Genomic DNA, 127,002 nt, shown 5'->3' with positions numbered 1-127,002 from the left:
TAACACATTTCCTACATGTCTACACCACCTTGCCCTCTTTGGATTTAATCAAGAAACATTAACCCTGTATAATGTTAACCAAAACTGTAAAATTATGTTATATTACTAAAAACGTATTATTGGGAATCGCGAGAAGTTTCAGAGCGACAGAGACACAGAGCGTCCCCGTAACCATGGTAACTCACTCTCACTCCTGCCTGGTGCGCATGGCGCGAGAGGAGAGGGAGAGACGCAGAAGTGAGACTGATTACTTTGAGCAACATGCATGGGAATAGGTTACAAGATAATACATTTGTGTATATTTCTCGCTATTCAGATGGTCATGGTGCTGCTGTTGCGCAATGTGCAGAAGTGTCTTCTTTTCGCACCATGACATTATCAGTTATGAATTTGTTTTTCACTGCTTGAGAAAACGGACTTGTGGCTGAGAGCGTGTGAAAAATGTCAATTGTGTGAGAGTTGGCAGCCCTGTGAACTCGCTTTACATTATTATGTATGAAACTGCCAATCAGATTTATTTACTTATTAATCGAAGGTGCCGGAACGCTGTTCTGGATCGTTCCGGCCCACTTTAACCCCTGTGTGTGTGTGTGTGTGTGTGTGTGTGTGTGTGTGTGTGTGTGTGTGTGTGTGTGTGTGTTTGTGTGTGTGTGTGTGTGTGTGTGTGTGTGTGTGTGTGTGTGTGTGTGTGTGTGTGTGTGTGTGTTGAAATGCATTTCAAATGATCACTTTTCTCTTGATTTCCCTTTGATATTTTCTTTAGGTACAGTGTTACTTGCAGCTAATTGATTGATTGTTTTATGGGTATTCTGTGTTGAGATGGTGCAAATATTTTTAATACATATCCAATATCTTTCTAATACATTTCTCTTGTGTTGTTCTTTCACATAACTAAGACTATAGAAGTGTAAAAAATAGGCTACGTCAGATTATTCCAAGGGACATACATGTCAAATCAAGTACATTTTTATTTATATAGCCCAAAATCACAAATCAGAATGAGGGGGTCCTTGGTGTATTCTCTATCTTGTAAGGGGTCCTTGGCTGAAAAACAATTGAGAACCTCTGCTCTAGAGGACATGATGTCCTTTGAGAAAAGGCAGAAAGCATTTCAGGGTGAGAAACACCGCTAAAAGCTCCAGATAATTTATGTGTGACCGTTGGAGATCTCTGCTCCAGAGACCCCTCACAGGTCGACCTTCGTATATACCCCCCCAGCCCGTCAGACATGCGTCTGTGGTGACCACTTTCCGCGATAGGACAGCACCCATAGGTACGCCAGGGTTTCCCACACATAGATTATACTTGGGCGAGCCGCCCAGGTATATTAACGGCCGCCCAAGTATATTTTGCGACCCATTAAGATTTTTTTTAAAATAATTTTTGTTCTTATTCGTCCGTGACCACGACGCCATCTGCGATCGATTAACTTGTGGACAATGATCCCTCGTTCTGATCTCGCCTCCTTCTGGCCTGTTAAGTGGCCTGCCTCACACAGGGTCTGCCGACATGGCCACTGTCATACAGATCATAAATCAAAGCCCTTGATTGGTCTCTGTATGTCATTCAAGCTCGGGATAACCTCAGCTCAGGTGAGGTAAAGGACTCTCTGAGTGTTTAGATAGTTAACTTAGTCTAAGTTCTCAGTGGGTCTCAAACGGTGTGGTCACCATTTATGTAAACACATATTTCCATTTGAGAGGGTAGTGATTGGTCTAATGGATAGTGAGGTGGGCTGAAGATCGGAAGGCTGTGAGTTCAAATCCCGCAAGGAACACTACCACTAGTGTGCCCTTGAGTAAGGCACTTAGCCCTTAGTTACTCCAGGGAGAATGTCCCTGTAATCGGTCATTATAAGTCGCTTTGGATAAAAGCGTCAGCTAAATTAAATGTAATGTGATTAGTAAAATATGCATGAATAAATAAATAAAAAGTTAACTAGGTGAAAAAAGGTAAGATACACTTTTAAAACTTGTTGAGAGAAAACTAGTCTTTGCTGCTGCCTCAAAGAGGAGCAGGGAGAGAGGAGGGAGACAGGAGAGGCTGATTCAGGAGCACAGACACACTCACAACTATAAATGAACCAAAAATAAATTAATAAACAAGTTTTAGTGTTTTTTTCATATTGGAAATGGTATGTTATTGGTTATGGCCATGATTTTATGATTATTGAAATGTATACAGTTCTGTTTAATATAGGTGTTTCCATAGATCTAGTCTCTTTATTTTCCCCTCAAAATGCACCAGATTGATGCATTTAACTCCAAAATAAAAAATAAAATCTTACCGGGGGGGCATGCCCCTGGACCCCCCTAGAGGATTTGAGGTCGACCCCCACTAAAAATCACATGGATAGGTTCCTAAATACATTTATAAATACATTTATTTTTTAAAATAGTAACCCATTTCCATATGTTCATGTGTGGGTAGTAGATTTAAACTATAGGGCTATCATTATGGGCCCTGCCTGTACCTGTTCGCTCTGCCATCGCGTGAAGGGTCTGCTAACAAGCGACCAACAGAAATGTTAATGTTGCTGCACCTCACCTCAACCCCCGCTACCACCACCCCCCCAAGTATATTTCAGATCTGTGGGAAACACTGTAAGCCCCGTACTAGAAAAGTCGGGTGCAGCCAGTGGCGCAGTGCCATTACGCATTCCACAGTGACCATCACTCTCAGCGCGCCATGACGCACGGGGTCCAGTCTGAGGGCAGCTACCCAGCGCTGAAAATCCCTCATGTGTAAGCGGCCCAGTCGTACCACCAGGATGGCTGACGCCATGAGCCCCAGTAACCGCAGACCTGATCTAAAGATAACATATTAGCGTGGCTGGAAATGAGCGAGGCAAGCCCTGAAGGCTTTCACTCTCTCTGCTGACAGGCCAACACACTCTCACTCCCTAAGCGTCCAGGAGCGACGTTTGGTCAGTGTCCGTGGCGTCCAGTTGTGACGCTCCTAGGCTCCTTCAGCGTCATAAAGGGACGCAAATAGCTTTCAACTGATTGCAATGTATTCCCATCTGCGGCGGGATTTGACGCTCATGGAAGCACGGCATTCGTTTGTGTCGGCTGCCCTTAAAGGCAATGTGAGCGTCCATTCCCATTGGATAACGGAGAATTGTACACCCAGAAGTAAGTATTCCTCTTACTGTTGATTGATTTTACAGTGATATCTGCACTACTCATCGACTAAAAAACACCAGATTATCCTTGTTAATTACACAACATTGATTGGTTTAAATTGTGTGCAATGCTTTTGTATTTTCCCCCTTCGATTCGGAGAAACAAATATTTTTTCGGAGTAAAGGATGGCAGAAGACACTACACTACCCAGAATCCCCAGCTATCGTTTGGACTACACCATGTGCTCTGTTTATAAAACCCTAATCCTATTCCTACACTCTGGTACTTCTACTTTTACTCAAGTACCAGATCTGAGTACTTCTACTTTTACTCAAGTACAACATCTGAGTACTTCTACTTTTACTCAAGTACAACATCTGAGTACTTATTCCACCTCTGGTAGCGTATTAGCCTGAATTGTGGCCACAAAATCACGCAGAGCTGCATAAAAATAGACTCACAATGGTAACAAGTGGAAAATAATATTTACAAATGTGTACAATGATTTGTAGGTAATTTTGACTACTCAAGACACCTGACTTATACATCTTCAAAGGAAGACTGTGTTCATTCTACAATTACATGGGATTTAAACAAAATGTAGTTTTACTTGTATAATACTTCAATTTTATATAAAAGACAGTTTGTTTTCATCTGTTTTAAAATAAACAAAGTATTGGCTTTCAGAATATTAAACTTGTTTCGGCAAATTCAGATGATAAATACAACTTTGAAGCTTCGGCATAATTACAAGCAGAGAACAGAGTAATAGGCTTGTTTGAGACGCTCGCCTCGAAAGTAGACGAGAATAGCCGATCGCAGCCGGGGGAGGTCTCAAAAAGCTTGCCTGAAGTCGGACAGCTCGGAGTCGGCTTCGTCTTCTTCTTCTTCTTCGCCTTCTTCTTCTTCGTCTTCTCTCGGTTATTTGGCGGATTGCAAACAACTTTAAGGTGCATACCGCCACCTCCGGAGTCGGCTTGACTCGGTTTGCATTTATAAAGAATGCACACGTGTTTAATCGTTTATGTCAGATATGTACTAAGTAAATACATTTGTTCCTGCTCAAGATTAGATTCAACTTTATTGTTATTGCACATATTACAGGAACTGAGACAACGAAATGCAGTTTAGCTTCCAACCAGGAGTGCAACAAGCAGTAAAGTGAAAAGTAATGTACACAATCTACAGAATAAAATATAGAATGAATTGAATGATGAATAAACAGTGAGGGTATGAATACACTAGATATCAGCCTGTGAGCAGTATGAACAGTGTGTATGAATATGCTAAGATATATAAAGTATGAAAACGGTAAGCAGTGCAAGTATAGTATAAAATATATGGATATTAATTTCATGATGATAAATATTGTGGAACAATGATGAAAAATGGGAATGGATGTGGCGACGTAAAACTGACACAAAACAACAACAAACTTTTGCCGAGCCAATTGGAGAGTTTCATCAGCAGCACGTGGTAAAACCCACCAATGAGCGCTCAGCTCGAGATACCAGCGAGTCGTTTCCCATCAAGCATTTCGCTTCCGCAGCCCGTGGAGAGGAACTGCGCCGCCTCGCCGCGCCTCGCTCTCAAGGCTGCGGGCGTCTTTGTCCCGCGAGATTTCAACGTCTCATGTAGGCAGGCCTCCAGAGCAAGTCGGACAAAATGGCTAACCATCATGCAACGCACGAGCAAGACGTTGATCGAAATTGCGCAGGTCTGCGCAGGTCTCGCTTGTCTCAAACAAGCCTAATGTAACATCACAGCAAGCATAACAACAGCCGGTAGTTCTTGTGAGTGTTTCCCCGGTACACAAACGCAAAAATACACAAACACACTCGCGAGCTTCCCCCAGACCAGTAATACAAACGAAGATGTGTCTTCGGGTCAATGTGACTGATTTCGATAGAGCAAGTCACATTTGGTTTAGGCACGAAACATACTACCAGTAGAAATACATTGCTTTTAAAATCGCTCTATGTCGAATCAATAGATTATATTTCGTGACTATTCGTGAGTGCTTCATCCTCTGAACACCACAGGATGGCGACTGTAACGCACATAACATAGCAGGTACGCTCCTCTGAAATGATTGTCCCCTGCAATTATTATTAGCCCTCAATCGAGTTCGCTATTCAGCTTGCTAACGTTAGCTTAAACAAACGTAACATGCAACGTTAGCCTAATCTAAAATGCTCTACTACGGTGTACCTTTCATATGGCTCGTCAGCGCAGACCCTCGTTTTAGCCATGGCTTGTATTTGTCTTCTGCTAGCCAACGCTCGTTGACACTGCAACCTCCTGGCACACAGTCATCTATCACTCATCAGAATGCCCAGGTCACACGTAACATGTGGAAGCGAAGCAATTATTTTTCTTTTAATCTAAAAAGCGAACTATTCAGTCAGACAGCAATTTATTGTAAAAGTAAAGCATTTACATTTTCAAGCACTTTATCTCAATTTCAAGCACCATTCCCAAAATTCAAGCACTTTCCCAACCTTGAAAACACCACGTCAAATTTCAAGCATTTTCAAGGATTTCAAGCACCCGTACAAACCCTGCATGTTGCTCTTTTCTTGTGTTCACAGCCATAATTACTGTGGCATGTTTTAATTTTTTACCTTTTTTTCAGACACGTCAGTGTAAAAACACTGATGCAAATGTTATAAGGTACAGTATATGCAAATACTGAGCAGATTAAAATTATTTCTACTCTGCATCTTGTGAAACCTACATTTCAACTTGACAGCACCTTTTGGTCCTTTAGAGACTATTTAAAATCTATTTATTTTTAACTCAAGGGAGGCGTTATATTTAAATGTTTACATCTATAGTGTCTATAGTATAGTGCGGATGGTATTTTTGACCAGGAAGTTAGCATTTTGGCCTTTATAAAACATTCTACTTTTTTCTTTTCTCATTTATGTTAAACGGAATATCTCTCTGGATTGACATTTAAAGACATGTCTTTTGACTTTCAGTAACTTGAATGAATATTTTTCACTATGTTTTGGCATTTTTTGGACCTAATGTATAATCATTTATACATGAAATCAGGTAATCACTAATGAAAATGACCAATAATGTCAGCCCTTATACTAAACTGAAAGTTGTTCCTCTAACTTTATCCATCTCAATTGTATCTTATTAAACACCTTTTCAGTGAGCACTTAATTAGAATCAGACAAAACCAAACATTGTTACTTTATCTAATATGATTTACAAGCCGGAGATAAAACAAGTATATTGCTTGGATTTCCTTATTTTGTCAAGGCAAAAAGTATATATTTTTCCTTTCTGTCATTCATTTAGCTTTGCTTCTTCATTATTAGCTACTGAATGAGAATAACACATAACGGCTTTTTACATTTTTTTTATGTAGGTCTTATTTTTCACAAATGTAAGTCTGTTTAGGTCATTTTTAAGTGTGCCTTTTGCCAACTGCCCTGCTGTGTGTTTAAAGAGGCAGAGGAATAATACAAATGTGCAGAAAGAGATGGTTGTCTTACCTTCAGGAATATGAAGTCTGATGATAAACTCTCATTCAAAGTGTCCTTTTGTCTCTGAGGTCTCTGCTCTGTCTTTTTGGTTTGTGAGTGTGTCACACTGTATGTCTGGCTGGCGGATGAAGTTTTCAGATCTTCCCCAACTGGTTTTGTCACATATTCTCAGCAAATTATACGAGACTGTGAGAGTCAGGCTAGTACTTCAATGTGGTGTGGTCTGCAAAGTGCATATCTTAAACTTAAGACAGTGCCAGGCCTTAACGTTTGTACTTATATTCACTAAAACTAATGTGTTATAATTAATCTATAACCCATGTCATTGTCATGAGTCAAGGTGACTAAATATAAAGAAAAGTCAACGTTGACTTATTGGTTACATTAAATCATATCTTTACCCAAATCTCAATCTTTCTCAAAAACTAAAACAAGTAGTTTACTGCCTTAACTTATAGCCAGCACTATTTTTAAATATTTATTCCATTCTTTTTTTACCCTTATAATATAAATGTTCTACTTTTTTCTTTCTATATAATGTTGAAATCTGTTTATAGGATTGACAAAACAAGAGCTTTAGAAATTTGACTTTGATCTTTTTGAAACTGGGATGGACTTAAAACAAATTATATTCACTTAAACACAGCCACAACTAAACAAACCGTGTGTGTATAAGTTGTGAACAATTGTCTTGAATGTAACTGAACAGGAAGAACTCGACTTAAACATTGCTGTAAAAAAAATATCCATCCCTCCCTCCCTTCCCCTGTTACGACCGGCCCGTTGGCCGCAACAGGAAAGTTAAAAAAGAAACGCTCAAAGTTTCCAAAAATCACGGCACTTTATTTGCAACACCAAAAACAGGAGAGGATGGACGATGGGAAAGGATCACGGAGGGAGTCCTTCTGCAGCCGCCTTGGAGAGAGTACTGACGGCCATGTGACTCCGGGCAGCTGGGCTTAAATAGCACCTCGGCTCCGGTGATCCCGCTGATTGGCCTCTTCAGCTCCACCCCATCGCAGGACCTGCAACACACTCACAGGCCCCAGGCTCTGGGGCCGTCACAGCCCCCCCCATAAAGTCAGGGTCCCCAACAGAACCCCCCCCCCCCCTGCTATGTTGCTACGTCATGTGTACGCTGCCTGTAGTAGTACAACAGTGTATCATTATAATTATTTGCTCACCTGCGATAGGGCTAGCCGGCTGATAACTAATGTTCATTGGCAGGCTGGGCAGCGTTCAAAACAAAGCGGGAAGCATTGCTCATATAAATAACGTTCATTAGTTGCGTTGCCGGTAAACATGAAAAATGAAGCGCCACTACCCAAGCGGTGCTCAGAAAAGCAAAATGAGAGCGAAAGCCGAACAGGAGAGGGCAAAACTACCTAAAATAACGTCATTGTTCCGGCAGGCAGCAAAGGTAGACGTAGACTCTAACGTTACTGCAGATAGACCGCTAGCAACCCCCCCCCGGCCCCCGGCCGTCAGCTCCGAGTCCAGGCAGACAGCCCGGCAGCCCCGTTACAGCCGAGCCAGCTAGTCGTGCCTCGTGCTTCGAGACAGGTTAGACATTAGAATAATATAACGTTTTATTCGCCAATCGCCATAACCAGTAAGAGTATGCTACAGGTTACATTGGAATTGGAATATAATCCGTTCCTTTTTGCAGGTCAGCAAGAAGTCAGCTGTGCCCCCTCCGAGGCCAGTTCAGACATAGCCAAGGTTGCCCAGCCAGCTAGCCGTGCCCCGACAGTGACAGCAGCTCCCACCCACCCCAGGGACACGTTGGCCAGCGACAACTCTGTGACTGAATACCCTACTGATAGGGGGAAATTCCCTGTAGATTTAGAAGACGATGATGTTAAACGGTACATTCTGAATAACGGGCCATGCAAGCCTGAAGGGCCATTCAAAAGGGAGGGGAAGGGAAGGTGCTTTTCAAAAGAGTTCTATAACAAAACATCCAAAATTGGATGTAGAATTCCGCGCAAGTGGCTATGTTACTCGCCATCTATGGACCGGGTGTACTGTGAGCAGTGCTGGCTGTTCGGTGACAGACCGTCTGCCCATCACCTCCACCAAGCGTGGAGAATAGGAATAAATGATTGGCAGGGTCTCACTAAAAAGATTAAGGAACACGAATTCTCTCGCTCTCATTTGGCAGCATGTGTCGTGTATGATACGTGGAAAAATAATCTGACCATTGACGCGCAAATATCATCTGAGTTTAAGAGAGAGGTGGGTTTTGGACCGAGGTCCTAACCAGAATAACTGATGTTACACTAACACTGGCCTCTCGCAACTCTGCTTTCCGGGGTCACAGAGAGAAAATAGGTGATATAGATAATGGTAATTTCTTATCTACCATAGAACTTATGGCGCGTTATGATCCAGTTCTGCAAAGGCTTATTGAAAGCAAAAAGAAGGTGCACTACCTAAGTCCTCAAACCGAAATAATTTCATTGCTATCGAAAAAGACATACAGAATGCAGAATTCTATTAGATTATAATGGATTCTACCCAGGACATTTCAAAAGTAGACCAACTGAGTCAAGTGTTCAGATATGTTACTATAGCAAATTATGAAAATGGAAACCCTACAGAGGTGAAAATAAACTAAAGTTTTTTTGGGCTTCCATGCAGTCACAGACCAAACTGCTGCAGGTCTAGAGAGAGAAATTCTCGAATCGATGGAGAGAAAGGGGATACTACTTGGGAAGTGCCGCGGACAAGGATATGACGGGGCTAGCAATATGAGTGGCGTCTACTCCGGTGTACAAAAACGCATAAGGTTTAAAGAGCTGCGCACAATTTAAAACTTTTACTCAATGACGCATGCCAAAATATACCTGAGATAAAAGACTTCTACGACACTGTTGAAAGGCTATATATATTCTTTAGTGGAAGCATCAAACGATGGGAGCTTTTGGAAACACACCTCTCAGTGCCCAAGGCTGGCCAGCCTACACTGAAGAGACGGGCATCAAGACAAGACGCCGTCCAATCATTGCGGTTCCGTTATGCTGACATTATGCAAGCGCTAACTAAGATAGACTTGCTCTCCAAAAAAAGCGAGGAACGTGCCGAGGCGACTGGCTTGAAAAAGGCCATGGAGAGCTTTGAGTTTGTTGTAATGACTGTAATACAGGGCAAGGTCCTTGAAACAGTCAACATTGTGTCCCCAAGCTCTCCAGCGCAAAGACGTGGACCTCTTACAGGCGACAGCAATGCTTGGTAACGCAACCGATACACTTGCCCAACTCCGAGCAGAGTTTGATGCACGCGCAAGACCTGGCATCCTCATGGGGTGTCCACAGTCTCTTCAAAGACAGACGCGCAAGGCGCATAAAGAGGCACTTTTCAGAGCTTTGCGAGGACCAGCGGCTCCAAGACCCAGGGGAGCATTTTAGAGTGGCGGTATTTTACGCAAATATCGATATTGTCGTTTCCCAACTCAAAAATCGATTTGTTGGAATGAGCGAAGTTGCACAGCGATTTTCTTTTCTGCTTCCCCGCTAACTTTTGCGCGCAACAGACAAGGATCTGTCTGATTCCGCAAGTGCTTTATCAGGCCAGTATAAAGACGACCTGTCAGCCGAGTTTCCTTTCTAGATCCTGTCCCTCCGTAATGTTCTTAGGCCTACTATAAAGAAAATTGAGCGTGGAACAATCAAAGACCTTGCACAAACCCTGCTCATTGAAAATCAGTCCATTTTGTCAAGTATCCCCGATGTTGCCACAGCACTGAAATTGTTTTTAACTATACCCGTGACTGTTGCCAGTGCTGAGAGATCTTTCTCAAAACTTAAATTAATAAAGACATATTTGAGGAGCACAATGTCGCAAGAGAGACTGTCTGGGTTAGCAGTCCTTAGTATTGAGAGCCGACGCGCACGCAGTATAGATTTAAAGACTGTTATACAGGACTTTGCGCAGAAGAATGCCAGGAGACGCGCTCGTATAAAATAGGCCTACAAAGCAGCTCCTGATTGCATCCTCTATGTAGCCTATAGGATGTGTTTTATTTGTTTGTTTTTTGTAGGCTACTTTTCTTTTATACAGAATGTTATATATATGTGAACCGTTCCGTTGTGTGAACTCCAATGATGATAGGCTATAACGTTCTACAATATACCTTCATGTTACAAAAAATACACAGCCACTTGTTTGTATTTGTCAATGATGTTTAAATCAGATGTATATTATTATACAGTTCCTACTGACCTTACTGTTTAAATCAGATGTATCTTTATACAGAAAGTTCCTACTGACCTATAGGCCTACTGTTTACAAAAGATGCCTGAAAAAATAAACATTTAAAAAAGTGGCCGCGATGTCTATCCCATGTCACTCTATTATTGATTTAGGGGAGGGGGCGGGGCCCCATGGTCCGACCTGCGGGGGAGCCCCGAAATATTGCGCAACGCCACTGCATGTCACCCCATGCTGCGGTGAGGCCTCCTCGATGTCAGCTGAGCTCATGTCCCACGTTTCATTCCCCGTGTCACGGCGCATGCTGTAAACCCGTCAGGGCACTCCGTTTCGCTCTTGTCTGGCTTAATACTAACCAGGGGCACTGGCACCACGATAGCAGGAGGTTTCCCATCAGCCCACACCCGACTACCCGCAATGTCATTACCCACGATCATCGTGACCCCATTTATGGGTAGAGCTGGCCGCACGCCAACCGCTACTTCACCCTGAAACAGACCCGAAAACAGCATCATTTTATGGAGAGGTACCTGAAGAACATTTAATCCCATTCCAAGCATCGGAATGAACAACCCCATGTATGTGTCCTCTGAAAACGGCAAGGCAGATGCTAAAATGAACGAATCAAATGATCCGGTGTCGCGTAATATCTTCACCCGCATCTTCTCGCCGCTCCCCACCAGAGAAACAAAACCCTCAGTCATGAAAGGCAAATAAGACTGCAGTTCTGAGCTAGACCCCTGTGGTTTCAACTCACCGTCTAAACGCCCAGTCACCTGCTCAGCGACAGGTGCCACGAACATTGCTGGCCTGGGACTACCACTAGTCCCTTCCTGCTCAGCTAAATGCATAGCAGTCTTTTCTCCAGTGCCCTTGCTCATGACAGTAATGACACACATTGTCAGGCTCACGTGCACCACGTACATACCCACCCTGTACGGCAGCACCTCCCCCAACGTGTGTCAAAACATAGTCATCTGCTAATTCAGCAGCTTCAGAAGCTGTCCTGACTGCGTGCTCACTGATATACACCGCAATGTGCTCCGGTAAAGAATTTTTGAATTGCTCCAGAATTACGAGATCCCTCAACGCCCCGTGAGAATCAACGTCAGTTGCCGCACACCAGCGATCGAAATGGGTGGAAATATCTCGAGCAAACTCGAGGTGAGATTTATCACCTCTCTTCCAATTCCTAAACCTCTGACGATAAGCTTCAGGCACCAGCTCATAAGCCTTGAGAACGGCAGATTTAACCAAATCGTAACACAAATAGTCACTGCCACTTAAAGACGAATAAGCCTCCTGTGTCCTCCCGGTTAACACACACTGTAATAATAACACGCGAGTGGCCTCAGACCACCCCCTTACAACAGCGAGATGCTCAAACATCGAAAAATAAATGTCTGGATCCTTTTCATTAAACCTGGGCACCAGCCTCAAATCATTTTATTAATCCACTGACCTCCCTGGGGTCCTGCTTTGACTATCATCAGGAAACAGGACATCAGCCGCTACTCTGCCCTCTCTAACCAATACCAGTTTCTCCCTCTGCAACTCCAACTTTGCCTTCTCAGTTTCCTGCCTCAATTTTTCCACAGACACCACTCTTTCCAGCTCAATGCCCTGTCGCATCTTCTCCACGGCCAACTCCTTTTCCGTCTCCAACTCAATGCGTAATTTGAGCAACTCCTTCTGCCGCTCAAAATTCAACACGGCACTCTGACCCGTTACAATATCCTCCATATTTATACAATAACCGCTGCAATGTCTTAACCCACCTGTGCACACAGTAGGAATGAGCAGCCCCGCTAGCTGACTTCCTAACCACAAACTTACTAGGTAACTCCCACCCTAGTCTTCATGAGGCGTAGCGGTGGGTATTTATGCACTTACAGCCCGCTGGACCGAGAGAGGCGACCAGGTAACCGGCAACCCCCCTGAACCACGGAAGTGCTCCCGAGCAAGTTTAGGGAAAAGGGAAAGTGAAGTTCTAACCGCCGTACCTCAACACTATCAAAGCCCCCCCCCAGACGAAACTGTTGAGGTGTAGGATGGCAGCTTCTTCTTACGCTGCACTCGGAGAGAAATATTGGAGACGGAGACGATGAACTGTTTAGCCCTTGAGCATGATTTATTCCTCTGCTTCACAGGTGATTCCTTCGCTCAGCCGAGCTAACTTAGAAGAGAACAAACATAGACAGTGTACAGTGCATCAGGTGAACACACCCTCATTTACATGACGCAAGACTGGTCATTACGTAGCACGTAATACTACAGTGCCTCACAGTGGTACAATAACAGTATTACATCCCTATAGTACAGAATAGACACAATCTCTAGTCTATACATAAAATAACTAAGGACATATGTAAACATTTCCCTTAACAGAAACCCAAAGGGGAAACGCCTCTTGAACCTACCAGGGGAAACACTCCTACAGGTATTATACACACAGGCGGGACCACTACCTCCTATGTTTCAGCGAATATCTAAGAGAACAGATCACAGCTACCGGACAAAAACAAACCTCATCAATACACCCAAACCCGGGACCATACGCGTTCCAAAATAACGCCTAGGCACCCCTAGAGTGCATATACAACACCATATAAGGCCACATACGTAACTGTTATCCGAGGGAATCCCCAACACGTGTTGTAACAGTCATATGGGCGATACGTGCTCCCAGCTTCTCCCCCAAAATAAACTCATGCTACTAATTAGCCACGAACACAGGCTAATTCAGGTACAGCTAACACCACAACAACCCAACTAACTCCCGGTTTCTACTCACGATAGACGAGCCCCCAGTTGTTACGACCGGCCCGTTGGCCGCAACAGGAAAGTTCAAAAAGAGACGCTCAAAGTTTCCAAAAATCACGGCACTTTATTTGCAACACCAAAAACAGGAGAGGATGGACGATGGGAAAGGATCACGGAGGGAGTCCTTCTGCAGCCGCCTTGGAGAGAGTACTGACGGCCATGTGACTCCGGGCAGCTGGGCTTAAATAGCACCTCGGCTCCAGCCAGGTGTCCCTGATCCCGCTGATTGGCCTCTTCAGCTCCACCCCATCGCAGGACCTGCAACACACTCACAGGCCCCAGGCTCTGGGGCCGTCACACCATGGATGTATAATAAGAACTGGATACAGCGTGGGAGGCGGGGCCTCATTCATTCCTATTATTTCACACACACATACGGGTATTGGGCCATGCGCGACACCGTACTTCCGGTATCCACCGTTTTACGCGAGGTGCAAGCAGCCGTACACCGTCTAGATATTGCTATGCTTCCTGTACTGAATATCATAGGCTATTGCCTTAATCAATATCTAGTCAACTCTAAAATACCACATATTACATTACATTACATTGCATTTAGCTGACGCTTTTATCCAAAGCGACTTACAATAAGTACATTCGACCAGGAAGACACAACCTTGAAGAAAACAGAATCATATAAGTACATCAGGTTTCATAGAGCCAAACATTTCAAGTGCTACTCAACTGGCTTTAGGTAAGCCAGTCCTTTATTAGTATAAAAGTGCTTCGTTAATAGTTCTAACGCTCGAAGTGGAGTCGAAAGAGATGAGTTTTCAGTTTGCGCCGGAAGATGTGCAAGCTATCTGCCGTCCTGATGTCAATGGGGAGCTCATTCCACCATCTTGGAGCCAAGACAGCAAACCCACGTGTTTTCGCCGATGGGAACTTGGGTCCCCCTCGCAGCGAGGGCGCAACGAGTCGTTTGGCTGATGCAGAGCGTAGTGCACGCGCTGGGGTGTACGGTTTAACCATGTCCTGGATGTACGAAGGGCCAGATCCATTCGCAGCATGGTAAGCAAGTACCAGTGTCTTGAAGTGGATTCTAGCAGTTACCGGAAGCCAGTGAAGGGAGCGGAGGAGCGGAGTGGTGTGGGAGAATTTAGGAAGGTTGAAGACCAGACGAGCCGCTGCATTCTGGATGAGCTGCAGAGGTCGGATGGCACATGCAGGTAGACCAGCCAGGAGGGAGTTGCAGTAGTCTAGGCGTGAGATGACGAGAGCCTGGACCAGAACCTGAGTCGCTTTCTGAGTCAGCTGGGGACATATCTTCCTGATGTTGTAAAGCGTGTATCTGCAGCAACGGGTTGTAGCAGCGATGTTTGCAGTGAAGGACAGGTTGTTATCTAGGGTCACACCCAGATTCCTTGCAGTCTGAGTCGGGGAAACAACTGAGGTGCCGATGTTGATTGTTAGGTCAAGAGTGGGACAATCTTTTCCCGGGAGGAAGAGCAGCTCAGTCTTGTCAAGGTTGAGCTTGAGGTGGTGAGCAGACATCCACTGAGAGATGTCAGCTAGACAAGCAGAGATGCGTGCAACGACCTGGGTCTCTGAGCGGGGAAAGGACAGAATTAATTGGGTGTCATCAGCGTAGCAGTGGTAAGAAAAACCATGCGGGCTAATGACTGATCCGAGCGAGCGAGTTTGTGTACAGGGAGAAGAGGAGGGGACCAAGAACAGAGCCCTGAGGGACCCCCGTAGTTAATTGACAAGGGTCGGACTCAGACTCTCTCCAAGTCACCCTGTAGGTACGGTCTTTCAGGTATGAGGTGAGGAGGGTAAGTGCAGAGCCTGAAACTCCAAGTTTTTGGAGAGTGCGAAGGAGGATCTGATGATTCACCGTGTCGAATGCAGCAGACAGGTCCAATAGGATGATGACAGAGGAGAAGGATGCAGTTTTGGCAGTGTGCAGTTCCTCCGTGACAGCAATGAGAGCAGTTTCTGTGGAGTGACCTGCCTTGAAACCAGACTGGTGCGGATCCAGAAGGTTGTTCTGATTGAGATAACAGGAGAGTTGTTTAAAGACAGCGCGTTCAAGTGATTTAGACAGGAACGGGAGGAGAGAGACAGGCCTGTAGTTTATAACATCAGACGGGTTGAGAGTGGGTTTCTTTAGGAGAGGGTTTACTCTTGCCTCCTTGAGACTGTTTGGAAAGTGACCAGAAGTTAGAGAAGTGTTGATGAAATGGGTGAGAAATGGTAGAATATCAGGAGCGATAGTCTGAAGGAGGTTTGAAGGGATAGGGTCCAGAGGACAGTTGGTAGGGCGGGCAGAGGTAATGAGGGTAAGAACCTCACTTGGAGAGAGAGGGGAAAAGGAGGTAAGTGTGTTGGTGGAAGGAGGGTCTGGTGACCCAGCGGTGAGTAAAGGTGAGTCAGAAATATGCAATGGCATGATAATATTATTGTGACAAGTGGGGTATTCACCTGGTGTTTACAGAAATTAGACGCCGCAGCCAAAATCGACGAAGGCCACTGTCGTTTTTCCATACATCTGCAGGCAGTCTGTAAAGGCAATCCGACAACCCACACAGCTCAGTTTACGCTGGTAACGACCTAAAGCACACCCCTCAAGTCCAGAGATGTAATCCGAAGACATGCAGCGATTTCTTCGGTCGTTAATTCAGAAAAAAAACCTAGTGCGCTCTGCCTGGCAACGTAAGCTAGCTGTTTATATTTGCACTTCCAGGATAGTTGCACCTCCATGAAAATGGCGTATTTATATATATATATATATGGCGCGTGTTGCATTGTGGGTAGCTCGTGACGTCACTGTGTGTGAAAGAATGAGAGTTGCTCATTGGCACATGATGATAAAATTGCCCAACTTTTGAGAGAGTGAAACGTCACAGATTACCCGGCATGCCTGAGAAGTACCCGTATGTGCGCTCATAGCGCATGCGCAACTTTAACCAAAATGCTCGTTCACATCAAGCACGTCAATTTGCGTACACGTAACAGCACTGCACGTTCATGACAGCATGGTAATGGATTGTTATTATGATGGATTTGATATTAACGAGGCGGCAGTTAGCAGCTAGCGGCTAGCTAGTAATTATGCTAATGTACACAATCGTTATGTACTTATATTACGCTGTAACAGGATCTAGTGATATCCAAACAACAGAGCTTCATTTAGCATGAAAGAATGATTCCACTGTATATATATATATATATATATATATATATATATATATATATATATATACATATATACTTAGGTCTATAATAAGTAATATTAACTATTTAATACAACATTTACGGTACAAGATTTAATCATACAGCCCATGTAGTATGATAATGAATTATAGCAAACATGTGCAATATATCCATTATTACAGATCTGTGGGATGGCAGTAAGACGATATGGGTCCGTTCTTATTGTGCATCCATGGGTAAAGATAAACGCAACTCACATTGGTTTCTCATACAGCATCTCTGTAAACTACGTGTATTCACTGAATTTCACTCTCTGCCTTTAACGGCTCGTTGTAGCTCCAATAGCTCCAGCCCCCACCCTCCCTGTGAGCACAGTGTGCTCTGATTGGTCGGGACACGTAACATGAACGTGCCGGGCGGCGCGGTCTCGTGGGTTAGATGCGCGTTCATAATGCAGATGGAAATAACTCTCAGAATAACGTTATTAGCACATTATTACAACTTGAAGAACGAATGTTTTTAATAAGGGCTATACAAGTGTTCATACTGGGTAGTTTATTTAGTTAAAAAAAAATTATCCAACGATTTACAGACCACTCTTTCCCCATATAAGTCAATGGGAAAAAGTGTTTCCGGGCCTGACAACCAAACGGAAGTGTGTAGTACCGCCGTTTGGCCAGCACGAATATTTTCATCTGAGTCCGGCGCACTTCCTGGGGGCTTGCGTCACACCCCCTAAAATAAAATAAAATGTCTAAATGTATTTTCTACTTTCTTAGGCCCCGTCCACACGGAGATGAAAATGAAAACGAACCGATGTCGAGATCAAAAAAGTATTCCGTCCACACGGAATCGGCTTAAATATTTTTTGCCTTCTAATTTGTTATTCTTTTCTAAATAACACACTGTTATTTACTTAACAAAAACACACAATTATGCATGTTTTTATTTATTTGTTTAATTCCATAATCTCTGGCTTTTTTGGCGTCCGTCAGGAACTGAATTTCAAAATAAAATTAACTGGAAACAGACGTAGGCCGATCCTCAGCTATGGTTCAAACCTGCTGATTGGATGTTTTAGCCGCAATGCACGTTGGGATATGGTGTTAATGCGATATGAAATCCGAAAAACATTTCGGAGTTTAGGATGGCCGAAGACACTACACTACCCATAAGCTATCGTTTGGGACTACAGTCCCCGTGACTAATCAAGCTCTGGGATTGGATGTTGGAGTGGCAGTGCGCCAAGGTTACGCCGAGCGTCAAACAGCTCTTTGAAATGGAACGAAACCACGGCAGACTATCCAAAACTGGATTTGAACGGGACCAGCAGATTCTGATTAATGATGTGAAATATAAACAACCCTTAAATCAGACTTTATGTTACACCTGAGTAAAATTCAGTGAAGGTGATTGTCAAGTCACTTGACAATCACCTTCACTGAATTTACCGTTTCTTCCCCACCGTGCAGAAAGTGATGGCGATGCATGCAGACGCTCTCCTGCCCTGTCAATCACAATTCTGTGACGTGCTAACTGAGCTCAAGCAAAACTACACATCAAGATTCCACGACTTCAAGGACCATAGCAATATTTTTCTACTTGTGAAAAACCCATTCCTGATTGAGGTCAATGAAATGAAGCAAATAAGCGATCAGCTCAGACTTGTGCAGCTTCAAATGGAGTTCGTGGAGTTAAAGAGCTCAGATGAACTTCAGCGTCAGTTTCGGATTACAGATGTCGTGGACTTTTGGAAACTGGTGGGGCATCTACCAAATATCTCCAGACTGGCAAGACACATCATCTCAATGTTTCCGTCCACATACCGGTGTGAAGCAGCATTCTCTGCGCTCTCAAAAATAAAATGTCGCAACCGAAACAGATTGAGTCTGCAGCACACAACAGAGGCCCTTCGGATCGCCGTTTCCAGCGCAGAGCCCGACTTCAAATCACTTGTGCGGCAGAAGGAGTGTCAGAAATCACATTGAGTGTGAAGTAAGTACAACATTACTCTTCTGACAACCCCTGCTGTCTATAATCTGCTGTTATATGGACTGTGATTATCAGTAAACATGCTGTCTGTTATCTGTTGTTATGGGCAGTGATGATCAGCAATGTGTGTTTTGTGGTTGCAGTGAAAATAATAAATCACAGTTATTGCACTGTACATTATGCTTTTCATTCCTTAGTAACATATTACTATTATCCATATTCTCAAATGCATAATGGTTTCAGGGAGGAAAGAAGCGTTTTTGGATTGTGGCTCTTTCAAAAATATGTTTTCGTCAATGTGGCTCCTGATTAGGACAAGGTTGAGTACCACTGGTCAAGTGCCAACAATCAGGAGAGATATTTGATAGTTGGTGCTTGAGAAGACTAAACATTTATCTGCAGATCTCTAAAGTATATTCATTAATCGTTATTCTCTACTAATAGTTAATTAAAGACTGTATAATGGCTATTTTGTACATCCCTTTCAAGATTTCAAGATTCTCTAAGGTTTATTGACATATCATATACACAACTACGGTGTAGTTATGCAATGAATGAAAAACTTGGGTCGCCGGTTCCTCAACAGTGCATTACAAGACATCTATCAATATGTGTGTATACCTCCACCATTAAACTGTCATATTCTGCACATTTCTTATACTATCTACATACATCTTATAAGAGTATAATTCATATGTATAATATTAGTTAAAATAAGTGCTTCAACATAGTTAACATTGCAGGAAAGCAATATATTAGACGTTAAGTACTTTGTCAGGCTTAATATTTATCTGTAGATACCCCCAAAGCTTTTTTATTATTTAAAAGAAGACCTTAAAGGTGGGGTAGGTAATTTGGGAGAAACCAGCTCGAGTGCGCTAGAATTTGAAAATACACAACCGGAAAAAATCTGCCACTTCCTTACGGCCCGTCCACACACAGGCATGAAAAAAATCTTGAACAATCTTGATGCTGGGCGTGTCTGAAGCTTGGCGATTTCACGCGCCCAAGGCGACCAACAACCAATCACATGAATCTCCCGCCCCCGACATACAAAGCAATAGCAATGTTAAAACGAAGTAAACTGGATATAAAATCCCCAAACAGGCGAAAACCTACCAGTTTCACCCACTGTCTCTGCCACCTCCCTCCATGCCTGGTTCCTCCGGTTTGTATCCCGGTAAATAGTTCTGGTCGTAAAGAACCGGGTGATTTGCTACCGTAATTTCTCGTTTGGAATATGAGGAAATGAACTGCGGTCTGGCTCTCCCAGCTTGCACGCGGTTTGATTGGCTAGCGCTTGTACTGGCGGGATTTGCATAAACGGGATTTGATTGGCTGATGCCAGCTTCGAAAGCATCGGGAGCATCAAAAGTTGAACATTGCTCAACTTTTGATGCTCACGATGCTTGCAAAGCCATGCTCCGCTCCCCACAATGCAGTTCGGCGAAGATTAAAAATCTTCTACGTCACCACCCCATTCAAGTGAATGGGCGAAGCTTTGAAAGATTTGTTTCATGCCTGTGTGTGGACGGGCCGTTACAGAGCCCCTCCTCCAACACACAGGAACGCGCACATGACCAATGAGGGCACGAGATAAGTTTCTGCACAGATGGAAGGCTGACAAGCCTAAAATGATTGGTCGTGCTTTTAAGTGTATCTCGAGCCGGTTTCTCAAACTTACCTACCCCACCTTTAATCTAAAGTATTATTTAATGTTTAAATAAAGGTTAATTCGTTTTTCTGTTTTGCACATCCTCCTATTAATATCTTTGTACATCCTGCACTAAACTGTTTTATTGTAGAGATCACTTTTTTTCTACACTTTTTGTAGAGATTTTTTATATTCTATATTTCTATCATTGACCTTCTACTTTCCCCCTATGAAAGTATGTACTCTTAATATTTTTTTCATCGAATATATAACACATTAAAACAATAATTCAATAACGTGCTTTAACCACTAGGCCAGTGGTTCCCAACCTGGGGGTGCCAAATATCGCAGGGGGGGGGGGGGGGGGGGGGGGGGGCGCCAGGCCTCAGATGATTTGAGGCCAAATATCATATGTGTCCTGCTCTATCGAAATCAGTCGCATTGACCCGAAGACACATTTTGAGTTGTATACATTGTTGGAAAGAGGATATTCATAGCTTTCTATCAATATCAGGATTGTTGTTGTACTCCAAATATTAAGCGAAATATGTCACATTATATAATGACTGTCACCGAGTCATCATTTTGAGAAAAAGGCCTTCAAAGTTGGGGGAAGCTCGCGAGTGTGTGTGTGTGTATACGTGTGCGTGTATGTTTGTGTAATTTTGCATTTGTGTGTATTGTGTTTGTTTCCTGGGGAAAACACTCACGAGAAACACTGGCTGTTGTTATGCCTGCTGTGACGTTAAATTACTCCGTTCTCCGCTTGTAATTATGCCGTTACAAGATTCAAAGTTTTATTTATCATCTGAATTTGCTGAAACAAGTTAAATATTCTGAAAGCCAAGACTTTGTTTAATTGAAATCAGATGAAAACAAACTGCAACGGACCCTGCCGTATTATCTATGATAACAACACACTCTCACTCCATAATCGTCCAGGAGTGAAAATGTATTTCCCATGAAGGCTAAAAATTGTGTATTATTTCAGTTAACAAACTTTGCCATCTAATTTAAATTGAAACATATTTTAAAATAAATTGTACAGTACATTTTGCTCTGGTAATCCACTGGAAATCCACCCCTCTGGTGGGATCAGGATAATCCAGTTTTTTGGGATCAAACTGATCCCAATCCTGTGTTGTCGGTTTGAACTACCCATTTTGAAGATATGATCCAGATTAAAGCTTGGATTGGATTTCCTGATCTGATTGGACATAAGGAGCTGTTTGTTCCACAACAAGCTGGAGGAGGGTCCTCTCCTCTCAGACTGAGATACTCAGGTGAGCTAAAGGACTCTCTGAGTGTTTAGATAGCCTAGTTCACTTTATCCCCCTCCTCGACTCCTCGGTTGCGTTCCGATAATCCAAAAAGTAGCTCCTAAATTCTAACCCTATCTCCTATTCCTTGACCTCTGAGTGAAACGTCACGGGGTTAAGGGATAGTGGAGAGGAGAATTCAAAAGGACTTAGGAGAAGAGACTGCGGTACTTTAGAGAATCCGAATGCACTTTCACTATCCGACGTGTTTATGATGCGCCAGCGGACGTCATGAATGTGCGTCTGCTGCTGTGGGGAAACTATGGAAACTACAGTTTTCTATACAGCGGACTACAACATGGATGTATAATAAGAAGGAGGGACTATACTGTTCATTTCATTTTTATTTGTCCCGCTCATGGTACGCAAAACCAAATGTACAATAATTGCCACAAAACATGACTCTACCATTTAGCGAAAAGGAGCAGGGAGAAGAATAAAATCTTATGTGACCTGCCCCTTTCTAAAAAAAACAAATAAATACAAATAGATGGTCTGCCCTTCATAATAATAATAATTTTTTTTTTTTTCACAGCCAAACATAACAGTATCTAAGAGAAACACACAAAAAAAAAACCTATTTCCCACTTGACGGTTAACGGAAAGAAACAAAACAACACCAAAACATCACATGTATAAGGAAAAGACAAGTGCAACACCCTCATCTGAGTCCTACTGGAGAAGAAGGTGGAAAGCGACACATGATGATAATAACAATAACAACAATAACAATGGCAATGGGACCCGCAAATACAGAGGAGACATCACATCAAAGACATCAAAAACATGAAGGACCAGAGTACATAGACTTATTCACATTCTGCTTCATATAGTCCCATCTTTCTTAATGTATACAACTTCTTTAACTGAAAAATACATATACAATTCTTTAGATCCTTTTGTTGAGAATTCCACAATTGTACACCAACTACCGAAATACACATCTGTTTAAGAGTAGTCCTTGCATATGGATGCTTACAATTTAATTTCCTTCTGTGGTCTTCCTTGTCTGATCCAAAAACAAACAACTGTTGTAAACATGCTGGTAACATTCTGCTCTTTGCCCTGTGCATTACTGATAATGTCTGCAGCTCAGCTATGTCTTTGAGTTTCAAGAGTCCTGACTTAAAAAACAGTCTGTTGGTGTGTTCTCTTGAGTCAGCTTTATGAATTATTCTTACTGCCCTTTTCTGTAATATTGACAATGGCTTTATGTTGCTCATATACGTGTTGCCCCACACTTCTATAAACTCATCTAGACTCTGCACCATGCTCTGATGCTGTTGTTTTATGCTTTATGAACGTGGACAACAGAGAAACATATTCTTCATGACCAAAGTTGGAATTGAAATAAAAAAGGAAAGTGAAACTTATGCTCGTCGTCACCCTCTCCCTCCGGTCCACATTTATACAAATGATCCCAATACGTATGATTGTATGAACTATGAAAAGATCTTTAAATAAATACAAATATATTTATTATAAACGTTAGTCCTTAACATCTATCACTGTGTATATCACCATTCAAACATCTTTTAAAAGTTGAACAAACCCCACAGCTCAGTAAACACTGTGAAATGTTGACTTTATTTGATAATTTCAGTAAAAACTAACGTTCATATTTCTCTTTTTGATTATAATACTGATGAACGTTCAAAACAAAGCACTTTGGCAACTTACCTACATACTTTTTAAAATGCTTAAGAAGCACCGTAACTTTCATGATATAATTTCTCCGTCATAATCGGTTGTTTTCGTGAACGGCCGACTGTTGAGTGACGGCAAATGCTGCGGCTGCAATGCATTGTGGGGCAGCATTTTCTCCTCTCCTTTCGTCAAGGGAGGTCCAGTGGTTCCTAAGCTAAAGGAGGTTATAAAGGAAGTTTGAAACCTCCTTTCCTTTCATTTAGAGAATTGGAACGGCACTTATCATGGCTGCCACTGAGGGACTTCCGGGTCATTTGACTCGGTTAGGAAGGTTCCTAAGCTAAATGGACTATTGGAACGCAACCGAGTTCTCATTTCTCTAACCGCCTGCTGCTTCCCCTCCTCTCTCCTCGGTTCCACTCCTCGGCTCCTCCGCTCGCATCTTCTGTGGGTGGGACTAAGTCTCGAGGAAGGGAGTCGAGGAGGGGACATTTAAGAATTGAGAAGCCTCTTCTCTCTTTCTCCTGCTCTCCTACTACCTATGCCACAGTCCAGTAATCAGGGCCTTTCCGGGGACATCAATCTCTGACCTAATATTTAGATTGTCAATTTATCAATATCTGTGTGCAAACATAAATGTATTTTATCCATAACAAAATTAATTTTAAAAAAGCGACTGTGCCAGTTCTGAATTGGTCATTTCATTTTTCCAAAGCTCGATCTTCTTTTTCTTTATTATTGTGTCACGATTGGCCTTCCATACATGATGGCAGCGCAGTGTCCTTGGAAGTCTTTTTATTTGTTTCCACTCTCGAAGTTTCCCCCGCCTCCTTCTCCTCTGACCCGCTGTGATTGGCCCTTTGTTATTGCAAATCCCTCCCAACACGTAACCTGCCGTTCTGATTGGCCGAAATCTCCTGACCTACGTAGAGTCCCCGCCTTGTCTCCGACAGAGGACAGGTTCAACATGGCGGCTTCAGTGAGATGCTTTCTCCGCTCAGGAAAGGTATGAAATAACTACCAAAATACTGTTCTGTGTGTTATAATGATGTGTGACAGTAACGGCGTCTATTTGTTTTCTCTTCTCCAGAATGCCGTGTCGGCTCTGGGACAGCGAGGGTTCCATAAAAGCGCTCCGGCCGCCGTACAGGTCAGTGTTAGCAGCTAGCATGCTAACTGTAGCTACAGCTAATACTCCAGCTGTTGTCAGGTTATATTTGTTTTATAGGCACAATTTTAATGACAAACTACAGCTGACAGTTGTCATTGTTAGTGGTAGCAAGTCGGACCATGTTCCACCTCCTCCTACTATAAATGTAATGGTTTCTGCCGTTGTCCGGTCACTGAGCGATGTCACATCATGTCAAACAACCATAGCAAAAATAGCTTTCATCTTAAATTCATCATCAATACGCAATATTTTAGATTTATCCATCTAAATAATATTGTGTTGTACGACATTTTACTATAGTATATAATGCTGTTTTCCTATTTGATTCTCTTGTATTTAGTTTACTATCCTATGTCATATTGCTGTACTATGCTATATGTTATATTATATCGCTACTTATGCCACACAGCACATCATACAGACTTTGACCTTGCGATCCATATGCTCTTAAATATTCTTAATATATTCTTATACACTACTTATTTATTTATTTTACTCCCTCTGTTTATCTTAATGTGTGTCATTATGCTGCTGCAGCAACAAATACATTTATTTTATGGTGATCAATAAAGGTAAAGGTATAAAAACTGTATACACATGGAATGGAATATGTGTTGCTGTAGTGGTTAAAAATACAAAATTGGAAGTAACTACTTCTACTTTTCTTACTTTGATTGCATTTCCGTAGGATTTTCTTTTCAGAGGGTTTAAATGCATCTTCTAGAGATTTGTGAATAAATATTGCCGGAAACTGAAAAACAGCTTAGGCCTCATTTACTGGATGGCTTGGCATTTGAGAGACACGAGAATAAACGCTGTCCTCTGGCTGACGGCGTTGTTGTTGTTTCATCTAATTTCAGATGATGGTCCGTGATGCGCTGAACCAGGCGATGGACGAGGAGCTGGAGAGGGACGAGCGGGTGTTCCTGTTGGGTGAGGAGGTGGCGCAGTACGACGGAGCCTACAAGGTAATTGATGCAGGAATCAGCGGATGAGTTTTATAAAGCAGGGCTCGTGCAAAATGTTAAAAGTTTGAAACGTTATTTTTACCATAATCTGGTGTTTCATCCATTCAGTCAATCGTAAACAAAAAATCTTTTACTATTTGAAATTTCAAATGTTGTTACAGGCTGTTGTTATGTCCATCATTTTGATTAATAATAAAAATGTACTCACTTAGTAATTATAAGGGTAATACTATGTGTTTGTGTGCGTGTGTGTAGGTGAGCAGGGGTTTGTGGAAGAAGTACGGAGACAAACGTATCATCGACACTCCGATCACAGAGGTGAGACTCTTTAACATTTGCCCTTCACAAATGTTCTCCTTTGTGCACTAAATGGAATCAGCTCTTGGAGTCATTAAACAGTCCTTCCTAAAGACATCTCTTCGCTGGCTGACATCCCTCTCTCTCTCTATTGCAGATGGGTTTTGCCGGCATTGCAATAGGAGCTGCTTTTGTGAGTTTCCTTTTGTTTTTATCCATGGAAACACTTCACTTAACACACACAACTCTCTGACAGTACAATAGCATTATTCCACTAGGTGTATTTATAACAATTTTAACTTAACTTACCCTTTTGAATGGTCTCTCACAACTACTTTACGTCTTGTTTTGTGAATCACACAACTCCGAAATCTGGTTATTGCCTATTGAGTCTAGTAAAGGAAGACCTAGTCCCACAGTGCTGGGCTCCGGCTCCACATATTATCATTTTGGTGACGCAATTAAAGTAACATTTCTCCAATCACAACCGTCTTGTGAGGCGCAGCATGCAGTGACCTTGCCCTTGCAAAAATAAATAATGGAGGTAGCAGAAGCGGAAGAGGTTGGCTGGTTTTATCCAGCACTGTACATCCTGTGGGCAGGTCAATTGTCCTTTTTGAAGGGATCATTCAGACTTCATGAAGTGGGGATGTGTGTGGTACTTATATTGTAGCCTTTATTTATCCAGGTGAAATCCCATTGAGATCAACGATCTCTTTTTCAAGGGAGACCTGCACTCTGACTATACAGTATATAGTCTGAGTTTGACCTAGAGTATTCTGAGCACCAGCACAGAAGTAAATACATGTACTGCTGTGGATGGAGGCAGCAGCAAATACATCTAAGCTACCTGAATAAATCAACATCAGTTTAAATGTATGTCATATTTAGATTTTCTTTTTTACTGCTTTAACGTGCCCTCATACAGCCTTTTCTGGCAGGGAACTGAAGCCATTATCAGTTAACCATCAAATTCAGCAGACTGTTTTGACAAAAGAAATCAACAAAATAATTCAAATGCTGTATAGAGTATTTCAGATTCACCACACAGTGTAGAAGTGATCATGTAGTATGTCATTGTATGATCACAGCAAGATATACATTCATACATTATCATAAAACAAATCAAATGCAAAATATGATAAATGATTACATTTGAAATATTTCACATTTGAATGAAGGTCAACAACAACATCATGCCTGATTATCTTCAGGAACTCTAACAATTACTACTTTTCTTTACTCTTTAACTAATATTCAACCTCTGTCCCCTGCAGGCTGGCCTGAGACCGATCTGTGAGTTCATGACCTTCAACTTCTCCATGCAAGCCATCGACCAGGTCATCAACTCTGCAGCCAAGACGTACTACATGTCAGCCGGGCAGCAGTCGGTGCCCATCGTGTTCAGAGGCCCCAACGGAGCGTCAGCCGGCGTCGCTGCGCAGCACTCGCAGTGCTTCGCTGCATGGTGCGTTCACTAATGGCGCGTTTCCACTGCAGGCCTCGCTCGGTTTGGTTAGGCCTTATTAGGCCCGGCTCACTTTAATGCTGCGCTTCCATTACAGTTTAGGAACTGGGGCAGTTACTATAGTAACGCAGTGTAGGCGGAGTCGTGACGTCATCTTCAATGAGAGCCCCAGAAAAACAACACAGCTGTTAGCACTCAGAGCTCACAGCTCTTCATATCTGTTCAGAAACTAGACAAAAGTACAAACCACAGACTGCCTGTGTCATGGTGAATACAGTCGCTGGTTTATTTATGTCTGTATAGGCCGTTGTTGTGAGTGTGGACGGTCGGAGCATATATAACGTTAGCTTAGCCAAGCTACATTTAGAAAACACGCATTTTAAAAGGTGTTTCTCTGCCGTCTGTCTGCAGACTTGTCAAAGCATTAATTCATGGTTTTTACTAACCGGTATCAGTATGTTGTTACTTCGGCATCATTTTGAAACGTGTATTACAATTAAATCACGGTCAAATATGTTCGTCTTGTTGTAGTTGTAGCTCCCTTGCCAGCGATTCTCTCTCTAGTTTAGCATACTCAGCCCGACTCAGCCTGGTTGTTCCTGGCCCTAGAACCACGATTTAGTCGGGCCAGAAAAAAGGTGAAAAAGTAGCCCCGGGCCAAAACTAGGCCAAGTGGAAACGCAACCAAAAACGGGCCCCGCACGGCTCGGCACGCTTAAAGCGAGAAACGCGCCATTACACCCAGTACTGAAATGTAACAAAGGACCTTTACTTAAGTATTGTTCTTCAGTACTATTTTTGACTTGCCCTTCACTTGTGTTCTTTTTATCTCTACTCCACTGAAATTCATACAACGCTATTGCACTTTTACTCCACCACTCTACCTGCAATTACGATTTTACACTCATAGTTGCAAGGTACTTTTTTACAAATGACAGCAAATGATATGCTTAATAACATGATGATGTACTGTACAACTTATGTACACAGTATTTTTCAAGTATTAACAATAAGCGAAACATGACAAACTACCAGATTAAAATACTCTTTAATGTATTAGTTGGTGATAAATACAGAAAATACTTTCTCTATAAAGAGAACTTTTAATTCTGATACTTTAAGTACATTTCAATGATAACATGTCTGTACTTCCACTTTATTATCATTTTGAATTCTCATTGAGTATTTTTAGACTCTAGCATTTTTACTTTTACATAAGTAAGGAATTTGAGCACTTTTTCCACAACTGCTTGCACCTGATATTATTTTCGCTTTTAATACTGTGTCCGTAGTTATTTATAGCTTTACTAAAACCTTCTAATACCTGTTGTATCATTGTTAATACATTTTACTCACCCCGAGTTAACTGCTGAAAAACATGTAGAAAGAACTTGATGAAAAGGTGAATGTAATTTCCCAAAAGATTATTTCTCTTTTGCCGGTAGTAGAAGCATTTGAAGTAACAGTAGGCGTTCTGGGTCAGTATTTTTAAATATTAAAGCTTCTGTTGGGGTTTTTAAATCAATATCTTTTTTTTTTATGACATATCCCCAAATAATCCTCATAAAAGTTCCACTATTTAAATTAAAGTGATTATTTTTTAATTAAATAAATGTATTATGTTCTTATCAAACTAACTTTTTTAAATGTATATAACTAGTACCAGTGTGTTGGTGTATATTTGTTAAGAGAGAAATAGTGACAGTAGGTGGACTATTGCACAATATTTCTATAAGGTTATTAATAGCCCCGGGTCAACACAAAGGACGCATCGATCGAAACGAAGCATCCATCACTGGAATCTAAATCTGTAAATACTAATATTCATGTTGTAGCCATGTCCTTTACTGCAACCGTCCAGAAATACCAGCTTTAAACAGAATCAATTGACAATTAAAAAAAAAAAACGTGCAGAGCGTTCAAACTTGTATTCAGCCATAAAATGTGTCGATTAAGAAGGAATCTTCAAACTAGTAGTCAGTGTGGTTGTTTTGGTCATCCTGCAGGTATGGCCACTGTCCCGGTCTGAAGGTCGTGAGTCCCTGGAGCGCAGAAGATGCTAAAGGACTCCTGAAGTCTGCCATCAGAGACAACAACCCTGGTGAGACAACAGAGAGAATCACCACTAATCTGAAGTAACAGGGGTTCATGTTTGTTTACTGAACACTGCCTCAATGTGTGTGTGTGTTGCAGTTGTGTTCTTGGAGAACGAGCTGATGTACGGCGTTCCCTTCGAGATGTCAGAGGAGTCGCAGTCCAAAGATTTCACCATTCCTTTCGGCAAGGCCAAGGTCGAGAGACAAGGTGAGACTCGATGTTAAACCAAACTGGCAACCTCACTGTGATGAATCATCATAATGGCTCATCATAACAAATATCTCCAGCATGTAGATCAATATCAACCTCTTTGTTTTGTGTTTTTGTATCTTGTACGGTGACCTTGAGAGCCTTGAAATCATTATCATTATGTATTATTATACTTTATTAGGATCACCATAATAAGGATAAGGTATTGTTTCTGGGGACGACACACATACAGTAGAACACACTGTAGCCAAATAAACATCCTAACAACCAATAAACCGCTCACTTCAAAAAATGTAAATATACTGATTTATAAAACACATTTATAAGTAAGTTCGATGCGAGCTGATCGTGAGAGATCTGTCGGAAAGAGCTGTGTTTCTAAATCCTCTTTTGTTCTCCTCCTTCCTGTGTTTCAGGCACTAGTATCACTCTGGTCACTCACTCTCGGTATGTCAGTCACTGCCTGGACGCTGCTGCTGTCCTCGCCAAGGAGGGAATCGACTGCGAGGTAAAAGAAAGAGACACATCTGATGCCATCTGACTCAGATGAGCTTTGTGCAGCGGCCTGATAACTACTTCCTGTCTGTCTGTGTCAGGTGATCAACCTGCGGTCAATCCGCCCTCTGGATGTGGAGTGTATCGAGACCAGCGTGATGAAGACCAACCACCTAGTGACGGTGGAGGGAGGCTGGCCTCAGTTTGGGGTCGGGGCTGAGATCTGCGCCAGGGTCATGGAAGGTAACGGATGGATCGATAGATGAAATGTATTTATCCCAAATTGAGAGAATGAAAACGGCACCAGCAGGATTTCAGGCATTGCACATGATTTCAAAATAGAAATAATATGTATAAATATGAACACTAGAAAGATACACAGTATAAAATATAAAGAAGTAAGCTGGATTACTGTTGAATCGATCAAACTACTACAACTAAAATATACATAGTATCATAAGACGATATCATTATACATTCGACAAGTGTGCAACGTAGTAGCTTTTCTTTTAATATTTAAATGCGATCAGTATGATTTTATTATGTACACATATTCACAGCTGTTGCACTTCATTGGAGCCATTTAAAGATTTGGAGTATGTTAGGTGTCTCATAATTTAAAACTATATTGTAAAAGGATCGAAGTTGAAAGCAGGGGCCCATTCCAATAGTCCATTTAGCTTAGGAACCTTCCCAACGGAGTGAAATGACCCGGAAGTACGTCACTGGCAACCATGATAAGTGCCGTTCCAATTCTCCAAATGAAAGGAAAGGAGGTTTCAAACTTCCTTCATAACCTCCTTTAGCTTAGGAACCACTGGACCTCCCTAACCGAAAGGAGAGGAGAAAATGCTGCCCCACAATGCATTGCAGCCGCAGCATTTGCCGTCACTCAACATTCGGCCGTTCACGGACACAAACGATAATGGGAGAAATTATATCATGAAAGTTACGGTGCTTATGACGCATTTTAAAACGTATGTGGTAAGTTGCCAAAGTGCTTTGTTTTGAACGTTCATCAGTATTATAATCAAAAAGAGAAATATGAACGTTAGTTTTTACTGAAATGATCAAATAAAGTCAACATTTCACTGAGCTGTGTGGGGTTTGTTCAACTTTTAAAAGATGTTTGAATGGTGATGTACACAGTGATAGATGTTAAGGACTAACGTTTATAATAAATACATTTGTATTTATTTTAAGATCTTTTAATAGTTCATACAATCATACGTATTGGGATCATTTGTATTAATGTGGACCGGAGGGAGAGGGTGACGAGCATAAGTTTCACTTTCCTTTTTTATTTCAATTCCAACTTTGGTCATGAAGAATATGTTTCTATGTTGTCCACGTTCATAAAGCATAAAACAACAGCATCAGAGCACGGTGCAGAGTCTCTAGATGAGTTTACAGTAGTCCCTCGTTCTTATTAAACATCCATGTAGTCCGCTGTATATAAAACTGTAGTTTCCATAGTTTCCCCACAGCAGCAGACGCACATTCATGACGTGCGCTGGCGCATCATAAACACGTCGGATAGTGAAAGTGCATTCGGATTCTCTACAGTACCGCAGTTTCTTCTCCTAAGTCCTTTTGAATTCTCCTATCCACTATCCCTTAACCCCGTGACGTTTCACTCAGAGGTCAAGGAATAGGAGATAGGGTTAGAATTTAGGAGCTAATTTTTGGATTATCGGAACGCAACCCAGGCTTAGCGATTCCCCATAATCTTTTTTCCACTTAACTGTTAAGCTAACGACACAACATAGTGTGAGCTGCTGTTGAAAGTCCTTTTTTCAGTTAAATTAGGCTGAAAACACAGTCTCCCTTTCAACGCTATTACTTAACTTAAAGTCCTAAAGCGCCCTCCGCTGATGATGGGAAATATCAACAGTGAGTGTGGAGAACATTTAAGGGCAAAGGATAAAATAACATATTTTAACCTCCTGTGTGTTTTTAAGGTCCCGCCTTCAACTTCCTGGACTCTCCGGCCACCAGGGTGACGGGCGTCGACATCCCCATGCCGTACGCCAAAATCCTGGAGGACAACAGTCTGCCGCAGATCAAAGACATCATATTCTCTGTCAAAAAGACCCTCAATGTCTGAAACACAAGACAAACCCACCTGAAACCTCTATGTCTTGTTCACACAGACGATGGAAACATCGCCTGGTAAAACGTTTGAATCATGTGTAAATACAGCCAAACGGTCCCCTTTTAAAAACGCTCCAGATTGTAATGTTTTTTTCGCCAGGTGTTGATCAATGAAGCGCACAATTCTCTTTCTGCACCTGCAGCAGCGGACACACATGGTCGGTCAAATGTTCGTCTGTTAGTCGCTCACACATTTGACTGAACTCTGTGTGGCACTGGCTGCTCTCTCCACTTCTCCTTCAAAATAAAAGTGGCTATGTCCTGTAGAGTTTCTGTGTTTCTAAGGAAGTTTGGTAACAACAAAACTGCTGAATTTGATCCTGCAAGCTTTCAAAATGTAGACTTGCAGACTGATGAAAAATTCCTTCTCTTGTAGTTCTGTTGTTATTAAACTCCATTATATTTCTAACTACCAAAACATGTCATATTCAGTCTATTAACTGAACTTCCTCACACTGACTCGAGGTTGTCTCTAAAGAATCAAAGTGCGGAAAGAGCCAGCCTCAGTGCTGGAAGTGGAATATTTATTGTAGCTGCAGCAGCTCTGTGGATGTTTTTGTTGCTGTAAATGAATCTGTTACAGAAATAAAAGCCTTTCAACCCTTCATGCTGCTTCATTCTTTCTGGTTTTCATGCATTCATCTTTAAGATTGCATAAAGCGTTTTAGAGCAGTATTTTTATTTTTAGCAACGTCACATTGTTCACAAATCTATTGTAATAACTAGGCAACATTTATTATAACTGACAGATAGTATGATGTCAAAATTACAGAAAATAAGACTCAAAAGGTAAATAAACAATTTTTTTCTAGAAACCGCACAAGACTTTGGTGTTGGGAATATCCGGGAATATCTATAGTTGTTTCCTTGATAACTAAAGTGGATAAAAAATAGATCTGTCACACTAACGTATTAACTCTGCTGCAGAAACTCTCCTCTCGACTCTTTCATCCTCTCTGGACTCTAGGCTTCTCTTATCAAGAATAACTTTTATCCAAGACCTTTTCCCTCTCTAACCTCTCAAGGTTTTATTAGAGGGAAACGGTTTGCAGAGTGACTTAGACAGGCCGGGGAGTGTTACGTTTCGTAGACACAGCGTACCTCCCTATCTCTCATCAATTTCCAACTAAGGCTCCGGTGGGGACCTTGTTCCCTGAGTGTGCCCCTCCACCTATGTTTCTTACTCTCTTACTTGCTACCCTTTGCGCTCAACCTATTCTAAGGGAGTGCTTGTTCTTCTGTCTGTCTGTGTATTCTCTTGTTCCGATTAACCCAGCCACATTTTTTTTCTTGTTTTGTGTCTATATCTACGGAGTCGAGGCTGATCCTCTTGCTGTAGTCCTGTGTCCTGGATCCTCCATCCTGAGTTCTGGATTAAGTCGTGGACTTCGGGTCGTGGCTGAACCTGTCTCTGCGGTCCTGCCTGGGTCTCGTCATGCTGCTTCCCTGAAGGCTCCCACAGGATTGTTGACATCCTCGTGGATTCATCTTCTTATTACAGACACATGCATTTCCAAACATTTGGACTACCTATGTTGCAAATGTATTATCTTTTCAATTTACACACGGCATCTATTGCACGTCTGTCCGTCCTGGGAGAGGGATCCCTCCTCTGTTGCTCTCCCTGAGGTTTCTCCCATTCTTTCCCTTTAAACTGTGGGTTTTCTCCGGAAGTTTTTCCTTGTACGATGTGAGGGTCTAAGGACAGAGGGTGTCGTTTTTCTCATACTGATATTCTGAACAAACTGTGCTGTTGTATTTGCTGTAAAGTGTCTCTACTGTAGGCTATTTTTATTATATGTACAGCACTTTGGCTCGACCAAAAATCGTTTATAAATGTGCTATATAAATAAAACTTGATTTGATTTGACTCTGTCCACATCTCGGCAGGCTCGTCAGTCCCCTCCTGCTCCCTGGCTAAATGACGCACTGCGTGCTAATAGAACCGTCCTTCGGGCAGCTGAGCGGAAATGGTGGAAATCCAAACACCATGACGACCTCCTAACCTATCAGGCTCTCCTCTCCTCTTTCTCTGCTTCGATCTCTCAGGCAAAGAGCACTTTCTTTCAAGATAAGATCCATTCTTCCTATTCCAACTCCATCCTCCTTGACCCCCCCCCCCCCCCGATTCTGACCCTTGTCAATTCACTACAGGGGTCCCTCAGGGCTCTGTTCTTGGTCCCCTCCTCTTCTCCTTGAACACAAACTCGCTCGGATCTGTCATTAGCCCGCATGGTTTTTCATACCATTGCTACGCTGACGACACCCAATTAATTCTGTCCTTTCCCCGCTCAGAGACCCAGGTCGTTGCACGCATCTCTGCTTGTCTAGCTGACATCTCTCAGTGGATGTCTGCTCACCACCTCAAGCTCAACCTTGACAAGACTGAACTGCTTTTCCTTCCGGAAAAAGATTGTCCCTCTTGACCTAACAATCAACATCGGACCCTCTGTTGTTTCCCCGACTCAGACTGCAAGGAATCTGGGTGTGATCCTAGATAACAACCTGTCCTTCACTGCAAACATCGCTGCTACAACCCGCTGCTGCAGATACACGCTTTACAACATCAGGAGGATTCGGCCCCAGCTGACCCAGAAAGCGACGCAGGTTCTGGTCCAGGCTCTCGTCATCTCACGCCTAGACTACTGCAACTCCCTCCTGGCTGGTCTACCTGCATGTGCCAACCGACCTCTGCAGCTCATCCAGAATGCAGCGGCTCATCTGGTCTTCAACCTTCCTAAATTCTCCCACACCTCACCGCTCCTCCGCTCCCTTCACTGGCTTCCAGTAACGGCTAGAATCCACGTCAAGACACTGGTACTTGCGTACCATGCTGCGAATGTTTCTGGCCCTTCCTGCATCCAGGACATGGTTAAACCGTACACCCCAGCACACGTGTGCACTCCGCTCCGCATCAGCCAAACGGCTCGCTGCACCCGCACTGCGAGGGGGACCCAAATTCCCATCAGCAAAAACACGTTGGTTTGCAATCCTGGCTCCAAAATGGTGGAATGAGCTCCCCATTGAAATCAGGACAGCAGATAGCTTGCACATCTTCCGGGGGAGACTGAAAACTCATCTCTTTCGACTCCACTTCGAGCGATACAATGAAAAAAATATATTTGAAAGAATATATTCAGTTTTCACAGAAGTCATTTTAATATCAGCTTCTTCTGTCCCTCTCCACCCTGAATGCTCCATGGTTCTTCCTCTTTAATGTGCAGGGGGAGAAGTCTGTGGAGAATTATGAAATTACGACTGGGCGATATGCAAAAAAATCTAATATCATATTTTGGTCCAAATACCTTGCTATCGATATTGTGAGGATGTTGCATACGTGTGTGTGTATATTGTCTAGGCCTGGGAAATATATCAAAATTATATTTATGTGACTAAATCATTTCTTAGATTATGGATTTCAGAATATCCTATAGTGTTGTCTCCTGGTTTTAAAGGCTGCATTATTAAATGTATGTCATTCTCTGAATTGATCAGACTATTTGTCATGACCCTAGTTTTTAGTTTAACTGTTTCCTTTTTTATTTTGAAGTTTTCCCAGTCTGTGTCATGTCTGTTTTTACTTTCTGTGTTTTCCCACCTGTTAGGATTGTCCTTTCCTGGCCTCAAATTCTACCTTGTTTCCCATTAGTCCTGAAACCACCTGACCTCCCGTGTTCCTGCACTATTCCTGCTTTTCTGTTTAGTCATTGTTGAATGCTTGTATGTCGTGTAACGTCAATTCTGTTGTTTCTCTTGCCTGGATTACATTTTAAAACTAATGAATTATGTTAAAAGCTCCTGTTCCCTGAACAGCCATGCATTCAGGTCCACCTTGCTTCCCTTCACGTGACAGAAGAGTTTATCCAAGATATGAAAACAGCGGATGATCAATGAGGACTTTCTGCGCTATACTGTATATGGGCTTCTTAAGGGAACAGGAGTAGAAGTGAAAAGTAGAAATACATTACATTTAGCTGACGCTTTTATCCAAAGCGACTTACAATAAGTGCGTTCGACCAACAAGATACAAACTTGAAGAAAACAGAATCATATAAGTACATCAGGTTTCATAGAGCAAAAACATTTTAAGTGCTACTCAACATGTTTTAGATAAGCCAGTCCTTTATTAGTATATAACTGCTTTGTTAGCAATTCTTTGTTAGTAATTCTATCGATCGAAGTGGAGTCGAAAGAGATGAGTTTTCAGTCTCCTCCGGAAGATGTGCAAGCTATCTGCTGTCCTGATGTCAATGGGGAGCTCATTCCACCATGTTGGAGCCAGGATAGCAAACCCACATGTTTTTGCTGATGGGAACTTGGGTCCCCCTCGCAGTGCGGGTGCAGCGAGCTGTTTGGCTGATGCAGAGCGGAGTGCACGTGCTGGGGTGTACAGTTTAACCATGTCCTGAATGTAGGAAGGGCCAGATCAATTCGCAGCATGGTACGCAAGTACCATTGTCTTGAAGTGGATTCTAGCAGTTACCGGAAGCCAGTCAAGGGAGCGGAGGAGCGGCGTGGTGTGGGAAAATGTAGGAAGGTTGAAGACCAGGGGCCTCATTTATAAAGGGATATACGCTAAAAAAATGGCGTACGCCAGTTTCTACGCAATGTTTGCGATTTATAAAATACTAACTTGACGGGAAAATGTGCGGTCCTCCACGCAAATGGGCCTGTCCATCTGCTGCACAGACTCTGCTGTGGGACGCTTTGGCATCTCCCCAAAAGGAAGGACCTCTTGTCTCAGTTGGAGGGTCGGATGTGGCACCCCGACCCCTGCCGCCTCCAGCTGTGGGTCTGGCCACTGGAGGTTCAAGTACAATGTTGCTAAAGCACAAATAACAATGCACACATAAAAATAAAGTTTGGGAGGTTGGAGAAGGAGTCTCTCGATTCGATCTCACACACACACACACACACACACACACACACACACACACACACACACACACACACACACACACACACACACACACACACACACACACACACACACACACACACACACACACACACACACCACACACACACACACACACACACACACACACACACACACACACACACACACACACACACACACACACACACACACACACACACACACACGATTACAAAGTCTCATCTGTACAGGACGGTAAAATAATAACAGGCACACATCAATAAATCTATGACAAAGTCTCATCTGTACAGAACAGTATGATACAATAATCGATGGAAAAAACATGTCACTGTAAATGTCTCCGTTGTGGGACGAATACATGATTAATTTAATCATCTACACATGTAATCTCACTTTTACACACCAAAATAACGTTAACACAGAGTAAACGTTTACTAATGGAGTGTCTATTTTGTCCCAATAAAAAGTTCATAACTATCAATAAAAAATATATATCAATAAACTAGGGCTGTCAAACGATTACAAATTTTAATCCGATTAATCACAGCTTAAAAATTAATTAATCATGATTAATCACCATTCGAACTATGTCCAAAATATGCCATTTATTTATGCATATTGTTGTGGGAATGGAAAGATAAATGAAAGAAGGCGGATATATCCATTTAACATACAGTATCTATGTTTATTATAACGTTTTTCTGCGTGTCAAAATGAAAGACAACCCACAGACCTATCAATCATCAAACCGTGGGGTCTTAATTCATTACGTGTTGATTTCTATCAACGGGGGAGTACTTCAGGAAAGTCGACGGGGGGGGGGCGGCTAGTGGTGTACTTCGTGACCACAGAGTGTGAACGTTGTGATCAGCTGTTTTAGCGCAGTTCTCCGGTGAAAGGGGGGGGGGGAAGAAAGTCTCCCTCCGTAGCCGGTTGGCGTAGTTTTGGCACAATTCCGTTGTACAGACCGACGTTAACAGCAGCCCTGTCTGTGCACACGTCCGGTGATCTAACCGCCTTCTGGAAAAGCTTCACAAGTCCGTCGGTACGCAAATGCGCTTTGTGACACAAGTGACGGTACGCATTTCAGAGAGATTACGCACATAACCTGCGTACCAGTTATGTGCACCCCCGTACTACAGCAAAAGTATTCTCCGTCGGGACTTCCTGCAACAACACCACGCCGTTATCAAAGATGTTCTATTGAGAAGACGATCACTACGTGACAAAAGTTTTCAAAACCGTGGCTACTGAAATCAATCTTACTAACTGCTGTCTGTGCAATTTACTCTGCGCGAGTTGGCAGACTTCATTTTGCTTCCTTTAACATAATTTTTCATGGTGGGGCTAAGCCATTTCTTGGTATGGGTGTAGCCTACCCCAGCCATACCCTGGCGCTGCCACTGGTGGCACGTATGGGGCGGGCCATTCTGCACATGCGTTAAATGCATTAAATATTGTAACGCAATTAATTCAAAAAATTAATTACCGCCGTTAACGCGATAATTTTGACAGCACTACAATAAAACTATTGTTCATTTTCGCGGTATTCCCCACACATTGCAAGTACACTATTACTGTAATATTTACACTTACCCATGTCCAAATGGATCCTTGTTGTCTTTGTATTTTTCTTCTTCAGAAGAGTCGAAGACTTCAGGTTCTGAGGCTCTATCTTCACTGCTGCTAGCGAGAAAAATCTCTAGTGAAGTCGGCAACTGTAACGTTTTTTTTAGCCATTTTCTCTCTCTCTCTCTCTCCTAACAGATGTAAACTGATGGGAGACACGTGGTTTATGTTTTGTTTACTTGGTGGGTAGGTCCTTAGTGATTTCTCGATGTCCATTGGTCATTTCAGACCATGATGGCTGCCGGTCGAGATTTCCTTGACGGACACACAAATCCACCAATCCCACACAGAGTAAAGTCAAGCTGCTTTGAGCGGCCATATTGGCTGCTGTGCCCTGGTTACAGTCTCACAGGGGATACTGCTGGAAAGCTACTCTTCCAGCGATTCCGCGGATATCTGAATCATATTTCTACTCCTTATAATCGAAAAGATATGATTAATTCGGTAAAATTATGCGCACCTCCAGAGGGGTTCAAAAGAAAAGATAATAAAAGAAACATTAAAAGAAAAAATACATGGATAAAAGTTACAGTGCAGTTTAAGATGTGAATAGTTCAATTAAAAGCAGCGGCAAAAAGAATAGTCTTTAGTCTGGATTTAAAAGTAGTCAGAGTTGCAGCGGACCTGCAGTTTTCTGGGAGTTTGTTCCAGATATTTGGAGCATAATAACTAAACGCTGCTTCTCCATGTTTAGTTCTGACTCTAGGGACAGAAAGCTGACCAGTCCCTGAAGACCTGAGAGATCTGGATGGTTCATAATTTAGCAGTAGGTCAGAAATGTATTTTGGATCTAAACCATTCAAAGCTTTATAAACCAGCAGCAGTATTTTGAAATCTATTCTTTGACACACAGGAAGCCAGTGTAAAGACTTCATAACAGGAGTGATGTGATCCACTTTCTTAGTGTTAGTGAGGACTCGAGCAGCAGCGTTCTGAATTAGCTGCAGCTTTCTAATAGATTTTTTAGTGAGACCTGTGAAGACACCATTACAGTAGTCCAGTCTACTGAAGATAAAAGCATGGACAAGTTTTTCCAAATCCTGCTGTGACATTAGTCTTTTAATCCTAGATATATTCTTTAGGTGATAGTAGGCTGATTTAGTAACTGTTTTAATGTGACTGTTGAAACTCAGGTCAGAGTCCATGACTACACCTAGATTTCTGGCTTTATCTGTTGTTTTGAACATTGCAGACTGAAGCTCAGCGCTAACTTTTATACGTTCTGCCTTGGCTCCAAAAACCATTACCTCAGTTTTATCTTAGTTTAATTGGAGAAAGTTCTGACACATCCAGTCATTGATTTGTTCAATTCACTTACTCAGTGTTTGAATTGAAGCATAGTCTCCTGGTGAAATTGTTACGTAAATTTGTGTGTCATCCGAATAGCTATGGTAACTTATTTTGTTGTTTTTCATTATCTGAGCCAGTGGTAGCATGTAGATGTTAAAGAGAAGAGGCCCCAAGATGGAGCCTTGAGGTACCCCACATGTCATATTTGTCAACTCAGATGTGTATTTACCTATAGAAACAACGTTTTTTCTGTCCTTTAAGTAGGATTCAAACCAATTTAGAACTGTTTCCGAAAGTCCCACCCAGTTTTCTAGTCGGTCGAGTAATATGTTGTGGCACTGAGATCTAATAATACTAACACTGAAGTTCTGCCACTGTCTGTGTTTAAGTGGATGTCATTGAAGACCTTTACAAGAGCAGTCTCAGTGCTGTGGTTTGGACGAAAAGCCTGACTGGAACACATCGAAACAACTATTTAAATGCAAGAAATTACTCAACTGTTGAAAAACAACTTTTTCAATGATTTTACATAGAAATGGCAGGTTTGATATGGGCCTGTAATTGTTCATTACTGAAGCATCTAGATTATTATTTTTTAAGAGCGGTTTAATGACTGCTGCTTGTCTGATTTTCTGAATGTTGTCAGTGAAGAAGGAGGCAAAATCATTGCATTCCCTGGTGGATAGAAATTCAGAGGCTACTGACACTGGGGGGTTAGTTAGTCTGTCGACGGTAGCAAGCAAGGCACGTGCGTTGTTTTTGTTTTTGGTAATGATGTCAGAGAAGAAAGACTGTCGTGCGTTTTTCAATTCCAAATGTTAAAGGCCAAGTCTCTCTTTATAGATTTCAAAGTGAACCTGGAGATTTGTTTTTCACCACCTACGTTCAGCTTTTCGACACTGTTTTTTCTGCTCTCACGGTCATGGCCTTTCTCCATGGAGATATTTTCTTCCCAGTCACTTCCTTTACCTTAGTTGGAGCAATGGAATCTATAACATTTTTAATTAAAATGATCTACTAGCTCATTTACTGAGATGTTAGCAGGGGCAAGTGTGGAAGAAAATTCTGAGTAAACATTTCCCTAGTACTTTCAGTTAAATATCGCTTTGTGGTTACCTCTTTTTGAAAAAATTTGTGAACAGAAATAGAGCTCTCAAATAAAACACAGGAATGATCAGAGAGTGCAACATCAGTCACTTCAACCTTAGAGATATTCAGACCCTTTGAGATAATTAAGTCCAGAGTGTGCCCCTTATTGTGCGTGGGCTCCGTCATATGCTGAGTCAGTCCATAGTTATCAAGAACACAAAACAGTTCTTTAGCCCCTCTGTCCTGGGGGTTGTCAACATGGATGTTAAAATCCCCAACAATGACTAGACGGTCAAAGTCAATACACACTATAGACAGCAGTTCAGTAAAGTCATCAAAAAAGCTTGCACAGTATTTGGGTGGTCTATAGATATTTAGGAACAGAGCTCGAGAGGAGCATTTCAGGTGAAGGGCCACATATTCTCTGAAATGTTTGGCTCTATGAAACCTGATGTACTTATATGATTCTGTTTTCTTCAAGGTTGTGTCTTCCTGGTCGAATGTACTTATTGTAAGTCGCTTTGGATAAAAGCGTCAGCTAAATGCAATGTAATGTAATGTAATATTCAAAAGAAGCAAAGTTCCCATAAGATGTCTTCCTGCATTGAAGAGAATCATTGAACAAAATAGCAACTCCACCCACTTTCTTATGCATTTTTCCCTGACTCATAAAACTAAAGTTGGGAGGGGTTGATTCGATAAGAACAGCTGCACTGTTATTTTGTTCAATCCAAGTTTCCGTTAAAAACATAAAATCAAGATTGTGCTCAGTGATAAAATCATTGATTAAAAATGTTTTCCTGCCAGAGACCTGACATTTAATAAAGCTAGTTTAAGTTTGTTAAACACAGTATCAGTCAGGTTTTTTGTAACAAGCTGTGGCTGACATGGAATCACTGCTAAATTTGATAAACTCACACAAACGTTTGAGCACTTCCTGTTTCTAAGCTGATTAATCTATTACCTATCAACACAGATATCGGCAAAGCTACAGGCAGGCAGGGCCCCGGCATGTCCTGGAAAGAGTTGAGAGTGCCATACGCCCTTGAGCCTGGACCCAGCACATATCAGTAAGAGTTTGTTGCGTTTTGTACACACACATTCTTATCAGGCTTCGGAGACTGCAGATGCTTTCTTGAAGGGAGGGGAGGGGAGGTGGTTGACGTAGGCACGGTGATGGAGATGGGGGAGATGGTGCGGGGGTAGAGGACATGCTGCCAGGGGGGGGGAGGTGGTTGACGTAGGCACGGTGATGAAGACGGGGGAGATGGTGCGCGTCTCTGCAGTGATTTTGGTGGGCGTCGTTGAGGAGCGGGGGTAAAGGACATGCTGCCAACCCTGCGTAACGCCTTAGTTTGGTCTTTGAACTCCAGGAAGGAATCAGTGCCAACCCTCTGTATATCCTTCGTGTGTTCAGCGATCTCCAGGAGGGTGGGCGAGGGTGAAAGGGTGAACGAAGAGTAGAGAGAGCTGTGGGGTGAAGGAAGAGTATCCTCAGAGGTGATAGGGGGGGGGTGAAGGGCGGTGGAGACTCCTCCATTTGTCTCCCATATTCAAGACATTCCTCAGGCGGGTGCAGTGATAGATTTTCAAGGTTTTCTGCGATGTGTTGTGTCTTTCTCTTGTTTTGATTCCTCTTGTTGCTTGTCCTTGGCAGAGGGAACAGATTGATGACGTAGGCAGTTGAATACGTTAGAGATAAACAATTTCACTCCTGACTTGTTCAGACAAACTCCATTTGCCTTAAAAAGATGTCTGCGGTCCCAGAAAAAGTTAAAGTTGTCAATAAAATGTACAGAATGGTCAGTACAGACAGTTGAAAGCCAGGTGTTCAGTGCAAACAATCTGCTGAATCTCTCCACTCCTCTTCTGACTCGCGGTAGAGGGCCACTGATGAACACCTCTGCATTTAGAGAGCTGACAGTTTCCAACAGACATTTAAAGTCTTTTTTCAGCACTTCTGACTGTTGTTTCACAACATCATTTGTTCCAATTTGCAGTACCACATTCTTCAGAGTCGGATGTTCAGCCCCAATATGCAGGATCTTCTCAGCCAAGTCAGAGACCATATCCTTGGGAAAACAGAGTACTTTGGTGTTGTTCTTACTACACAGACTTTTTACATCTCTTACAGCAGAGTCACCCACAATCAGAGTTTCAGGCTCAGTCGCTAGCTTTCCCTCTAGCCTTTTACTTTTGGAGTAGCTATTGGTCCTTACTCAGCTGTGTGAAGAGGACAGGGAAAGAGATCTCCGGTTCTGGGTCAGTGGATCGTATCTGTTCTGGATTAGCACACTCGGTGGTTTAGGAGGATTGTTTGTAGTTCTCCCTTTAGCAGCTGTCCACGGCTGTTTCCTAGTATGAACAGGGGTTGAAGAGGCGCTCTTCCTGGGTGATAACAATGCAGGCCAGCCGGTCGCATCACAGATTTCAGAGCGCTGGGCTCTGCCTGTTGTTCGTCCTCCCAAATCCCATGGAAATGATTTACTCTTAGGCTTTGCACCCAGAGAGTTCGAGGGAGGACCACCACTTGTAGATTTATTACCCGGTACACAGTCATCCAGTGCTAAAGCACCGCCTCTGGCGGTCAGTAAGGATGAAATAGAACGATAGTTACGTATGTAACTACGGTTCTATGAATACTGGATGACCTATTTTTTGGATTTCTACTACGTAAGCAACCTTCCTACGTGAATCCTATGCACGGCGTTATAAATGAGGGCCCAGATGAGCCGCTGCATTCTGGATGAGCTGCAGAGGTCAGATGGCAAAGGAAGGAAAAGCAGTTCAGTCTTGTCAAGGTTGAGCTTGAGGTGGTGAGCAGACATCCACTGAGAGATGTCTGCTAGACAAGCAGAGATGCGTGCGAAGACCTGGGTCTCTGAGCGGGGAAAGGACAGAATTAATTGGGTGTCGTCAGCGTAGCAGTGGTATGAAAAACCATGCGGGCTAATGACAGATCCGAGCGAGTTTGTTTACAAGGAGAAGAGGAGGGGACCAAGAACAGAGTCCTGAGGGATCCCTGTAGTTAATTGACAAGGGTCGGACTCCGACCCTCTCCAAGTTACCCTGTAGGTGCGGTCTTTGAGGTATGAGGTGAGGAGGGAAAGTGCAGAGCCTGAAACTCCAAGTTGTTGGAGAGTGCGAAGGAGGATCTGATGGTTCACCGTGTTGAATGCAGCAGACAGGTCCAGAAGGATGATGACAGAGGAGAGGGAGGCTGCTTTAGCAGTGTGCGGTTCCTCAGAGACAGCGAGGAGAGCAGTTTCTGTGGAGTGACCTGCCTTGAAAGCAGACTGGTGCGGATCCAGAAGGTTGTTCTGATGGAGATAACAGGAGAGTTGTTGAAAGACAGCGCGTTCAAGTGTTTTAGACAGGAACCGGAGGAGAGAGACAGGCCTGCAGTTTATAACATCGGACTGGTTGAGAGTGGGTTTCTTTAGGAGAGGGTTTACTCTTGCCTCCTTGAGACTGTTTGGAAAGTGACCAGAAGTTAGAGAAGTGTTGATGAAATGGGTGAGAAACGGTAGAATATCAGGAGCGATAGTCTGAAGGAGGTTTGAGGGGATAGGGTCCAGAGGACAGGTGGTAGGGCGGGCAGAGGTAATGAGGGTAAGAACCTCACTTGGAGAGAGAGGGGAAAAGGAGGTTAGTGTGTGGGTGAACGGTGGGTCTGGTGACCCAGTGGTGAGTAAAGGTGAGTCAGAAAAAGAAGAGCGAATATCATCAACCTTTTTTTCAAAGTGGTTAACAAAGTCGCTTGACAGAAGGGAGGAGAGGGAGGGTTGGGTACCGAGAACCGGTTCCGGTTCGGAACCGGTTCCAACATTTAGCTTCCAACGGCATCATTTAGAAATGTGAATTTCGGTTCCGTTTTTCGATGCCTGAGGAAATGTTTCTTGCCGCTCTCCGTAGCCTACTGTATGACTGCGGCGGGGCGGGAAATGTAGCGTTGTACCTACACTTCCTACAGCGTAACCTGGGACCAGGTCCGGCCCGTCGCACTGGTGTTATAGATGTTCGCCTAGGGCGCCAGATCTGTGGAGGCGCTGCGCTGACAGCTCTGGGAGGAAACAAAAAAATGTTGACCGTTGGTGCTCATCCTAATTTTCAGCCTTGATGTAACAACATTCATAATTAAGTAAATGTAACACCCTTTTCATCCCGGTTACACTTTTCATTTGCCCTGTACGATGGGCGCTGTAAGTGATGAAAATGGGGGATGTTGGCTTATCTGGCACCCGCAGCTCACAGTTAAAGTGCGAGTGAGCGTGGGAGGGAGAAAGGGAGGGTGCACCGGTACCAGCGCTGTTATTATTATCTGGTGCTAGCTGCTCTAACGGAAGAAGAATATGTTTCTACAATTATGTGGAGGGAGAGTCCTCTCCAGTCAGACTGAGAGGCTGATAACTACAGCTCAGTGAGGTAAAGGAATAGTTCACTTTAGTCTAAGTTATCTCAGTAGGTCTCAAACGTTTTGATCACAATTTATGTAAACACATATTTCCAAGGCACTCCTTTATAATTATTTGGATAAAACAGGTTTGAAATCATTCCAATGTATACTATAGGACAGTAAACCAGACATATCGTTTCAAACTGGAGGGATAAAAAAATATGCATAAATAAAATAGTAAAATAAGATATGAATTAACAACAAAAATACAATACGTTACATGTATTTGTTATTGGCTATGGTAGGTTATTGGTTATGTTCACATACTTATTTAATTATTAAAATGTAAACCGATCTTTTTCATATGGGTGTTTAGAGTTGTACCCCCTAGATCTAGTCTCTAGTAATTCCAGTGCACCAGATTGAAGCAGTTTACTTTAAAATGTTCAAACATTTCTTCCCGGTATGCCTGAGAAGGCAGATATGCTTGTTTTTCTCAACAAGAACTGTTTTAGCTTCAGTGGTTCTCAGGTTACAGTTACATAGCAGTGAATATAAACAGACTGATTAATGTGAATATTACTGTAAACTAACCTGTGTAAAGGTTTCTCGAATAAATGTAATTTTTTTGGTGGAAGAAGCATGTATCATTTTTTTACCCTGCCCCTCAAAGAATCGGAATTGAGAACCATTAAGAACCGGAATCGAAAAGTAGAATCGGAATCAGAATCGTGGAAATTCAAACGATACCCAACCCTAGGGGGCTTTGGGGGGTTCGAGGAGGGAGGAGAAGATGGAAAATAGTTTTTTGGGATTGGAATAGGAAGATTGGATCTTATATTGAAAGAAAGTGCTTTTTGCCTGAGAGATCGAAGCAGAGAAAGAGGAGAGGAGAGCCTGATAGGTTAGGAGGTCGTCATGGTGTTTGGATTTCCACAGTTTCCGCTCAGCAGCCCGAAGGATGGTTCTATTAGCATGCAGTGCATCCTTTAGCTAGGGAGCAGGAGGGGACTGACGAGCCTGCCGAGATGTGAGAGGACAGAGAGAGTCCAGAGAGGATGAGAGAGTAGAGAGGAGAGTTTCTGCAGCAGAGTTTGGAGGCAGGAGTTGGACGAGTCAGAGGAAGGGAGGGCTGAGATAACCGATGAGGCAAGGGTAGATGGGCGTCGCAGCCATTATATGAGTGTGGGACAAGTCCCCCCCACTTTTTCAAATGATTAGTTTAGACCCCCCCACTTTTACCATGTGGAAAGTCCGTGAATTGGTCTATCCACTCGCCGCAGTTCGTAGAGCGCTGTGTCAGTGCTTCACTTTCAAATCCATTCCACTTGCTTATTGAGAGAATGCCCAAATCAATGAAACTCCGTACCATGTTTTCACTGCTACTTTGTACCAAGGCATATTCTCCCATAGCGCGTGCATGTTCAAGGAGTGTTGTCATAGTTGGACAGCTCAGACCTGTTGTATGAAGCGATGTCGGTAGCGGAGGTAAGGCACACACCAAATGTTCAGGAAATGGTTAATAGAGCGAAAATCAAAGCTGACGATCTCTTGGTTTGATATGTTTTCTCCCCCAGACAACATGGACATAAGAAAAAAAAATTCAAAGAAGAGGAAAGTAAGTCATCAGCTGGTAGCAGTTAATCAGTTAACAGTGATGGCGGCGGCGGCAAAAGCGTCTCACTTCTGGAGAGGAGTTTCGTCTTTATGTCATGATAGAGAGATACAAATACTGAATAGTTTAGATGAGAAAAGGCATCGAAATGCCAGGTTACTAGTATTTATCATGTAAACAGGGAACATGAATAATCCGACCTCTGTGCTCATGTAAACACCATATCCCCATCAGTGCTTGAATTGGAATGAAAAAGGTGCCAGTACTCTAAAATCAGCAACTTTTTCAAGTCAATTTTATATATACAGCCCACAAACAAGAATTTGGCTACTATAATGCTGGTGGGTTTGTCTCTTTACTACTGTATATTTTAGAAAGGTTCACTGTACTTAACATTTTTTATGATAGGCAGCGGATATGGCTAAAGCTCAGTAAGGTCAATATTAACTGAAAATATAGCAATCAAAGTCTAGATCTTCTGCTGAAGACACATGAAGCAGAGACCTTTCAGGTGAGAGCCCCTCTGGTGGTGTTCAACATTAATGACAAGGAAACAAAGCTCTGGTCAGAAGCATTTTTTATAAAAAGCTTTAACAAAATTAAGTATTTCTGTACATTTTGAATGCAATCTAACTTTCCAACTCAGAAAACGAAAAACGAAAAAGTGCCAAAAGTCTTCTCACATGGCTGAGCTGCTTTGCAATATACTTCACCACTGAAGAATACAAATATGTATAAAGTAAACTATGATGCAATCTAACTTTCCAACTCAGAAAAATGATAAAGAGCATGAACAAAGAACATGTAAAAACAAATGCAAAATTTGCACAATCTAAAATAAGAAACTGTAACTGCAAGTAACAAAGTCTGAGCCATGGTAAAGAGTTACATTGAACACCAAGCTGATCAGATAACTCCCTGGTTGGTCTGAAGTCCTTCTATCTCCAGGATCTGTACAAATCGGCACATTATGCCAAAAGTCTTCTCACTGGGTGAGCTGCTTTGCAATATACTTCACATTGTTAGAAAAGGCTCCAGAAGGCCTTGGGGACATCAGTATCAGGGGCTGGAGCTGGACAGGCTCTTTCATCAGCACTTCTCCTTCCCTTTGCCAGCCAGGACCTCACATACTGTTCCGGATTGAACTGTCCTAGTGATGGTCCATTACATTTAATGAAAACCAGGCTGGACAGTCGGCTGACAGAGAGAGCATTCCTTTTTGCAGTAAGGATATCGTTCATGCAGCTGAATGCCCGCTCACACTCACTAGTGGAGACAGCGATGGTTCGGACTGCTTTCAGTAGAGGCTCCATGGCAGCAGGTGTACGGGATGCCCTGGTTTCCTTGTATTCGCGAAAGCCCTGAACAGTCTCTCTTCTGTCCACTTTCAGCACTTCGCACAAACGTAGCACCTCTACGTCCCCATACTGTACGTCTAACTCCTCTTCAGGCCAACTTCCAGGATGGATAACTTTCATGTCCTGGATTAGCTGATTGTCCCGGGCCTCCCGGCCATGTAATGGGATTTCTCTTGTGCTGACATGAGAGGAGGTTGTGGAAGTCATTCTGTGTCTCAGATTCTCTACCATACTGCGGAAAAACTGACCTGCATGAATCTGTACAAGCCTGCCATTCTCACGCAGGGCAACACCCTTGAAGGACTTCTCAGCTAGAGCTGTATGAACTGTAGTCATGTGTGGGCCAGGCATGGTGACCATGGATTAAAAAACTCGTATTTCTCGAGTTAAGAGCCTATCTGCTGTAGGCAGTGTCATCTCTCTTTTTTGGAGTTGCCGAGAGAGGTCGCTGAGCTCTGTGAGCGCATCGTACATCAGTCCCAGATTGCTGACAAACGTTGCAGATGTGAGCACATCATCCAGGCCCTTGTACTTTGCTCTGTCTCTGGAATCCCTGCTCGTGTCGTTTGCAGCATTTGTGAAGTGATCATGAAGCACTCGGTAGTTTTCCCAGACTGCTCTGACGCTCCTTTCACTTGAAGCCACCCAGCGGATGGACAAAACACGCCCTATCACCAGGAGACGCTGTCCGACTGCTTGCGCACACTGCGCTAACTGCCTCTGATTTTTGGGGGAGGCATGGAACAAGGAATAGAGTTTGTCAAAAAAGATCTGGAAATGATTGAGCCCTGAGACCTCCTTGACCACATCCCCAACTGCCAGCTCTAGACGATGATTGGAGCAGTGCCACACAAACAGGCTTGGGAATTTACTACACAACTGGGTAGCAACGCCTGTTCTCTTCCCTAGCATGACTGAAGCCCCATCACATGCAAAAGAAACGAAACGCTGACCTAAAAAGTCCTCGTTAAAATCTCTTCCAAGACACTCCATTAACGCCTTTGTGATGTCATCAGCCGTTGTTCCATCCAACTCGATCAGCTCCCAAAAAAACGTTTCGGGCTCAGCATCAGCTAATGCTGAGCGTAGACACACAACAAGCACCGTTTTACCACTAATAGTGGTAGATTCATCGACCAAAACACAGAATTTTCTTTGGTTTTCTGTAATGTCTTTTGCCATTTTTTTCTTCAGCTCATGAGCTATGTGGTCGATGATTTCGCCACAGGTTTTATTGGAGTGCAAAACCCTGCCCACGTTCAGCCCATTCAGTTTCTGTACATTCAAATCAATTGGCATGTCTGTGAATGGCCGGCTATGTTTGCCAATTTTATATGCCGTTCGAAAAACTCTGATAGTGGTGTCTAATTCAGATTTATGCATAGACTGCACTTGATGTTGAATAGTTTCACGTGAAGCAGATGTAAGGATGTCAGCAGCTTTTACATGGGCTTGTGATTCTTTATGTTCTTTGATTTTTTTTCTCAGGCTAGCTTGTTGTTTGCCCTTGTCAACACCGAAATGAGACACTGCACACTCACCCCATTCAGTTGACAGTTTCAGTCCTTGTCCAGTGTGTATTCCCAAATATTTGACATCTCTGCATATCCGACATCCTAGCTTCTTATCTTTAAGAAGGAGCCATGCATTGGTCTTGCAAAAATATTGCACCTGGTCCGTTGTCCAGCAGTCAGGTGCATCGCTTTGCCCGGTGTTGGTGGTGGCAGTTGCGCCAGCAGCAGCTAACGTTAGAGGCTCTGGAGGAGGCGGCGGAGCTAGTGCTAATGCTAATGCACTAGAACTTGGAGCAGGAGGATCAACCAAAGAAAGCTCCCCATCAGACACAATTTCCAACACAGGCACAGCATTCTCTGTATTTGAAGTTTCTTCCGGCGACAACCGCTGTCTTTTTGCACTTTTATTAATCCACGCTAACATTTTAGAAATGCTAATTTGTGACGTGACTTGCTTTCCTTCTCTCGGGGGCGTGCCTGCTCTGTTCTATCACTCTACATAGCCACCCACTGGGTGGGAGTTGCACTGCATAAACACAACACACGTGCATCTAGGTATGTAAATTGTAAAGCATTAAAACATGGTTTTACTAACAGTTTTCAGTATGTTGTTACTTCGGCATTATTATTATTATTATTATTTTGAAACGTGTATTACTATTAAATCACGGTCAAATAGGTTAATTTTGACATAGTCGTTTCCACCACAGTATTTACATGGAGAAGATAAGCCCCGCCCCCTCTCCAGCACGTTCTGTTTGAATGACAGGAGTAAACAGCTGACAGCCGCTGTGAAACTCCAGCGGTTAGAGCGATGAGAATGTCCGTTCGGCACCTCATGACGCATCTACTGAGTACCGGGCGGCTGTATATATATATATGGATGTATAATAAGAACGGCGGGAGAGTGTTGAGTACTGGCACGGTGCATGAGTACCGGAGTACCGCCAGCATGCCGGTACTGAGCAAGAAGTGCCGGTACTCCATGGGTCAGAACCAGAAGTGCCGGTACTGCGTACCGGTGAGTACCGGCCCAATTCCAGCACTGATCCCCATATGATCATAACATGTCCATGTACAGTAGAGACGCAGTCAGTGTGTTTTACTGCCTCAGTTCGATAAGAGATTATTTTCTGAGTTCTTTAACTTAGGTACTCTCTCTCAAAATGGTAATGTGCATTATGTTTTAATTATACTTCTTATCATTCAAAAGCTTGTTGTGTGTGTTTATGTTTTACTGAGTGCTTATAGGCAATTTCCATCTCAGTATTCAGTTAACTATTTATTTTCTGTGCACATTACATAGACTAGCTAATATTCTACCTACTGCTTGGGACTTTGAGTCTTCAAAATGTCCAATGTCACAGACTGGGACTTACTTTAGAGTCAGTTGTATTTACATTCAGTATGACTTGTTATGATTCAATGTGAAAGAGTATACTGCTCAATAAATAATGATCACTTCACCACCTCTCTTGACATCTAGGCGCTTGAGAGTGAGTCAGAGGCAGAACACAGGGACAGTGGAGAGAGGTTCGTTGCTGAGGTGAGTGATGAAAGGGAAATCACAGTTTAGAGTAAATTGTGATGTGGACTCATCCCAGAGTGTTAAGGAAATCAGTGGGGATATTGAACAGGAAACATTTCAGTCAAGGGGCATCATATGACCAATATAGACAGAAGAGCAACATTTATTTGAACATTTAAGTCAATGACACCATTCCTAGGTGAACTTAACATCTGTATGGAGTCAGATCAGTCTCAATATTAATAAATGCTCACAGAAGGATTCACAAATGTATTTTGCGATGTATATATAAATGGCTCTCCACAACAATATCTCTCAATGCACAATATTGTTATTGTTGTATATAAATGTACAAAAAATTGGCATTTAAACTGCTTTTTATTAATTCAAAGACAGCTCTGAATTAATAATCAAATATGTTTCCTTTCTTTACTACTGGATGAAATTACAAAATGTACCCATCATTTTCCTCATGCTAGTATAGCCACATAAAAGTATCAAACCACCTGTTAAAATGCACCAGAATCGTGGCGACCCCCACACCGCCCGTTAACAATGTCCCCCCCACATTCAGGATGCTTCCTACGCCCATGGGTAGAGGTGGAGAGGGAACGGAGGTTACGCCGGACAGGTGCAGAGTTAGAAGAGATTAGTTTGTTATGTTTGGAAAGGGATAGAGAGAATCAAATGAAGAAGTGATCGGATGTGTGGAGCGGGTTAACAGCTAGGTTAGAAGAAGTACAGTTCCTTGAGAATATGAGATCAAGGACATTGCCAGCTTTATGAGTTGGTGGGGATGGAGACAGTGAGAAAGCAAAGGCGGTTAAAAGAGATGTTAGTTCAGATATCTTCCCTGTCTGGAGGTTGAAGTCTCCGAGAAGTACAGCGGGAGGGCCAGTTTCAGGGATGTGTGAGAGGAGATTATCTAATTCCTCCAAGAAGTCCCCCAAGGCGCCTGGTGGACGGTAGAGAACAACAATGGTTAATTGTATAGGATGGGTTACTGTGACGGCATGGAATTCAAATGTGGAAGGAGTGAAGTTAGGTAGCTTGAAGAGGGAAAAGCTCCATTTGGGAGAGAGCAGGAGACCAGTGCCACCTCCTCTGCCAGTGGGTCTGGGTGTATGGGAGAAGGAATATGCTGTGGAGAGAGCTGCTGGGGTGGATGTGTTGGATGGAGTAATCCAGGTCTCTGTGAGAGCAAGGAAATCCAGAGACTGCAGGGAGGTGTAGCCAGAGATGAAGTCAGCCTTAGGAACAGCTGACTGGCAGTTCCACAGGCCGCCTGTAACTAGATGTTGGATCTCAGTGGAGCATGTGGGATAGACGAGAGCAGGGGGGTTATATCGATTAGGAGATACACGGGGCCAGTGATAATTGCGAGAAGACACATCAACAGGAATGGAGAAAATACACATGATTATAGCATGAGGGGCTAAAAAACTATATAAAAGAAAACATACTTGGCTCAATCAAAGTAGGATTTGCCTCCCGCAGGACTCCTTTGTCGTTGTCAGTCTTACTCCCGCAGGACTCCTTTGTCTTTGTCAGTCTTACTCCCGCAGGACTCCTTTGTCTTTGTCAGTCTTACTCCCGCAGGACTCTAATGTCTTTGTCAGTCTTCGTCTGACGCTCCAGGCAAGTGCTACCTAAAATGGACACCTGATTGCTGAGTTCTCACAGCTGTGGGGCCACGCCCCTTTAATTAGTTAACTCTCTGCAGCTGGTGGCCCTCAAAAGGAAATCCAGACCGGCTCCCTCCTGAGTTGTTATTGTCTTTTCAGTGGCACAGTGGTTTTACAATTACATTAAACTAGGGATGCACGATATTGGTTTTTTGAAACCGATACCGATAACTTCCTGCTTCTCAAGACCGATACCGATAACCGATAATAAAAAAATGTTTACGCCACTAATTATTTTAACGCGATTAACGCATGTGTATTTTTTTTTCCTTGGCCGCCCCGTAGTTTCAGAGGGCATCGAGTTTAAAATACCATCTACAAGCTGATGCTGACAGCCCCGCTCCTGCCACCCGCTTGTGGCAGACCACACTTCCACGCTCACCGGCAGGCACCGACTGGCCATCTGGAGGACCGGGAGGGTGTGTGTATGTGTGGCTGAGCGAGCGAGAGAGAGACCTTACGTGCATTGTTGTTGTTAGCATCTGGTGCTAGCTAGCTGCGCTAACGGATATAAGGAGCTGTTTAAATGAAAACAGAGGAGCGACATTTCGCCACAACTGCGCCGAGCACTTGACTTTATGCAGGAAGCCCAACAGTGAGACATTGTACGAAAAGTCAGCACACTCAGCACGGATAGTGCGCAACATGATTGCAGCGTCCAGGCAGCTCCGGTTCGAGCATATGCCTTGAGTTGCACATAGCTCCAACGCCCATACCACCGACGACATGTTTGTTTACTGTCCTGGCTTCACGGCCGCACACCATTTACGTCACAGCCAGGCATGAGTTAGGGAGCGCTGGATTTGTGAAGAACTCCCCTCTTCCTAAACCACTAATACCACAGTACTGGCAAAACGGGAGGAGCCGAGTGAAAAACAAGCGCCCCTCATCCCAATCCACCCACACCGCAGTATTTTTTTCTTTTTTTTTACCCAAAAAATATATTGTATATTATCGGGGCTATTAATACTGTTATCGGGTTTATCGGGATGACGTCATAATTCCTAATATCGGACCGATAATTATCGTGCATCCCTACATTAAATCCTAAGTTATAAAGTTATGAGTTTAACCAGGGTTCGAGCTATAAACTGAGCTCTATGGGGGTCTTTAAAACTAACGCATGTACCTTATGCGCGGGTGCACGCACGCGCGCACACAGTCACAGATTGCGCAATAATGTATTGCACACCTTGGAGGTGCAGACTCCAAGTCTCATTAAACATGCTGGAGCTCAGTTCTGCAACTTTCTTCGGAAGCACTTCTTTTAGTTTGAGCTCTGCTTTTTCAACAGCTCGTTTATGAGCAATATGTAAAAAATCGCGGTGTATGTAAAAAGATGTCCGCAAATGCTTCTGCACAGGGCTACTCACACAGTACCATTGGTCCAGGCACCAGTGGCGGTTCTAGACCAATTTGACTGGGGGGGCCACTGGGGGGCCAGTTATTTTCTGAGGGGGGCACAATAAATGCAGGACGAAAAAGAGAACTAGACAGTATGAAGTAATTGCGCATAAGAAAACAATGCAATAGTTATTGGTATTTGTTTCAGTACACTTATTTATTTCAGATAGATCTTATAGTTATTACTGTTAGCTTCATCTTAGGTTATAGTGCAATGTTTGCACTAACACCATATTTATATAAAAATAAAGGCAATGAACAGTTACATCTCTACTTTACATAAGGGTGTCTGCACAATTTCACATTACAGCAACAAAATCCTGCGGTTTTTGGCAAACCGAGTACCAGAAAATATACATTTAAAAAAAAAAAAAACGTTTCATTGTTAGGGGTGCCACAGGGGGGTCAGAGGTCAGTGTTAGTGGGGCACTGCCCCCCCCCCCTAGAACCGCCCCTGCCAGGCATCCACCAAATGCGTTCCATATTTTTTCTCCGAAAGTAAGAGAGTCTTGGCTTCCTTACAGACAGGGGCGGATCTAGACAAATATTCATGGGGTGGCAAGAGGGTGGCAGGAGATTTTGAGGGGTGGCATCCCCTGACAGAAGTATATGCTGATTTAAATCGCAATCATATCAATCAATTAGGGGTGTAACGGTACCCATACTGAAATTATTCGGTACGGGCCCTTGGGTTCGGTACACGTGTGTACCGAACGAATATAGCGTTAAACGTAAAAAATTGAGAACATGAACAACTTTCTGGAAGTAATCTCAGGTATATATCATAGAGCGACCAAGTCATTTCATTGGACGAGAGGCATACTATGAGAGCTGGTCACAGGGATGCGTTCAAATGTAGTCAGTCATTTGAGGAACTGTCGAAATGGCGAACGCAGATAAAGTTGAGCTCGAAAATCCTCCAGCATCATTGAAGGCTCCGGTTTTGGAACATTTTGGTTTCGCAGTTACGTACAAGGATGACGGACAAAGACAGGTGGACCGAACCAAAGCTGTTTGTCTGTATTGTTCAACTAACATTGGTTACGCGGCTGGCAATACATCACACTCATTTGAAAAGGCATCACCCGAATGTGAATATCACCGGTACCAAAAGAAAAAAGACTGAAGTGCAAACCCAACTCCCACTAGCATTTAAGCCTCCACCACTCGCAGAGAGTTCAGACCGAGCCAAAGCTATTACAAACGCCAAGTATCCTTATGTTGCCATGTCAGCAAAGCGCTACCTGGCTGTATCTGCTGCCACTGTCCCTAGAGAGGGTGTTCTCCACAGCAGGAGCCATTGTTAGTGCCAGCAGATCTGCCCTTTCGGCAAGCAATGTGGACAAGTTCATCTTTCTTTAGAACAACATGAAAATACAATGACAAGCAAGTCCTAATGTCAAACTGGCTGCTTAGGAACTAGTACAGTTCAAATACAGATTATTTCAGTTCATCGAAATGCTGCACCTTAATGTTTATTTTACTATATTTTGTATTTATTTGAATACATTAGTCACAGTTTAATAATAATTTAAAAAAAATATTTAATGTTTTGTGATAATTTTTTCTGCTGTACCGAAAACGTAACGAACCGAACCGTGACCTAAAAACCGAGGTAGGCCTAGTACCGAACCGAAATGTTTGTGAACCGTTACACCCCTACAATCAATGTTAACTTGGAAAGCCACAATATTAATATTTTAACTCAATCACATAGGTGAAATTATTGTGGCACATCAGTAAAGCCTTACATACGGCAGACGTAATTTAATGAATTTTAACTGAACAATAACTGAATGAGTTTGTCTCACTCTTAGACCAGCAGGGGTACCAAATCTATGCAGACTGCTGCAATAAGTACATTAATTAACTGTCTCATCGATGTTTGTCTGAATGAATATGATACTATTAACAATCATATTATTCCTATCAGCTGTCAATCACTGTTAATAAATAATAATAGATTTAATTTGTTAGCGTTTTTACAGGTGCTCAAAGACGCTTTACAGATATAGTGAAGAACTGTTATGATTCACATATTCATTTATTATTGAATAAACTATATTTTTTGGAGGAGTTAATGATGAATGTTCATCAAGATGCTTGCTCGCTCTCCTTCAAATTTGAAAACAAGTAATTATATCATTATTGATATACAGTTACAACCTTGACTTTACATCAGAAAGAACAAACATTAAAGAAGTGACTAACTGCATCAGTTAGGATTAAAAAACGTGTATTCAGCTAAAACATCGCTGCAGTTATTATCCAGTGGAAGGTCCTTACCTACTGGCCTAGTTAAATCAAAGTGGTTACTTTCTGTTGGCTAGGCTGTGTAGTTTTACACACCGTCTTATTTTACTTTCTCAGGACTTAAAACTGTTTTTTGGGGGCAGACCCCCTCAAAGAAAAAAATATATACACGCATACAAGGTCATCATCTTAACAGTTTGTTATTCTCATCGAGTCATCCGTGAGCAGAGCATCAAGTTGGCATGTCTATTACAGCTGAATGCGGCGATTACTATTTTGTTCAGCAAAACGCCTCACAAACGTATTAAGATCAACAGCTGTAGTGCGTTTTGATTCAATGCTGAGTACAGCCAAACTTGACATTCTCTTCTCTGTCATTGTAGACCGCAACTACCTCATTCCTTCAGTGCTTGGGTCCGAAAGGCTTCTCGTTTTGCGCCGTCCCCCCGTTCAAGTGAATTCGCCACCAATCATATTTCCACTCTCGCGCCAGGACCGGGGGAGGGGTTACATGACGTGCATCTTGTGCTGCATTCACTTGCACTCGGACATTAGGGACTTTCTCTCATAAATGTCCGATGAGCCACAACTTTTCTTTCAAAACAAAGATGCCAACTGGGGTGGCAAGGCTATTGTTTAGGGTGGCAGTTGCCACCCCATGCCACCCCGGTAGATCCGCCCCTGCTTACAGACGAGGCATCCAAGACCACCCTCCTTTGAAAACAGCCAGGGGTTTCTTTCTTTCCAGGATCTCCACTGATTGTGTCCCCAGTTAAGTGGTGGTCCTTCTGTAACAGTACCTCCTGCCTCCTCATGCCACTCCGCTTCGGAACTTTCTACGTGTGTGCAGGTGGTCCCACATTCAACAGCATCAGGTCCGCTAGCAAAGACAGAATCCTCCGTAGCAGCAAGGTTAGTGCTAGCTGCCACGCTAGCAGGTGCATTTTGGTTGTCAAAAGCTGTTTCTTTGTGAGAAAACCAAAACTAGCCAGGCTTGTAGACCCCGTCGGCGGCAGTGGCCTTTTTTTGGGCGGCATGGTAATTGTCTGCTAGCCTACGGTACTCGTATGTGTGTATCTTGTCAATATATTTGAATGTGTGTTGATATAACGGTTCATTCTTCGGGCGCGCGTCCCACAGCCTCACAGGCATAGATTGCGCAATATTTTATTGCGCACCTTAGAGGTGAAGTGCAGGCATATTGTCATTCAAGAGAGAATACGATGCGTAGTTCTTTTGGAAAACATTGTTTTGTTTGCCTATTTACCTCGTTAACGTAAATAATACTCATTACATTGAAAAATGCATTATTTGTGATCAAAATAATGGTTGTTGGTAATGTATATTAGCGACCCCCACAGATGTTTGATTTCACTGGGTCCGTGGGAGCTCAGGCCCCTCCTTATGGGAGCTCAGCTCCCATTGGCTCCCACGTAACTCGAACCCTGAGTTTAACCCTTAATACAGTTACACCTACTCAATAAAGCTCTTAGTATTCTACAAATGTTTAAATCAAAGTTAACCCTAGCAGTCAGTTAGTTCAGTTTTAAGGTTTCAGTCAAATTAGTTGTCCCAAGTTTCTGCCTGACAGATACTGTAGCGGTTTTGAGATTTAAAATCACAATTTCAGTCAGATCAACTACAGAGCATTGATACAGAGTACACACACTGAAACAGAGAAGTCTAAAAACAGAATGTTACTCACACAATTCTAGAAGTCACCAGTTGTTATCCTGTCAAAATCGAGTTGCAATACAATGAAAGTACCCAAGGTACAAGTAAATCTAGATTATATGTACTGTATACGTCAGTCTAGTATTAATATGTTTACTAAAGTAAAGGAATTGCATATTTAAAGTGATAATAGAGCAATGACAGAGAACTTACCTGCTCTGTGTATCTGGATATAAACAGCGTCAAGGAGCGCTCCGTCGTCGCTGGTTTTCATATTTTAGTCGAGAAAGATCCTCGTCGTACTCGGCTATCGTTTTTCAAACTGTTATTTCTTCGTCAGCAGCAGCCCCTCAACATTGGGGCTTTATTCAATTTCAATTAATGGCTAGAACTCGTCCTGCATAAAGATGACATTTCAGAGGCTCAACAAAAATAAAATACTACTTAATACTAAATAATTAGGTAAAATCTATTTAGATAAGATATACTTAATTGATCTCAAATTAGCATTTATTTTTTATAACAGTAATAATTTACATTTTAACAAAAGATATACTGTATCTATAGAGTACACAATATAAAATACACAATATTAAAACATTCAGAATAAGTTTAAAAAACACTGTAGAAGACTAACCTGCTACTACTAAAAAAATACACACACAGGATAAATACATCATTATACATATAATTATTCAACTTCAGGAGTTTTTATTGACATTTATTTTGCTGCCATTTCACACACACAATACTACACTGGAAACTGACACACCTCTTATTGAATTGTAGTCTATTAGATACATATTTGGATGTTAATTAAGCAATTTTCACTAGGAAATATTTACTAAAATATTAGAAATATAATATCAATAGTAATTTAAAAAACAATAACATTACTTGTTCAATGAAAGCTGCAAATCTGTAGCAATAATTCAGTAACCAACAGAGACAAGACAAGCCTTTATCATTTTTATTGACAAACTTACAGTCCTGCATCAAACTCGCTGAACATCACACCCAGTCAGAAAACACATTCATCAGTCCTCTTCGACTCAAACATAACAAATAAATGGTTTTTAGAAGCTATAAGAAACTCAAAAACCAAACCATTTGTTTTAAATCAAACTATAAAACGGTAGCGATTTACAGAAACTTTAACTCAATCAGATTCTAACCAGGAGAGAAATGTCCAGCTGCACTTTTTTGCTTTATGGTGGAATTATTCAGTGTACTCCACAGAAAACCTACATTTTACTTTATTGTATGGGTCCCTTAATGATTTATGATGTCTTGGAAATAACTATGTAATAAGGTATTAATCATATGAAAATAACGCAATCATTTGAAATTCCCCAGTTTCCACTTTAACTATAACCTTATTATAGAACTTTCTTTAAAATGATGACAAAATCAAAGACCATGAAATAAAGTTTAAAAGGAAAATGTTCGTTTTTTTATCCTGACTAACGTCCAAACTTTAAGTTAAAGAAAAAAATATTTGGAGAAAATGAATATTCTTTGATTTCTTAACATGATTTCTAACTCGTTCTGTGCTCATGTAATAACCGATTTGCCAACAGCATTCTGTTGAACATCAAAATAATCTAATGTCTGAGAATCAAACATATGGACACCATTTGTTAGCCAAGTCTGTTTTTATAGTAATGTAATGTTAATATTGTCAATGAACAGTATTTGTAACCCTCACATGACCGACTGTAACGTAGAGCTGCAACAAATTGTTCTCTTATCGACAACAGGAAAATAATAGCCACCTTTATTGATCAGCAATTGAGCAGTTTCATGGAGAAATGTCAGGAAATGCTGTTTTTTCTCAATTTTTGATTTGTTATGTTTTATGCCATATAAAGTCAAATGTGATTTGAAATAAAAAAAATATATACATTTAACGACCATGGACTAAAAAATGTATTTATCTAGAAACCACCAGCAGAATAAATGTGTAATAAAAAGTAATCTCGTTGCAGCCTTTGTAATCATACAACTATCTTTGATTGTGAGAAATAATGAATATGTGAAGCCTGAGCGTGCTTCAAACAAGAAACTGAAGCCATGATTCTGTTGGGATATGGGTTTACTACGGTTTAACAAACGCGAAATTGAAAGTGTATGATAATGATTGATTGAATTGTCTAGAGTAATAATTGTTAGTTGCAGCCCTATGATCGAGTTTGAATTGTGAGGCTGTTTCATCTGAAATGACTAAATCCTCTTGTAACATGCCTTTTTACAATTGTTCCCCAGTGGACCTAGTACTCCATCATATGTCCCAACGTTTAGGGCCAGATTGGGTAGCTCTGTCCAGAAACCTTTTTAAGATTTGAAAATGTACTGTTTTAGTATATTAGAAGGAGACAAAGTAGACAAAATGTTAGAGAGGAAATGTATTTGAGTTGACTACCATCATGGAACAAATAAGAAAGTCTGTGGATTTTCAGATCCAGCTAACCCAAGACTTTAAACCGGCAGCAGGAACTCTTGTGATTAATCAGCTGTGGCTCTGTTATTGTTATTTTCAGTGGAGCAGTTTTGTGTTTCAGGGGCTTTTCTGAGATCAAATTAACTCCTTTCTGCCTTAAATTGATTTAACGTCAAAATAACAATATAAAGTAAAGCTCTCGCTAGTTTCCATCCAGTTTCTGCCCTCTTCCAATTCCCAGAATCCCTTTCAACACCCCCCGGAGAAGAGGGAGGGACTTTTCTGTCCTGCTCTCTGATTAGAGGTGGGGTCTATTTAGTTCTTGGGCGGAGCCTGCAGTGTCTCAGGGAGCTGATAGGTCGGATCGTCCGACCTCTGAGTGTCCCTTCAGCAGGCCGAGCCTCACCACCACCACCCGCCTCTTCTTCTGCTCCGACTCTTCATCATCCGACTCTTCCTCCGTGTCTCTGTCTTTTCCTCTTCGTTTCCCCCTCTCCTTCCTCTTCTCCTCCTTTCTCTGCTTCTTCGCCTTCTTCTTCCTCCGCTTCTTTTCCAACTCTACCTTTTCCTCCACTGCTTGCTCCTCCTCCTCTTCATCCTCTTGGAGTCCCACTTGCACTTCTTCAACTTCCACCTCCTCCACCGCCATCTCCATTTCTTCCTCCTCCTCGTCTTCTTCTTCCTCATTCTCCTCCTCTTCTTCCTCATTCTCCTCCTCCTCTTCTTCTTCCTCCTCATTCTCCTCCTCCTCGATGTCATCTTCCTCCTCCATCATATGTTCTCCCTTCATCTGCTCTAGTTTCATCTTCATCCTCTGTCGTCCGTTCTGTGTCGGCTGACAGGACCACAGCACAAAGTTAAAAAAATAACGAGTACTTCCCAACAAAAAAAGCTTAAACAAATAATTTTTATGCAACCTTTTAAGTTAAAATAGTTAAAAATTAAGTTATATTTATCAGGGTTTCCGTTAGCCGGTAATTACCGTTTTTTAGCTGGTAACATTTATTAAAAACCGGTAAATTCAAAACCTGCTGGTCAAAATGTCCGGTAATATTTAAGGATGCTCCGATCGATCGATCATTATCGGCCGATATTCTCTCTTAATAGTTTGATCTGTGCTCTCTATAAAGGCCGGTCAGGAGAGCTGGATCTGATCTGAAAATAAAGATACCCTTATTACTTATCGAAACTGCACATACAATATATCCGATTAAAGCTGAGACTCCACAGATTATTTAAGTATAGTATCTAAGCGATCCGATCTCGCAACAGGGGAAGCAAACAAAGACATCACAACACGTACCTTTTACAGGAGATCGTCTCACCGTAGATGTCAATCTGATCAAAAGACGTGTTCAATGGCATTAAAACGAGAAAAAACGCAGCTGAATCGGTTGATCCATAGGTTGATAATGTATCTGTGGCTTTGAAGCAATTGTTTATAATCCATAATTCCATTTTTATGTAAAAATCGGAGCACAAAAGTTAGCTGCTAATGGTAGCCACCAGAGTGTATGCAGCTTCCGGTTTTGGCTACGCGTCACTCTCACTCCTTATTTGGTAATGTGTGTGTGTTAGACTGCGCTGGACTCCCGTATAGCCTAGACAGGAAGCAGCAGCCACTCTGGTGGCTACCATTAGCAGCTAACTTTTGCTCTGCCATTTTTACATAAAAATGGAATTATGGATTATAAATGAAATAATTTTTTTATACAGAGACGTTAAAAGCCTATGGATTAACCGATTCAGCCGCGTTTTTTCTCGTTTTAATGCCATTGAACACGTCTTTTGATCAGATTGACAGCTACGGTGAGACATCTCCCCTAGAAGCTACGTAAAGGTACGTGTTGTGATGTCTGTGTTTGCTTCCCCTGTCCGAGTTCGGATCACTCAGTGATGATACTATATACCTAAATAATCTGTGGAACCTCAGCTTTAATCGGATATCTTGTATGTGCAGCTACGATAAGTAATAAGGGTACTTTTATCTTGAGTTCTGTGCCAAAGTGCGTTAGCATTTTTCGCTCAGGGGTCATTTAGATGATTCTTATGAGACTTGTGTTTTGTTTTGGTAAACATGGTTTGTATCGTCTGTTAGCTGAGATTATTTCCGTTAATCTGGTATAACACATTAATAGGTTCTTAAATATTAAGATCCCCTGAGACCACGCAGCCATTATATCAGGGTGGGACAAGTCCCCCCCACTTTTTGAAATGATTAGTTTAGACCCCCCCACTTTTACCATGTGGAAAGTCCGTGAATCGGTCTATCCACTCGCCGCACTCTGTAGAGCGCTGTGTCAGTGCTTCACTATCAAATCCATTCCACTTGCTTATTGAGAGAATGCCCAAATCAATGAAACTCTGTACCATGTTTTCCCTGCTACTTTGTACCAAGGCAGATTCTCCCATAGCGTGCGCATGTTCAAGGAGTGTTGTCATAGTTGGACAGCTCAGATCTGTTATATGAAGCGATGCCGGTAGAAGAGGTAAGGCACACACACCAAATGTTCAGGACATTGTTAATACAGCGAAAATCAAAGCTGACGATCTCTTGGTTTGATATGTTTTCTCCCCCAGACAACATGGATATAAGAACATTGTTTTCGAAGAAGAGGAAAGTAAGTAATGAGCTGGTGGCAGTTAATCAGTTAACAGTGATGGCGGCAAAAGCGTCTCACTTCTGGAGAGGAGTTTCGTCTTTATGTCATGATAGAGAGATACAAATACTAAATAGTTTAGTTGAGAAAAGGCATCGAAATGCCAGGTTACTAGTATTTATCATGTAAACAGGGAACATGAATAACCCCATCTCTCTGTGCTCATGTAAACACCCTGATGTAGAGACGCAGTCAGTGTGTTTTACTGGAGCCTCAGTTCGATAAGAGATTATTTTCTGAGTTCTTTAACTTCGGTACTCTCTCTCAAAATGGTAATGTGGATTATGTTTTAATTATACTTCTTATCATTCAGAAGCTTTTTGTGTGTGTTTATGTTTTAATGAGTGCTTATAGGCAATTTCCATCCCAGTATTCAGTTAACTATTTATTTTCTGTGCACATTACATAGACTAGCTAATATTCTACTGCTTGGGACTTTGAGTCTTCAAAATGTCCAATGTCACAGACTGGGACTTACTTTAGAGTCAGTTGTATTTACATTCAGTATGACTTGTTATGATTCAATGTGAAAGAGTATACTGCTCAATAAATAATGATCACTTCACCACCTCTCTTGACATCTAGGCGCTTGAGTGAGTCAGAGGCAGAACCACAGAACACAGGGACAGTGGAGAGAGGTCCGTTGCTGAGGTGAGTGATGAAAGGGAAATGACAGTTTAGAGTAAATTGTGATGTGGACTCTCATCCCAGAATGTTAAGGAAGTCAATGGGGATATTGAACAGGAAGCATTTCAGTCAAGGGGCATCATATGGCCAATATAGACAGAAGAGCAACATTTAAGTCAATGATACCATTCCTAGGTGAACTTAACATCTGTATGGAGTCAGATCAGTCTCAATATTAATTAAAACTGCGGTCGCACTTGTGCGCGCAGTGATGAGCGGGCCCTCGCGTCCGTGCGCCTGTCGGGGAGGGCAGCCGGTCGTCCCGGCGTCAAGCAGACGCGCGCGAGTCCTGGGAAATGAGCGGTTTCTCATTTCTATAATTTTCGTGTCCCAGAATCCCAGGTCCTCCGGCAGCGACCCGGAAACGGATGTCGGCGCGCCGTCTCAAAGGAAAACAAATGTCTCTAAAGGTTCGTCGAGGATCGATTATCGAGGAGGCTGTCTGGAGGAGCGTAACCGAGGATACACTGATTTAGAGGAGAGAGGAGTGTCTCTAGAGGAGCTATAACAGAGGGTACACTGAAGTATTCTCCTGAGACGATTTCAGCCAACAGTGATGTTTAAAAGAGGTGTGACCCATGGCTGGACTTCTGTCAACGAAGCACAGCTCTGCAAACTGTTCCCGTTGTGATTATAAGTTATTTGAGATGATTAAATGTGCATCAGACTTTCTGCCCTTTACCGTTTGTTTACTCACTAATCACATGTCCCCTGGATGTTAGGTGATGTTACAGTGAGAACAGCTGCTGAGGTCAGTGCAGAAAGCAGAACAGTGTGTATAATATATATCGCTCACTAATAAATGTAATAGGCCTACATTTCACATTTTATTTGTAGGCTTTAGGAGATATCGACAAATAAACAGTAGGGTTAGGGTTAGGGTTCAGGGAGTGTATAGGTGTCTGTTGTAATGAATATGCCGCCAGCAAAGGGTGTTGTTGGACTAACAGTAGGTGTGTGTGTGTGTGTGTGTGTGTGTGTGTGTGTGTGTGAGAGTTGATGTGCCAGGCAAACAGGCAGGCCTCAGTAGCTTATCTGACATATAATTGGTCAAAAATGGTACATTCTCCGTTAGCCTACGAGCTCCCCGTTTGAGCGAAGGACTATTCCTTCTCAATGTAGCATGACATTGGATATGCGCTGAAGTTGTCCTGGATTGGAATTGTTCCGATCATGAAGAGTTTGCAGAAATGTCCTTAAAATGCATGAAAAACGGCCATTTTTCAAAATGGCCGACTTTCTGGTGGGCGGGGCTAATGGAAGGCAATTTGAAATATGTGTGCAATCATAATAGCAATATGTATACAGCGTTTCGTGAATATTGGAAAAAGTATACGCGAGTAGATTGGAGTCATTTGGAGTAATTTGTGACATGTAAATTGTAATAAATGGTGTATTCGCTGTCAGCTTACGACCTCCACGATTGAGCTATAAAAAATGTTCTTCTCAATTTAGCATCATATTGGATAGGGGCTGAACTCGTGCTAGGACGCCGTTGGGTCCTAGCGCTCCGTGCTCGGGCCCTAATAAATGCTCATAGAAGGATTCACAAATGTATTTTGCGATTTATATATAAATGACTCTCCACAACAATATCTCTCAACGCACTCACAAATATTTATTGTTGTATATAAATGTACAACAAATGGGCATTTAAACTGCTTTTTATTAATTCAAAGACGGCTCTGAATTAATAATCAAATATGTTTCCTTTCTTTACTACTGGATGCAATTACAAAATGTACCCATAATTTTCCTCATACTAGTATAGCCACATAAAAGTATCAAACCACCATATACTGGTTTTTTTTTTTCGTGGGGGGGGGGGGGGGGGGGAGCCCCACACCCCCCCTTAAAAATGTCCCCCCCACATTCAGGATGCTTCCTACGCCCATGCCTGAGACAGTGTCGTGAAAAAAAAAAGTAAAGTACCCGCCGGGACTTTGGGGCTTAACAGGTTAAAAAAAACGCAATATATACCGCAGGGGGGGGGGGGGGAAATCGCGATGTCAGTTTTTTTCAATATCGTGCAGCCCTAGTTTCTACCCATGGATGCAATACATATTATTATCGATATAGTTAGATTCCACCTTCATGATTATGAATCTGTGAGTGAATTGTTTTCTAACACGACCCTTTTATTTATATTAGGTCTTACATTTTTTGCATAAATTAGGGCGTGGTCACTTTGATGGACATGCCTCACTGTCAGCTAACAGCAACTTGTCCACAAAGCTAGGCTACAACCATAGAGGCTACAACGTTAGTTAGTCATAGTACTGTACCTAACCCTTTAGCTTTAGCCGTGTTCGTGGTGATTGTGCCTTTTAGGGAATATTGTTACAAATACCAGACAATTAAAATGTCGTGCTGTGCGCTTGAATGTACTAACAGAACTTCCAAGAAGTCTAAAATGATAATATTATACATGTTAACCCCGTTCGCAGGTGTTTGTGTGCTTGGTAGCTTAGCTTGTTACTTATTAGCCAGCTAAGGACGTAACCCTTTATGCATACATATTAGTGGTGCACGATAATTATCGGCCCGATAATTATCGGTCCGATATTAGGAATTATGACGTCATCCCGATAAAAGTATTAATAGCCCCGATAATATACAATATATTTTTTGGGTAAAAAAAAAGAAAAAAATACTGCGGTGTGGGTGGATTGGGATGAGGGGCGCTTGTTTTTCACTCGGCTCCTCCCGTTTTGCCAGTACTGTGGTATAAGTGGTTTAGGAAGAGGGGAATTTTTCACAAATCCAGCGCTCCCTAAGTCATGCCTGGCTGTGACGTAAATGGTGTGCGGCCGTGAAGCCAGGACAGTAAACAAACATGTCGTCGGTAGTATGGGACTATTTCAAAGTTTCAGAGTTAGATAGTTTGCTTGCTATTTGTATTAACAAATGCAATGCAGAAGTTCCATGAGGAGGGAAAAAGGCAACGAGCTATAATACTTCCAACCTGATTAGTCACCTGAAATATCGCCATCGCTACGATGGTGTGTTAAAAGCGTACGAAGACGCCTGCGCTGCTAAACTAGCGGCGAATCCAAAGCCAGCTGCAAAGGCACCGGGGCTTTTACCTATCCACGAGGCTTTTGAAAAAGGCAAGAACTTTATTTGGGAAAATAAATATGGTCACTTTGAAGAGTCAAAACTGTTCTTGGCTTTGTTTTGTTCATAGTAGTAATGCTCATGTCATTTGCTCACTACTAGTCTTTTTTTTACCACCAGGTGTGCAAAACTACAGGTACATTTAATATATATATATATATTATATTATTATCGGTTATCGGTATCGGTCTTGAGAAGCAGGAAGTTATCGGTATCGGTATCGGTTTCAAAAAACCAATATCGTACATCCCTAATACATATACATTTTAGTTTATGATTCGGCCTTGGGTAAGACTTTTATAGTCTATGGCTATGACGCTCATAATGCTAAACCAGAGCAAATGTTAATAGGGGACCCAATTATCCCAGTGGTGGCCGCCGGAGCTAACGGAGCCGCAGGGGGCTAGCTCCAGCCGGCGTCCCGGAGCTAGCCCACTGCGGCTCCGTTAGGTCCGGGCGGTGGAGTCCGTCGTTATAACTGGAGATCAAGGAATGCAGCGAAACGCAGACTTGGTTCGCCTGCTGTAGTATTAGCTAAATAAATTATGTTGAACAAGGCTTATTAAGCTGAACATCGCCACAATTGTTCTACTATGTATCGGTACTTCTTTTCTTAACGTGTGAATGACGAGCATTAAGAATAACAAAATATAGCTAATTCTCTTGCAGATTGTCTCATTTGATTATGAAGGTAACGTTTATATAGGGGAACTACACTGTTAGCAGTAACTTGGTATGCATGTATTTCATGTTCGCTTAGCTTCTTAGCCTGAGCTAGCTCTGTTTACTTCCAGTTCGGAGGCAGCAGGTCCCGCCTCTTTGCCCTTATTTGGAGCAGGCGCCATTAGACTCTGACGTTGCTGTCAAGCCGTTAGTGGTCGACTCCGCCTACTAAGGGCTTCTCTGCAACTTGTTAGAGATTTAAAGGGATATCTAGTCCGCTTTTCAAATCTCCGCACGTCCCTATCAAGCTGGTTAATACAGGAAGGAATCCAGAGCTACCAAATAACCGTTACTTTAATGATAATATGACAATACAATACAATCAATACAGTACAAATTCAACACAGTTAATCCCTGGGATCCCGAATTTACCTGCACGTGAGCCAGCCAGAGGAAAGAGGCTGAACACCGCGTGTGTGTCTGTTTATACTCTTTGACAATGGGAGGAGTTATCAGATCCTTCCCTTTGGAGCTCATTGATTGGCCGCCCAAATATCACAGACACCTCCGACCTTAGGTTTCCCCAACCACTGTAGCTAGATACGTTGAATGCAAATCAAGACATGCTCTCACCTTCCCCCCATCTTCCTTTGTCCTCAAAAACACATGTCAAAAGGCCCCAAATCCAGCTCACAGTTTTACCCAAATTATTCTCATTTTAAGCTTATCCATAGTTTGCTAACATGAATAAATACAAATATAACTCTACAAACTCTGCAGAATCCTATGGGTGACCCCCCCTTAAAAAATCCCCCCCCACATTCAGGATGCTTCCTACGCCCATGCCTGAGACAGTGTCGTGAAATAAAAAAGTAAAGTACCCGCCGGGACTTTGGGGCTTAACAGGTTAAAAAAAACGCAATATATACCGCAGGGGGGGGGGGGAAATCGCGATGTCAGTTTTTTTCAATATCGTGCAGCCCTAGTTTCTACCCATGGATGCAATACATATTATTATCGATATAGTTAGATTCCACCTTCATGATTATGAATCTGTGAGTGAATTGTTTTCTAACACGACCCTTTTATTTATATTAGGTCTTACATTTTTTGCATAAATTAGGGCGTGGTCACTTTGATGGACATGCCTCACTGTCAGCTAACAGCAACTTGTCCACAAAGCTAGGCTACAACCATAGAGGCTACAACGTTAGTTAGTCATAGTACTGTACCTAACCCTTTAGCTTTAGCCGTGTTCGTGGTGATTGTGCCTTTTAGGGAATATTGTTACAAATACCAGACAATTAAAATGTCGTGCTGTGCGCTTGAATGTACTAACAGAACTTCCAAGAAGTCTAAAATGATAATATTATACATGTTAACCCCGTTCGCAGGTGTTTGTGTGCTTGGTAGCTTAGCTTGTTACTTATTAGCCAGCTAAGGACGTAACCCTTTATGCATACATATTAGTGGTGCACGATAATTATCGGCCCGATAATTATCGGTCCGATATTAGGAATTATGACGTCATCCCGATAAACCCGATAAAAGTATTAATAGCCCTGATAATATACAATATATTTTTTGGGTAAAAAAAAAGAAAAAAATACTGCGGTGTGGGTGGATTGGGATGAGGGGCGCTTGTTTTTCACTCGGCTCCTCCCGTTTTGCCAGTACTGTGGTATAAGTGGTTTAGGAAGAGGGGAATTTTTCACAAATCCAGCGCTCCCTAAGTCATGCCTGGCTGTGACGTAAATGGTGTGCGGCCGTGAAGCCAGGACAGTAAACAAACATGTCGTCGGTAGTATGGGACTATTTCAAAGTTAGATAGTTCGCTTGCTATTTGTATTAACAAATGCAATGCAGAAGTTCCATGAGGAGGGAAAAAGGCAACGAGCTATAATACTTCCAACCTGATTAGTCACCTGAAATATCGCCATCGCTACGATGGTGTGTTAAAAGCGTACGAAGACGCCTGCGCTGCTAAACTAGCGGCGAATCCAAAGCCAGCTGCAAAGGCACCGGGGCTTTTACCTATCCACGAGGCTTTTGAAAAAGGCAAGAACTTTATTTGGGAAAATAAATATGGTCACTTTGAAGAGTCAAAACTGTTCTTGGCTTTGTTTTGTTCATAGTAGTAATGCTCATGTCATTTGCTCACTACTAGTCTTTTTTTTACCACCAGGTGTGCAAAACTACAGGTACATTTAATATATATATATATATATTATATTATTATCGGTTATCGGTATCGGTCTTGAGAAGCAGGAAGTTATCGGTATTGGTATCGGTTTCAAAAAACCAATATCGTACATCCCTAATACATATACATTTTAGTTTATGATTCGGCCTTGGGTAAGACTTTTATAGTCTATAGCTATGACGCCCATAATGCTAAACCGGAGCAAATGTTAATAGGGGACCCAATTATCCCAGTGGTGGCCGCCGGAGCTAACGGAGCCGCAGGGGGCTAGCTCCAGCCGGCGTCCCGGAGCTAGCCCACTGCGGCTCCGTTAGGTCCGGGCGGTGGAGTCCGTCGTTATAACTGGAGATCAAGGAATGCAGCGAAATGCAGACTTGGTTCGCCTGCTGTAGTATTAGCTAAATAAATTATGTTGAACAAGGCTTATTAAGCTGAACATCGCCACAATTGTTCTGCTATGTATCGGTACTTATTTTCTTAACGTGTGAATGACGAGCATTAAGAATAACAAAATATAGCCAATTCTCTTGCAGATTGTCTAATTTGCTTATGAAGGTAACGTTTATATAGGGGAACTACACTGTTAGCAGTAACTTGGTATGCATGTATTTCATGTTCGCTTAGCTTCTTAGCCTGAGCTAGCTCTGTTTACTTCCAGTTCGGAGGCAGCAGGTCCCGCCTCTTTGCCCTTATTTGGAGCAGGCGGCATTAGACTCTGACGTTGCTGTCAAGCCGTTAGTGGTCGACTCCGCCTACTAAGGGCTTCTCTGCAACTCTGCAGAATTCTATGGGTGACGTCACGGACACTACGTCCATTTATATATACAGTCTATGGTGGAAGCTAGGGATGCACGATAATTATTGGTCCGATATTAGGAATTATGACGTCATCCCGATAAACCCGATACCAGTATTAATAGCCCCGATAATATACAATATATTTTTTGGGTAAAAAAAAGAAAAAATACTGCGGTGTGGGTGGATTGGGATGAGGGGCGCTTGTTTTTCACTCGGTTCCTCCCGTTTTGCCAGTACTGTGGTATTAGTGGTTTAGGAAGAGGGGAGTTCTTCACAAATCCAGCGCTCCCTAACTCATGCCTGGCTGTGACGTAAATGGTGTGCGGCCGTGAAGCCAGGACAGTAAACAAACATGTCGTCGGTGGTATGGGCGTTGGAGCTATGTGCAACTCAAGGCATATGCTCGAATCGGAGCTGCCTGGACGCTGCAATCATGTTGCGCACTATCCGTGCTGAGTGTGCTGACTTTTCGTACAATGTCCCACTGTCTGGCTTCCTGCATAAAGTCAAGTGCTCGGCGCAGTTGTGGCGAAATGTCGCTCCTCTGTTTTCATTTAAACAGCTCCTTATATCCGTTAGCGCAGCTAGCTAGCACCAGATGCTAACAACAACAATGCACGTAAGGTCTCTCTCTCGCTCGCTCGGGCCACACATACACACACCCTCCCGGTCCTCCAGATGGCCAGTCGGTGCATGCCGGTGAGTGTGGAAGTGTGGTCTGCCACAAGCGGACGGCAGGAGCGGGGCTGTCAGCATCAGCTTGTAGATGGTATTTTAAACTCGATGCGCTCTGAAACTACGGGGCGGCCAAGGAAAAAAAAATACACATGCGTTAATTGCGTTAAAATAATTTGTGGCGTTAATTTTTTTGTTGTTATCGGTATCGGTCTTGAGAAGCAGGAAGTTATCGGTATCAGTTTCAAAAAAACAATATCGTGCATCCCTAGTGGAAGCGCATCATTTATTGAATGAATCTGAACTTTTCCATCTGTTACGATCATAAACTGAAGCAATATAAAAATGAGCCCCATTAACTGAGTTTTAAACATCAGCATATCCGCTCATAGTCCGGTAATTACCTGCTAACTAGGGGTGTAACGGTATACGTATTCGTACCGAAATTATTCGGTATATGGGCCCTTCAGTTCGGTAGACGTGTGTACCGAAGTGTACCGAACGAATATAACGTTAAACGTAAAAAATTGAGAACGTGAACAACCTTTTGGAAGTAATCTCAGGTGCTGCGTCGCAGCATTCAGAGTAATTTGCTCACATTGGGTTCAACGCGTCATAGAGCGTCATTTCATTGGATGAGGCATACTAGAGAGCTGGTCACAGGGATGCGTTCAAATGTAGTCAGTAATTTGAGGAACTGTCAAAATGGCGAACGCAGATAAAGTTGAGCTCGAAAATCCTCCAGCATCATTGAAGTCTCCTGTTTGGGAACATTTTGGTTTCGCAGTTACGTACAAGGATGACAGACAAAGACAGGTGGACCGAACCAAAGCTGTTTGTCGGCATTGTTCAACTAAAATTGGTTACGCGGCTGGCAATACAACAAACTTGCACACTCATTTGAAAAGGCATCACCCGAACGTGAATATCACCGGTACCAAAAGAAAAAAGACTGAAGTGCAAACCCAACTCCCACTAGCATTTAAGCCTCCACCACTCGCAAAAAGATCAGACCGAGCCAAAGCTATTACAAACGCCAAATATCCTTATGTTGCCATGTTAGCAAAGCGCTACCTGGCTGTATCTGCTACCTCTGTCCCTAGCGAGAGGGTGTTCTCCACAGCAGGAGACATTGTTAGTGCCAGCAGGAGTGGAGTGCACCAGCTGGGCGTAAACTGGTCGTAACTCTACGTCCGACGTAGAACCGAAGGTTAAGACCAAACTAAAGTTATGACTAGTGCACCACTTAGACTTAAGCCCTGTATGCGTTGTGCCCAGGTGTAACTTTTACGCCTAGTATGGAGCAGGCGTAAACCGGAAAGAGAGACTAGTATCCATAGTAACGTAAAACAGGCAAGAAGGAAAATAACTATGGCAGTGCGTCTTGTTTACATGTTGTAACAACGAAAGGGCATTAAGAAGAGAAAGAGTCGTCCGTGATCGAACAAACCCACTGGACATCTATTCAGTGAGCTGATAGAGAGGTTTCGTTTGGGCAGACAAGCCCTTTTTGATTTAATCGAGGAGATCTCCCCTCAACAACAGAACGGATCAGACAGAAACGCTGCACTCTCCCCAACCTTGCAGGTGCTGATTGCGCTCAGATTTTACTTTAATACTGTGGGAGACATCATTAATGTTCATCGCACAACTGCATGTCGGGCTATTAGACAAGTTTCCTTGGCTCTCCAGCGCCGCCTTAGGAATTATATTCACTTACAAACACAAGAAGAAGCAGCAAAATCCTCCTGGCATCCGTGAAGATATCGGTGGACGACTTAACCGCAATCACATAATAAACATATAGCCCTGTATATTTGTAATATGAACGCTGTTTTTTTGCAATTGCATTTCAATAAGCTCCCATTGTAACCACATATTTTCATTAGGCCGTTTTATAGCCTATTTTATTCAAAAAACACAAACAAGAACATTAGATAACAACATTTGGAGAACTATTAACATGAAATTGAGATAAAAACAAGTAGGCCTACAACAAATATGATTAGAGAATGGTGAATGACAAATTGCCTTCTTCAGTGATTCTTTGTTGATTCTTGAGAATTATAACTTTGAGTCTTAATTTCTCCTTCTCCAGCTCAATTTTGTCATGTTCCGCTCTCAGTTGTGCGGTCTCCACCTCCACACGAACGATCTCTTTCTCCACCAGTTCACGCTGTAGCTCTGTAAAATCCCTCTTTCTTTTTCGGGGTGTGGGCGTCATTTTTCTCTTCTTTTGGTTTCCGTTATCCATGACTTCGTTATCCTAGTCTTAGCTTGCTCTGAATGGAGGAGTTCGAGTGTTAAATTATGTAGACGTGTGTTGCTTGGCAACAATTACTGTTTCGCGTGTATTCACTTTAGGGGTGCTGAAAATAATCGTTTCTACGATCCATTGCGATGCGGACGTGGACGATTCGGTATCGATGCAGTGACGGAAGATAATCGGTTATAGCGTAGTAACGTTGCTTCCTGATTTTCCGTCCGCGGAACGTTTTTTTTTCTGTCACTTTAATATCAAATCGGTCGGTGACGCAGAGATCAGGGAACAGACGTGACAGCGGCACAGCAACACCAAACACGGAGCAGTCTGCTTTATCCACCAACACAAGAACACCAGTCCAGAACCAACAGCAGAAGGACCCGCTCTGAATCACTCCGTGTCGCTGCGGCACAGGGATTTATGTTTTTCAAAAATAATCGCGTTACAATCATGTCAGGTTTTTGGTGGATTTAATTAAGTCTTGGATTGCAAAGTATAAATGTCCTCTAGCAATTTTCAGACGATATATACGTGTGTAAAGTTTGTGAAGGCAGGAGGAAAAAAGCTTCCACGATCACCGTCTCCTCTCCGTTCCTCCAAACCCCGCCCCCTCCCTGAAAATAATGAGTGACAGGCTGATAGTGACCCGATAGAAACTTTATTATTCACTTAATCACTGAGATATAATGAAGCTAACTTAATCTCATACATTCATGGGATTTATGTAACAGTAAGACAGAGAATGTAAGTGTGCACCCACATGCAGTATTTTAGTTGTTATATGCTGTTGTAAATACTCCTGTTGTCTGCTGTGTTCAGACTCAAGTCCTGTGTGTGATGCCACATTCAGGACATTCAGTGTCCTTTTTTTAACAGAAGACCATTGCTAGAAGCTGCAGCTAGACTGCAGAAGCATTATTTTTTTGTTTTTGAGGATGGAACAACTTCACACACAGATATAGGGAGGCTAGACCTATACAATTCATTTATTTTGGTTTATAAATGAATGTCAAGACATTTATGTTATTGATTTCTGAAGCACTTTCTAAATAATAAAAAGAGAGTTCATATGTATTTACTGCATGTATGCATTGATGAAAAATAAGCCATGTGCAGTAATATAGAAAATTGAGGATGCAACGCATTGGTATGAATCGTGATGCATCGGGATATCGAATTGATTCGAATCGTTGACAGGATAATCGTAATCGAATCGAATCGTGAGACCAGTGAAGATGCACAGCCCTAATTCACATGGACGCGCATCTTAAGACCAGGCGCAGCTACGACCGAGACTAGTCAGGCTTGGTGCACTCGGTGTAAATTCGAATCACTAAGTCGGACATAGCTATGCCCGACGTTAGAGTTAAGACCTACTTTTTTACGCCCAGCTGGTGCACTCCACTCCAGATCTGCCCTTTCGGCAGGCAATGTGGACAAGTTAATTTTTCTTAAAAAAACATGAAAATACAATGACAAGCAAGTCATAATGTCAAACTGGCTGCTTAGGTACTAGTACAGTACAGTTCAAATACAGATTATTTCAGTGCATCGAAATGCTGCACCTTAATGTTTATTTTTATTATATTGTGTATTTATTTGAGTGAATACATTATTCACAGTTTAATATTTAAATAACCCCAAAAAATATTTTATGTTTTGTGATAATTGTTTCTGCTGTACCGAAAACGTACCGAACCGTGACCTAAAAACCGAGGTACGTACCGAACCGAAATGTTTGTGAACCGTTACACCCCTACTGCCAACGGAAACTCTGCTACACAATTATTATTATTATTATTGAAACATGACGGGTAAGTTTCAAATTTGTCCGGTAAAATTAATTATTTACGGACACTTGACCGGCAAGAAAAAATCCTAGCGGAAACCCTGATATATATATATATATATATTCTATTTTTTTATAATTAGGGAGAATCTCATTTTTTCCAAAGTTATCATGTATTGCTTTTCAGCCTAACAGGGATATGATTATTGGTCTGGGTCACACAGCTCTAGCTTGTACCTGAAAGTCTGCTATGATTGGTCAACTGCTTAGAGATATCCCGCCCCTTAGCCTATTAAGTACAATCGGTTGGAGCGCTCCCCCTGAAACTCCCTCTGGAGGGAACTTTGGGTTTTATGTCTTTGCAGACCATTTACATACACAAAAACGTACATAGCACACTACAGGAAAAGGAAAACCCCAATAAGCGCAATAAGGCCCCTTTAATATTTGACAGTGTTGTTTTCTTGCTCCCTTATTTATGTTTTCATTGTGCAAACATATACAGTGGGGCAAAAAAGTATTTAGTCAGCCACCAATTGTGCAAGTTCTCCCACTTAAAAGATGAGAGGCCTGTAATTTTCATCCTAGGTATACCTCAACTATGAGAGACAGAATGGGGGGAAAGAATCCAGAAAATCACATTGTCTGATTTTTAAAGAATTTATTTGCAAATTATGGTGGAACATAAGTATTTGGTCAATAACAAAAGTTAATCTCAATACTTTGTTATATACCCTTTGTTGGCAATGACAGAGGTCAAACGCTTTTCTGTAAGTCTTCACAAGGTTTTCACACACTGTTGCTGGTATTTTGGCCCATTCCTCCATGCAGATCTCCTCTAGAGCAGTGATGTTTTGGGGCTGTCGCTGGGCAACACGGACTTTCAACTCCCTCCAAAGATTTTCTATGGGGTTGAGATCTGGAGACTGGCTAGGCCACTCCAGGACTTTAAATGCTTCTTACGAAGCCACTCCTTTGTTGCCCGGGCGGTGTGTTTGGGATCATTGTCATGCTGAAAGACCCAGCCACGTTTCATCTTCAATGCCTTTGCTGATGGAAGGAGGTTGTCACTCAAAATCTCACGATACATGGCCCCATTCATTCTTTCCTTTACACGGATCAGTCGTCCTGGTCCCTTTGCAGAAAAACAGCCCCAAAGCATGATGTTTCCACCCCCATGTTTCACAGTAGGTATGGTGTTCTTTGGATGCAACTCCGCATTCTTTCTCCTCCAAATACGTCTAGTTGAGTTTTTACCAAAAAGTTCTATTTTGGTTTCATCTGACCATATGACATTCTCCCAATCCTCTTCTGGATCATCTAAATGCTCTCTAGCAAACTTCAGACGGGCCTGGACATGTACTGGCTTAAGCAGGGGGACACGTCTGGCACTGCAAGATTTGAGTCCCTGGCGGCGTAGTGTGTTACTGATGGTAGCCTTTGTTACTTTGGTCCCAGCTCTCTGCAAGTCATTGACTAGGTCCCCCCGTGTGGTTCTGGGATTTTTGCTCACCGTTCTTGTGATCATTTTGACCCCACGGGGTGAGATCTTGCGTGGAGCCCCAGATCGAGGGAGATTATCAGTGGTCTTGTATGTCTTCCATTTTCTAATAATTGCTCCCACAGTTGATTTCTTCACACCAAGCTGCTTACCTATTGCAGATTCAGTCTTCCCAGCCTGGTGCAGGTCTACAATTTTGTTTCTGGTGTCCTTTGACAGCTCTTTGGTCTTGGCCATAGTGGAGTTTGGAGTGTGACTGTTTGAGGTTGTGGACAGGTGTCTTTTATACTGATAACGAGTTCAAACAGGTGCCATTAATACAGTTAACAAGTGGAGGACAGAGGAGGCTCTTAAAGAAGAAGTTACAGGTCTGTGAGAGCCAGAAATCTTGTTTGTTTGTAGGTGATCAAATACTTATTTTACAGAGGAATTTACCAATTAATTCATTAAAAATCCTACAATGTGATTTCCTGGATTCTTTCCCCCCATTCTGTCTCTCATAGTTGAAGTGTACCTAGGATGAAAACAGGCCTCTCTCATCTTTTTAATTGGGAAAACTTGCACAATTGGTGGCTGACTAAATACTTTTTTGCCCCACTGTAAATGTCTGGCTGCAAGAAGAGTTTGTGTTAAAATCGTATTAATACTCACCGACTTCTTGCCGTTTCGGAGCCTGTGCAGCAGTAACCTGACGGTGTCTTTGTTCTGACATAGTCCCATCGTGTTCAGGGCGTCAAGAGCGGAGCCGGAGCAGCCCTGCAGGCGGAGCTCGGCCCCCAGAGCGGCCTGCAGGAAGTTGTTCTTCCAGATGTTCCTGGTGAAGAGCGGAAGGGAGAGCGCCACCACGGTCCGTCGCTCCAGCAGCGTCTGGGCCTGTTCCTCTGACATCTGGCTGTCACACAAGCAAACAGAACAAGTGTTCATCAGATCTCTGACCAAACAATGAGATTTTAACAAAGACATTTTTACTGTTATGAACCAGCAGGATTCCTAAACTCTTTGGTCCATTGTGTGTGTGTGTGTGTGTGTGTGTGTGTGTGTCCTCTCAAGACTTACTTGCTGCTCTTGGACAGGCTGTTGATGTCGGGGAACAGTGAGGTCAGGCAGGCGGTGACGAGGGGAGCCTTTTCCTGGGCCCAGGTCAGACAACGCCGCCAGGGGAAGCATGACAGCGGCTTCCTGCTCGTCACTTTTTGATGGAAAGGATTATCCGTCTGCCGTGTCAGCGCCTTCATCTGCACCGCCACCAGGAAACACATCAGGACATGTGACATGACAGTTAGAGATGCACAATTTGCGAAGCCTGACCTGCTGATTACAATGTTCTATCTTTATACGAAGTATAATTGTAAGTATGTGCAATCATTATAGTAAAGATTATTTAATGGAAAAGTTAGATTACATTTTATGTTCATAATAAAACATGGATTTGCATTTTTCCCTCACTAAGTTAAAAGACCTTCTTGTTTTCAAAACCTTGTTTTGGCCATGATGTGTGTGTGTGTGTCGCTGTGATTTAAGTCAGGGGTTCCCAACCTTTAAGGACCGGCAGATACATTAAAAAAAAATCGCGGACCGGTTGTCAATTTTAACTGATTTTAATATTTATTCACCACCAGCAGGTAGCAACAGAGGCTAATTGTATGCAACAGCCTGAACAAATACTAGAACAATATGCATTAGGGATGCACGATAATTATCGGTCCGATATTAGGAATTATGACGTCATCCCGATAAACCCGATACCAGTATTAATAGCCCCGATAATATACAATATATTTTTTGGGTAAAAAAAAAGAAAAAATACTGCGGTGTGGGTGGATTGGGATGAGGGGCGCTTATTTTTCACTCGGCTCCTCCCGTTTTGCCAGTACTGTGGTATTAGTGGTTTAGGAAGAGGGGAGTTCTTCACAAATCCAGCGCTCCCTAACTCATGCCTGGCTGTGACGTAAATGGTGTGCGGCCGTGAAGCCAGGACAGTAAACAAACATGTCGTCGGTGGTATGGGCGTTGGAGCTACGTGCAACTCAAGGCATATGCTCGAACCGGAGCTGCCTGGACGCTGCAATCATGTTGCGCACTATCCGTGCTGAGTGTGCTGACTTTTCGTACAATGTCCCACTGTCTGGCTTCCTGCATAAAGTCAAGTGCTCGGCGCAGTTGTGGCGAAATGTCGCTCCTCTGTTTTAATTTAAACAGCTCCTTACAGTATATCCGTTAGCGCAGCTAGCTAGCACCAGATGCTAACAACAACAATGCACGTAAGGTCTCTCTCTCGCTCGCTCGGGCCACACATACACACACCCTCCCGGTCCTCCAGATGGCCAGTCGGTGCATGCCGGTGAGTGTGGAAGTGTGGTCTGCCACAAGCGGACGGCAGGAGCGGGGCTGTCAGCATCAGCTTGTAGATGGTATTTTAAACTCGATGCGCTCTGAAACTACGGGGCGGCCAAGGAAAAAAAAATACACATGTGTTAATTGCGTTAAAATAATTGGTGGCGTACATTTTTTTTTATTATCGGTATCGGTCTTGAGAAGCAGGAAGTTATCGGTATCGGTTTCAAAAAACCAATATCGTGCATTCCTAATATGCATCCAAAACATATTAACGTTTAAAAAAGAACCGGTGTCGTTTTTTGGTTTTTCGGAAAAACAAAAAACCGACGTTATTCGGTTTTTAAACCAAAACGGGAAAACAGATAAATCAACGTTTTGGTTTTGTTTGTATGATTTACGGATAATCCAGTGTATGCTGGGAAAACGAGGAGAAGGCGCATTATGAAGGAGATGTCCGGTCGCCAGGGTGTGTGTGTGCAGGGCCGCCCCTCCCTACAGGCCAATCACGCAGGCTGCAGGGGGCCCCGCCCAGAGGGCCTCAGCTGCTGTGCGCAGTTCTCCGTTCAGTTCTCCGCGCACCCCCCGCGAGAGTGAGAGGTGACAAGGGGAGCACGTCTGTAACCCGACACCGTTGCAATGAATCGACATATGACTAGGGATGCTCCGATCGCCAATTTCGGGGCCGATCGCCGGAATCAGTATCGGCCGATACCGATCGCCGATCCGATCGAGTGGGCGGGGCCTAAATGGAAGATTTAAACATCACTTTAAATCTTCCATTTAAAGTGATGTTTAAACTCAGTTAATGGGTCTCATTCACTGGAGCTTCCACAAACAACAATCAACTTAATTATTACATTCAAATGATGTACATTATTCAAGTTTACATTCACTTTGGATAATAACACGGGAGAAATGAGCGGAAGCGCTCTCTTTTCCTCTCTCCCCCCTCTCTCCCTCTCCTGACAGCCTGTCAGTATCTCATGCAGCTCACTGATCTAGTAATGAGTGACCCGACAGTGAAGAATACATATATTTATAATAACTAGTTTAGCTTGTTCCAGAGGTAGATAAAATAGCTAAGTGTGTTAGGTCTAACTCTTGTGTGTTTCGTTCCGCCTACCGGTCCGGCGGGCGGAGCTGCAGGATTTCTGCTTCACACACACGTTGCATACCGCTATTTTACTGTCTTTTTCGGACACCTTAAAATAATGCCAGACCGGTGAAGACATTTTGGCGAGCTTGTTTTGCCACACACAGAGAAAAGTGTCATGTATTTTACGTCATTCGATCGGCTCTCGCGATCGGCATGTTTAGAGAGCACCGATCGATCGGTAGAGAGTGAGTATCGGCCGATATCGATCGGAGCATCCCTACATATGACCAATCACGGCTTTGATACGGCCACTAGTGCAGGTGAAGAGATGTCGGTGAAAAGACAGTTTCAGTCTGGCGCAAAAAACAAAACATGAAGAAACTAGAGCATCACTCGAAGGTGGGTTATTGTATGAGTCAAATGTACAACTTGCGAATGTTGTATAAGTCAAATTGCCATATTAAAACATCAGCTGCAATTCACGACATGAAGAAGGCAGTCTCTGCATAGCATATAGGCTAATGGAGATGCAGTTATTTCCAGCATTCTTTATTTACCATTCATTCAAGTATGTGATGCCTTTTATCTGCTAATGTACAGGAGGAAGAGTGATACACTGTCTGTCTAGTTGGCTTACATAACAGTTAAAGTTTACAGAAAAAAACATGGAGCATTTTTTTAGGCTTTTATTCATTTTTATGTCAATTTGCACATTTCATGGTGATGCTCAGCCTCTCCCCTTAACTCCTAACAGTCATCATCATGTCAACCACAACACAGAGAAATACTGATAGAAATGTGTGTGTAGTTGTTGATACATTGCTGACAGAGGGAACTACATTTGAATACAGATTTAAGTAATATCAGTTTTTGAGCATGTCATAAGCATGTTTTGTCTTGACTATATTACAACTATATTATAATAAAACAATATAGTATTTTTATTATTGAATTGATTATCATTATTAGTAGAAGTAGTTTATTTGCATTAATTATATTTTAATCTTTTTGAGGCTAGTATTTGGCAGGAAATGCAAAATTCACCTGTAAACGCATACTGAACGACATGCATGCACATTTACCATTTACCTCACTGTATAAAAAAGTAACTGTGTTGATAATAATAATAATAAACAGGAATTATATTTGCAAAGTAGCCTACTTTGTTTCCAAAAAAATTGTTTCACTCCTGTCGGTTGGGGGGGGGGGGCCTCATCTCACAATGTCGCCCCAAGTTGGCCAGGGGCGGCCCTGTGTGTGTGTGTCTGTGTGTGTGTGTCACTGGCATTTGTTTTCAGAAGATATTATGATAGTGACGTTCGTTCCGGTGCACTCCGACAGCATTTAGCTCTACATCGTGATTAACATTAAACTAACTTATTTTAGGAACACCCGCATATACCTATGAGTTAGCCAGATGTGTGTAAATTACTGTTCATGGTCATTTGAAAACAAATGCCGGTGTCGGACAAACACAAACACACAGAGCTGAGCAGAGCACATACACACACACATCATGCACCTTGGTGACTGGACATCTCCTTCATAAAACTAATAAAAGGGGGAGTAATCGGGCAGTTCGATGTGTGTAGAGGTGTGTGTGGTTAACACGTAGCAGCCTGCAGTCACTCGCTGTTTTGATGAAGGTAAACACAGCGAAGGCGGTGCGTAAAAAGGCACATCTTTACCCGCTGGTGCTGCACTTCTCAGAGGCGGAGTATAAGTCCCGCTGCCTCCTGATGCTGCAGTCATTTCATGAAGTGAAGGAGGTTTTCCTTCTATAAAACAGCTGTGGGCAGCAGATACCGCGAGAGTCCCGGACATGAATTCATAGATCAAGGCAGACTGGTTTACTCTCCTGTTTTGTCAATCCGGTGCTTAAACAAATAGCTCTACACCCCTGGCCGACATGTCCTTAAAATGAAGTCCGAGTTCGAAATATCTTTATCTCAAATAATGTATGCACTGCCATTTCCCCACATAAACATAGCAGTCTGCAATCAAACGGTTGTCTCCTGCTCCTCTTCCTACTTGGCGCACCGGTAACTTTCTCGTGTGCACGAGAGGCTGAGACCAGGCTGAGCCGCCGAATCCCTCGGAACATCATAAAAGCCATTTTCAACGGTTTTCTGGTGAAAGATTAACTAGGCTACTGGATTAAATAATATGACTGGTAGGTGCAAAAAAACACTTAAAAAAAGTATGATAAAATATTTTTTATATATTTATAATTCTGCAAATATTACGATAAACTCACAGCTATTTCGCGGCCCGGCAGTAACACCTCCGCGGCCCGGTACCGGTCTGCAGACCGGGGGTTGGGAACCCCTGATTTAAGTGCATGTGCCGCTGTGTGCAGCAATGCCATCATGTGAAGCGTGTATAAATTGAAGCAAATTGACAAATCCAAAGAATGACTAGGGTCTGTATCTGCGCTTCACTTATAACAAACATTGGTGAAATGTTTCTTTTGGAGACCTAAAGCAGAATGTGTTTGTTATAATAGACGGTTTTAGTAGCTGCTCTCCTCACCTCCTCTTTCAGCTGTTTGCTCCAGAAATCCATCATTGGCTTTCGGGCACCTTTGGCTGACCAGAGCATTTTGAAGGCAGCCTTGTAGCAGGACTTGCTCACCAGCAGCGCCGCTTTGCTCTTCTTCCCCATCCTGCGGCCTTTCTTCTTCTTGTCCCTCCCCTCTGACTGCAGTCACCATCACCAAGGAGAAACAAAGAAAACATCAAAGATTCATACAGCATCTCTCAATTGTGTGGAACACGACCACATCCATGGTTAACATATCGTAGCCCACAGACCAAGGGTCACAATGGGTCCTGCTTGTTTTACAGCTTATAGAGCGACTGGGAGTTGCAGGATGAAACACGCCAGGTACAACAAATATGTTACATTTCTGAATGTTGCGTACTAGATAGCAAGTTATCTAGCTATTTTTTGTGAGTGCAATACAAAATTAGAAGGTCAGCCGTTTCACCCACACTAAGGGGTCCAACGACGAACTGCAACTTTCTTTACTTGCAAATGTATCTTTTAAATGTTAAACTTCAAATGTGTTATTTATGGCATAACTCACACAATAACATTATGTGTCTATTAATGTTGACTGCCGTACACATTTTAAGGGGGGGGACATCCGAAGTGAGAGGGGCTTCGCCTAAATACATTGCAGAATGTATGATGGGAGATACAGCTCTTATCAGTATGTATCCCACACCTGTTTTGTCTGAGGCGGCTTCACCCACAGAGTCCGCTTCCCACTCTGTCTGCGTTTACAGCTGCTCCTGATGACCTGGGCGCAGGTCTCACACACGAAGGACTTTTCGTGCACAGAGGCGCCCGGGAATGCCCACTGCACCGTCTCCGGGGTGGAGAAGGTGTACACCGCCCTCCGGTTGAAGCTGCGGCCCTGCCGCTCGAACTCAGAGTGGCAGGCGGAGCAGTTGTTGTCCTCGGGCCGCCTGGGTCTACGGCGACCGACTCGCAGAGCGGGCGAGGCCGTAGCCGCCAGTAGACATGGGTCTGTCTTATGGGATACCTCTTCGGTGTTCGCTGGAGGAAACGCCTCCACATCGTTTCCACCGGGGCAGTCCACCTCCGCACCAACAGCCGGTTCGGGAAGCTCCACCGGCTGGGTATGCTGCCCCAAGGAGCTGGGCTCAGGTTCGGCCGCTGTCGTGAAGCTCTCTGCACTGACAGCCTCGTTAGCAGCTGGTGCACCTGAGGAGGACGCTTCCGTGGAAGTTAGGTTACCGTCCGCGGAGTCGTGGGCATAGTCATGCTCGTTTGTCTCGGATGAGGGAACAGTCTCATCTCCGTTCACTGCGTTGGTTTCGCTGTTTTCACTCGCCATGATGAAAAGAAACCCTCTGGTTTGAGTCAATAGGTCAATACGCAGGAAGAGAAACTCTATCTGTAGTCATCGCTGTTCGCAGCAGGCCAACGGTTACTTGCTAACCCTGGAGCCCGCCAGAACAACCACCAGGACGTGCAGGCAGATCTTTCAGAGTAAAGTCTCTTGAACCGTCAGGTCGACATGTACAGCAAAAGGAGGTTTATTCTACCAAGCTTTGCGGACAAAATATAGACCGTTTTAAACTATGAACAGTTGCAGATCAGTTGGAAAACAGAAGCTGTGACCAACAGGATGTAGCCGTTGATAAACATTGAACTAGTTTCCGTGTTTCTGTTGACTGTCACGACGATGGCGACCTCGTGTGGTGGGAGGCCTGTACTACAAGTAATAGAATCATAGATGGACCGACTGGAACTTTGTAAATCTTTCAATATATGCACTGACCAAAATAAACAATACACATCAAATAAAAATGTGCAAGTAAAATCATTGCATGCACACTTTAACTAATTAAATAACACAAATATTGATATAAATATATACAAAGTAAATAAAGGACAATTTCTCAGTGTACAAAATATTTTGAAAAAAACAGTAGTATAGAATAAAATATCAATGGGCCTATTATATATATATTTTTATAGATAAACAAGATAGATAACCTTTTATTTAATCAGGGACACGTATCTAGATTTAAGCTTTCTTTCACCATGGTGCCTTGAAGATAGCCAAACTCAATGATGCGTTATACAATAAAAAAAGAGTGATAGGTATACGTATACGTATTAATATACGACACAAGCACAGGAAGAGAAATAAAAACATATAACAAGCATACGAATTAAGGAAAACACGAGTACTGATTATATTGAAGACCGTTTAACTGGAGTTCTGGGCTTTAATTTGTTTTCATTATTCTTATTTAATGCAGTTCTGTAGCTTATTCCACCTGTAAGTCCATTTTCCCCTTGCAGAATTCATAGACAAGGTGTCTAATTGTAATACTTTCAGGGGCGGTTCTAGGGGGGGCAGGGTCCCCTAACACTGACTTTGGACCCCCCTGAAAATGAAAAAAAAAAAGTTTATGATTAAACGATTTCTTGGCTGACGGAATAGGCATAACTAACGTTATTTTTCTTTCTAGTCGGACCAATTAGAGCAGGGGTCTCCAACACGTCGATCGCGAGCTACCGGTAGCTCGCAAGCCCTCAATAAGTAGCTCGCCAAGCAAATCCAAAATGTAAAAAATACACACAGAAAAAAGGAAATGTAATTAAAAGAATCACGTTCTTGCAACAGTTTAAAAGGGGAGTGATTAGTAAAATATGCATAAATAAAAAGAAAGAATGCTAACTATAGGTAACATAAGATAAGAATAAACAAGTTTAAATGATTTGTTATTGGTTGTGCTCATATTCTAAAGAGGTTTGGATTATTGAAAAGTATACAGCTCCCTTTCATATGAGTGTTGAGAGCTGTATCCATAAATTCATTTTGTGCTCAAAGTGCACCAGATTGATGCATTTAACTTCAACATTTAAAAATGTTGCATGCCCCGGACCCCCCCTAGAGGATGTGAGGTCCACCCCAAAATGAAGCAGGTTAAAATAACTAAATTGCATACATTTTCTTTTAGTAAACACTGAAAACGGGTCCCACAGACCCAAACAGCACACAGAGGTTAAAGGAGCATATAATAATGTTAAAATGTGCAAAATATATACAAAAAAAAGAGAAGTAAAAATAGCTCACTACTTGTTTTATTTTTTGAAAGTAGCTCTCATCCTAAAAAAGGTTGGAGACCCCTGCATTAGAGTGTAAAAACTGTAACTATAAGCAGGGCCGTTTCTAGCTATTTGGGGGCCCTATGCAAGATGCTGTTTGGGGGCCCTATTTTGTCAAACTACATTGGGAGGATTACAAAGCCTTTAAGATGATCTGTGTGGAGATGCATTAATCTGTTACACTTTAAGAGGAAAACAGGCTAAATTAACGAAAACCTCTCTTAAATTCAAATTGAACATCTCAAGTTGACCCAAGCAATTGAAACTTACAGAAAATGATATTAAAAAAAGGTAAACAATGAGGCTCCTCTATGTCAATAAATGAAAGAGATGCAGCATTTTCTCAAAAATGTTTACTTTACATTTTTCCTCCTCCTCAAAACTTCTGCTTCCTTGCTTTTTTAGAAGCAAAGTCATCAATAATGTCATCATATGACAGCTGCTTGCCAATCTTATGGTTGATGCTGATTATGGCAAGACCAGTGAGGCGATCCTGTCCCATGCATGACCTCAGGTAGGTTTTGATGAGCTTCAGCTTTGAGAAGCTCCTCTCTGCTGCGGCCACAGTCACAGGAAGAGTGCAGGCGATTCGCAGGGCAATCCACAGATTGGGATACAGTTCATTCAGGTTTTTTTTGTGGATGAAAGAGAGGAGCTCCAGTGCAGTCATTTCACATGTAGGCAGGCTTGGCAGATTGGTAATTTCCAGAGCCAGCTCCTTTCCATCAATGTCACCTCCATCTCCAGTGCTTAATGTGCTGCAGAGCTTGTCACACTGGTTGCACAATTCCACACGATCCAGTTTTTTTAAGTTGAGCAGCACTCCAAATCTGGCTCTCACTTCACCCAGAGTTTCAAATCTATCCTTTAAGGATTCAATAGTCGTGTCAACAACTACATTGAAGAATGTCGTTTCTAGCCTCTTCATGGCATCTGCAATAGGCTCGTCTGGGGCTTCATAAGCAAAGTGTTTTTTTGTGCTTCTCATTCTCTTCTCTTTCAGCACAGCCTCCACATTAATTTCCTCACACATGTCTTTAGCAGTGGCCTGAGCTGCAGCAAAGCCAGTGTCTCTATATCTAGTCAGAAACATGTTTGCCTTTGTAAGGAGGTCAACTGCCACATCAAGCTGCATTGTGGCAGACTGCAGGAGCTTGCTAACATGGTTCACATGGTGAAGAATGTCATACCATACCACTGTGCAAATGAGGAAGCGGTATGACCCAACCTCTTCTGCCAAACTCTGTGCTTCAACCTTGGTCAGGGGATCTGTCACTTTGTCGCTGACCTCCAACAATACCTCCCTTATGTTAGGGGCCTGGTACCGCACTGCCTCTATGCTGTTGACACGGCTCTCCCACCGTGTGTCACTCCAAGACTTAAGTGCAAAAGTCAGATGTTCCTTTAGGATTGCCCATCTTTGTGGGGCTGCTGAGAAAAGGGTGTACAGTTTCTGTACATTACCAAAGTAGCTGATGGCATCTGTCGACGCTTTTGCTGCATCAGCCACCACCAAGTACAATGAATGTGACACACATGGAACATAAAGTGCACGTGGATTTTTCTGGAGCAGCCTTGCTTGAACCCCTCTGTTCCTCCCCTTCATGTTGGCACCATTATCGTATGATTGACCTCTGCAATTATCAAATGGAATATTAAGCTCCTTAAGCCTGTTCAAAATCAAAGATGACAAACCAAGACCTGTTGTTTCGGAAGCCACAAGAAATCCTAGAAAGTGTTCCTTGATTGTGGGCGCTTCGTCCATTATGACAGTCCTTATGATGACTGACATCTGCTCTTGGTGGCTTACGTCAGGGGTACAATCCAAAATGATTGAATAATATTTGGACTGTTTAATCTCAGTCACCATTGTGTCCAACATTTTCCCACTGATTGAAGCAATCAGTTAATTTTGGATCAGATTTCCAAGATAGCTGGAATGACTGAACTGGCTACTCTCCACACGCTCAATGTGCTGCTTCATGACAGGATCACATTTAGCTAGAAGCTCCACCTCTTTTAAGAAGTTTCCATTATGTTGCTGGTGTAATGTGTTCGCTGAACCTGTCAATGCAAGATTTCTCTCAGCCAAAGATTGCATTATAGAGATCAGGCGGGTTAGGACATCTCTCCAGCGCCTCTTCTCAGCCTCTAAAAGTGTCCTTTCAGCTTGGTCTATGGTCTTTCCGGTTTGTAGACGCTGTTCAAAATCTTTCCAGGTTGCCATGAGGGTTGTGTGCTCTGGACTACTTTCGTGACTTTTCAGAAGCATGCCTATGCTGCTCCAGTTTGATAGTCCCTATGTCATTAATTTGTAGTCCTTCCTTGAAAATAACTTGCAGCAAAAGCAGTAAAGGGCATCGTTTTTTCTTGAGTAGATAAGCCAGGTCCGCTTTATCTTTTCCCCATTCACTAATGTTCTGTGGAAATAATGATGGTGAAAGCTCCTACCATCTTCTCTTGGAAAAGTGAATTGTTTATCAACCTGAAAAGGCCCTCTACCTACTAAATCGGTCCTAAAGGAATCGGGTAGAACTGATGGCCAATCAGCTGGATCTATTGGTTTACCAAAAGCTGGCTGCTCTGCTTGTAAGTCTGCAGGAGGAGCAGATTTACCTGTGGCTCAGGACATGATGAGAAGGATGGACCTGCTTGTGGCTCAGGAGGTGATGAGAAGGATGGACCTGCTTGTGGCTCAGGAGGTGATGAGGAGGATGGACCTGCATGTGGCTCAGGAGGTGATGAGGAGGATGAGGAGGATGAGGAGGATGAGGAGGAGGATGGACCTGCATGTGGCTCAGGAGGTGATGAGAAGGATGGACCTGCTTGTGGCTCAGGAGGTTCATGAGGAGGATGGACCTACATGTGGCTCAGGAGGTGATGAGGAGGATGAGGAGGATGGACCTGCATGTGGCTCAGGACGTGATGAGGAGGATGGACCTGCAGCATCTGGCTCTGCTTGCACAAAGTACTTGAGAATTGTCCCTGCAAAGACAACACTCCTTAAATTAGCAAGCAAACTTTGTTGTTGTTTATTTTTAAACAGTCATCATACAAAAATTAATCATAAACATATCACAATGTAAACTTATACAACAGTAATTAGTGACTGAAAAGGCTTTGGCAAAAAGCTTATATATGAATATCCTATATTCTTATAATTACATCGAAAACAAAACAAATACATTATTCACATTTGTATCCCCCAAAAAAGCAATACAAACAATTTATTGAAAACCAAAAAAAAGGTACATTTTTAAATGTACATTGGCTTTGTTCCATAATTTAACCCCAACAATAGATACATATTATATTGATTTCTTTATTAGCTTTTTGAAAAATAAACGTACAGATACCTCTTGAATCCTATTAACTTTCCATTACATTACATTTAGCCAGGGCCGCCCCTCCCTACAGGCCAATCACGCAGGCTGCATGGGGCCCCGCCTTGCGCAGGGGGCCCCGCCCAGAGGGCCTCAGCTGCTGTGCGCAGTTCTCTGCTCAGTTCTCCGCGCACCCCCCGCGAGAGTGAGAGGTGAGAAGGAGAGCACGTCTGTAACCCGACACCGTTGCAATGAATCGACATCTGACCAATCACGGCTTTGATACGGCCACTAGTGCAGGTGAAGAGATGTCGGTGAAAAGACAGTTTCAGTCCGGCGCAAGCAAGAGGGGAAAAAAACAAAACATGAAGAAACTAGAGCATCACTCGAAGGTGGGTTATTGTATGAGTCAAATGTACAACTTGCGAATGTTGTATAAGTCAAATTGCCATATTAAAACATCAGCTGCAATTCACGACATGAAGAAGGCAGTCTCTGCAGAGCATACAGGCTGATGGAGATGCAGTTGTTTCCAGCATTCTTTATTTAACATTCATTCAAGTATGTTATGCCTTTTATCTGCTAATGTACAGGAGGAAGAGTGATACACTGTCTGTCTAGTTGGCTTACATAACAGTTAAAGTTTACAGCCTAAAAAAACATGGAGCATGTTTTCCCCTTTTATTCATTTTTATGTCAATTTGAACATTTCATGGTGATGCTCAGCCTCTCCCCTTAACTCCTAACAGTCATCATCATGGTGACGCTCAGCCTCTCCCCTTAATTCCTAACAGTCATCATCATGGTGACGCTCAGCCTCTCCCCTTAACTCCTAACAGTCATCATCATGGTGACGCTCAGCCTCTCCCCTTAACTCCTAACAGTCATCATCATGGTGACGCTCAGCCTCTCCCCTTAACTCCTAACAGTCATCATCATGTCAACCACAACACAGAGAAATACTGATATAAATGTGTGTGTAGTTGTTGATACATTGCTGACAGAGGGAACTATGAATACAGATTTAAGAAATATCAGTTTTTGAGTATGTCATAAGCATGTTTTGTCTTGACTATATTACAACTAAATTATAATAAAATAATATAGTATTTATATAATTATTGATTATGATTATGATTATTATTATTAGTAGAAGTAGTTTATTTGCATTCATTATATTTTAATCTTTTTGAGGCTAGTATTTGGCAGGAAATGCAGACGTACATGCACATTTACCATTTATCTCACTGTATACAAAAGTAACTGTGTTGATACTAATAATAAACAGGAATTATATTTGCAAAGTAGCCTACTTTGTTTCCAAAATAATGTGTTTCACTCCTGTCGGTTGGGGGGGGGGGGCCTCATCTCACAATGTCGCTTGGGGCCCCAAGTTGGCCAGGGGCGGCCCTGCATTTAGCTGACGCTTTTATCCAAAGCAACTTACAATAAGTGCATTCGACCAAGAAGATACAACCTTGAAGAAAACAGAATAATATAAGTACATCAGGTTTCATAGAGCTAAAACATTTCAAGTGCTACTCAACTGGCTTTAGATAAGCCAGGCCTTTATTAGTATATAAGTGCTTTGTTAACAATTGTATTGCTCGAAGTGGAGTCGAAAGAGATGAGTTTTCCTCTCTTGAAAAACAGACTGGGAGTGATTTTGTCTTAGCCTGCTATACTCCAACACAGCAGGTGTCACTCCCATAGCACAGTCCATTTTGCATGACAATTTTATTGGAGCCTTTTCGTAAAGCAAACACTGTATTAAAGTGGGTTTATTCGCCTACAAAATACAAACAATCCTAGCCAACTAGCTCTTATCAATTAAGCTGAAGCTAACGGAGATAGCGGAGCTAGCTGAGGCTAGCACAGTTAGCATGACTTGCTCAAAAGTAGCAAACTTGCTCAAACATTGGCTAACATTATAGCTACTCCCTCCACCCCACAAGTGAATTTACACCATGAACAAATGCCTTACCCTTATTCTCATCATGTGAGCGTTTTTCTTCTTGAGCTTTCTTCTTTTTTCTTTTTTCTGAACCAGAGGGATATGTCCGTTTTGAAGCCATGATTATCCCATTACGCTCGCTACTCTACTGACGTGCCGCGGCTGAATCTGAACTTTCAGCTCGGGGCCCCCTAGTGGCCGCCGGGGCCCTATGCAACCGCATAGTCCGCATATAGGAAGAAACGGCCCTGACTATAAGTATCTGAATTAAATATGTGTACTGAACGTTCCCGTTAGCCGCTAATTACCGGACTATGACCGGTAAAATATGCTGAAGATCGGCAAATCTAAATCTCTCTGGTCTCTCTCGTGAACCTGTAATAAGTGACCTGACAGTAAAGAATAAATATATGTATAACTAGTTTAGCTTGTTCAAGAGTAGATAAACTAGTTAAGTGTGTTAGGTCTATCTCTTAAGTGTATTTTGCTGATGCCAGTAGCTATGGCCTGGGGGTGGTCCTCCTCCAGCTCCATGAAGAGGAGTGGAAGCCATTAGCCTACTGTTCGAGGCGTCTCACGGAAGCGGAGACACGCTACACAGATAGAAAAAGAAGTGCTTGGCTAGCATATGGGCCTGTGAGAAGTTCGACAAGTATCTATGTGGCTTGGATCAGTTCAGGCTGGAGACCGACGACAAACCATTGGTGCCACTGATCAACAAACAAAGCCTACGTCCCCTTGAGATGTCAGCGTCTACTAATGAGGCTCATGAGTCATGAGGTACAAACCTTTAGCAGAGCATGTGCCTGGGAAGACCCTTGTTGTCGCCGACACACTGTCCCGAAGCCCACAGACACATACAAAGGAAGAGACTGACACTCAAGAAGATGTGGCATGCTATGTAGCCATGTGATACAGGGCATCCCAGCATATTCAACGAGAATGGAGAATATCAGAAAAAAAAACAGCAGCCGACAGTGAGCTTCAGGCTGTCATCAAGCCGATTAGGGCAGGATGGCCTGAATACAGTAATAATGTTCCACTGAACATCAGGGACTACACCAAAGTGAAAAATGAGCTATCGGAAGCTGATGGCTTAGTCATACGAGGAAACAGGATTGTGGTTCCGGCAGACCCGGCGGCAGACATACGTCTCTGGGCGGGCATTTGATTTACTAGGGCGGGCCCACCCCGAAACTTACATTTCCCGGGAAATCTCGAGATTTGTCAAGGGGGGGGTTTAGGTTGCCATAAGGCTGTTGACGGTCTTATTATAGGCTACATCCATTGGTTGGTTTTGTGGCACATTTGTAACCAGTGGCGGCGCCAGGGTATGAAATGGCTTAGCCCGAACATGAAAAAGTATGTTAAAGTAAGCATGTTGAGAACACGGATTGCGAAAATCTACCGGTCGTGTCCACAACACACAAACTGATCATCCTGTAACAACAAGTGCACGTTACTGACGCAATATGGTTGAGACCATTCGGGCTTATGCTAGAGGGGTGCAAGGAATAGTCTAAGTAGTGGGGGAGTTTTATACACTAAAGGCCCTGACACACCAAGCAGTCACCAGAGGACTCGCCGACGCTGACGTCGGCTGTTGCCTGGCCGTGTTCTCCTGCGTCTTGGCCATGTGTCGCACGGGAACACACCGCAAAGACTTCAGTGCGTGAGTGGCAATAACTCTCCTTACCAGCAGGCGGCGGTAGTGTGTATTCGTCATTCAAAAGAGGCAACAACCGGAAGACAGAGAAGAAGAACAGACTGCGTGATATAAACAACAACAAATAGCGTGTGCAAACTGCAGCCTGGTTATGATCCACTGCTGTCTGCCCGTCTTTGGTGCTCCACAACTACCCGAAGGGGCAAGTCTCCTGTACCGGGTGTACTGGGTTCGCAGAGAATCCCACTTCTTCCTCAGCTCTTTCTCTGAAGCACACACATAAACGATGTAAGCATTGTGGCTAGTTAGCATGTCCAATTAATATCTATATGCAGTGCCAAACTGCACAGCTAGCAACAGCTAGCAACAAGATAACAACAAAACACAAGGTTGAAATAATAAATTACATTTCACATTAACGTCACTGTAAGCTGGCAAACAATAAAAAGCCAACAGTATCTGCTAAAGAGCTCAATTGATGAAAAAGATAATCTTACCCGAGAAACCAAGTTGCGTTTCAATCTCTCGCCAGAGACCGGTTTTCACTACTCGGTTCGAGTACCTTTTCTCCGTGATATCGTACAGAGCTGGCCTCTCCTGGATCAAGGTGATCAGCAGGTCTTCGTTTGCGTCATTCCAGATCGCCATGATGAGATGAAAATGAATATCATCATGTTGAATCGGCCATGCATCGGGTCAGGCAGTCCAAATAAGGCGTGTCACGGTCGACGGTTCGGGACACACCAAATTGAGTTTGGGCGACAGGACATGCTTCGTCTCCCGACTTACGAGAACAGCCGATATCGGCCTGGTGTGTCAGGGCCTTAAAGGTGTGAAAATTCTCTCGTTAGAATATCAGCGCGGCCGCGGTCAGATCAAAATGCCTCCGAATGCAATTTGAATAGACCTACAGCCAATCAGAGCAACGAAACGTTGGGTCTGCTACGTCATGCATTACTGATACGTCACGTTCAGTGAAAAGTCCCCAAACTCGCGCCGAGTAAATTGCAGACAGCAGAACTTCTAGAATGAATTGTATATTTCGGATGGATAGATTTGTTCTTAAACGCCCTCGCATTGAGGTACAAGTCGAACAGGTGCCAGAGTCACACGACCCACCTGAAGAGTGAATAGTGAGTTTTGAATATATTTTTGTAATAATGGGTCATTTGAAAAAGTGTTTTGTATGACAATAGAGACACAGGCCACCTGTTGTGTGCTGTGTCTGCAGGGCCGCCCCTGGCCAACTTGGGGCCCCAAGCGACATTGTGAGATGAGGCCCCCCCCCCCAACCGACAGGAGTGAAACACATTATTTTGGAAACAAAGTAGGCTACTTTGCAAATATAATTCCTGTTTATTATTAGTATCAACACAGTTACTTTTGTATACAGTGAGATAAATGGTAAATGTGCATGTACGTCTGCATTTCCTGCCAAATACTAGCCTCAAAAAGATTAAAATATAATGAATGCAAATAAACTACTTCTACTAATAATAATAATCATAATCATAATCAATAATTATATAAATACTATATTATTTTATTATAATTTAGTTGTAATATAGTCAAGACAAAACATGCTTATGACATACTCAAAAACTGATATTTCTTAAATCTGTATTCATAGTTCCCTCTGTCAGCAATGTATCAACAACTACACACACATTTATATCAGTATTTCTCTGTGTTGTGGTTGACATGATGATGACTGTTAGGAGTTAAGGGGAGAGGCTGAGCGTCACCATGATGATGACTGTTAGGAGTTAAGGGGAGAGGCTGAGCGTCACCATGATGATGACTGTTAGGAGTTAAGGGGAGAGGCTGAGCATCACCATGAAATGTGCAAATTGACATAAAAATGAATAAAAGGGGAAAACATGCTCCATGTTTTTTTAGGCTGTAAACTTGAACTGTTATGTAAGCCAACTAGACAGACAGTGTATCACTCTTCCTCCTGTATATTAGCAGATAAAAGGCATAACATACTTGAATGAATGTTAAATAAAGAATGCTGGAAACAACTGCATCTCCATTAGCCTGTATGCTCTGCAGAGACTGCCTTCTTCATGTCGTGAATTGCAGCTGATGTTTTAATATGGCAATTTGACTTATACAACATTCGCAAGTTGTACATTTGACTCATACAATAACCCACCTTCGAGTGATGCTCTAGTTTCTTCATGTTTTGTTTTTTTCCCCTCTTGCTTGCGCCGGACTGAAACTGTCTTTTCACCGACATCTCTTCACCTGCACTAGTGGCCCTATCAAAGCCGTGATTGGTCAGATGTCGATTCATTGCAACGGTGTCGGGTTACAGACGTGCTCTCCTTCTCACCTCTCACTCTCGCGGGGGGTGCGCGGAGAACTGAAAAGAGAACTGCGCACAGCAGCTGAGGCCCTCTGGGCGGGGCCCCCTGCGCAAGGCGGGGCCCCATGCAGCCTGCGTGATTGGCCTGTAGGGAGGGGCGGCCCTGTGTGTCTGTTAGTGATGGGAATTCCGGCTCTTCTTGGTGAGCCGGATCATTTGGCACGGCTCACCAAGAAGAGCCGGCTCTTTCGGCTCCCAAACGGCTCTTCAGTTTACCACATATTATACCTTTTATAATTAAATCAAATGTAGCCCTGTTTTGACTAATGAATGATTTATATGTGTACACATATATCACTTAAATTATCCAATACATCATTTGTACTAAACTAAGTATTCAAAAGTAAACATGACATGATTTGCTGTGGCCAAATGTTTTCATTGCATTTACAGACCCTTGTAACTCTCTGATACCACCCAATGAATGCACTGACTTGCTTGTAAAATCACGCTACACAAAGCAGATAGCAACACCTATAAAAACTTAAGCATAGACATTTAAAAAAAAAAGGGGCTACTGTATCGGCATTTTAAAATTATATTTAAAGAAAAGGCCCTGACAAAACAGCAGGGCTCTATTTCAGTAACTATTAACTGTAGAAAAAAAAGACAGCAACAGCTGACATCAAATCTTTGCTTAGCCTAAGGATAATCATAAATAAATAACATAGTGAAAATAAATATATTGCAATGCTCAGTACAGCAGCATCCAACCTTCTTTAATCATACAAAAACATAATACAAATAAATGTATTGCAATGCTCAAAACAGCAGCATCCAACAGTCTTTAATCCATGTCACTGCATGCATGCACGGAGCAGCTGTAGCGCGGAGATCATCATATAATTCTGGCTTGTATTACTTAACAACAACAAAAACAACTCGTTCACAGGCGCGAGCCGGCTCCCGTCGTTCACTTAAAAGAGCCGGCTCTTTGAGCCGGCTCGTTCGCGACCGACACATCACTAGTTAGTCAGAGTCAGAGTCAGAGTTAGAGTCTCTCTCTCTCTCTCTCTGTCAGAGTCTCTCTCTCTCTCTCAGTCAGAGTCTCTATCTCTCTCTCTCTCTCTGTCAGAGTCTCTCTCTCTCTCTCTCTCTCTGTGAGAGTCTCTCTCTCTCTCTGTCAGAGTCTCTCTCTCTCTCTCTCTCTCTGTCAGAGTCTCTCTCTCTCTCTGTCAGAGTCTCTCTCTCTCTCTATGTCAATTCTATATGCCAACTTTTCTTGTTTCTGCCGCTGCGTAGCATGTTGTAACAACGTGGAATTAGCAGAATAGGCTATTGTATTGTTTAACTCACACCTGTTGCTCTCGATGTAATTTAGCTAATAAAAGGAGACTAATACAAGCTAATAAAAGCGGGTGGAGGGGGTCAGGAGGACGGGACTGAACTGACCGCCCAGGGGCACGGCAGAGGACCAGGAAGGGGTCTCGGGCGGACGGCCCGGGGGCAAGGCAGAGGACCAGGAAGGGGTCTCGGGCGGACGGCCCGGGGGCAAGACAGAGTCCAAGGTGAGGACCATGGAGGGGCAAAGGCAGCGGCAGGAAGAGTCAGGGGGCCGGGCTCGAGGGCGAAGACCGCGGCTCTCAGGGGACCGGGCTCGAGGGCGAAGACCGGACAGCTCCGGAGGCCGGGCAGGAGCCGGTGTCGACCGGACAGGATCCGGAGCCGGTGGGACAGGTGTCGGCAAGATTCCCCACGGAAGAGGACCAGGAGTTGGCAGGACCCCCGGCAGAAGCGCAGTCGGCGGGACCCCCAACGGGACAGGACATAGGGTTGGCAGGACCCCCGGCAGGAGGGCAGTCGGCGGGACCCCCAACGGGACAGGACACAGGATTGGCAGGACCCCCGGCAGGAGCGCAGTCGGTGGGACCTCCAACGGGACAGGACATAGGGTTGGCAGGACCCCCGGCAGAAGAGCAGCCTGCGGGACCTCCAACGGGACAAGACATGGAGTTGGCAGGACCCCCGGCAGAAGAGTAGTCTGCTGGACCTCCAACGGGACAAAGCATGGAGTTAGCAGGACCCCCGGCAGGAGAGTAGACGGCGGGACCTCCAAGGGGACAGGACAAAGGGTTGGCAGGACCCCCGGCAGGAGAGTAGTCGGCGGGGCCTCCAACGGCACAGGACAAAGGGTTGGCAGGACCCCCGGCAGGAGAGTAGTCGGCGGGACCTCCAACGAGACAGGATAAGGAACTGGCAGGACCCCCGGCAGGAGAGTAGACGGCGGGACCTCCAAGGGGACAGGACAAAGGGTTGGCAGGACCCCCGGCAGGAGAGTAGTCGGCGGGGCCTCCAACGGCACAGGACAAAGGGTTGGCAGGACCCCCGGCAGGAGAGTAGACGGCGGGACCTCCAACGAGACAGGACAAAGGGTTGGCAGGACCCCCGGCAGGAGAGTAGACGGCGGGCCCTCCAACGGGACAGGACAAAGGGTTGGCAGGACCCCCGGGAGGAGAGTAGACGGCGGGACCTCCAACGGGACAGGACAAAGGGTTGGCAGGACCCCCGGCAGGAGAGTAGACGGCGGGCCCTCCAACGGGACAGGCCAAAGGGTTGGCAGGACCCCCGGCAGGAGAGTAGACGGCGGGACCTCCAAGGGGACAGGACAAAGGGTTGGCAGGACCCCCGGCAGAAGAGCAGTCTGCGGGACCTCCAATGGGACAAGGCATGGAGTTGGCAGGACCCCCGGCAGAAGAGCAGTCTGCGGGACCTCCAACGGAACAGGACATGGGGTTGGTAGGACCCCCGGCAGGTGAGTAATCAACGGGGCCTCCAACAAGACAGGACAATGGGTTGGCAGGACCCCCGGCAGGAGAGTAGACGGCGGGACCTCCAACGGGACAGGACAAAGGGTTGGCAGGACCCCCGACAGAAGAGTAGTCGGCGAGGCCTCCAACGGCACAGGACAAAGGGTTGGCAGGACCCCCGGCAGGAGAGTAGTCGGCGGGGCCTCCAACGGGAAAGGACAAAGGGTTGGCAGGACCCCCGGCAGGAGAGTAGTCGGCGGGACCTGCAATGGGACAGTACATGGATTGGTAGGACCCCCGGCAGAGGAGTAGTTGACGGGGCCTCCAACGGGACAGTACTTGGAGTTGGCAGGACCCCCAGCGGAACCTCCAACGGACCAGGACATTGGGTCGGGACTTGAGACGTGACTCAAGGGGGAACTCGAGAGGGGAACCAAGGGGGAACTCGAGAGGGGACTCGAGAGGAGAGTCGAGAGGCGAACTAGAGAGGGGACTCCTGAGGGGACCAGAGGAGGAACCAGAGGAGGAACTAGAGGAGGGAACTCGAGAGGGGACTTGAGAGGGGAACTAGAGAGGGGACTCGAGGAGGGACTAGTGGAGGGACTAGAGAAGGGACTAAAGGAGGGACTAAATGAGGGACTAAAGGAGAGACTAGAGGAGAGACTAGAGGAGGGAACTCGAGAGGGAACTGGAGAGGGGACTCGAGAGGGAACTGGAGAGGGGACTCGAGAGGGAACCGGAGAGGGGACTCGAGAGGGAACTTGAGAGGGAACTGGAGATGGGTCTAGAGAAGTGACCTGAGGAGGGACTAGGGAAAAGACTAGAGGAGGGAACTCGAGAGGGAACTGGAGAGGGGACTCGAGAGGGAACTTGAGAGGGAACTGGAGATGGGTCTAGAGAAGTGACCTGAGGAGGGACTAGGGAAAGGACTAGAGAAGGGAACTCGAGAGGGGACTCGAGAGGGGAACTAGAGAGGGGACTCGAGGAGGGACTAGAGGAGGGACTAGAGGAGGGACTAAAGGAGGGGACTGGAGAGGGGACTGGAGATGGGACAAGAGATGGGACTAGAGATGGGATTAGAGATGAGACAAGGGAATTGACTAGAGGAGGGACTTGAGTAGGGACTAGAGAAGGGACTAGAGAGGGGACTAGAGGAGGGACTTGAGATTGAACTCGAGAGGTGACTCGAGAAGAGACTAGAGAAGGAACTTGACAGGAAACTGGAGAGGGGACTAGAGAGGGGACTAGAGAGGTGACTAAAGGGGAAACTGGAGAAGGGACTAGGGAAGTGACTAGAGGAGGTACTTGAGAAAGGACTTGAGAAAGGAATTGAGTAGGAACTAGAGAAGGGACTAGAGAAGGGACTAGAGAAGGGACTAGGAAAGTGACCTGAGGAGGAACTAGGGAAGGGACTAGAGAAGGGACTATGGCAGCTGGGGCCGGGACTGGGTCTGGAACCATGGCTGTTGGGGCCGAGACTTTTGCCGGGACCATGGCTGCTGGGGCCAGAACTGGGGCTGAAACCATGGCTGCTGGGGTCTGTACTAGGTCTGGAACCATGGCCGGAAACATGGCTGCTGGGGCCTGTACTGGGGCTGTAACCATGGCTGCTGGGGGCTGAACTGGTTCTGGAACCCTGGCCCTTTGGGCTCGTGCTGCCAACCTGGCCTTGCGACTCCTTCCTTTAGGAGCCGTTTGGAGGCTCCGTGGACCTCCAAAGGCCAGACGAGTACCAGCTAATGGCTCCTGGACAGTAGCAAACACTGGGTGAGAAGCAGAGGCTGACGCCAGACGGACCACACCAATGCGTGTGGTATCAAAACGGGAGTTGGGAGGCCTGGGGCTGTCAGGCAGGGGATAACACACCGTGAGAAAATCCAAAATCCTGCCCGATAAGAACTTAACCAAGCCTGGCTTCTCCATCGTAATCCGGCGTGCCTCTGCCAGAACAGCCTCTCGCTGCTGAACCCTGGACGCTCCCAACCATCGATACGAGCAGTCATCCAAAACAAAGGAAAACTCCAATAGCTCCTGCTCAAAGGGATCTGCTGGGCCCATATTTATGGTCGGGTTGTAATGTTACGGTGGCTGTTACGGTGTGCAGGAAGCAGGACCCAAATGCAGATTAGAGTAACAATAATTCCTTTATTTCAAGGCTAGATATAGGCTACACAAAGACAGCACGGAACACTCACCGATGAACTGGTCATAACACAAGACAACCCGACAAAGAGAGACAGAAAACCCAGAACTTAAATACACCCAGGACTAATCACATAAACACGAGACAGGTGAGGAGGGAGGAGAAAACACAGAGGTACCAGGTGAACACAATCGGGGAGGGAAACAGACAGAAAGCAAACAGGCAGGAAACGGGGGTGAACACTTTACAAAATAAAACAGGAAACCCAAAGATAGAAAAAGACAAGAAAAACACCAACACAGACAGATCCTAACACACACAGGGTGAAGAGGTGGAGTAAGGTTGAGCGATGGAGAGAAAGGGAGAGAGGGAGAGATTGAGCGAGGCAGAGAGCATGAGCATGTGCAGCGGTCTGCTTGCGCACAGAGCAGAAGTTTGTGAGAGAGCCGGCTTGAGAGTCAATTTCTCTTCAAAATATAATTGATTGCCAGCCTCCCTTGTCCCTGGCTGGCTTGCTAGTAACGTAACGGATGTCTTCTAATGTGCCTGCATCTGGCGCTGAGTTGCCATATTCCTTTCAAGTGTATACGTGTGAACCACTTCCTGATATCCATTGTTGCAGATAAATATAAATGATAATAGCCAAACTAACCTAGCAAGAGTAAACTGACAGGCTGCTGTGCCGCATCTCACTCAAAAACCCACACGACTCAACCCAGCAGAAAACCAGTCTCGCGCGCAGCCTTTCATTCAGAATTTCATTCAGAATTTCATAGCACAATAAAAAAAATGATATTAAACTAATCTTTCAACATAGTTTAAAACAAAAATAGTGTCCAGAGTGTTTTTGTTGTGTAATCTATGGTAGGGCTAATCCATACAGTGCATGGTGGGGCTCAAGTCAGTATTTGCAATGTAATACATACACGCTCCCCTTGACAGTGAAACGCCATGCGTGAGGTTTAGATTATTTCCCTGTCTCAATCCAAATTGAACTGTATGAAATAAAAAGGCACATTTGTCTTGTAAATAAAAAGGGCGACCTGGAGCCAATCCTGCAATTTCTCCACAGGTGAAAGAGTTGACATGCTGAAAACCCAACCCCTGCAGGGGGGTCTGGGGGGATTTTTTGAAATACTAACATAAAATACACATTCTGGTACTCTCTTGAGAAGAAAAATAAATAAATCTATTACTACACGACATATTTAAAAAAATGAATGCCATTTTAGTTTTTTGTTACTTTGTTCTGAAAGCTGAACCTGCTGCTCCTCACAGAGAGAAGAGGGAAGAGGCTGTGTGAATTACTTTACATTGTGGATAAGGGTGGATAGGCCCCATTGTTCTTTGTGTCAAAATGAAAGACAGCCCACACACCTATCAATCATCAAACCGTGGGGTCTTATTTCATTATGTGTTGATTTCTATCAACACGTAATGTTGTATTGATGTAGCCTGTATAGAGATTTACTACAGCAAAAGTATTCTCCGTCGGGAGTCGGGACTTCCTGCAACAACACCACGTCGTTATCGTGATTCTGATTGGCCAGAAGACATTATCAAAGATGTTCTATTGAGAAGATGATCACTACGTGACAAAAGTTTTCAAACCGTTTCTAGTCTTCGGTATTTACTGCTGTCTGTGCAAGTTACTCCGCGCGAGTAGGCGGACCTTATTTAGTTTACTTTAAAATCATTTTTCATGGTGGGGCTAAGCCATTTCTTGGTATAGCTGTAGCCTACCCCAGTATACCCTGGCGCCGCCACTGAACATAATAATAAAACAATTACAATGTTGTATTCATCCCTGATTAAAACAGCGGACCCAAATCGGGCCCGCCCATGACGCCGGGTCTGCGTAGGCGTCTTCTCTGCATACGGAAGTTTAAACTGTATTTCCTTCATCCTATAATGTGACTTGATAGATTTAAACTCCGCACACTGAGTTCTGATTGGTCAGCAGGCGGTGCTTTCACTGAGTTGATCTCTTTGCGTCAGGTAAAAAAAAGTTATTTAGCCTTCCCAAACCTGAGCCTCACACGCCGCCTATGCCCTCTATCCCTGTGTTCAAAATTGGTCGAGAGAAGGATTTTGCCCTCATGATAATGGCCCTCGACAACATCCTTGACAATCATCCCCTTCTTAGCAGTATAAATATAAAATACTCTTGGAACATGTTCAGCACCCAGGAGCTAGCAAATTAGCCAGATCCAGCATGCATGACGCAAGACCATATTCCACTGCCCTCTTAGCACTCAAAAAAAAGTATGGTCAGCCAAGGCTGCTAGTTCAGAGAGAAATAGGTGAAATACTAAATGCCCCCATTGTTCGCATTAATGACGTGGAAGCCTTTGATAATCTTTCCCTCTCTATCCATGCTCTGGTTGGAATACTGCTGTCTCTAGAGGGTCCTGATGGGTGCGAATTAAGATGTGGTTCCCATGTGGACAGACTCCTCAGTAAACTCCCTGTGCAGTACAGAGATGGATTTGTTGAGCACTGCATTAATCGTGGCATTCTAACTGCACAAGCAACCAAAACCTATACCCTCCTTGACCTATCAAAATGGCTACGGTTGAAATCCAGAGCTAAACGCATCGCAGAGAGAGCTGTTGAGCTCCACAGACAGGAGAAACCATGGACTGGAAAGGAACGCCAGGCCCCCCGACAAGTCTCCTCTATCTACCTCTCAACAGCATCTGAAATGGATGGCACACCAAAATACTACACCAAAGACAGGATGAATGTTGAAAGGCCTAAGCCCTACTGCCCCTACTGTATCGTTAGAGACCATTTCCTTGGTTCATGCACAGAATCCAAAGGACTCTCCAAAATAAACATTTCAAAATGGATCAAAGAGAAAGGCAGATGCATTAAATGCGGAAGAATCCATAAAATGGACAAATGCACCTTAAAGAGGCCATGTAATTTATGCAGGACATTCACTTGACTATTCTCCATGACTTTAATTCAAACAAATCAGCTACAGTGATGTACACATCCCCCTCCTCAGAGCTTCTCTACATGGACAAACCTAACCGCTCCCATAAAGTCATGTTGAAAATTGTCAATGTAATTCTCCACAACGGGGAAAGGACCCTCACAACACATGCAGTCCTTGATGATGGTGCTGATTGATCCATCCTGCTCCCCTTTGCTGTCCAGTGTTTGGGTCTCTCAACACAGCCTGAAACAATCTCACTACGCGCAGTGCGGTAGGATATAGTGCAAGTAAGTGGAGCAACTGTTTCCTTTGGAATCTCCCTTATTGACCAGCCAACTGAAAGGCATGTCATCAACGGAGCATTCACTGCTGAGAATCTCGGCCTTTCAGAGCACACTTACCCTGTAAAACACTTACAAGAACAGTTTCACCATCTTAGAGACATTTCATTACAGCCAACGCATGCCCTCTTGTCCTCATTGGCTCACACTGTAAAACAAAACTCGTAAAAAAACGGTCAAAGTACTGGCAGCAGCGGCTGCCATACAAAAACCCTTAAATTAAAGTAAAATACTTTAACTTGAATAAAGTGAATAAGCCATTAATTTACGGGAATTGTCCTTAAAGATTTTACAGGAAAACACTGTAATTTTACAGATTTATCTGCTCTTTTTACAGTCAATAACCTTTAATAAAAGTACAGCACTAATACTTATACGGGCAATTACTCTAATTTTACAGATTTAGCCTCTCTTTTTACAGTCAATAACCTTTAATAAAAGCACTAAAACTTCTACGGGCAAAAAACCCGTAAAAAACGGTCAAATGACTGGCAGCAGCGGCTGCCAAACAAAAACCATTAAAGTAAAAATACTTTAACTGAAATAAAGTGCAAAAGCCATTGTCTTAAAATGTTACATTCAAATACCTTAAATAAAGTTCTGATGAACAGTTTTTTACATTTTTTTTATTAGATTTGTATGATCAAACACTAAAATAAATACAAAACCTAAAGTTCTACAGCTAGAATACTGTTATTTTACAGCTTTTTTCTAACATTTTCCAATCAAACAGGTTCAACAAAATGACATCACAAAATGTTCTGTAGGAAACAATTACTCTGAAAACTTAAAATATAAAAATATTTGTAGAATTATAGTACAACTAATGAATACAGCATTTCATACTTAAACATCATACTTATAAACAGTAGAAACAAAAAGTAAGTTGAATTTTTTAAGATTACTTTGAAACATTCTCAACTGAAAATAACAGAAATTGCAAAATGGCGACATCTGTTCACATTGTCAATTTGAAGGAGCAGTGTGCAGGATTTAGTACGTCTAACAATGGTAGGTTCCAACCAATGGATAACTTGTTCACTCACCCTCCTATCCCAAGTTTGTAGGAGAATGTATATTGGCTGCAAAAAACTTAAGGCCCAATCATGTTTCCTCTATCCATTCTGCGCTACTGTAGATGTGGCAGTGCAACCTAGAGGACAAACAGATCAGAATCAGAGACGGGTTTATTGCCAGGTAGGTTCACACGTACGAGGAATTTGACTAGGTGTCGTACATACAAATCAAAAATCAAAAAAAGTACACAGATAGCGAACTATATTAAGAACACTGTAATAAAAATATAGTAAGATAGAAATAAAATAAAGCAGTAATTGACATCGAAATAGAATGCAATAAATTATATAATATAAAATATGTGTAGTAAGCAATATTTAAACATTGCATTATTTATCATCATGTGATCTCCATTATGTAATGCATAGAGTCTGCGTTGTGGCTGAGGTAAAGTGTCAGTAGGGGGGGGGGGGGGGGGCCTTGTTGAGGTGGCGAGAGGTTTTGGTCCTGATGGAGAGAGGTGTTGGTCCTGATGGAGAGAGGTGTTGGTCCTGATGGAGAGAGGTTCTGGTCCTGATGGAGAAAGGTGTTGGTCCTGATAGCGAGAGGTTCTGGTCCTGATGGAGAGAGGTTCTGGTCCTGATGGAGAGAGGTTTTGGTCCTGATGGAGCGCAGAGGGTTGTGTTGAAGGCAGAGCTGAAGTCCACAAACAGTATCCTGGCGTAGGTTCCTGCTGTGTCCAGGTGCTGGAGGAGGAAGTGAAGTGATAACTATTAGTAAACCATAATGATGGATGTTATTATCAGCAGCTGCCAATAGATCCCCTAAATATTGTATGATGTACCTTTGACACACACACACACACACACACACACACACACACACACACACACACACACACACACACACACACACACACACACACACACACACACACACACACACACACACACACACACACACACACACACACACACACACACACACACACACAGGGGTATTTTTAAATACTTTACTAAACCACATTCAATATTATGTTAGACACAAGTTAGTTATTACTCACATATCAAAGTCTTTTCATCTGCATGATGGAAGAATAGCTGGGTGCTGCCTGGAGAGACTGATGAGGGACACAGGCTGGCGTCAGCAGCTTTCCACACAAAGCCATCACATCTTCTCTTCCATAGTCCTCACTGTCCACTGGTGCTCTGTCAAAAGAGTGAACATCACAGCTGTCATGTTAACACTTTGTTACACAACCAACATGTGTCAAAAGTGACCCAAATTAGTTTTAATTGTAAATATCTTTTCAATAAATTACTTTAACCATTCAGGATTCCAGGTATTTCTCAATTAACCTGTTTTGGATCAACACCAATTCTTATTTTTCCCTTTCTTACTTTTTGAATAAAAATCATGTTTTTATCACTACACTTCTAAGGCACAACATGGGTCAAACATTACCTGTATTATTTTGCTATGTTATTTCATGCATGGCTGAGTGTTTCTTTACTATACATTTTCAAGAATAATTAATTTTAGCAGTGATTTGGACCAAGCATGTATGATGTAGTAATACAAAAAGTATTTTAGTTCATACAGTATGACATTAACTAACATCTCTTTTAACCGCCTTTGCTTTCTCACTGTCTCCATCCCCACCAACTCATAAAGCTGGCAATGTCCTTGATCTCATATTCTCAAGGAACTGCTCTACTTCTAACCTCTCTGTAAACCCGCTCCACACATCCGATCACTTCTTCATTTCATTCTCTCTACCCCTTTCCAAACATAACAAACTAATCTCTTCTCATCCTGCACCTGTCCGCCGTAACCTTCGTTCTCTCTCCCCCTCTACCCTTGCCTCATCGGTTATCTCAGCCCTCCCTTCCTCTGACTCGTTCCAACTCCTGCCTCCAAACTCTGCTGCAGAAACTCTCCTCTCTACTCTCTTATCCTCTCTGGACTCTCTCTGTCCTCTCACATCTCGGCAGGCTCGTCAGTCCCCTCCTGCTCCCTGGCTAAATGACGCACTGCGTGCTAATAGAAACGTCCTTCGGGCAGCAGAGCGGAAACGGTGGAAATCCAAACACCATGACGACCTCCTAACCTATCAGGCTCTCCTCTCCTCTTTCTCTGCTTCGATCTCTCAGGCAAAAAGCACTTTATTTCAAGATAAGATCCAATCTTCCTATTCCAATCCCAAAAAAACTATTTTCCATCTTCTCCAACCTCTTGGACCCTCCCAAAGCCCCTTCCCCCTCCTCCCTTCTGTCAAGCGACTTTGTTAACCACTTTGAAAAAAAGGTTGATATATATTCGCTCTACTTTTTCTGACTCACCTTTACTCACCGCTGGGTCATCAGACCCACCTTTCACCCACACACTAACCTCCTTTTCCCCTCTCTCTCCAAGTGAGGTTCTTACCCTCATGACCTCTGCCCGCCCTACCACCTGTCCTCTGGACCCTATCCCCTCAAACCTCCTTCAGACTATCGCTCCTGATATTCTACCGTTTCTCACCCATTTCATCAACACTTCTCTAACTTCTGGTCACTTTCCAAACAGTCTCAAGGAGGCAAGAGTAAATCCTCTCCTAAAGAAACCCAGTCTCAACCCGTCTGATGTTATAAACTACAGGCCTGTCTCTCTCCTCCCGTTCCTGTCTAAAACACTTGAACGCGCTGTCTTTAAACAACTCTCCTGTTATCTCCATCAGAACAACCTTCTGGATCCGCACCAGTCTGGTTTCAAGGCAGGTCACTCCACAGAAACTTCCCTCCTTGCTGTCACTGAGGAACTGCACATGGCTAAAGCAGCCTCCCTCTCCTCTGTCATCATCCTTTTGGACCTGTCTGCTGCATTCGACACGGTGAATCATCAGATCCTCCTTCGCACTCTCCAAGAACTTGGAGTTTCAGGCTCTGCACTTTCCCTCATCACCTCATACCTCAAAGACCGCACCTACAGGGTTACTTGGAGAGGGTCGGAGTCCGACCCTTGTCAATTAACTACAGGGGTCCCTCAGGGCTCTGTTCTTGGTCCCCTCCTCTTCTCCTTGTACACAAACTCGCTCGGATCAGTCATTAGCCCGCATGGTTTTTCATACCACTGCTACGCTGACGACACCCAATTAATTCTGTCCTTTCCCCGCTCAGAGACCCAGGTCGTCACACGCATCTCTGCTTGTCTGACATCTCTCAGTGGATGTCTGCTCACCACCTCAAGCTCAACCTTGACAAGACTGAACTGCTTTTCCTTCCGGGAAAAGATTGTCCCACTTTTGACCAGACAATCAACATCGGCACCTCTATTATTTCCCCGACTCAGACTGCAAGGAATCTGGGTGTGATCCTAGATAACAACCTGTCCTTCACTGCAAACATCGCTGCTACAACCCGCTGCTGCAGATACACGCTTTACAACATCAGGAAGATACGTCCCCAGCTGACCCAGAAAGCGACGCAGGTTCTGGTCCAGGCTCTCGTCATCTCACGCCTAGACTACTGCAACTCCCTCCTGGCTGGTCTACCTGCATGTGCCATCCGACCTCTGCAGCTCATCCAGAATGCAGCTGCTCGTCTGGTCTTCAACCTTCCTAAATTCTCCCACACCACGCCGCTCCTCCGCTCCCTTCACTGGCTTCTGGTAACTGCTAGAATCCACTTCAAGACAATGGTACTTGCGTACTATGCTGCGAATGGATCTGGCCCTTCCTACATCCAGGACATGGTTAAACCGTACACCCCAGCACGTGCACTCCGCTCTGCATCAGCCAAACGACTCGCAGCACCCTCGCTGCGAGGGGGACCCAAGTTCCCATCAGCAAAAACACGTGGGTTTGCTATCCTGGCTCCAAAATGGTGGAATGAGCTCCCCATTGACATCAGGATAGCAGAAAGCGTACACACCTTCCGGCGCAGACTGAAAACTCATCTCTTTCGACTCCACTTCGAGCGATAGAACTATTAACAAAGCACTTATTGTAAGGATGTGCAGTTTTCCCTCCTTCTGCTTCTCTTTTTGTTTCATGTTTGTTTGTATCTGTCTGTCTTCCTGGCTGGGCGTGGCTGACCTATTTTCAGTTCCCGTCAATTCACCTCCGCAGCTGCTACTCATCTTCCTGATTCATCTACTCACCCACACCTGCTTATATACCCGGCTTCCTCATCCAGTATTCACCAGTTCGTCGTCAAAGATACACTGGTAACACGTATTGATTGCTAGAAAGCTAACCTAGTTTCCAAGTCAAAGTTATGTTCTTAAACCTGTATTTCTCTGCCCAGAATCCGTACTCTGCCTGCCACGTCCAGCCAACACCACCTCGTCAGCGAACCTCAGATTATCTTCACTACCAGCTCCAGCCTGCTCACTCTATTCAACTCTGATTCCCTGGCTCATCTCACCCGTGTTCCGCTGCGAATCTCCGAACCCCGGCTTCAGCCTGCTCCCTCCGACATCCTCCGGATCTTCAACTACGGACCTCCACTCTCCCCCCCGTAGTTATTCCCAGATCCGGATTATTAATTCCACATCAGTATTGTTTGAATTTTGAGTTGGAAATTAAATTATTTTTGCTTCCATACTCACGTCTCCTCCCTTCCGTGTTTGTATTGAGGGTTCAGCCTGTAAGCGCTCTTTGAGCTTAACACTTATATACTAATAAAGGACTGGCTTATCTAAAGCCAGTTGAGTAGCACTTTAAATGATTTTGCTCTATGAAACCTGATGTATTTATATGATTCTGTTTTCTTCAAGTTTGTATTTTGTTGGTCGAACGCACTTATTGTAAGTCGCTTTGGATAAAAGCGTCAGCTAAATACAATGTAATGTAATGTAATTAGCTAGTCATGTTAGCTTGTAATATATAGAGCAGAGCTAACTAGCAAGTTAGCCGAACATTAGCGGTTAGCTGTTTATGCTATGCTAGCTGTTGGCTACTGAACATTAACAAACTAGATTCCGCTGTAAGAAAGCTGTGGAACTTTACATTAAACTTGGCGACAACACTGTGACACCCCGCTGCATGCAATTCTCCCGTGTTGGAGATGAGAGGGTGGGGGTAGCACTGCAATAAGCTGTAAGCTAACGTTAGCAGCCACATGTTAAGCCGGGTTTCCCGGGCGCACCAACATCTTGCAAGAAACAGCATCTCAGGGCTTCTTAACATTTAACAACCTATTAATGATGCATCCCAACTTAACGGGAAGAAACTCAGCTAACTAGAAGAATAAACGTAACCTTAAATAAAAAATAAAACATTCACAAACTAAACATTGGCGAACCGTCAGGGCCTTCAAGGTATTCAGAGAATATCCTGGAACACTCAGATAAAATAAACAAAAATCGATTTAATTATATAAATAAAATGTATATAAATGTATATAAAATGAATAAATGAGAACCGTATCTGTGTTGTTGATCTGTAATATTACAGTGTTACGTTGATTTGCTTGTCCTTCTCGGACCATGCACTACGCATTTCAGTAGTTTTGTGTTAGAAAAGAAAGCAACCAATCTTGTTCTGGGTCTCTGGGTAGAATATCCTTCACCAAGGTATTCTACATCCTTGATAGAATGCCCTGGCTGTTGCACTGAATGAGAGCGTACGTTTGGACTGACAGTTTGATTAACCAATCAGATATTGATTTGTAGCCAATGGGCGTATTCTTTCAGAGTTTCCCTCAGTTCCAGGGTATTCTAGAAGGCCCGCTAGTTAACTGTCTCGAGACAGAGGACCTAGATGAATGCGACGAAGCAATTCATGCCGTTTTATTGTTTTTAACGTTGAAATGACAAGTGCAACAGGTGAAGATGAAGTTGTTGCGGAATTGTTGTGAGTACCCTTTTCAAGATGACAATTCAGTGAAAAGACAGACATTATAATGTAGCTCCAGCAGGAGGAGACACGCTCAAACTGACGTGGATGTTTCAAATGTGAACAACAGGCGCGGACAGTTCTCATTGGCAGGTTTCTTCGATTATGTATCATTAACCAATCAGGAGTGTTGTGGACTCATTCCAAACACACTCAAAAAAACGATTCAAGCCCTTCTTAGACTTGACACATTAATAATTGTTTCACTTTACTTAAATATTTTTATTTAAGAAATAAACCTAAGTATAGTTCATTAGTGTAACACAAATTACATTAATCAATTCACTTATTAAATGTATTTAAGACAGAGCAACTCAAAATGAATTGTTTTCATTTGGGACCGCCCCTTTGCACATCACCTTTGCGCATGCACAAGATCCGTTCTGTCATTTGCCGCCTTTTGTCTAACACTGACTGGAAACTGACTGGGGAAACTGACGGTGGAAAGTCTATTATTTGGTAAGTATTTGTTTTTTCTAGTAGTTTAGAATGTTCCCTGTTTCCAAGTAGGCCTAATGCCTTTTCATTATATCGACAAGAATATTTGAAACCACCGTGTTATATTTTGCTCCGTTTTTAGTTGGGTCTAAACAGCAAGCTAGCTAGCTTGCTAGATATGGTTAGCATTGAATACTGGATAGTAGAGATCATTAGATTATATTAAATTAGATGTCACGTTATTGTCATTGAACACAGTACACCGAAATTCAGTTTAAATTCAACCAAAAAATGCAAAGAGTAATTCAAGTGCACGAGGTAAAGCAGCAAGCTAGCTAGCTGGATAACTGGTTTGTTAGCTAGCTTGCTAGATACGGTTAGCATTGAATACTGGATAATGGAGATCATTAGATTATATTACATTCGATTTAACGTTATTGTCATTGAACACATTGCCTGTTGATGTCCTTAATGAGGGAGTCGTGTCTACACTGAAACAAAGTTTCCCAGATGTGACTGAGGTTCATATGGCAAACAATGTGTCTAGCTTGGGTATACGTTACTGCGAGGGGATGATTATTGTACACGGATCTGCAGATGGACTGCCTAAATTCCATGAGATCATTAAACTTTGCATTGTTAAGGAGAAGTTGTGTTTTCTGGTAAAAGACGCATGTGCTTGGTACAGAGAGCATTATGGTGCTTTTGAGCTGTCTGCCTCGCCCAATACAGAGGTTGCCGTTATTGAGCTTGCTGACTTGGTAGACCCCTATCCCCTTGTTGACTACATGGTTGGGAGTTTGCGCATGGTAATGTTGAAAAGATTCATCATTGTTAAAGGTGAGTATCATTTTTAAACCTAAATAGTCTGAGCTCTGGATAGCAGGCTCTGACAAAAACTGTAAAACCATTTTTATGTTCATCTTTGATATAATCCTAATGTGTTTCTTTCACCTTGTTTCTGCTCTAGATTAAAAGGTGTTCCATAATGGCAGGTCGGGCGCTTCTGCGCATCATCTTTGCCGACCAGTCTGACTCTAGAAAACTGACCCTGGATTCGGGAATCCCAGCAACAGTTGAAGAACTGCACACATTTGTCAAGACATCTCTTCAATTGAAAGAGGACTTCCGTCTGCAATACATGGATGTTGACTTTAACGAGTTCATGAATCTTACATCAGTGTCTGAAATTCAGGATAAAAGCACACTGAAAGTAATTTACTCTCCTATATTGTCAAATATTGAGCCCTCCATCACTTTGTACACAGTTGACTCATTTGATAAGACCTCAATTACTGGAAGCTCAGAGCCTCTAATCCCTGAATCATCAATAGCCTCATGCTGCAGTGATGATATGGTGTATACGTCAACCCCGCATCCATCCCCTGAAGCTCAGGCCTCACAATTGTTATCCTGGCCCACAGTTTTTGTGGTTCCTAAGCTCACCTACGAGGCTGAATTTGAGCTTCATCTAAAGAATGCAGAGTTTGAGACAACTGGTACATACTTCCAGCCTGGCCTAAAGCTGAAAGGAGTCATTCTTGATGGCCTAGCCCAAGAAATGATCAAATTCACAAAATATCCGAAAGACTATCAGTGTGAAGAGGTAGCTGCAGCGTTGACGAGGGCCCACCCTTGTTTGGGGCAGCTAGGATCCAAGACAGGATTTGGGGGGTGGAAACAGTCTCTTAAGTACAAAATGCAAAACTATCGTACAAAGCTTGGCCGTCTTGGACATCCTGAAATCCTTGTGAACTCCTTAAAGCACAAGAAAACAGGCCAAGGCAAAGCTGCAGCAAACATAAAAAAAACAAGAAAAGCTGAAATAAACTACATTCCTCTGCACCCAAAAGGCGAAACCACAGAAAGCTTGGAGAACGAGAGAATTGCCTTATTGTCAGAACTGAAAAAGCGTGACAATGAAGTGGTGATAAAAGCAAAAATGGAAAAAACCTTCTCCCACAGACGCCTTGAGATTGTGGAGCAAAGGCCTTTGATAGGGGACTTCAAATGCAGATGGCCTGCTCTGTTTCAGCAGAGTGAAGTAAGTAAATATTTGTATTTGTTGACAGTCTTTTATTATTGTCTTTTGTGATTCATGTCTACATCCTTGCATGGTTGTGATTCTAATAAACAAGTAACAATTGGTTGTATTGTGCTTGTTAATAATATTTTTAAGGTGAATGCGGAGTTTTTGAGGATCACAACATCACCACTTCAATCAAAGTTCATGTGGCAGCTGGACCACTTCTCAGACAAGCTCTTGAAGATCTTCAAGACCAAAGGAGGAGTGAAGGGGCACAAAATCAAGGAAGCCCTTGCAATATCAGATTCGGTTAGTATAAATGCAGAGAACCTCGTTTTTCACTGTATTGTTTTTGTCCATGCTGATATGAACACATTTAAGAAATTGTCTGCTTTTATAGTGTTTTTAAGGCAATAGCTTATTGTGGAAATGTAGGTGTAAGGAGTCCTGCTTAGGGACACACACGACAGATACAGCCCTCTACTTTGTAAACTACCTGCTCTGTTGCACATGCATTGTGCTTAATTGTCTTTGATTTATCGCCCCTGCTTTAGTTTGAAAACATCCACATCAAGAGGGGGTGCATCCTGCGAAGCATCGCGATCTACCTCAACGAGGATCCAGACTCTTTTTTTAAGGAGTATCAGGTATGTTTATCACAATATGTTTTCAATGTATTGGTTAACAGTGTTACCCACAATTATAACCACCATTACTTACATTTATAATAAGAAAATTATATGGCACACAACCCTATCCCTGCTTACATCTAAATATCTTATCACATATCATAAATACATGCAGAAATAAATAAATCTATACATTAATATAGGAATGAATATATGTAAGAATGAATAAATACAGAAATAAAAAAATAATAATAAATAGATACAGAAGTAATTTCATCGGGCAAGTGTTAAAATAAATATAGAAAAAAGTGAATTAATACATTTATACAGATATAAATACATCTATAAATTAACATAGGAATACAATTGATAAATACAAATGTGAATTAAAACATGAATATATCTGGAAATAAATACAAATAATAAATGAATGCTGAAATAAATATTTACATTTATATATAAATACATCTATAAATGAATAAATAAATATGGACATGAATACATATGTAAGAACTTATAAATAATTGAATAAATACATAAATAAAATAATAAATAAATGCTGAAATATATTAATCAATAGATTCATGTTTAAAAAGGTATGTGAATGCAGCAATTACTAAATTGTTAAAGGAATAATTACATAATCACATAAATCAAGGAAATAAATTATTAAAGAATAAATAATCAAATACATATCGAAATAAGTAGGTAAATGCATAATTAACTACAGGAATAACAACAAATTACATTATTAAGTAGGGACGTAAACAAATAATACCTGAATTAATAAATAAGATAACGTTGATAATCAAACAGAACATACAGGAATATATCTTTATAACTTATTTATGCAAACATTTTCTTACAAGCTTAATTTAGTTCTGTGTTGGAGGTCCTAACCTTCTCTGGTATCACTCGGACATTTTTGTCCAAATTGGTAATTTTTCACATCAGATTTGGCTATAATGATTTTGTGTTTTTTCTAGATACTTTTTGGAATTTCAATTTTTCTAATCGGTCTCGAATACACTGTACAAATTACCCTAATTGTCCATTTAAAAAATGTTCCCACACTTCCCAAAAAGTGTGGGGGAAAAATATTTAAATATAATATTTGTATCATATCATTTTATCATTCAAGTTTTTGAAAGTGGACATTTTTATCCTGAGTGGCCAAATAGGGTAGTACATTTGAGTGATACCAGAGGGTTAGTCTAAAACTGTTTTGATCAATTAGGAGAGCCACATAAGTAAATCTGCTTCTATAAAATGTAGTAATTCAGGTTTTAGTTAACACATATGTTGTATGTTTGTGTCTTTGTTCAGGCCTCTGCCTCTGAAGATGCCAAGAGGGACATGGCAAACACAGTCATGGGCATATACACACTTCAAAGAGATGTGGATGGGCAGCCAGAGGACGTGGGAATTGTCATCGAAGGCAATATAGTCATGGACAACTTGGGCAGCGTGATTGTGGGGTTTGTCATGCTATTGGGACTTATTTATGCCCTGGATTTGAGCTTTCCGGACAACCTCAAACACACCTTCGAGTTCATGCAGAAGGTAGTGATGAATCTGGATGGGCACAAGCTGAATGGTAAAATCGAAAGTCTGAAGATCAAGTTGTTCGATTGAAATGTGAAAAAGAAGTGACTCATGAGTTCATTGTTGTCATTTTATTCACGAGTTTCCTAGTCAGAGCAGATTGAGCCGTTATATCAATCATTTGTTCTGTGCTTTTCTGTATTTGTTTCAACACACTGTAACACTATTTCCATATGTTGGTGTTTGCAGTGCACTCTTTATGTTATGTGTTATTGTCCTGTTAGAAGAGCAGTGCATACCCCTGTTATATTGTATTCATTGTATTTGGCAAAGGGAGATTTGTAAGTTAATTATAGGAGTTCCATTTCTCTGCCATTTTAAAAATGGTATTATCTTTCAGAAATGTTTTTCATCTTTCAGTGTGAATTCATTCATTTTAAAAAGACTGTATTGAATGGAGGATTGTTTTGAATAATGTGAATTTAAAAATAAAAAAAACTAAACCATGTTTTCTATCATGTGTAACACATTTTTATTAAATTATATTTAACCTCATTATTTCATTTTCAATTAATTAAATAGGATTTAGGTGGACTAGCATTATTTAAATTCATAAAGGTAATGTTATCATTTTACTTAAACTCTATTTGAAAAATTTGAGTTGGACTAACTCATTTACATTATACTGCATGGATGCCATTAGTTTGAGTTTGTGCCACATATATTTATTGGATGGAAAACCTGCCAACAATAAAATTGAGTTAATCCAATGAGTTATTTCTTTGAGTGCATGCCTGACTTGTCTGCCGTGTTTTGGCTGAATTCTATTTCAAGTGACGTAGCTCTGGCTGTCGGCCAGAATCCGAAAACCATACATTATTATACTGTAAAACTAAGGCTTATTACTGTATATTGACTAATGAAAAAAAAAACAGCAACAGAAGACATAAATAAAACAAGGATAACTGTGACTTATTGTTGAGTAAATAACAGTGTGTGTTTTAAACGCGCACATGACCAATGAGGGCACGGGATAAGTTTGTGCACAGATGGAAGGCTGACAGGCAGGTAGGCCATCCAGTTATTTTAGCCGGGCCGGCTCAGATGATTGGTTGTGCTTTTTACAGCACTACGGCTTCCACAGATGACATTTTTTTATGGATTTTTTGTCAAAGCACTTAAGATATTCATTGCTATCGGGATGTTAAGAGCATTCCATGGAATATAACAAAAAGTGTATCTCGAGCCGGTTTCTCAAACTTACCTACCCCACCTTTAAGTTTTTTTTATTTGACGCTTTTTTTTACAGTTTTATGTTTACCTTAAAATTATAAAGAAATATCTTAAAGTCTTATAATAGTAATACACTTTTATATTACGAGTTACATATTTAATTACACATTATGTTACGTACATCTGCATGTATTTTCTGAAAGTGCAAAAATACTGTAAATATTATATAGTAAATTTACTCTAAAAAAAAGGAAATAAACGTTATTTGTTGTTATTGTAAAATACTTAAAATAATGTTTTGGGTTGTTAATTTATAGTTAATATCTATCATTTTACAGGATTTTGCAAGTTATTTAAAAAAAACATGATAATTACTATAAACATTTACAGTTATTTCCTGTAAAATTACGATCTTTTTTTATAGTGCAGACTATGCCCATCTCATCACAGCCACAGAGCCAATTCACATTGGGCCCCCTGGTGGCCCACTGGCAGTACACACAAGGCTAGGATGGGCCCTCCAAGGTCCAGCCAGCTTAATCTAAACCCAACATATCCTTCCCTTCACGCTGACCTGCCTTAAAAGTGAATTACTCAGGAACGTGGAAAGACTCTGGCAGATGGACACCTTGCCCTATGTTAATGAAAAGACAGCCACAAGGTCGAAACAGGACAAGATGGTTCTCGCTCTTCTTCATTCCAAGACAGAAAGAGTAGAAATAGATGGTGTAATGCGCTATGCCACTCCCCTGCTGAGAATTCCCAATATGCCTGCCTTTCAAGCCCCCAAGGAAGGCGTTCTGCCTCGTCTCTGTGCCACAGAAAGACGCTTGTCCAAAGACAGCTTTCTGAGAAATACCAGGAGGAACTGAATAAACTCACAGAGCTTGGCTATGTTAAAAGGATCCCCAACGAGTAGGTTGAGCAACCACAGGAAACCTGGTATTTTCCACATCACATAGTTGAACACAACAACAAACACAGGATTGTATTTGATTGCTCTTTTGAATACATGGGACAAACCCTAAACAAATGTCTTCTGCCTGGCCCAGCATTTGGTCCCATTGGAGTACTCCTCAGATTCCTCCAAAATGCCATTGCCATCTGCGGAGACATAAAGGCTATGTTCCATCAGGTACACCTTTTGAATGAGGACAAACCCCTGTTGCACTTCATTTGGAGAGGGATGCAGCTCGAACAGGATCCCAGTGTGTATGAATGGCAAGTTCTTCCATTTGGAACAACCTGCAGCCCATGCTGTGCCACCTTCGCAGTTCAAAAACATGTCAAAGATCATTGTGATGGAAACGAGGAGGTCCTTGAATCCGTCCAAAATTGTTTTTATGTCGATAACTGCCTCCAAAGCTTTCACTCCCCCCAAGAAGCAAAGTCCCTCATCGACAAAATGAAACCTCTGTTCTTAAATGGTGGTTTCGACATAAGACAGTGGGCTAGCAATGATCCATCCATTATAAAACATCTCCCTACAGAGTCCAAATCCAAGACTAATGAGTTGTGGCTCTCAGAGGGTGGAGACCCTAAAGAGCCTACATTGGGCCTTCAATGGAACTGCCTCAAAGACACGCTGGGCTATAAAAACAGAACAATCACTTACCACCAACCAACAATGAGAACTATCTACAAGGTCTTGGCATCTCAATATGACCCCTCAGGCTATCTGATCCCTTTCACTACCTGTGCAAAGATACTGGTGCAGGATCTATGGAAGCAGGATAGAGGACGGGATAATGTCATTAAGACAGAGAGCCTATTGAGGAAATGGCAATCATGGGAGTTGGAACTGCAAAATCTCCCTGACATCAACTTCCCTCGCTGCTATCTCCCCATCTTCACCAACACAACCACCGACCACCATGTGCATGTATTCTGCGACGCCTCTGAGTGTGTGTATGGAGCTGTTGCGTACCTTCAGACTCAGGATGAACATGATCAAACTCATGTCAGTTTCATAATGGTCAGATCTTGTGTTGCCCCTAAGCACCAGCTATCTATCCAACGCCTTGAACTATGTGCAGCCCAACTGGTGCCCAACTGGCCAACCTCCTTAGTACCAAACTCACTATTCCTCTACAGTCGGTGACCTTCTGGACAGATTCAACCACTGTCCTATCATGGATAACATTCAACTCTTGCCGTTACAAGGTGTTTGTTGGCACAAGAATAGACTGGCACAAAGAACTGGAGGTATATTGACTGAAAGAATAATCCAGCTGAGGACATAACTAGGGGAAAAACTCTAGTCGAAATTTCACAGTAAAAGTTGGCCGCCGCACAGAGAAAAGATGGGGCTTGCTTTTCAAATGCTTAACAACACGCTGCATACATATTGAGCTGCTTGACAGTATGGACACAGATACATTCTTAATGGCCTTCAGAAGATTTGTCTCACGCAGAGGTAAACCCCATGAACTATTGTCTGACTGCGGTACTAATTTCAAACGGGGTGATGCAGAGCTACAAAATGCCTTCCAGGCCATGGCACCGGACTTGAAGCAGCAATTAGCCAGCACACAAGTTCACTTCCGGTTTAATCCTCCATGTTCCCCACATTTCGGCGGTAGCTGGGAAAGAGAAATAAGATCAATAAAACAGGCCCTTCATGTTGCATTAGGGAACCAACCAACCACAGAAACAGTCCTTCACACCGTCCTGATTGAAGTGGAAGGTATTCTGAATTCAAAACCCCTTGGATATATCTCTTCTGACCTTGCTGATCCAGACCCAGTTACACCAAATATGTTGCTGATGGGGCGGCCCGACTGATGGTGGTTGACCCCCAATATCCTCGAGCATCATGGCCTATTGGAAGGATAAGTGAAACCTACCCTGGAAAAGATGGAAACGTCCGCAGTGCGAAGGTCATTATTCAAGGTCGGGAATATGTTCAAGGTTCAAGGTTCTTTATTGTCAAACTAACATAGCTACAGAGTAATTATGTCGTTGAAAATCTTAGGTCACAGGCTTCTCCAACAATGCAACACAATAATACAGATAAGGAGACAATATTATATTAAAAGTAATACAAAAAGAAAAATGTTTTTTCTTTAAAAAAAAGTGAGAGAAAAAATAGTGGAATAGTGCAATACGAGTCTATATACAAGTTATTGGAATGATATATTAGATAATAGATAAATAATTACTAAGTAGCAGATGAATGTTATGAAATTGTTTCAGCAGTTCAGTTGTTTAACAGTCTTATTGCTTGTGGGATGAAGCTGTCACTGAATCTGTCAGGATGCTGCAGTAACGCCTGCCAGACGGCAGCAGACTGAACAGTTTGTGGCTGGGGTGATGGGGGTCTTTTATAATCCTGAGGGATTTCTTCCCGAGCCGCTGGGAGTAAAGGTCCTCCATGGAAGGCAGCTCCGTCCTGGTGATGTTCTCTGCAGTTTTCACCACCCTCTGTAAAGCCTTACGATTAAGGGCGGTGCAGCTGCCGTACCAGGCCGTGATGCAGCCCGTCAGGATACTCTCTATGGTGCACCTGTAGAAGTTGCAGAGTATCCTGGAATCCATTTTGAACCTCCTCAACCTGCGGAGGAAGAAGAGCCACTGTCGAGCTTTCTTGGTGATGGTGGTGGTGTGAAGAGTCCATCTCAGGTCCTCAGTGATGTGGACCCCAAGGAACCTGAAGCTGCTGACTCTCTCCACCGTAGTCCCATTGATGGTGATGGGGGCGTGACCCTCTCCCTGCTGCTTCCTGTAATCCACAATCAGCCCCATTTTTTTTGCTGACGTTGAGATGGAGGTTGTTATCCTGGCGCCAATATATCAGTTTTCCGACCTCCTCTGAGCTGTGTGTGGCCACGCAGTCGTGAGTGAACAGGGAGTAGAGGAGAGGGCTGAGCACGCAGCCTTGAGGGGCACCAGTGTTGAGGATCAGGGTGGAGGATGTGATGTTTCCCACCCGCACTGCCTGGGGTCTGCCCGTCAGGAAGTTCAGGATCCAGTCACAGAGGGCGCTGTTGAGCCCGAGGTCTCTGAGCTTGATGGCCAGCTCACATCTGGTTCAGGTGTGAGAGGGCAGTGTGGATGGTGTGGGCTATGGCGTCATCTGTGGACCTGTTTGCTCTGTAGGCAAACTGCAGGGGGTCCAGAGAGTCAGGGAGGGAGGAGGTGATGAATGATTTGACTAACGGCTCAAAGCACTTCATTATGATGGAGGTGAGTGCCACTGGACGGTAGTCGTTGAGGCTGGTGATTATTGTTTTTTTGGGGACAGGAACGATGGTGGAGTGTTTGAAGCATGTGGGGACTACAGACTGCAGCAGAAACCCGTTGAAGATGTCTGTGAACACCTCTGCCAGCTGAACTGCACACACCCTGAGAACACGGCCAGGGATGCCATCAGGTCCAGGAGCCTTGTGTGGGTTAAACCTTTTAAAGGATTTGCACACATCTGCCCTGTTTAAAACAAAAGGGCAGGGCTCCTGGTCCTTCTGTGCCTCCACAGCCTGGCTGCTCTCAAAACGTGCAAAAAAGCTATTCAGCTCATCTGTGAGAGATGCGCACGCAGACACCCCCTGCTGCTCCTTTGTCTGTCATTGTTCTTAGTCCCGCCCACATGTTCCGGGTGTTACAGCCTTTGAAGTCAGATTCCACCTTGTCTTTGTACTGTCTCTTTGCATGCTGATTGCTCTCCGGAGATCATACTTAGATTTCCTGTACTCCTCCAAATCTCCAGATCTGTGCGCGATTGTACGCGCTTCCAGCTTGGTACGAACCTCGCCGTTTATCCAGGGCTTTTGATTTGGGAATGTCCGTACAGAAACCTTCGCTACCACGTCATCGATGCATTTCCCAATGTAGCACATGACCGTGTCTGTGTGTATGTTGATGTTGTTGTCCTCAAACACACTCCACTCCATAGAATCGAAGCAGTGCTGCAGAGCAGAGTCCGACTCCTCACTCCATCGCTGTACAATCCTTGTTTGAAAGGGGAATAAACATGGTCCAGTATGTTTCCCCCGCGCGTCGGGCAGCTAATATGTTGATTGTATTTCAAAAAAGTGATTGACTACCCTCACTATCAACACAATGAAACACGTCCAGAAGAATGTCATGCAAAGCTGCCTGCCTGCCTTCCTTTGATTCTCTCTGAACTGCCTGATCTTTTTAATGTTTAATGTCAACCATTTGTGCAGATAGCATGAAGTAGAACAGATCGCCGATGCTAATGCAGCGTTAGCGTAAGCATTTCTCCCCCGGGCTTCAATGGTGTATTATAGAATGATCACACCGGTGTGACAGTACTCTTCAAAGGGTTCACGAAATATGACTACTACTCTTACTGTTTAACATTTTGGGTTACTTGATGTTACTTCATGTTAAGGCTAATACAAATGGCAAGGCTAAGACTGTAATGCTAACTAACATGCTTGCTACTAGCTAGGTAGCTAACCCGATCCAGCCAGCCACTCCTGGTACTTTCATCAGACGGGAAGCGAAAGAACGAGCAAGACCCATTGCTGGTATGATAACAACCTGGTACTAAGCACACAGGCATCTTGTTAAAGTTATCTTATATAGAGAACCGCAGTGACGCGTCCTAAAACCCGGAAGTAAGTTAGCATTTTTACCACGTCCGGTTCCTTCGATAAAAAGCAATGCAATTTCTCCATAGGATTTTGGAAAATAGCTCCAAATAAGGTCTGTGTTTGCCACAAATTGAAGAGACAGATCACGTTTTGTTCTACGACATTAAATACATCAGCAGTGACCCCGCTGGTGATTCTTGAAGAGTTTACGTGTCTGAAAAACGATGGTTGTTAACATGTGGCTGAATAGGACTACAGAAGTTGTCCTGGCCGTTTTACGTCATTACACCACACACGTAAAGCACTCCCTCTAAGTTAGTTTGCCCTGTTCTGCTTGAAAGCAAGTACCTGCGTCCACTGGCGGCACATATCAGACCCGGGCCGGGGGGCGGGGCCACATGACCGGGCCCTTTAAACCCAATAAAGCTTGACAAAAATATCGGGAGTCCGGGGTGGTAATCTGACGCTCGTGCGTAAAAAGTCGCTCAGTCAGTAAGATTACAATTTAAAACAATGTTTGAAAGAAAAGTAACTAAAGAAAAAGGTGTAATATTTAAAGGGATAGTGGAAATCCGCGAATTTTGGGTTTAACTTATGTATTTTTATTAAAAAGAAGCATATTAAACAATTTTTTTTAATTTCATCCGCCTAGTTTCATTTTATTTTCAATTTTACTGCGCCCTCTCAATGAAACGAAATACTTCGGGAATCGTCGGGAATCTTCGGGTGATGACGAGAGCTCAGGAAGACGGGCACAAACAATAGCGGACATTCAATAGCATTTGCATGTGAATAGCCGACCTTTATTATGGTGAATAGATGTGTTTTGTATGGCTGTAGTGCGACAGAAAAATTCTACGTGACACAACGACATTGGATTAACCTTGAGATGCGTTTTTATTCCGTTGAACACAACTTTTGATCACAAATCAAAAAAGGTAAGACGTAATTATTGTAATATTTTTGGAACCGGATGTTGTTTACTTTCTCTTTTCTGGCTGATAGCTCCAGGAATTCGAGGTCTTACAGTGATGACATTACATGTGTGGAATCTGTGGAGTCTCAGCTTTAAATCGTATATCTTGTTTGTGCAGTTAAGATAGTAATAAGGGCATTTCTACCGTGTGTTGTGTGTAAAAAAAGCGTTAGCATTAGTTAGCATTGTTTCGCTCAATGCTAATTCAAAGGCTTGGTATTACTCTTGTGTTTTTTCTAGCTAACAATTGTTCTTATTGTCAGTTAGCGGAGTTTCTTACCTTTAAAAGGGTATGAAACATTAATAGTTTCATAAATGTTAAGAAGCCCTGAGACATGTGAGAGAAAAAAAACGGTGGGAGGGGTCCACTGGGGGGACCTTCGGCCTTAACTGGTTAACAATGATTAATATTTGTAAAGGCTACAGGTGATCTTAAGATGCGTGAGCTATGCTTAGGGACCTACCAGTCAAGATTATTTGTGCGTAGGGGTGCATCATCTGGCGCCTGGTCCTGGTCATCCTCGCCATTGCCCATGCCGTGAACCATCACCTCGGGCTCGGGCTCGAACAAATAAGGACGTAATGGTCCATCTTCTGGCTCAATATTGTCACCATCGTCGCTTACTGAACCGGATTCAGATTCAGTTCCTAAAACGACATTTTCGTAGGAAAGCCGAGAGGATGTTTCTGACTCGCTATCATCACTGGATACCTCGCAGGGGCGGATCTAGACAAATATTCATGGGGTGGCAAGAGGGTGGCAGGAGATTTTGAGGGGTGGCATCCCCTGGCAGAAGTATATGCTGATTTAAATCGCAATCATATCAATCAATTAGGGGTGTAACGGTACACGTACCCGTACTGAAATTATTCGGTACGGGCCCTTCGGTTTGGTACACGTGTGTACCGAACGAATATAGCGTTAAACGTAAAAAATTGAGAACATGAACAACTTTCTGGAAGTAATCTCAGGTATATATCATAGAGCGACCAAGTCATTTCATTGGACGAGAGGCATACTATGAGAGCTGGTCACAGGGATGCGTTCAAATGTAGTCAGTAATTTGAGGAACTGTCGAAATGGCGAACGCAGATAAAGTTGAGCTCGAAAATCCTCCAGCATCATTGAAGTCTCCGGTTTGGGAACATTTTGGTTTCGCAGTTACGTACAAGGATGACGGACAAAGACAGGTGGACCGAACCAAAGCTGTTTGTCGGCATTGTTCAACTAAAATTGGTTACGCGGCTGGCAATACATCAAACTTGCACTCATATGAAAAGGCATCACCCGAACGTGAATATCACCGGTACCAAAAGAAAAAAGACTGAAGTGCAAACCCAACTCCCACTAGCATTTAAGCCTCCACCACTCGCAAAAAGTTCAGACCGAGCCAAAGCTAATAAAAACGCCAAATATCCTTATGTTGCCATGTTAGCAAAGCGCTACCTGGCTGTATCTGCTACCTCTGTCCCTAGCGAGGGTGTTCTCCACAGCAGGAGACATTATTAGTGCCAGCAGATCTGCCCTTTCGGCAAGCAATGTGGACAAGTTAATTTCTCCTTAAAAAAACGTGAAAATACAATGACAAGCAAGTCCTAATGTCAAACTGGCTGCTTAGGTACTAGTACAGTACAGTTCAAATACAGATTATTTCAGTTCATCGAAATGCTGCACCTTAATGTTTATTTTATTATATTTTGTATTTATTTGAATACATTATTCACAGTTTAATAATAATTAACAAATATATATTTAATGTTTTGTGATAATTTTTTCTGCTGTACCGAAAACGTACCGAACCGAACCGTGACCTAAAAACCGAGGTACGTACCGAACCGAAATGTTTGTGAACCGTTACACCCCTACAATCAATATTAACTTGGAAAGGCACAATATTAATATTTTAACTCAATGACATAGGTGATATTATTGTGGCACATCAGTAAAGCCTTACATATGCATATATAAGGTGGCAGACGTAATTTAATGAATTTTAACTGAATGAGTTGGTTTCACTCTTAGACCAGCAGGGGTACCAAATATATGAAGACTGCTGCAATAAGTATATTAATTAACTGTCTCATCGATGTTTGTCTGAATGAAAATGATACTATTAACAATCATATTATTCCTATCAGCTGTCAATCACTGTTAATAAATAATAATAATAATAATAATAGATTTAATTTGTTAGCGCTTTTACAGGTGCTCAAAGACGCTTTACAGATATAGTGAAGAACTGTTATGATTCACATATTCACTTATTATTGAATAAACTATATTTTTTGGAGGAGTTAATGATGAATGTTCATCAAGATGCTTGCTCACCCTCCTTCAAATTTGAAAAACAAGTAATTATATCATTATTGATATACAGTTACAACCTTGACTTTGCATCAGAAAGAACAAATATTAAAGAAGTGACTAACTGCATCAGTTGGGGTTAAAAAAACGTGTATTCAGCTAAAACATATACATCGCTGCAGTAAGTTATTGTCCAGTGGAAAGTTCTTACCTACTGGCCTAGTTAAATCAAAGTGGTTACTTTTTTTTGTCTGGGCAGTGTAGTTTTACACACCGTCTTATTTTACTTTCTCAGGACTTAAAACAGTTTTTTGGGGGCAGACCTCCACAAATAAAAAAATATATACACGCATACAATGTCATCATCTTAACAGTTGTTTATGCTCATCGAGTCATCCGTGAGCAGAGCATGAAGTTGGCATGCCTATTACAGCTGAATGCGGCGATTACCATGTTGTTCAGCAAAACGCCTCACAAACTTATTAAGATCTAAAGCTTTAGTGCGTTTTGATTCAATGCTGAGTACAGCCAAACTTCACAGTCTCTTCTCTGTCATTGTAGACCGCAACTACCTCATTCCTTCCGTCTACTTGAGTCCGAAAGGCTTCTCGTTTTGCGCCGTCCCCCCGTTCAAGTGAGTTCGCCACCAATCATATTTCCACTCTCGCGCCAGGGACGGGGGAGGGGTTACAAGACTCGCGTCTTGTGCTGCATTCACTTGCACTCGGACATTAGAGATTTTCTCTCATAAATGTCCGATGAGCCACAACTTTTCTTTCAAAACAAAGATGCCAACTGGGGTGGCAGCTGGGGTGGCAAGGCTATTGTTTAGGGTGTCAGTTGCCACCCCATGCCACCCCGGTAGATCCGCCCCTGATACCTCGTACAATCCTTCTTCTTTGTCTGGTATATTTGCCCTTCCACGTTCATTCTGCATAGACGCCATGGTTTGTTATCGTATCGTCTTCCTGAGTTTTCGTCACTTCCGGTTAGGCTGAGAAACATTTCGTTTCTAAAAAACTTCGGGGAAGCTGCAATAAAGTGCTTCTAACATGCGTAAGGCAATTATTATATTTTTTTAATCAGGTGTGATTGTTTTGGTACGTAATTATGCTTGTATATAAGATAAAAAGAAACTATTTGAGGTTCCATTTCCACTATCCCTTTAAGATTTCGTTTTTACAAAGGGTATAGAAACGAAATATATAACAGAGATAATAATGATATAACATGACATAAAGTCCAACAAACCACAAGGACAATGAAAACATAGCCTAATAAAATGACTACATTTCTGACACACCATTCACCATGGACAGCCACCATGAGAGCAGAGCAGTGTAAAATTGGCACGGCGGCCCATACATTCACGTACAAGTAGGTTACTGTACAAATTAAATT

At 42.9% G+C, this 127,002-nt stretch overlaps 4 protein-coding genes across 6 annotated transcripts; 2 read left to right on the top strand and 2 right to left on the bottom strand.

Annotated features, from left to right (window-relative positions):
• The first annotated feature begins 24,340 nt into the window (after positions 1–24,340).
• Positions 24,341–32,896, top strand: pdhb (pyruvate dehydrogenase E1 subunit beta). Its single transcript, XM_034202353.1, has 11 exons — positions 24,341–24,437; positions 24,522–24,581; positions 25,463–25,570; positions 25,826–25,888; positions 26,025–26,060; positions 27,145–27,335; positions 29,342–29,436; positions 29,529–29,639; positions 30,059–30,150; positions 30,239–30,380; positions 32,099–32,896. Exons 1-11 carry the CDS (start codon positions 24,399–24,401, stop codon positions 32,242–32,244), a joined length of 1,083 nt encoding a protein of 360 aa, XP_034058244.1. The 5' UTR covers positions 24,341–24,398; the 3' UTR covers positions 32,245–32,896.
• Positions 32,897–59,581: 26,685 nt separating this feature from the next.
• On the bottom strand, positions 59,582–85,041 carry LOC117537195 (bromo and FHA domain-containing protein DDB_G0267958-like). 2 transcript variants are annotated; one of them, XM_034202349.1, is made up of 5 exons: positions 84,085–85,041; positions 83,388–83,555; positions 78,479–78,657; positions 78,074–78,314; positions 59,582–61,892 (listed from the first exon to the last, which is right to left on the bottom strand). In XM_034202349.1, exons 1-5 carry the CDS (start codon positions 84,718–84,720, stop codon positions 61,410–61,412), a joined length of 1,707 nt encoding a protein of 568 aa, XP_034058240.1. In that variant the 5' UTR covers positions 84,721–85,041; the 3' UTR covers positions 59,582–61,409. The 2 variants fall into 2 exon arrangements, with proteins under 2 accessions (XP_034058240.1, XP_034058239.1); XM_034202348.1 differs by having other exon boundaries at positions 59,582–61,901; positions 84,085–84,720.
• A 1,630-nt stretch (positions 85,042–86,671) lies between these two features.
• Positions 86,672–89,209, bottom strand: LOC117537197 (zinc finger MYM-type protein 1-like). The gene has a single exon (XM_034202352.1). It carries the CDS (start codon positions 88,387–88,389, stop codon positions 86,884–86,886), a length of 1,506 nt encoding a protein of 501 aa, XP_034058243.1. The 5' UTR covers positions 88,390–89,209; the 3' UTR covers positions 86,672–86,883.
• A 21,838-nt stretch (positions 89,210–111,047) lies between these two features.
• On the top strand, positions 111,048–116,310 carry LOC117537196. Of its 2 annotated transcripts, XM_034202351.1 has the most exons (5): positions 111,048–112,169; positions 112,300–113,373; positions 113,509–113,664; positions 113,910–114,002; positions 115,311–116,310. In XM_034202351.1, exons 2-5 carry the CDS (start codon positions 112,318–112,320, stop codon positions 115,617–115,619), a joined length of 1,614 nt encoding a protein of 537 aa, XP_034058242.1. In that variant the 5' UTR covers positions 111,048–112,169; positions 112,300–112,317; the 3' UTR covers positions 115,620–116,310. The 2 variants fall into 2 exon arrangements, with proteins under 2 accessions (XP_034058242.1, XP_034058241.1); XM_034202350.1 differs by having other exon boundaries at positions 111,048–113,373.
• Positions 116,311–127,002: the final 10,692 nt, after the last annotated feature.

This window comes from Gymnodraco acuticeps, unplaced genomic scaffold, assembly GCF_902827175.1.
Source record: "Gymnodraco acuticeps unplaced genomic scaffold, fGymAcu1.1, whole genome shotgun sequence".
In the NCBI taxonomy this organism is placed as follows: Eukaryota; Metazoa; Chordata; class Actinopteri; order Perciformes; family Bathydraconidae; genus Gymnodraco; species Gymnodraco acuticeps.
The sequence above is the reverse complement of the archived record's forward strand: the minus strand, read 5'-3'. Positions and strand labels throughout refer to the sequence as shown.

Coding starts and splice junctions, on each gene's coding strand:
- LOC117537197 (XM_034202352.1), bottom strand. CDS start 88,389: ATGTTGGACACAATGGTGACTGAGATTAAACAGTCCAAATATTATTCA.
- pdhb (XM_034202353.1), top strand. CDS start 24,399: ATGGCGGCTTCAGTGAGATGCTTTCTCCGCTCAGGAAAG. Junction 29,437..29,528: donor CATCAGAGACAACAACCCTG/GTGAGACAACAG, acceptor TGTGTGTTGCAG/TTGTGTTCTTGGAGAACGAG. Junction 29,640..30,058: donor GGCCAAGGTCGAGAGACAAG/GTGAGACTCGAT, acceptor CCTGTGTTTCAG/GCACTAGTATCACTCTGGTC.
- LOC117537195 (XM_034202348.1), bottom strand. CDS start 84,720: ATGGCGAGTGAAAACAGCGAAACCAACGCAGTGAACGGAGATGAGACT. Junction 78,658..83,387: donor GCAAACAGCTGAAAGAGGAG/GTGAGGAGAGCA, acceptor GTGGCGGTGCAG/ATGAAGGCGCTGACACGGCA. Junction 78,315..78,478: donor AGCCTGTCCAAGAGCAGCAA/GTAAGTCTTGAG, acceptor CTTGTGTGACAG/CCAGATGTCAGAGGAACAGG.
- LOC117537196 (XM_034202351.1), top strand. CDS start 112,318: ATGGCAGGTCGGGCGCTTCTGCGCATCATCTTTGCCGACCAGTCTGAC. Junction 113,374..113,508: donor CTCTGTTTCAGCAGAGTGAA/GTAAGTAAATAT, acceptor AATATTTTTAAG/GTGAATGCGGAGTTTTTGAG. Junction 114,003..115,310: donor CTTTTTTTAAGGAGTATCAG/GTATGTTTATCA, acceptor GTCTTTGTTCAG/GCCTCTGCCTCTGAAGATGC.